Below are 144,179 nucleotides of genomic sequence, written 5' to 3' on the forward strand. Positions count from 1 at the left end.
TTTTATTACTTCGACACTGTCTGCATCTGGGTCTTCCCTAAAAATTGATAGTACGAACTGGCCTTGACTGACCCAGCAGACTCGGACAAGCTCCGCAATGCCATCTCCTCCCAAGGAGCCGCCATTGGAAGGCACGAGGACTTTCTTCGTGGTCTGATGGAAGGGTTCCAGACCTTGTCCGAACGCCATGACCGAGCATTGAACACATTGCTGGAGCAATTCCGTGTGTTGTCTGTTAGGCAGCCTACCACGACTGTAACCTCCCAGCCCCTCAGTAACTCGGCTGTTAGCACCGCCGCCTCCCCGGCCACCCCGGTTTCCCGGGGAACCCTGCTTACCTCACCCGGAATGCTTTGATGGAGAGTCGGACACCTGTCAGGCGTTTCTCGCTCAGTGTTCCCTCATCATCGAGCTGCAGCCCTCCTCCATCCCCTCGGACTGCTCTAAGATAGCATACCTCATCACGCTAATGTCCGGGAGGGCTCTCACCTGGACTAACGCAGTATAGGAACAACAGTATGCTTCAGTCTGGAGGAGTTTGTGGCAGAGGTAAAAAAAACATTTTCAATGCGCCATTGTCTGGGAGAGAGGATGTCCAGAAGTTACTCCAGCTTCGGCAAGACTCCAGCAGTGTGGCCGACTATGCGTTGGATTTCCGCACGTTGGCAGTTGAGGGTGCCTGGAACCCGGAAGCGTGGTTCGACATGTTCCTACACAGAGTTTCGGAGGACGTAAAGGACGAGCTTGCAGCCCGGGAACTGCTGACAGATCTCGACTAGCTCATCGCCTTGACCATTCGGATCGATGGGCGACAACAGGAATGAAGAAAGGAGAGGAGATTCGATTTCACTCGCCCACCCAAGGATTCCACCTCACCTTCGAGGAATCCCGATGGCTCCGTTACTGAGAGAACCCGAGGCTACCCGAGTTCCCCCGAGAGTCTCCGAAGTCTGCCGATTCACCTCTATCTGAGCCAATGCAACTAGGCAGAGCTAGGCTGTCTCCAGTCGAATGGCTATACAGGCTTAACTCTAAGCATTACCTGTATTGCGGGACTACTGGTCATTTCGTCTCCATCTGTCCACTAAAAGACCAGGCTCACCGGTAGGAGCGAGTACTCTGGTGGGCCATCCGGAGAACTTTTTCTCTCCACTTATTCACACCTCTTTTCATGCCATTTTGCTGTGAGGGAACCAATTGAAATCATTCTGGGTACTCATCGACTCTGGGGCCGATGAGAGCTTTATGGACACTACCCTGGCATCCGAGCTGGGCATCCCCATTCAGCCCCTTTCCATTCTCATGGATCTGAAGACCAAGGTTTGGAGACCTACATTGAGGACACCCGTCCTTCTGCCTCCCCCGCTGGCGGAGGACAAAACCCTGCGCCCGTGCATCAACTACTGGGGCCTTAACAAAATCATGGTGAAGAACCACTACCCACAACCACTTATCTCCTTGGCCTTCGAGCCGCTCCAGTCAATATAACTATTTGTTCAGCACTTTTGAAATGTATAGCAACAGAACTCAGAACATGGGCCGTTATTACAGTATTCTCCCTGTATAGAACCATAGGATAATTAAAAGGGTCATATAAGCAGACAATGAAAGAAGCTCTTACAATATTTGATTATGACATTTCTCTTAAACAGGCTATAGGCTACATGTGCACCACCAAGTCAGAACAGTAGGCAAAATTATCCGGGGAAAAGGGATCAAATTAGTAGCGCACATAGGCTACTAACAGCTTACTACACAACATATACTTACATTTTTATTTTTTTTACCCCTTTTTTCTCCCTAATTTCGTGGTATCCAATTGTTTAGTAGCTACTATCTTGTCTCATCGCTACAACTCCCGTACGGGCTCGGGAGAGACGAAGGTTGAAAGTAATGTGTCCTCCGATACACAACCCAACCAAGCCGCACTGCTTCTTATCACAGCGCCATCCAACCCGGAAGCCAGCCGCACCAATGTGTCGGAGGAAACACCGTGCACCTGGCAACCTTGGTTAGCGCGCACTGCTCCCAGCCCACCACAGGAGTCGCTGGTGCGCAATGAGACAAGGATTTCCCTACCAGCCAAACCCTCCCTAACCCGGGCAACGCTAGGCCAATTGTGCGTTGCCCCACGGACCTCCCGGTCGCGGCCGGTTACGACAGAGCCTGGGCGCGAACCCAGAGTCTTTGGTGGCACAGCTGACAACATATACTTTGTACTACTTTCTTAGCTATAGTATAATTATCTCCCTGGCATATTATATAATTTATGCAGCAGCATACAATACATTATTGGACTCATGTTGTTGTGCTCTGCTCACTTGAACAGGAAGGTGGCGCAACGGTCCCTCGTGGGCATATTGTGTCATAAAACTTTGTCATCAAAGTCTGGTATCCTTTGGATTTCTGGTTCTTTCCAGACAACTGGGAACAAGGTCGAATCATGACATGGATTTGACAGCATGGTCTTGTTGAATGTTTATCTTTTAAAGCTTGGAAAAGAGATCCTCAAAACCAAACTTGGACCGCACTCCCACTCCACTGAACAGCAGGCAAGTGATTGCTTTGCAATGCTTGCAGTTAGCCACGGATTCCTTCCAAACCACTCATTGTTGAATTTGCGCTTTCCAATTTCTTCTGTATTGTTTCTGTCCAACGGCTGATGAGCACCGATATGTTTTATCTGCCATTTCTCTTCATAATTTCTCTTCATACGACCAGGATGGAAAAGGATTTGCCAGGAGATTGTCGAATGTATTCATGATGATGACTGCTAGCTTGCTAGCTAAGATTTTGAAGGTATGATGTTGACATGATCAGTCCAATCAAAGCTATGGTAGATATAACGTGATTTGACGTAATTTTATCTGTTCGGTATTTTCCGCTGGCTGCCCCAGCACCACAGAAAGTACTGAGCTAGGCCGAAACACCTGCATTTTGGAGCTGCTTTACTCAAGAAAGCGAAAAAGAGATCATGATTGTATGCGGCTTTGTTAAGTTAATGATTTTTTTTTACACTGTTTGCAAACTAGTATGTGACATATTAATGCCAAAGTAACATGCAAGATAGGCAACAACAAAAAACAGGTAGGGTTCATAACAGGTGGCACACTGGGTCGCAAGTGCATATCATACTAATTTTCAGTGGTGTAAAAAGTACACAATTGTAATACTTGAGTTAAAGTAAATACACCTTAACAGAAAATGACTCAAGTTAAAGTGAAAGTTACCCAGTAAAATACTAATTTGTTACGGCTGTCATCGGAATGAGACCAAGGTGCAGTGTGGAATGCGTACATTTTGAATTTATTAAGTGAACAACACAAAAAAACAAGATAAACGACACGTAAAGTAATGTAGCGCTAAACCAGCAACTAACAAAAACAAGATCCCACAACGGAAAGTGGGAAATAGGGCTGCCTAAGTATGATTCCCAATCAGAGACAACAATAGATAGCTAGCTGCCTCTGATTGGGAACCATACTCGCCAAAAACAAAGAAATAGACAACATAGAATGCCCACCCCAAGTCACACCCTGACCTAACCAAATAGAGAAATAAAATGGCTCTCTAAGGTCAGGGCGTGACAGTACCACCCCCCCAAAGGTGCGGACTCCCGGCCGCAAACCTGAACCTATAGGGTAGGGTCCGGGTGGGCATCTACCCTCAGTGGCGGCTCCGGGTCGGTACGTAGCCCCCGCTCCCTACGCTGATCCCGCCGCTTCTGTGGAACCGGACCGTGAATTGTTGCCGGAGGAACCGGACCGTGGATCATCGCCGGAGGCTCTGAACTGGGGACTGTCGCTGGAGGCTCCAGACTGGGGACCGTCGCTGGAGGCTCCGCACTGGGGACCGTCGCTGGAGGCTCCTTGCCATGGATCGTCACTACAGGCTCCGGGCCATGGATCATCACTGGAGGCTTCGTGCCATGGATCATCACTGGAGGCTCCGGGCCATGGATTATCACTAGAGGCTCCAGGCCATGGATTATCACTGGAGGCTTCGTGCCATGGATCATCACTGGAGGCTTCGTTCCATTGATTATCACTGGAGGCTTCGTACGTGGAGCCGGAACAGGTCTCACCGGACTGAGGAGACGTACTGGCAGCCTAGTGAGTGGAGCTGCCACAACACGTCCTGGCTGGATACCCACTCTAGCTCAGTGAGTGTGGAAAGCTGGCACCGGACGCACTGGGCTATGATGGCGCACTGGAGGCATAGTTCGTAGAGCCAGTGCAGGACACACTGGACCGTGGAGACGCACCGGAGGTCTGGAGCGCAGAGCTGGCACAGCTCGTCCTGGCTGGATACCCCAGTAGCCCGGCAAGTGCGGGGAGCTGGAACAGGCCGCACGGGGTTGTGCTGGCGAACTGGGGATACCGTGCGTAGAGCTGGCGCAGGATAACCTGGGCCGGAGAGACACACCGGAGGCCAGGAACGCTGAGCCGGCACAATCACTCCTGGCTGAATGCCCACTCTAGCACGGCAACTGCGGGGAGCTTGCAGAGAGCGCACCGGGCTGTGGCTGCGCACCGAAGGCATGGTGTGCAGAACCGGATAACACGGTGCTTGACCAGTCACTTGCTCCCCACGGTAAACACAGGGAGTTGACTCAGGTCTGAACCCTGACTCCGCAATCTCCCCGTGTGCACCCCCCAAAAATAAATGTTTTGGGGCTGCCTCTCGTGTTTGCTTCGTTGAGCCAACTCCTCACAACGTCGCCATTCCGCTTTAGCTGCCTCCATCTCCTCCTTCGGGAGGCGATACTCTCCAGCCTGCGCCCAGGGTCCTTTCCCGTCTAAGTTCTCTTCCCAGGTCCATTCCTCCTGACCACGCTGCTTGGTCCTTTGGTGGTGGGATCTTCTGTTACGGCTGTTGTCGGAATGAGACCAAGGTGCAGTGTGGTAGGCGTACATTTTGAATTTATTAAATGAACAACCCAAAAAAACAAGAAAGATAAACAACACGTAAAGTAATGTAGCGCTAAACCAGCAACTAACAAAAACAAGATCCCACAACAGAAAGTGGGAAAAAGGGCTGCCTAAGTATTATTCCCAATCAGAGACAACAATAGACAGCTAGCTGCCTCTGATTGGGAACCATACTCGGCCAAAAACAAAGAAATAGACAACATAGATTGCCCACCCCAAATCACACCCTGACCTAACCAAATAGAGAAATAAAATGGCTCTATAAGGTCAGGGCGTGACATAATTGAGTAAAAGTCTAAAAGTATCTGGTTTTAAATGTACTTAAGTACAGTGGTAGAAAAATTACAAAATTTACTAAAGTTAATGTAAATGCTATACATCAAATTCTTTATGTTAAGCAAACTAGACGGCACTATTTTCATATTATTTTAAATTACAGACAGAAAGGGGCACACTTCAATTTACAAACACAGTAGTTGTGTTTTGTGAGTCCACCAGATCAGAGGCAGTAGAGATGACAAAGTGTTATATTGATAGGTGCCATAATTCTGTCCTGCTTGAGCATTCTAAATGTAACTAGTATATACACACAATACCCCAATCTACACACAATACCCCATAATGACTAAGCAAAAACTTTTGCTAATTTATTAAAAACAAAAAACATTTACATATTCAGACCCTTTACTCAGTACTTTGTTGAAGCACCTTTGGCAGCAATTACAGCCCCGAGTCTTCTTGGGGATGACGCTACAAGCTTGGCACACCTGTGTTTGGGGAGTTTCTCCCATTCTTCTCTGCAGATCCTCTCATGCTCTGTCAGGTTGGTTGGGGAGCGTCGCTGCACAGCAATTGTCTCTCCAGAGATGCTTGATCGGGTTCACGTCCGGGCTCTGGCTGGGCCACTCAAGGACATTCAGAGACTTGTCCCGAAGTCACTTCTGCATTGCCTTGGCTGTGTGCTCAAGGTTGTTGCCCTGTTGGAAGGATTACCGTCGCCCCAGTCTGAGATCCTGAGCACTCTGGGGCATGTTTTCATCAAGGATCGCTCTGTATTTTGCTCCATTCTTCTTTCCCTCGATCCTGACTAATATCCCTGTCCCTGTCGCTGAAGAACATCCCCACAGCATGATGCTGCCACCACCATGCTTCACCGTAGGGATGGTTCTAGGTTTCCCCCAGATATGACACTTGGCAATCAGGCGAAATAGTTACATTTTGGTTTCATCAGACGAGAGAATATTTTATTTTTTATTTTCTGATTTCACCTTTATTTAACCAGGTAAGCCAGTTGAGAACAAGTTCTCATTTACAACTGCGACCTGGCCAAGATAAAACAAAGCAGTGCGACAAAAAGAACAACACATAAAGTTACACATAAAGAAACATACAGTCAATAACACAATAGAAAAACATATGTACAGTGTGTGCAAATGTAGAAGAGTAGGGAGGTAAGGCAATAAATAGGCCATAGAGTTGAGATAATAACAATTTAGCATTAACACTGGAGTGATATATGTGCAGATGTGTCAGTTTATGCTCTACTGGTGTTGAAGTCAGGTTCAGGAGAGCAGACCGTTGTGATCAGGCGCACTCTTTATTAGGGCAGAAGTACAACAAACGGACACAACTGCGTCAAACCTCCAGCCGAAATGCAAAAAGAGGAATGCGCAAACTACAGTCACAAAACTAACGTAATAATCAAACCTCATATGGGTTAACCAAGAATACCCAGGGGGGAAATAACCAGCCTGGCGCGTCACACTGAACATGAAACAAAAACAATTCCACACAAGGACATGGGGGGAACAGAGGAATATATATATATACAATGTGATTAGGGAATGTAACCCAGGTGTGCGGGGAACAAGACAAAACAAATGGAACAATGAAAAATAGAGCGGCGATGGCTAGAAGACCGGTGACTTCGACCACCGAACGCCGCCAGAACAAGGAGAGGAGCCGACTTCGGTGGTATTCGTGACAAGATGATGATGTGCAAGTAGAGATACTGGGGTGCAAAAGAGCAAGAAGATAAATAACAATATGGGGATGAGATAGTTGGGTGTGCTATTTACAGATTGGCTGTGTACAGGTACAGTGATCGATAAGCTGCTCTGACAGCTGATGCTTAAAGTCAGAGAAGGAGATATAAGTCTCCAGCTTCAGTGATTTGCTATGGGTGGGTGTTGCTATGGTGACCCGCTGGCTCCAGTGAGCTGAGATTAGGCGGGGCTTTACCTAGCAAAGACTTATAGATGACCTGTAGCCAGCGGGTTTGGCGACGAATATGTAGCGAGGGCCAGCCAACGAGAGCATACAGGTCACTGTGATGGGTATTATATGGGGCTTTGGTGATAAAACGGATGGCACTGTGATAAACTACATCCAGTTTGCTAAGTAGAGTGTTGGTGGCTATTTTGTGAATGACATTGCCGAAGTCAAGGATTGGTAGGATAGTCAGTTTAACAAGGGTATGTTTGGCAGCATGAGTGAAGGAGGCTTTGTTGCGAAATAAGAAGCTGATTCTAGATTTAATTATGGATTGGAGATGCTTAATGTGAGTCTGGAAGGAGAGTTTACAGTCTAACCAGACACCTAGGTATTTGTAGTTTCCACATATTCTAAGTCAGAACTGTCCAGAGTAGTGATGCTAGTCGGGCGGAAGGGTGCCGGCAGAGCACACATTTAGTTTTACTAGAATTTAAAAGCAATTAGAGGCCACAGAAGGAGTGTTGTATGGTATTGAAGCTCGTTTGGAGGTTTGTTAACACAGTGTCCAAAGAAGGGCCAGATGTATACAGAATGGTGTTGTCTATGTAGAGATGGATCAGAGAATCACCAGCAGCAAGAGCGACATCATTGATATATATAGAGAAAAGAGTTGGCCCGAGAATTGAACCCTGTGGCACCCCAAAGAGACTGCCAGAGGTCCGAACATCAGGCTCTCCAATTTGACACACTGAACTCGATCTGAGAAGTAGTTGGTGAACCAGGCGAGGCAGTCATTTGAGAAACGAAGGCTATTGAGTCTGCCGATAAGAATGCGGTGATTGACAGAGTCGAAAGCTTTGGGCAGGTCGATGAAGACGGCTGCACAGTACTGTCTTTTATCGATGGCAGTTATGATATCGTTTAGGACCTTGAGCGTGGCTGAGGTGCACTCATGACCAGCTCGGAAACCAGATTGCATAGTGGAGAAGGTACGATGGGATTCGAAATGGTCGGTGATCTGTTTGTTAACTTGACTTTCAAATATTTTAGAATGCAAGGCAGGATGGATATAGGTCTATAACAGTTTGGGTCTAGAGTGTCTCCCCCTTTGAAGAGGGGGATGACCGCGGCAGCTTTCCAATCTTTGGGGATCTCAGACGATACGAAAGAGAGGTCGAACAGGCTAGTAATAGTGGTTGCAACAATTTCGGTGGATAATTTTAGAAAGAGAGGGTCCAGATGGTCTAGCCCAGCTGATTTGTAGGGATTCAGATTTTGCAGATCTTTCAGAACATCAGCTGTCTGGATTTGGGTGACTGAGAAGCAGGTGGGGGCTTGGGCAAGTTGCTGCAGGGGGTGCAGAGCTGTTGGAAGGGGTAGAGGTAGCCAGGTGGAAAGCATGGCCAGCCGTAGAAAAATGCTTATTGAAATGATCAATTATCATAGATGTATCGGTGGTGACTGTTTCCTAGCCTCAGGGCACTGGGCAGGTGGGAGGAGGTGCTCTTATTCTCCATGGACTTTATAGTGTCCCAAAACGTTTTATAATTAGTGCTACAGAATGCAAATTCCTGTTTGAAAAAGCTAGCCTTAGCTTTCCTAACTGACTGTGTATATTGCTTCCTGACTTCCCTGAAAAGTTGCATATCGCGGGGGCTATTCAATGCTAATGCAGAATGCCACAGGATGTTTTTGTGCTGGTAAAGGGCAGTCAAGTCTGGGGTGAACCAAGGGCTATATCTGTTCTTATTTAAGATGGTGAGGAAAGCACTTTTAAAGAGCAACCAGGCATCCTCTACTGACAGGATGAGGCCTGCTCGCTGAAGTGTTTTAGGGAGCGTTTGAGGGGTGGTCGTTTGACCGCGGACCCATTACGGACGCAGGCAATGAGGCAGTGATCGCTGAGATCCTGGTTGAAGATAGCAGAAGTGTATTTAGAGGGCAAGTTGGTCAGGATGATATCTAAGAGGGTTCCCATGGTTACGGATTTAGGGTTGTACCTGGTAGGTTCCTTGATCATTTGTGTGAGATTGAGAGCATCTAGCTTAGAAGGCCGGGGTGTTAAGCATATCCCAGTTTAGGTCACCTAACAGTACGAACTCTGAAGATAGATGGGGGGCAATCAATTCACATATGGTGTCCAGGGCACAGCTGGAGGTTGAGGGTGGTCTATAACAAGCGGCAACAGTGAGAGTCATGTTTCTGGAAATGTGGAAATAATCTTGTTTCTCATGGTCTGAGAGTCCTTTATATGCCTTTTGGCAAACTCCTATTACTGAGGAGTGGCTTCCGTCCGGCCACTCTACCATAAAATCCTGACTGGTGGAGTGCTTCAAAGATGGTTGCCCTATTGGAAAGTTCTCCCATCTCCACAGAGGTACTCTGGAGCTCTGTCAGAGTGACAATCGCGTTCTTGGTCACCTCCCTGATCAAGGCCCTTCTCCCCCGATTGCTCAGTTTGGCAGGGCGGCCAACTCTAGGAAGAGTCTTGGTGGTTCCAAACTTCTTTCATTTAAGAATAATGGAGGCCACTGTGTTTTTGGGAACCTTCAATGCTGAATACATTTTTTGGTACCCTTTACAATTCCTTCAACCTCAAGGCTTGGTTTCTGCTTTGACATGCACTGTCAACTGTGGAACCTTATATTGACAGGTGTGTGCCGTTCCAAATCATGTCCAATCAATTGAATTTACCACAGGTGGACCCCAAAAAAGTTGTAGAAACATCTCAAGGATGGTCAATGGAAACAGGATGCACCTGAGCTCAATTTTGAGTCTCGTAGAAAAGGTTCTGAATACTTATGTAAATAAGGTTCTAAAATTCTATTTTTTTTTATTTTTAATACATTTGCAAACATTTCTAAAAACTTGTTTTCACTTTGTCGTTATGTTGTATTGTGTGTAGATTGATGAGGGAAAAGTGAATTTAATCCATTTTAGAATAAGGCTTTCTGAATGTGACAATGTTATAAACAAGCGAAGCAAGGATAATAATTTTAAAAAGAAAACTGAGATAACCAAATTATATAATAGCTCGTTTATTAGGCTAAATATCGACATCACTTTCATGTATGTACAATCGATAGACCTACCTAGTATTAACACATTAGGCCACTTAAATATTTGTATCTATTAGGCCTGTAGGCTAGTATTATCGAAAAGCTGACATTTTACTGTAACCTAACCAATGACCTAAATGTCAACCTATTAGGTATATGGCAACAATTAGCTTGCTACTATTTTTATTGTTTAATTATTTAATTGTATAATACCTGTAGGCCTACTTGAAGCTCACTGATTTGTTGAGCAATTATGGAAACCATTGTCATCCTATTTTTAGGTCATGTTGAAAAAGCAACTTTGACTTTATTCATATTTGCTCCCAGTTTAGACAAACTGAAGAAATGCTGAAATTACATAATCAAACATTGCATACAAAATAGCACAAGAAAACACTTAGAATACATAACACATGGCAAACATTTACGGAACAAAAATATCAACCCGAACATGTTGGTCCCATGGTTCATGAGCTGAAATAAAATATCCCAGACATTTTCCATAAGCACAAAAAGCTTATTTCTCTAAAATGTTGTGCATCTCTCCTTTGCCAAGACAATACATCCACCAGACAGGTGTGGAAAATCAAGAAGTTGATTGTGCTGGGGACAATAAAAAGGCCACTTTAAAACGTATAGTTTTGTCACACAACAGTTTTGAAGGAGCATGCAATTGGCATGCTGACTGTATGAATGCACACCAGAGCTGTAGCCAGAGAATTTAATGTTAATTTCTCTACCAACGTCATTTTAAAGAATTTGGCAGTCTGTCCAACCGGCCTCACAACTGCAGATCATGTGTATGGCGTCATGTGAGTGAGCAGTTGGCTAATGTCAACGTTGTGAACACAATGCCTCACATCCGGCTTCTTCATCTGCAGAATTTTCTGAGACCAGCTATCCGGACAGCTGATGAAACTTTTGGTTTGCACAACCGAAGAATTTGCACAAACTGTCAGAAACCGTCTCGGGGAAGCTCATCTGCATGCTCGTGCTCCTCACCAGGGTCTTGACCTGAATGCAGTTTGGCATTGTAACCCACTTCAGTGGAAGAATGCTCACTTTTGATGGCCACTGGCAAGCTGGAGAAGTGTGCTCTTCCTGGATGAATCCCGGTTGTAACTGTACCAGGCAGATGGCAGACAGCATGTATGGTGTTGTGTGGGCGAACGGTTTGCTGATCTCAACATTGTGAACAGTGTGCCCCATGGTGGAGGGGTTATAGTATGGGCAGGCATAAGCTACGGACAACGAACACAATTGCATGTTATTGATTGTAATTTGAATACACAGAGATCCCGTGACGAGATCCTGAAGTCCATTGTCATGCCATTCATCCGCTGCCAGCACCTCATGTTTCAGTATGATAATGCAAGTCCCCAATGTCGCAAGGATCTGTACACAATTCCTGGAAGCGGAAAATGTCCCAGTTAGTCCATGGCCTGCATACTCACCAGACCTGTCACCCATTGAGCCTGTATGGAATGCTGTGGATTGACAGGTACTACAGCGTGCTCCAGTTCTCGCCAATATCCAGAAACTTTGCACAGCCATTGAAGACAAGTGGGACATTCCACAGGCGGCAATCAACAGCCTGATCAACTCTATGTGGAGGAGATGTGTCGTGCTGCATGAGGCAAATTGTGGTCACACCAGACACGGACTGTTTTTCTGATCCATGCCCCTACTTTTTAAAAATGTATCTGTGACCAACAGATGCATTTCTGTATTCCCAGTCATGTGAACTCTATAGATTAGGGCCTACTGAATTTATTTCAATTGACTGATTTCCTTATATGAACTGTAACTCAGTTAAATCTTTGAAATTGTTGCATGTTTCATTTATATTTTTGTTCAGTGTATGATACAAATATACATAATAGGCTACAGGTTTGTATTTCTCTTGTTGGGAAAATTGCATTCTGTAAAATAGACTGAATAGCCATAAATAATTTAAGGCTACAACAAGCTCTTTGCATCTTTGGGATCGATGTCCCGCCCTCGGGATTGTTGAGCTAACGTAGGCTAATGCAATTAGCATGAGGTTGTAAGTAACAAGACAATTTCCCAGGACATAGACATATCTGATATTGGCAGAAAGATTAACAAGAATTTAAGCTAACTGCACTGTCCAATTTGCAGTAGCTATTACAGTGAAATAATACCATGCTATTGTTTGAGGAGAGTAAACAATTTTGAACATAAAAAGTGAATAAAAAAATTAAGCACATTTGAGCAGTCTTGATACAAAAGTTTGAACAGAAATGCAATGGTTCATTGGATCAGTCTAAAACTTTGCACACACACCAAAATCTAAATTGCACCTGGCCTGGAATAATAATTATGTCCTTTCTCTTGCATTTCAAAGATGATGGTACAAAAAAAGTTGTTTTTTCCTTTGTATTATATTTTACCAGATCTATTGTGTTATATTCTCTTACATTCCTTTCACATTTCCACAAACTTCAAAGTGTTTCCCTTCAAATGGTACCAAGAATATGCATATCCTTGCTTCAAGGCCTACAGGCAGTTATATTTGAGTATGTCATTTTAGGCTGATATTTTTAAAAAGGGGCGGATCCTTTTAAGACTATTTTCTGGAATAATTTTCAGCATGGGACAGCAGCTCCTGTAACAACACAGTTAAGTTTCACTTTGGAACAGTTAACTGGATGGTGTTTTGGGAAACACGTCACGTATGCCTAAATTCCATCGCTATGGGGAATCCAGACCCTGGTCATCCAGAATTACAACACACGGACTACAGCCCCATTGAAGTGTGCACATCATTTTCGTGATGTTGTCAGCTAACCCATTTACACACCCACACTATTCCAAAACAAAATGTGTTTAACATACTTAATTACCATTTTTTGGAACGAAAACTTCGTCACTCATGTTGTTATTAATTATATGTCATATTTCATAGAAATCTGGAAACATTGGACAGTCAGTAAAATAAAAGTGTAATGTGAAACTAGAAAATGCCAAATTATAACATGATTAATACACATGGGATATGGTGGAACGATAAGAACAGTTTTTACAAGTAGAATCAAATAATTTTTATTCCAACTACAGTTACCTTATATATTGCCTTTTGTCTGACAAACTTCACTAACAACTCAACGAGTTGGTGGCAAAAATCTAATCCAAACTCAAGTTAGTGGCACCACCTGCTGGCCAGCATAGAAAAATACAGGGGAGAGGGTTTACTATAGGTCAGGATCACTGCTGGAGGACATACAAAAATATAGCTGATGCTTTCCATATTTTTATTACATGAGCAAGAAGACTTATCAAGGCATAACCCACAACTCTTGAGCATTTACATGGCCTCAGATAATACTCCCAAGTTTTTAGAATATTAACCTCATTTAGTAAAACTCAAAAGGATGGACGACGCCATAATAGTCCCTGTCTATCATAGATGTGAAGTCATTTGTGTAGCAGAATGAGTAGTACACAAGGAGAACATTCCCATGCTATTTTCAGGTCTTGGTTAGTCTCAACAGTCTTTGAATGTCAGGCTCGATGTTGATAGTCTCAAATTTTTTGCTGTAACGTTTAAAGGGCTCTCCCTCTGGCCCAACAAGGAATTTCTCAAAATTCCAAGAGATGTCTGTCCTGCTGATGGGACTCCAGATGAGGAATTTAGGATCCTGGATGAGGGTGTGTGGATCATCATCAGGATAGGGAAGTTTGTCTTTCAAATAGGCAAAGACAGGGTGGGTGTTGGTTCCATTCACATCACACTTTTCAAAGACAGTGAAGCCAGGCTGGTAGCCATCTCCTGGACGCACATACTTTAATGAGTTCAGGATCTCCCCATTTGAACAGTTCTCCTGTAAAACATGCAACATTCTCATCTGACATGAATCATTAAACAAATCGCCCGATACCTTTAAATTAACAGAATCTTTTACTAGATTAGCTTGTTTTCATTGATTTTACAGAACCACATAACCAAAGGCCACAATGTCACATACTGACCTGGTAGCCAAACTGATTGCAGGGGAAGCCCAGGACCACTAGCCGGTGAGGGTACTTGCTCTGGAGCAAGTTGAGCTGGCTGTAGTCCCGGGTGGTTGTCCCTCAGAGCGATGCCACATTCTCAATGAGGACCACCCGCCCTCGAAACACATTGAAATCTACTGAATCCCCCTCCAGGGTCGTGGCCTTCAGATCATAGAAGGTCTTCGCGATGAACGCCATGGTCCTGTTCTGTAGTTACTGGCAGTAGTGAGGACCAGTGTGTCTGTGTGTATTACTACCTCAGGTCACCGGACTTCAGATATGTGCCTGCCTTACCTTGGTGTCAAATATCTCTGCAGTAAAATGATACCCACCTGACATACAATACTGTAACACACAAAGGTAGATAGGCTCATATCTCAGCTTGTAAACTTGCACAGAACGGTATGAACGGGGTCATGTTAAATTAAATCTATGGTTATTCGTTGCATGGTTTGTTAAAATGGCCTAATTTAAAAAACAAGATTACTTACATACTAAATACGTAATGTTTTTTTATACAAATGACATGTTCTTCATGTTGGCCAAATACACCTAGCGGTTTTACAGTCAGACTCTTGTCTGTGAATCTGATCTAGTAACAATGTATTCCACAGTATCGAAACATTTACCAGAGATATAATGTACAGTAAAATACACTATGCTAGTATTTGACTCCTGAGTGGCGCAGCGGTCTAAGGCACCGCATCTCAGTGCAAGGGGCATCACTACAGTCCCTGGTTTGAATCCAGGTTGTATCACATCTGGCTGTGATTGGGAGTCCCATAGTGCGGCACACAATTGGCCCAGCATCGTCATGCTTTGGCCGTCATTGTAAATAAGAATTTGTTCTTAACTGACTTACCTTGTTAAATAAAAGGTAACTTCATATATATATATATATAAATAAAAAGTACAGTTGTCATTACAAATGACTTATTTCCTGTGAGAATATTGAGAAGGGAACCATGTATACAGCCCTTTATAATAGTGTATGTGCATGCACCATAGTGGCATTTGCTACAGCTTTTCAACCTGTAAAAATACCTAGAATTTGTCATGACAACTTGTAAATTCACAAAACATTCAAGCTACTAACAATAGTATTGAACATTATGTCTGTTTTAGATTAGAGTTTTTGGCTTCATGCATGTTTGAGTATGGGTTAGTCTTCCACAGGTAAATGAGCCCTTCTTGCTAGCCTGGATTTTATTTCTGCGTGTGAATAATTTAACCATGCCCTCTGCCCACCCTATCTCCCATTTCCTCGTCTCATCTCCTAAAGCACCAATCAAGAGCTTCAGATTCTCTTTGGTCCGTCCCACTATTAATCTATTTAGCAAATTAATTTGTAAACATAATTAGCTTTTTCAAGTAGACAGCAACGTTTGTGATATGAAGGTTCAAATTGTGGCAAAACTTTAAGAGGCATCATGCCCATGGGGACACAGGGGCACGCGCACCCTCAGATTTGTCTCGTTTAAAAAGTAAAAATAAATACTAACGCTACTAGCCACCAAACAATTTTATGACGTTGGCTTTAACTAGCCCATTTAGATTCCCAATCTCCTAACCTCATAACTAGCTACCAAGAAGGCATTTCAGGCTATCAAGTTACAGTAGCTAGCTTGTCTAACAATCTTAGCTGGCATGCCTGCCAGCAAGGTTAGTAGATTTGAGAAAAGCAAGCAATAACTAAATGTATTGAAGACTCACATTCCTTAAAATATTTTACCCGAGATTTTAGTCTCTTAAAAAAAAATATCCACCAGTCAGGACAATAGACAGCTCAAGAGGTATGCTTAGATAAGCAGGGAAAAAATGTATATAAAATTATGCATATTGATGGCTCTAGATGCAGGAAAAAGCTAAATTGAGCCCTCTTCCGATCCACCTGCCAATCCTCCTCATGTACTTTGTGCACCTCAGATTTTTGGGGTGCATGACGCCCCTGGTGGCAACACAAATTATACAGGGGTAGGCTTAAGTATACCTTGTCGATCCAAACGAGTGGAGCTGCAACTTTCAGTGTAGCATTGCAGACAGCAGCCCATCTGCAGGCAAATCTTCTTATTACATGTTGACTACTCAACTCAGGGTGCCATCAGTTTGGGTGTTGCAAAGCCGGGTAATAAACATGAAAAGGTCAAGTAACTATAAAACAACACATGAAGATGAACATTTAACAGTGAGTAAAACTATAAAATGCATGAAACTGAGCAACAGTCAGTAAAAACCGAACATACAGTTGAAGTCGGAAGTGTACATACACTTATGTTGGAGTCATTAAAACTTGTTTTTCAACCACTCCACAAATTTCTTGTTAACAAACTATAGTTTTGGCAAGTCGGTTAGGACATCTACTTTGCGCATGACACACAATTTTTCCAACAATTGTTTACAGGCAGATTATTCCACTGTATCACAATTCCAGTGAATCAGAAGTTTACATACACTAAGTTGACTGTGCTTTTAAACAGCAGAAAATTATGTCATGGTTTTAGAGGCTTCTGATTGACTCAAATTATGTCAATTAGCCTATTGGAGGTGTACCCGTGGATGTATTTCAAGGCCTACCTTCAAACTCAGTGCCTCTTTGCTTGACATAATTGGAAAATCAAAAGAAATCAGCCCAAAAAATTTTAGACCTCCACAAGTCCGGTTCATCCTTGGGAGCAATTTCCAATTGCCTAGAGGTACCACGTTCATCTGTACAAACAATAGTACGCAAGTATAAACACCATGGGACCACGCAGCCGTCATACCGCTCAGGAAGGAGACACGTTCTGTCTCCTAGAGATTAACGTACTTGGTACGAAAAGTGCAAATTAATCCCAGAGCAACAGCAAAGGACCTTGGAAGATGCTGGAGGAAACAGGTACAAAAGTATCTATATCCACAGTAAAACGAGTCCTATATCGATGTAACCTGAAAGGCCGCTCAGCAAGGAAGAAGGCACTGCTCCAAACCGCCATAAAAAGCCAGAATACGGTTTGCAACTGCACATGGGGACAAAGATCATACTTTTTGGAGAAATGTCCTCTGGTCTGATGAAACAAAAATAGAACTGTTTGGACATAATGACCATCGTTATGTTTGGAGGAAAAAGGGGCCTGCAAGCCGAAGAACACAGTGAAGCACGGGGGTGGCAGCATCATGTTGTGGGGGTGCTTTGCTGCAGGAGGGACTCGTGCACCTCACAAAATAGAAGGCATGATTTTATAGGGAAATTATATATATATATATATATTTTTTTTACCCACTTTTTCTCCCCAATTTCGTGGTATCCATTTGTTATTTACTGTCTTGTCTCATCGCTGCAACACCCGTACGGACTCGGGGGAGGCAAAGGTCGAGAGCCATGCGTCCTCCGAAACACAACCCAACCAAGCCGCACTGCTTCTTGACACAGCGCGCATCCAACTTGGAAGCCAGCCGCACCAATGTGTCGGAGGAAACACCGTACACCTAGAAACCTGGTCCGCATGCACTGCGCCCGGCCCGCCACAGGAGTCGCTAGTCCACAATGAGACAAGGATATCCCTAACGGCCAAACCCTCGCTAACCTGGACGACGCTGGGCCAATTGTGCGCGGTCGCGGCCGGCTGCGACAGAGCCGAACCCAGAGTCTCTGGTTGCACAGCTATCACTGCAATGCAGTGCCTTAGACCACTGCGCCACCCGGGAGGGCCCCATTATGTGGATATATTGAAGAAACATCTCAAGACATCAGTTAAAGTTAAAGCTTGATCGCAAATGGGTCTTCCAAATGGACAATGACTCCAAGCATACTTCCAAAGTTGTGGCAAAATGGCTTAAGGACAACAAAGTCAAGGTATTGGAGTGGCCATCACAAAGCCCTGACCTCAATCTTATAGAAAATTTGTGGGCAGAACTGAAAAAGCGTGTGCAAGCAAGAAGGTCTACAAACCTGACTCAGTTACACCAGCTTCGTCAGGAGGAATGGGCCAAAATTCACCCAACTTATTGTGGGAAGCTTGTGGAAGGCAATACTACCAAATACTAATTGAGTGTATGTAAACTTCTGACCCACTGGGAATGTGATGAAAGGAATAAAAGCTGAAATAAATCATTCTCTCTACTATTATTCTGACATTTCACATTCTTAAAATAAAGTGGTGGTCCTAACTGACCTAAGACAGGGAATTTTCACTTGGGATTAAATGTCAGGAATTGTGAAAAACTGAATTTAAATGTATTTGGCTAAGGTGTATGTAAACTTCCGACTCAACTGTCCTCACAGATTTAATAAGTAAATCATAATTTCATTGCCATTATGTCACAGGGCCAGAGGTATTGCAAAAACAACTAAATATTTTAGCCAAACACTCCCAGGTTGAGAGTTTTGCCTCATGCTAACATGCGCAGGCCTTCTGGGAGTTGTCCTCTTTGTCCTGCTCTCCCTCCAGATAAGTCATGTCTAGGTATTTATTAATTGAACCCTGGAAGGCATCCATCTCTTTCTTGTGAGCATGCAGGACCAGCTCTGTCAACCGGGTGAACGACTGGAAGACGTAAAGAAAATATTTTATCACAATTGCCTCACATAATCACCCAATAGAGTACATACAAGGTATTGACTCAATAAGGCCTATGACTCACCTCATTTATGTTGCAGTTGGTGCAGGCACTTGTCTCAAAGAACTCCATTCCATAGGTTTTTGCTAGCTGTAACACAAGAGTTCATTAAGGATGGAAAATGTCAAACTGTGTATGAAAGAAAACTATTATGACTGAGGAAAACAGCAAGATAAAGGCCAACCTTGTTCCCTTGTTCTTTAGGCACTTTCCTCTTCTGCTCCTCATCAGCCTTGTTCCCCACCAGGATCCTCTGCACCTGGTCAAGTGCAAACTTAAACATATTGAGACAGGGTTGTGAAAAAGACGACTGGGCACCTACAGTTCAATAAAAATATGTAAAAACTGGGTAACAAACAAAGATAAACAGAAACAGAGAATGGGAGAAACAGAGAATGGGAGACAAAGAGACTGACCAAGTGAATGAAGGAGAGCAGTTTGATCAGTAGGTGTTAGCCTTACCTCATCCACATCGCTAGCCCACTTCACAATGTGCTGAAAGGAACGGGAACTAGTGATGTCATACACCAGGATAAAACCCTGGTGAATGATAAAGAGGAGGGAGGGACCGTCATGACCGATTGTGAGCACATAACTAACGGTGAGCACGGGACCAAGCACTTGATGTTGTAAATGGTTTTAACTCTGGTAATGTACTTCATTTATGTACTTCATTGATTATTGGTGTGTAGAGAACCCACCTGTGCCCGTCTGTAGTACTGCTTGGTGATGGTCTGGTACCGTTCCTGGCCAGCAGTATCCCTAGTGTAGACAGAAAGGCATAGAGGCAATCCCCAGTTTTACATGGTGATGTGACCACATATCAGAATATGTCTCAATCAAAGAGGTAAAGTATATCTTACACTTACATAATGAAAACATGACATTTGTGATGGATGTGTCAGTAACTACTGCATTATAGTGAGTGAGTTGTTCTCGCAAAGATCTGTTCACTCACCAGATCTGTACGCGCACTTTAATGCCATCTATTTTTAATGTTTTCATTTTGAAATCCACTCCTACAGAATACAAAAATATATTGTTATGCATGGCAAACATGTTACTATTGGCTTGTTAATTCATCTATCTTTTGTCTCAATTGGTTTTATTTAATTTCACTCGTGCTATCCTGTTTAATCTTTCCCCATTGCAGGACTGTAGTTTTACTGAAGGCTCAAATATTGTAGCCTATCCTACTGGTGGTTAAAACAAGTTTTTCCTGAATAAATAAATGATAAAAAGAAATGACATCATATTGGCACATTTTCCTTCTCATGACTTACCAAATCAGCCTGTACTAGTCAATAAGTATCGCTGGTAACGTAACATTCTTCCACTTGGCTAACAAAAATGTATATTGGCCAGGTTGGAAGTAGACACTGATGGGGACTGTTTTTTTTTTTTTTAGATACCCACTTATCACAGTTGAATGTCCTTTCAATCCGTCATCTTGCTCATGGAAATTCCATTTTTGTCATTTACAAATCCGGCTTTAAACTTCTTCACAACAGTATCTCGGACCTGCCTGGTGTGTTATTTGTTCTTCATGATGCTCTCTGCGCTTTTAACGGACCTCTGAGACTATCACAGTGCAGGTGCATTTATACGGAGACTTGATTACACACAGGTGGATTGTATTTATCATCATTAGTCATTTAGGTCAACATTGGATCATTCAGAGATCCTCACTGAACTTCTGGAGAGAGTTTGCTGCACTGAAAGTAAAGGGGCTGAATAATTTTGCACGCCCAATTTTTCAGTTTTTGATTTGTTAAAAAAGTTTGAAATATCCAATAAATGTCGTTCCACTTCATGATTGTGTCCCACTTGTTGTTGATTCTTCACAAAAAAATAGTTTTATATCTTTATGTTTGAAGCCTGAAATGTGGCAAAAGGTCGCAAAGTTCAAGTGGGCCGAATACTTTCGCAAGGCACTGTAAATGTCAGTGGTGTGTGATAGCTTCACAGTTGAAAAAGCATAAAAACCCATCAAATAGTCAGACGTAAAATGTCAGTTGCTTGCAACATTGTCACAACCACCATACCTGCCACAAACAGAGTAAACACAGAGCTGACACAAACACGTCACACAAGGATATGCTTCAGGCAACAGACTGGCCATTATATGTTCTTGGTAAATCCAAACTGTGCTTCTAGTCATGTTAGAAACCATTCTGACTGTGTGTTGGACATGACTAAAAAATGCCATGTCATCATCTTCAATAGCGATGGAGGCAGCCTTCCCACTTAGCACCCCAACACTGACAGATGGGAGAGAGAGCACATTCAAATTTGACATGCTGTACATGCTTCACTACCTTTGCATGCGTGTCCCTGTGCCAGTGTTATAGGATAATCATGTGTTCAACACGTCTGACATTACATTCACTGCCAGTGAGGCCAGCCAAATCTTAATTGAGCTAATTTAGTGGGTAACACTGCATTTCAGGAACTGGGGATGGGGGTTCAAGACTGAACAATAATAAGGAATGAAGCAGAAGTAGAATCTAGGAGGGGAGACATCAGGTGCCTTCGTCTGATTCTGTTCTGTATGCTACTCTAACGGACCCATCCCCCTCACTAACACCAACCAAATACAATCGTATTAGTAGATCAGCAGCAGCTAAGATTGCTTCACAGAGATTAAACACACCAGTAGAGCTGCAATGTAAGTCACAACCTTCCCCATTCCTTCTGATCACATATTGTTTTGTTTAAGTTGAACAAACAGGAGGAAGAAAGTTACAGGGTTAGATAAACAACCTGAAGACATGTGCCTTTGTGTGTATATATATATACACACATACATACATACATACATATACACATATATATACACACACACACACTTTCCTGTAATCTGCTGCTTTTCTAAACAGAACCCCTGCTCTGTTACCCAGTCAGTCATACTGCTGGATCACCACCATTTTCATAAATAAGAGGGTGCAATGACTGCCGATGACCCATGGGAAATAAACAAAACAGAAGTTATTCTGGCCAATCAGTCCATTTTCTGCTGCATATCACATTTGTCATTATCATTAGACATTGGCCACATAAATAGGGGAAGAAAGGCTTCAGTATTGAGCGCACCATTTTAATGTGAGTTACATTGTCTGTCTATACCTGTACTTTGTATGAAAACAAAAATGAAGTGGTGGAGTAATGGAGTTACACAATCAGAGGGAACGCAGAAGATTAATTTCCCCCAACCCTGCCACTTCCTGTTCAAGAAAGACCTCCCTTCCGAGTAAATACCATCATCAGGCTTGGAGAGGCTTTCTAAGCAATTACAGATCCTGCAGTTCCATTGTGCTCTGCAAAAGAGAGGCGTATTTCCTTAAAGCTTCCCCCATCCATAATAGGCTAAAAGGCCCTGTATGTGATCATTATTGCAGAAAACACTGTACCATGAAAGTTTTGTCCAGTTTTAGATCCTTAGTCCATTCTGAATGCTTAGGCGACTAAATATATGCCTACACCTGTTGGCTGAAAACTAGATATTCCTTTAAACCATGTGTTTCTCAATGGACAACATTTTTTATCATGATGATAGATGGGAATCTAACCCTATTTAGAGAATAATTGGTAATGTAATGTGACTGAGGCCTATCTTGAGCACTGTCCAGTGAGCTCACACTGGAGTTTCTAAACAAATGAGTCCACAGCCTGGGTCCAGGGGAAAATTATGTTGAACACGGAATAATGGAAACAATCAACTGGTTCTAGTAGTGGCATGTTCTTTAGAAAACTGGTGTTTGTGAAAAGTCTCTTTTAGGTTTGCAGGCCTAACAAAAACAACATTTGATTTATTTAACTAGGCAAGTCAGTTAAGAACAAATTCCTATTCGATACAGTGCGGACTACGGCATAGTAGAGTTTCAGAAATATGTCATTCAATCAAGTCTTAGGTGACAGCATTTTAAATCTATTAGGAAAAGTCCCGTCAAGCGTTTCGTATAGAATTGCTGTCAATCACTTAGTGGGAGTTGCATATTCGCGGCAAACTTGCCTGAATCAGTCAACAGTCAAACTAGCCAATTGCAATCAACAGCAGCTTACCAAGTGTAGAGATATGCGACGAATGGAATTCATTATCAGTGAACCTGCACAACAAACAGGTCTTTCCAACCCCGGAATCTCCTAAAAGTAGCAACCTGAGCAAAACGTCATACTGCTTTGCCATGGCGGACAAAAAAAACTAGTTTCTTGTTCAGCGAAAACTCACTTGCATGGGGGCTGCTCTATGATTTGCCAGAAATCTGACAGATGGGAGGATCGAACATGCTTTTAGTACGGCGGTTAGATCAAAAGGCTTGGAGAAGCGACAACAGCACCACAAAAATAGTGGTTACAAATTAGCCTTTGTAAAAAAATGCCTTTGTCTATCTCCCCATGTGCCTCACTCAAATGAAAAATTGCCTATATACGTTTCATCTCTGTAAAGTAAAAAAAAAAAAAACATGTAAGCGGTATCTTAAATGTAGTGTCAAAATGGTAACGTTAGCATTTGGTAATACATCTTCAATTCATGTTAAACTGCGCAGACCGATTTCATTAATATTGATACGTTGCCATTATCTACCAGGAGATGTCAGTGTTTCTCGTAACAAATACTGGGACTCTTTCCTCCTGTTTTTTTTTGTTGTTGTTGTTGTAGTTCTTGAAACTAGGTCTAACTCTGCCATTTCCCTAGTTTTCAGCTGTTGGCTCATGTGAACTTTGTTTTAACGTCAATCATAATTTGCGATATGGCCCTTATCTTTCAACAGCGTGAAAGAATCCTTCAAAAATCCTCCATACAGCTGTGTGCCTCCATCTGCCGAAACTACACTTCCACACAGGTGTTCAGAGCACGTTAGATAGCACAGGTGGATATGGCCGTGTGGGAACACTAAATCTATAACTTTGTTTTAATTTAAACTTTTAAATTTCTCGCTGATATGAAACATAACGTCATTGTGCTTCCGAAACCGGACCGCCATGGCTCTTAACAAAAGTCCCCCGCCCAAAAGACTTCTTCGTCAATGACTTATGTGTAATGTACTGAAACAGTGTCATGATCAAGGGCTAGGGTTTTGATGTATGCATAACCCGCAATAAGCTTACCATGGTGTTGATAGACTAGTGCAGCAGATAGTGTTGTATATGGATGGACATTCCAGTCTACCATCCAGTGGCGACTCGCCATTCAGGGTAAGTGGGGCGGAGCCCAACCTGTTTTGTGCTCCACCTGTTTGTTTTGCATGTTATTTTGTAATTCCGTGTCACATATCAGTTTACAAACAATGTTAAAATAATCATTGAGTTAATAAAGCCACATACAAACATGGTCACTTTGTTTTTCTTTCTTGAGTAAGGCAGCTCCAAAATGTGGATGTTCCAGCCTAGCTCAGTGCTTTCTGAGGTGGTGGGGAAGCCAGCGGAAAATACGGAGTGGCGGGGTTGGTAATGTTCTCTAGTTGCGCCGTGATTGGCTCAGTGTTCTGTCACTCATGGGGACACCACATACATCTACAGGGGGAGCTCAAAAATGGAAGCCCCTTGTGTGCTGCCATAGAGTTACATTAGAAGTGCCCATCAATGAAGGCTCAAGGTCATTGGCCACAGATACAATTACATAAAATAACATATCTATGGTAGCTTTGATCGGACTGATCATGTCAACATCATATTCTCAAAATCTTAGCTAGAAAGCTAGACAAGCAGTCATTATCATGAATCACGTTGACAATCTACTGGCAAATCCTTTTCAATTATTGTCATACGAAGAGAAATTATAGATAAAATGTACCGGTGCTCATCGACCATTACAAGTTGGAAATCATGAATTCCACAATTAGTGTTTTGGAAGGAATCAGTGGCTAACTGCAAGCGTTGCCAAGCAATCACTAGCCTGCTATTCCGTGGGGTGGGTGTGTGGTCCAAGTCTGAGTTTAAGATTCTGTCAATCCAGCATGACATCTGCCACGCTCAATACAACTGGGAACTCTTGAGAAAAAAGAGCTCAGACTGGGAAAATAAGTTTGGTCATCCAACTCGGGAACTCAGGCCTTTTCTAGCGCTCCGACCTGAAGATCACTGACGTCATGATTCAACCCCCCCCCCCCCCCCCCCCCCCAAAAAAAAGAGTTCATTGAGAGAATACTTTGATGAATAAATTTGCCCACGAAGAACCGCCATGCCACCTTCCGGTTCAAGTAAGCACAGCACAAGGAGAGTCCCAAAATGTATTGTATGCAGCATGTAATATGCTAGGGAGATATGATTACTGTAGCTAAGAAAGTAACACAAATTATGTTGTGTAGTAAGCTGTTAGTAGCCCATGTGTCTCACCCTAATAATTTGGTGCCTCTCCCCCTCATAGCTTAGCCTACTGTTCTGACTTGGAGCACATGTGGAACACATGTAGCCCATAGCCTGTTTTAGAAAAATGTAATCAATACATTTTGTAAGAGCTTTCATTGTCTGCTTATATGCCCCTTTATTTATCCTACGGTTCTGACTTTGTGTACAGGGAGAATACTGTGAGAATGGCCCAAGTTCTGAATTCTGTTGCAGTACAAATAGTTATATTGACGTCAGTCCTAGCTCGCAATCGAAATTACAGATTTTCTCTTATCTGCTCGCCATCCCCTTACATGCCATAGTTTGTACTTTTCAATTGTCAGAAATCACATTTGTTTAAGCAAGTCAGCCATGTTTTTTTTAAAGGCATTAAATGAGGCTGAATTAACTGTTTCGATGGCAGTTAACTATCTACTGATAGTCAGGTGTAACAGTGGTAAGGAATCACTCCATGGTGCTGAAAAGAAAGCTCTGCTGTTGGAACAGCTTTATGTTGGCCCTAACAGTTTGTGGGCACTGTTTGTCAACATCCTAGTGCAATTCATGTATTGTTTAGTGTTGTGTAGCGCTTTGCTGGCATGCAAGTTAAAAAATATATTTTTTGTTTTGTTTGCGCCACCAAGATTTACATGCTAAAATCGCCACTGCTACCATTTATCCTCTTCTAACAATATGTTCCAAAAACTGAAAGCCATTAGTGTACTGAACAAAAGAGATGATATCTCAACCATTTTGAACTTCTTTGAATTGCTAACATTTTTTCGTCCTCAACCTTAGACAAACACCAGTCTTTGAGATCCTAATGTTGATATGGACGCTTCACCAGTCATTCCTTTACTCTCCTAAACTGAAACTCATTCATTTACTCCACCAGATATCAAGATGGCTCCTTTGAGATGCATGTACCTGCATGAAAAGTGTGTGTCAGGTGTGCGGATAAGTGCTCAGTGCGCACTGCAAAGCATCAGTGTCAATTGGCCAGCCAACACCATGCCACTCAGTGCTTAGAGCAGGCATGGTTTAAAATGTGGTACAAAAACATTGACACATCGGACAGTGCAGAGGTGTACACGTACCGTGCCCAGCACTGTCGGGCACAAAATACCAAGAAAACTCAGTTTGCTTGGGCATAGACGTTAAGCTGCCCTCTTCGCCAGGTCTCCCTTCTACACACAGCACTAAAGGATAAAATAGTTTTATTTATAATAGTCTCATAGCAAAGGTATGCCTCAACTTGCAAGACAATTGTTGGCAGTATGTACAACATATCTGTAATTTCCATGGAATGGAATCAATCAAATATCTATTTTGTACACACTAATTATCTCTGTAAAAAAGAAAAGAAACATTCCCAGTACAGGCAAATATTTCCAAATAAGTTTTTCTTTGTAGAATTGACATTTAAGAGTATAGTGTTATGCACTACACTGATATGGATTTATTTTCCTTTCATAAAAATAAAAGGTTACTTACTACCTTTAACTGCATTGTGTAACATTCAGTATGGATTTTAAGAAACTTTTTTTCTTCAAATCTCAATTTCCTTGAGAATAACAAAAATAAAAACAAAGTGTTGAACCTGTGAGATGAGAATATATTAAATGAGGCCAACATTGTTCATCTATCTATCTCCATTGACAAGTGGTCAAGCTAAATGACAAAAATGTACAATATGGGATACGAAATTCATTTCAATATAACGATCACTCTAAATTTTGGGATTTGATTACACAAATATTTCAAAGACGGAAAACATCAGCCATCTACACTGATTCAGGAGGGTTGCAATTACATATATTTTTCCAAAGCAACTTCAAATTTAGTGAAAAAGTACAACTATTAACAAGGTAAGCTATTCCTTAGGACAATTTCTCAAAACTCTGCCTAAGTCTCAAAACTCTGAACAGGTTCATTGAGGTGACATAAAAAGAGAAATTGGGCTATTTGTTGTAAACTAGACTAAAGCTGTACACCTGGTCACCTCCATATCCAATTCGGAATCAATAGAATTAGGTTTTAAACGCATTAACTCCTTCAAACTGCAGAGCTGCCTCACTTTGAGGGTGTTGAGAGTTGTTGCTGTGCCATGAAAGTGTGACAATATGCTGGCGAGGGAAGAGAAAGGTTGAAGCATTGTATATATGATAGCAGCTCTATCACAGTCTTCCCTCTGTCTCCTGGACTGGCATGAGAAGGCTGGAAAGAGACTGAACAGGAGGAGTGGGCTGGTAGATAAGAGAGTCTCTAGTGATAGCACTGTGGATGGGGGTCTAGCTGGGCTCCACACGCAGCTTCTTTCTGTTGGGCGGCTCCTCTGGCTCTGATTCAGAGCTGGAGTCGGAGCCACCATCAAAGGCGGACACTGTGCTCCCCTTGGGGTTGGTGTACAAGCTGCTGTCAGAGGATGTGTAGTTGGCCTGGAGCGTAGTGTTCCCCTTGGCTTTCTCCAGTGCACGGACTGCAATCACCCAGAGAAACACAAGTCAGAAAACAACAGGAGAAGTATCGGTCTCTCCCTTCACCATGAAACATTGTTCATTGGGATAATGCAAAAAGCCATCAGTAGCATATCCATAATGGCACATTTCCATTCAGAATTTACCAGTGTTTTACTCAAAAGGTTCAGACCTTTCTGTTTCTATCTACGTGGGCCGGCACCTGCGTCTCACTGGGCCACGGCTCTGGCGTACCTGCTCTCACTTGGGGCCAAAGCCAGGCCACTGTTACTTTCAGCTGTCATTAAATAATGGCTAACTGTTCCCACAAAGCAACTGTTTTGATTATACAGAAGTTCTTGATTCTGCTCTTCTCAAGTCTTCACTGCCAGCCCTAGCTATGGAAACACAATTTTCCTAGTATAAGATAAGGATGAATAGACTAGTGTAACCCTGGTGTTACAGCTGAAAAGCAGCATAAGTATGGTTCTGATCCCATGACCCAACCACTCACCCTCCTGCTACTGCAGTTGTCCCTGGGCCTTGAGCCCACACTCACCCTGCTGCTCCAGCAGTGCATTCTGCTTCTTCAGGTCGTCAATGTCCTGCTGGTGTGTGTGGTTTTTCCGTCTCATGTACTGGATGTAGTCTGTGGCTTTGTCTAGGATCTGAGCTCGGGAGGCCTGTTTGACAGATTGCTGTCAGCAACAAATGACAAACTCAGCCATGAGGCAATGTTGCATGTGTCACTTATCACAGTATTACAGGTGAAACATGCACTGCTGGCCCAGTTATTCAAGACGGGCTAAATACCATTCACTTATTGGAACCAAGTAGAAATCCAAACTGATTCATAACTGAGCTAATCATTAATGAAAATGAAAACTAAACCAAAATAATGGTTGAGGCTTATTTGATCATCATTGATACAGCAGTACATTTAGCATTAATACATTTGGACATTCATACATTTCATACAAATTAACTTCATATAGCATTCATTCTACAGTCAGTCAGAGCTGGAAAGTAGAAAATATCGATTACTAACTTTACTAACCTTCTCCCCTTGTAACGCAGGCACAGAGTCCCGTAAACTGCTGAAGCTGTCTTTAATGTGGTCCCTACGCTTGCGCTCCAGCGCATTGTGATGTGCTCGTTTGTCTGCCTGCAACGAGAGATCCACAGACAAAACAGCATCAACCAAAATAGCAATAATTAGAGGCCAAGTAATAAGTGTTTAAAAAAAGGGTTTCTTCCTGCAATGTTCAAACGTGTATTTGTGTTATTTTTTGTGTGCCAACTAGCAAGCAATGTTCAATTGACCATTTCAATCCCCATCCAAATCAAAACACAATTATTTAACACCTTTCATATTGTGATTGCTAATGAGTTAATCGCAGTAATAGTTAAACAAAATAGACTGATGCGAGATTTTTATGACATAAAAGTGTTGAATCAATACTGACTGTTGGAATGAAGTCTTCAATACTTGTTGCTATGGACAATGTCTGTCTCATACCAAACTACCTCCTATGCACCCTGATCCTTATCACCACCACCCTCTAGCTTATATTTCTTTGTTATATTATTTTAGAAATCACTAATGTCTCATGTTCTAAGGAGGACAGAATGGTACCCGCTTGTTGGTTGCTTGGCAGCTACCTCTGCTCTCTAAACAGCCATAAAAAACATATTATGACTCCATGTTTATCACCAAGCATTATAAGGGGTTCAGCAAGCAGCATTGAATTAATGCATAGAAGACATTATGGCATGATTCAGTGTAATAGCACTGTTCTTATCCTGAGCTGATATCCATCATCCAGCTTCATCAAAATGTGTGAGGGCAACTCTCCGTTAGTTCTCTATGAAAATATTTGTTTACGTTGCTTTTAACAGCACCAAATGCAATGCACGATCTTATCACCTATTGATAAAGTATGAACAACCTGTCAAAAAGACTAAACAAATTAACTATGATGGTATGGGCACAATGTACATTATTTCCTCTCATGGGGTGCACAAAATTACATGACTTCTGAATGGCTTATCCTCTGCATAACATAATACTAGCTCATTACCATTTGGTTTTCTTCAAAGGACAATTCCCCTTGGTTTATGGGATGAGACTACCCTTTCATGCGTTAATATTTTCAGGGTTGATAACTCCCCATCAAACCTGAAAAATTGCACGAGCCTTGTAGATAACTGTCATAACGTACAAGCGCAAAGTATAACTAGCTAACTAACTTAAGAAACGTTACACTGCCCGTGTAACGTTACACTTCTCTACAACAGTGGTTCTCAACCTTTTTCGCTTACCACCAACTTAATGTTACTCTGCCTGGAGTACCTCATGTGCATTTTACCATTAAGCCTATGGTCTCATGAGTCTTCTCAAATACCCCCTGTGGATAGGCCAAGTACCCCTGTTTGGGAACCACTGCTCTACACCGACTTACCTAACTAGCTACATTAGCTAGCTGACCTTGCAAGCGAGTTGTAGGTAATATTTAACTACATAGCTTGCTGCTTTTGCCGTCGCATGCATCGCTCGCTGTTTGTTGTTCTAGACAAGTTAGCGCCAGCTAGCAAGCGATGTTCAGTTCACCGCTTCAAATATAACAATCAAGCTCCGTGTTAGCTAGCTAGGTAGCTACGTTGCTAAAACTGGTAAAATTCGCTAACAAGTCAACAAAGTTTTTTTGATGACATTATGATAGATGCATATATTGAAATGATCATTTGTTGAGTAATCATGTGTGCATGTGTTATGTTTCATTGGAAAGCTACTCAGCTGATTGGGTTTGCAGGCTACTGTGTCGAAAAATATTTCTGATCTGCCAGCTAGTTCATCGAGCCAGCTAACATACCCCAGGGAACAACGAAAAGCACGCGTTTCCCTAATCAAAAATACAAACGCAATCACATTAACTTACGTCACTGTCGACATCGATATCTTCGTTGTCGCTCATTCTTCGGTGAAATGTATGAGAAAATGTAAATAGTTTAAAATGAACACAGGAGATAGCTAGAAACCAAAATGAAACGAAGAACGAAACGAATCCTACAGCAGGGACATGACGACCAACGGATTCTCTTACACGTGATTCGCCTACACATGGACACAACAGTCTGTAAGGCGCATGTGCGAAGACGAAAGGTTTTATGGGTATTGATGTCCTTGGTGTGACTCGTTTGGTTTCTACCATTATGTGACCGTCTGTAATCGGACTATATTCCCCACAAAGCTTCTTTATTTGGACGCGCCCGTGCTACGGAAAAGTCTCAAAATACCCTTACAACTGTTCAAGGATCTGTTTTGATCATTTTGCCTTACACATTGAAATAGCTGATCCTAATTCAGCGATTTATACATATGTATAGAAAGAGATCCAGACAGACGTACAGAGACAGGCAGACTCTTTGACCAATAACTACTTTTTCTAATTATATATAATATCAAACTACACACAGATGAGAACTCACAGTAATATCATCATTGCTAACTTGTTTATTGTTATTCAGAATTAGGCCTATGTATGTACAATCTATACATGTTAACTGCTTAAGCATTCAGGGTTATCATTCTTGTTTGCAACGGCCGTTGATCACAAGACTAATAGGCATGCGGAGATCATAACCAGGCCTCTCCCTCTGTAGCCTGTGAATATGAGGCCAGATGGCAGCCCAGTTTCAGCATCCCTCCCCCACTCCTCACCCTGATCATACACTTCTCTCCATAGGACCTGTATAAACCTGCTGTTTCCCTACAAGCACCTGAATATTCCCATTGCTGCAATCTGAGGGTATGCAGAGTTCAAATGTAATAACAAAAAAATCATAGCACAGATCGGGATAATATTTGATAATCAAGGAAATAACTCTGCACAATTGGCTTTTGTATATGTACTGTAAAACAAAAACACACAGAAAACAGGCTATAATTCATAAATTGGATTATGTTTGGTGTTTGGTGTTCACCTAATCAATCAGATAAGTATCCAACCATCTGACATTCTGCAATTATGTGATCCTCTGATGGTTGATGGATGATCTTACAGTCGATGATACAAACACTCAACGGTGCTTATTGTACAAGTTATGTTTGACACCAATTCTTTAGCAGTAAAGATAATGACACTGTCAAATGATGAATATCCAAAGGAGGCACTACCAGAGACCGAGGGCCAGACTAAATCCAACTAGGCAACTTGCATCCTGTTTACTTAATTAGTGTCCATAAAACAACCAGCACTTTCACTTTCTGTACTTCTGCAGCTCTTTCTAATGTCATATTCATCACCAGCCACACCATATGCTACCCTCAACCCTCACAGCCGTTTCCATGACACAATGGCCAACATACAACCATTGGCATATTTCCCCCTCTCCTCCAAAGAATCCTCAGATATTTATTGATCAATATACTGTATATATGTAGGGCAGCCCCGAAGTGACTCTTCTTATCAACTGTATCCAACTATTTCCTCTGTGTTGTCTTAGGAATTCAGCATTCTCTGTCTTGATCTCCAACCCCCATTTTCACAGATCTGCGAAGCAAAGGTTCTGTTGTCTTTACAGGTCTGTAGGTCTGATATCTGATTAGAGGTTAACTTTACACTAAAAATATTGGTCAACAACTCAGATTTTGAATCGAAACAACTCAGATGTTATAAATTGTCTTAGATTCATTGTCTCTTTCTCTTATGTTGCGCTGGTGAAATACATTACCTACAGTCTTTCTTTCTCTCTCCCTCGCCCATGAGCTATGGGCCATGGCACAACCATGGTTTCTTTGTCTCTCTTTTTCTCTCTGACCATGCTTTGAATAATGCCTTGTAATGCTTGTCAATGCTTTGCAACTTAAGCTTATGCCTTGTATAATGTTAAACGGAGTCAAATAAAGATAAATATTTGAATAGGCTAATTGCTTAGTCTTATTACGAGTCACATGTGAGGTATATATAATACAGCATATATAATAAATATGTTAAATATTACCCACTACATATATAAAGAGTAAATGTCAAAGTAATTTATTTCTCAAATAGCTACAACTTCCCAAAGAACTACAAAGCATAAGTTTACAAAAACATAGCTCACTTGATGTGGTAAAACACTATCCAAAAGTGCACATATTTGGGGACTGCCTGTGGACACAGGTCTCATGAACTGCCTACCTACTTCAGTAAATGCCGGTTTCCTGAGGTGCTGTGTGCACCCATTGAGCCTAAGCTCCACAACCACTACAGCGAAAGGGATCACTGGACATTTTTGTAACACTGGAATGTGAGCAAGTAAGAAAAGCACAGGTTCAGTTTGAAAATACGTTTTTTTTTTCTTCAAGCTCTTTCATGGCATGCAAAGCATAGTATCACATACATAAACTTTTTTCCAGTGAAATGTTTAATCAGAATGCATATCTGGTATTTGTAACACACAACAGGTGTGGACAAACAGTGAAATGCTTACATCCCAACAATGCAGAGAGAAAGCAAATAGAGAAACAATAGAAAAGTAAAACACGTAAAAATAGATACACAATGAGGAACAATAACTTGGTTATATACAAGAGGTTCCAATACTGAGTTGTTGTGCAAGGGTGCAAAGTAATTAAGGTAGATATATACATATAACTAGGAATAAAGTGACAGATGGTAAATAGTAGCTGCACCCTATGTGATGAGCAGTCTTATGGCTTGGGGGTAGAAGCTGTTCAGGGTCCTGTTGGTTCCAGACTTGGTGCATCGGTACTGCTTGCTGTGCGGTAGCAGAGAAAACAGTCTATGACTTTGGTGGCTTGAGTCTTTGAGCATTTTTAGGGCCTTCCTCTGACACCGCCTGGTATAGAGGTCCTGGATGGCAGGGAGCTCGACCCCAGTGATGTATTGGGCCATTCGCTCTACCCTCTGTAGCGCCTTGCGGTCGGATGCTAAGCAGCTGCCATACCAAGCAGTGATGCAGCCAGTCAAGATGCGTTCAATGCTGCAGCTGTATAACTTTTTGAGGATCATGCCATGCCAAATCTTTTCAGCCACCTGAGGGGAAAGAGGTGTTGTTGTGCCCTCTTCACTATTGTGTTAGTGTGTTTGAACAATGATAGACCCTTAGTGATGTGGAAACAGAGGAACTTGAAGCTCTCGAGCCGCTCCACTATAGGCGTCGATGTGAATGGGGGCGTGCTCGGCCCTCTGTTTCCTGTAGTCCTCGATCAGCTCTTTTGTCTTGTTGATGTTGAGGGAGAGTTTGTTGTCCTGGCACCAGACTGCCAGGTCTCTGACCTCCCCCCTATAGGCTGTCTCCTTGTCGTCTGTGATCAGGCCTACCACCGTTGTATCTTCTGCAAATGAATGATGGCGTTGGAGTCGTGGCGGCCATGCAGTCGTGTGTGAACAGGGAGTCCAGGAGGGAACTAAGCAGACCACCATAGCCCCTGGGAGAGGTTGACAATGTCAGTGAAGACACTTGCAAGCTGGTCAGTACATGCTCTAAGTACATTTATTTGAACTAATCCGTAAAACACTGTTTACAAAATCAACAACTCAGCCTTATTTGACATCTCTGGCCCAGTTGTGTGAGTAGTGACTGGAAGGTCCTAAGTTGCCAAGGATGGCATAAAGTGAGGAGGGGCTCCACTGAAAGGACTGGCAACTTTGCCAGGCGAAGGCATTGAACTTTCAGCCTGGTTGTGTAATATTAATTGATACTTGTTCCATGTGCATGAATGCCAAGTAGAAAAAATCCTCCTGAAGTGTTCTGGCAACAATTACACTCTGTCCACACAATCTGACCCATTGATGCTAAACAGGGCTTTCCCACGGTACTCAAGTCTAATAGAAATACAGCCAAATAAGGGACAGAGCTGGCATCTCATATTAGCAGGTGTGGATGAGCATTTACTGGAACTTATTGGTACAGTATTGTGATCAGCTTATCTTCAGCTGTACTGAATGTTAGCTCCAGAGCCCTGAAACATTTTATAAGAGTGTTGACATCATCATTAACCATGGATATCTAACAAGCTGTTTTTAGGTGACAATTATGTCAATTCTGCTAAGAAAGTTGAATTGGGAAGAAATACATGCATTCCTTTGTCTCATGAACATCCCCCTGTCATATACAAACATATTCAGTTGGATATGTCCAGGATGTAAGAGGGCAAAGAGTACAGAAATGTGATGATTGTTATGAATTTGAAGATGTAGCCTGTTGCGCAGGAGTTAGCCCCCCTAACATGTGACCATAATGCCATGTGACAGGGGGTTCTAGATAGAGAGCTATGGGGTTAGATAGAAGAATGTGAGGAGGGATGGGTAAAGTGTGTGTGCTAGAGAGGGGAGAGACGGGGAGTAAGAGAGAGAGAGAAGAGAGAGAAAGCACTCAGCGGACCAGAGACTTGAACATCACAAGACTGCACACAATGAAGGTAAGAAAATACTTTTTAAATAATCACAGTGCCTTGAGGTGTCATTAAATTCTTTACTACTTGCATTATAATCTGGGATTGTTATCTACTTTTTAAAATATTTTTTATCAATTGGACTTTAATAACAATGTAATAACTAGTTAAACTACAGTGCCACTTCAGGACTCATACGTTTAAAACACAGACACGACCTGCATGAAAGTAATCTAATTTACACATAAAGCAGATCTAGATTTAGTTTATCTCATTACATGCAAATAAATACTAATGAGTAAGGGCAAGAAAAAAATACCAATAATAAAACCTAATTAAGCCTTGAGACAATTGAGACATGGATTATGCATGTGTGCCATTCAGAGGGTTAATAAAACAACAGATTTAAGTGCCGGTTTATGTCAAGAACTGCAACACTGCTGGGTTTTTCACGCTCAACAGTTTCCCATGTGTATCAAGAACGGTCCACCACCCAAAGGATATCCAGCCAACTTGACACAACTGTGGGAAGCATTGTAGACAACATGGCCTAGTATCCCTGTGGAACACTTTTGAACCTTGTACAGTCCAGTCCATGCCCCGACAAATTGAGGCTGTTCTGAGGGCAAAGGGGGGGGGGGGGGGGGGGGTTCTAATGTTTGGTATGCTTAGTGTATTTCTGCACTCTGTTTTGTAAAAAATATCCTTTCGGGTCCTGATATTTTCATTAAAGACGTGTTCTGAGACACCTCTAAGAAATTACTAAATTCGCCCTACTTGAGGCCTCTTTGAATCCGTGTATGATTGGGCACCCCCCTGCACTCTATTCTTTGGGGCACTGTGCCTGTTTGTTGCTCTCTGAATAGCACGGGTTGATGAATAGCCCTTCAGTGGGTGCCTAGGGAACCGCATTAGGAGAGCAAACCATGTAGAAAAACAAATCGTACTTATCCAATTAATTGTGCTAAAATGTATATGTTTGCTCTTTAGTCACATATTCTAGGAAAGGGAGATATTCTTTGAACAATCATTTGTCCCTCATCAGTTCAGCTTCTGTAGCAGCTGAAAGTCACAAGGAGAATATCTCTCTGAGTAACACCAAAGGCTAATACTCAAATCAAATCACATTTTACTTGTCACATGCGTCGAATACAACAGGTATACAGTGAAATGCTTACTTACAAGCCCTTAGCCAACAATGCAGTTTTAAGAAAAATAGCATTAAGAAAGTATTTACTAACCACTGTACGGTCAGAACTGAGTGACGCTGGTATACATTTATAGAGTAGTGTATTAACTCTAAGGACTGGTGTGTCATCATCAGCATAGCTACGGAGTCATTCAACACTGCAGGATAGATTTGATTCCTCTTCTGAGGTGAAATGTTGCCTGGTAGCAAAATACATTCATAGATTGCATTGTTCAAGTCTCATCAAATATATTAATTGTGTGGTGTCACTGAGTAACGTAGCTAGTATCAAACTGTCTTATTGTAAAAATAGTAATACTCATGATGGAAGTCTAGAGTAGACACCATTCAAAGTTTAGATCACAAGGCTGAAGTGTAATAGAGTGGATAGGAGGAGTTGTGACTCTCCAGTTGGTCAAGTCCAAGAGACAACACAGAACCATTTGCTCTCCATTTGACATAGATATGTTTCTTCATTTTTTTTTTATGTTCGGTGTTTCATTAAATATAAAGTAAACAAACAGCTTTGGGATGAATGGTACCATGAACCAGACAGAGGGACAGAACAGAGATGGCTATGAGACAGCTTGGAATGGCGGCAACACCTACAACATCACGCCTCATAATGTCACCACTGGCTTCCAGTCCCCCTTCTCCCCGGTTATGGACATGGCCATCAGTGGCATCACCATCATCATCCTCTTCATCACCATGGTGTCCCTGGGCTGCACCATGGAGATCTCCAAGATCAAGGCCCATATCCTGAAACCCAAAGGGGTGGCCATCGCAGTGGTGGCCCAGTTTGGTATCATGCCTCTCACTGCCTTCAGCCTGGCCAAAATCTTCCAGCTGGGCGCCATCGAGGCTGTGACCGTGCTAATCTGTGGCTGCTGTCCGGGGGGAAACCTCTCCAACATCTTCGCCCTGGCCCTGAAGGGTGACATGAACCTAAGGTGAACTCATTGACATTTTGATCTGAAGTTTTTTTTTATTTAGAAAAATTATTAGGCAGGACATGTTGGACAAAAATGTTGGACAAAAACATTTATACAATTGTTTCACAATACAGAAAAATGCAAAGGTTTGAATAATTTTGCACATGGCATGAATGCTAAACTAAAGATAACACATGTTCTATTGTTAAGATTTGGCAAGGATATCACCAAAACTCAGTTAAAATTGAAAATTGAATGGAAATTACAAAAGTTTCAACCTCCCCTTCTCTTTATATCCTACAGCATTGTAATGACCACATGTTCTACTGTTTTGGCCCTGGGTATGATGCCTCTGCTGCTCTTCCTATATTGCCATGGCTTCAATAATTTGGAAAATGCTGTACCTTACACTGGCATCACCATAGCTCTCATCATGACCCTAGTGCCCTGTGCCATTGGCATAGCCATCAACCACCGGGTACCACAGTACTCTCAGATCATCATCAAGGTGAGCTTGACTCCAGATCCTGTATTTTTGGTCAACAAAGTGACACATCTTAAGGTATATAAAATAGTGTTTCTAATCCAAGTTCATTCATATAGCATTTTCTATTTACGAAAGGACAATAATTAACATCCTCTGTAAAAGCATGTTTGATTTGACAGAGCTTTTACTCCACAGGTTGGTCTAAGCATCTTACTAATTGCCACTGTGGCCATTGGTGTCATGTCAGGCATCTCCATTGGGGGAACAGTGTGGGTGGTTCTCTCACCCCAACTCATGGCCGTGGCTGCACTGATGCCCCTGGCAGGCTACCTGCTGGGATACCTCATGTCCACCATCTTCAAAGTCAATCATCAGTAAGTGCACTGCTGTATTCATCGGTTCAAGGATAGACTGGGCCAAGGGGTATGCATCCATTCACAGCTATCAATAATAATATACAGTTGAGAAAACCATGTAACAAATATTTTCTCAGATGCAGAAGGACTATTTCTATGGAGACAGGCTGTCAAAACATCCATCTGTGTTCCACCATCTTGAAAGTGGCCTTTCCCCCGGAGGTTATTGGCCCCCTGTATCTGTTCCCGCTAATCTACATCCTATTCCAGGGAGGCGAGGCGCTGCTTTTCATCATCCTCTTCAGATGTTACCAAAGCTTCTAGCCACCAGCTGAGGGTAAGTGTCACAGCTGCCTGGGTAACACTAGGGTAGCGTGGCTCAGAGAATGTACTGTCCCCTTACCCCTGCTGTTGTTACAGTGCGCCAGACTGTTTGAGAAAATATAGGCAATATTTCTTCTAAAGAAATCTATTTTTCTCTCCCATAGCAAAGCCTGTATACATGACAGTGGCCGGTAAAATAGAGGAAGTAAAGGTTTTATAGGTCCCATATGGGAGAGGCCCATAGAGATGGAGCAGCCACAAGAGGACAGCGGACCAAACTGAACAGGCCCAGGACAGGAGCCAAGACCACAGCATTGGAAAGGCAAAGGAATGGAGAGGGACACCTCAGACAATCAGGATGTGTTGAGAACAGAAGATGGTAGTCTAATATGGTCATCGCTTAGTCACTTCAATGACATCAGATGTATGGGTTTTTAGGGCAACATAACTGGCTGGCGATGTGCAGCACAATTTTACCAATGCAACTGTATACTGTAGTTGGAATGTAGTGTCTAAGCCACTAGATACTAACTGGAGGAAAGAAGGAGTAACTGTATTTATATTGACAAGCTTTTATTTCTAGAGAAGATGATGAATTTAAATACTTTATCTACTGCCAATATTTAGCATTTTGACAATAGATTATGCCCAGGTATTTTATACTTAGAGTAAATATAAAAAATGTATAATGTAGATTAAGGTTTTAACCAAATACACAATGACAATGGGGTCATTTCTGTAGAGGACATAAAAGCAGCATAAAGTTGTACAGGGTCTCCATCTTTGTTGCAGTTCTATGAAAACAACAATTGTGATGTTTAATTACAAAAAAAGCCTCAAATGTCAGAAAATTTATTTTCAAGAAGTGGGTTCTTTATAAATAAAGTGCATTACAATGCCACCTAGTGCTGACAATGTCCACAAAACATAGAGATCAAACAGTGCAGTGAAAGAGGTTGAACTGTTGAAGAATGGAATTGGTTGACAAGGACAAAACCTTGCACAGCTCAAATTATATTTATTCAAAATTATAACAGGGTATTTACAGAGTAAAATTAACAAACCTTTTTTTCAAATATTAAAATACAATCTTTACTCCAATTGCATTGTGTAGTCCCAAAGCAACTGAAACCATTTGAAAAGACATGACACTAAGCTTCTGTACATAACAATAATGATCTGTTTTGAACTATGGTTAACCCAATTAACTTTAGTCTTCCATATATTATGTCCTTATGAGTCCACCAAGGTGGCAATGTTAAAAGACACGTCTTAATATGCTTTTTCAAGAATTGTGGAAGCATCCAAGCAACCATGGCTGATCAACAGCATTCTGGACATGAATATACTAAATACTCAATTTAGTTTACCCATCTTAACTTAATGCATCATTTTTAACAACCCACAAATAAATATCAAGTATAACATTGTCAGGTCTCCAAGAACCACCAACTATGCTCCAACTTGTTACGTCACGGAGCTGTGAAGAGCGAAAATGGACAATTTTAAAATATTTTTTTTAGGAAGGAAACTCAATACAAATGCTTTTTGTGCATAGAAGTGGAGCTCTAAGGCCACCTGGGAAAAGGTGTACTGACATGAATAAGAGGATATGAACGCTAAGCCCAATGTCAATAAGCTGAGAGGTGTGCCTCAACCTAGGGAACACTGGCCTTCAGCAAAATCATCTAATAAGTGCATGAAAAAAAAAACAGTGCGCTCAAAACTATGATCAGAATGGATACGTGACATCAATTAGTTGTGCCATTAAGAACCCCATTCAGAATATTATCACAAGTTACTCTTACTTACCTTATCGAGCATAAATGGTCAAATCTGTGTATGTGTGAGAATGACCAGTTCAATCTAAGTTGCAGTGGTCTTCATGCATCATTCCTAACATGCTGCTGTGCATGTTCTGCAGTGATCATGTAAAAACAGGTCGCCATGGTACAAATTGGTGATGGGTGCAATGATTAGCTCATAAAATGTGTTTAACCACTGAAAATAAATACATGTAATGCTGTAAAGAGAATTTTCAAATGTCATATCGAGCTTTCCAGAAGACCATCCAACATACAGGGTGGTCATTCTTTTACAGTTACGTTCCTGCGCTAAGCCAATGGTTGAAAGAACAAGTGTCAGACACTTAGAAAATGGCTAAGCATTATGTACATGTTAAACCCCTCTGAGCCCTCCTCTGGATGGGGGAGAAGCAACATTCTGCTGAGCATGACACGGCCTCACTTAGTGCCCCTGGAGGAGGTGGGTGGGTAGTCTTGTGTTGGCAGCTGCTGCAGTGGGGAGCTTCATACATGCCTCCGACTCAACACAGCCGCACAACAGCAACCCTGGATGTCTCTAATGTACGCCCAAGTGGCTGCAGCATGATTCAGGCCTCCTTTAACAAAGGCATATCTGCAGGAACAAAGAGACATCATCAATACGCCGTATGCATATATGGGCATTATCAACCAATACATGTGTGAAGAGGCCTGTTTGGAGAGACATGTTGATAGGGGGCCTACCGTCAGAGTAGTCCATCTCAGAGTTGAGGAGGGGCAGACTGTGCTGCTCACTGCCTGTGGAGTCCCTCCGCTGTGAAGGTGAAGGCGCTGCAGCAGCAGCCTGCTCCGGGCCCCAGCAGGAGGAGTATGAAGGGGAAGAAGTGAAGGATGGTGGTACTGGGTGAACCAATGCCATCTCTGAGAGCTGGGAGAGGGTGGAGGGCCTGGCCTGTGCAATGAGCGGCTCGGTCGTCCCTGCAGCCTGCTGGCCCTCTGACAGCACTATTTGGACCCGGGACTCAGAGCTGAGACTCAGACCCCCTCCACCACACACCGCCTCCTCATAGGAGGGCAGGGCCACCTGCACCCCCTCCACCATGATGGACACAGGCTGGCCTGACACCCCCTGCTCACGGCTGTGAGGGGGACCAGAGAGGAGTGAAACTGTTAATTACGCATTACGTTAGAGACTTATGAGCTAGTTTTATGAGACATGCACACCCCTGGAGTACACAAATAGCTAGGATAAGTCTACCATAGCTGATGCTGAATAAGCATGTCTGTAGTTTCAGGCCACCCACCGGCTGTGGTTGAAGGACTTGAGTTTTGGCTGCAGCAGGACAAACAGGACCACCAGCAGCAGGATGAGGGCTACAGAGCTGGCAGTGGAGGCCACGATGGACAGGGTGGGTATGCCCAACGGCAGGGTAGGGTCTCTGTCTGGAAGAGGGGAATAAGGCAATCAGCCCAAGTGCAAACAGTGTCACAGACCTGCCAACCTTGAAGAATATTTAGGAGTACCAATTCAGCACGGTGGTGCCACCGCCGGCCCCCACGACAGCGCACGTGCGACACCCACACTGCTCACATCATAAGCAATTCACTTTTTTTTGCCTAATAATGATGTTGACAGAAGAATGCCTAAGTAGGAATGTGAGGCTTTAGACTGGTATGGTACTTGGTAATTGGCTGCTCTTCGATAGCTAACTAGAAGAGATATGCTTAAAATGCATACATCAGGGCTCTCCCTAGGATTTTATATCAAACAACATAGCCAACACAGAAGTATTGTGTTTGATCCTAAATTAAATTGATGTGGTCTCAATGAAATGTTTCTAGGTTACATTTGAGTGAAAATGTAAACTGACTTAATTTTTGGAGGGGAGTAAAATCTGAACAATTCCAACTACTGGATGCAATGTAGTAGTCTAGTTTACTGTAGGTTATTTGGAATATGAAACAACTGAACTAGGCCTCCTGAGCAGCAAAGCAGTCTAAGGCACTGCATCGCAGTTCTAGAGGCGTCACTACAGGCACCCTGGTTCAAATCCAGGCTGTATCACAACCGGCCGTGATTGGGAGTCCCATAGGACGGCACACAATTGGTCCAGCGGCGTCGGGGTTTGGCCGGTGTAGGTTGTCATCATAAATAATTTGTTGTTAACTGACTTGCCTAGTTAAATAAAGGTAAACAATAAATAAAAAATTGCCCACAGAGCAGATCTACCGCTTCTTAGACTTGTTTCAATGAGTAATTTTTTTTTTTTTATTAGCTTGGTTTACCCCCCCCCCCCATCAGATTTCCATCCCTGACCTAATCCATCAAGTTTGACTACTAGGCTACCATTCATTCAACATGCCTTGTCATTGGTGAACAGACTTATCACATCATTTGCAGCCTACTGTCGACATACAACTGTATCAAGAGGACAGATCAAGAAGTGATTAATTAACATAGGCCTACTAATGTTTAACAGTCTAACATAACCTTTTGTGAAGGACATATTAGTGGAACAGCTCTCTGCCATGTCTGTTTCCATCCAAGCAGCGACACTCACTGAACTACCGCAACATAGGTTTCCTTGCTCGTCAATGCCTACCACCGCAACGTGCCTATTTTATAATAGTTTATTGTACCAGCATACTTTGACCTCAAATTGCGTGCATGGTACGCAAAATGTGTGCAGGTTGGCAGTCGCTCGAGGTTTGAAAAAAGCAATAATGTTAGTGAAATTTCATCTTGCAGATTGATACAACAAAAAGCAAATAGTTCAAGCTACCTAACACTGAACTCTGAAGAGTAAGACCAACCTTGGTCCAGGAGACAGCTAATCTGCATGGGACCGTCCCACTCCCCGTCCTGACAGGTCAGGTATTTGTACTCTCCCTTCAGGATGTAGCCTTCATCACAGAAGTACTCAATCACAGTGCGATGGTTCAGTCTATGGCAGGGGGACGGGTGGCAGGTGTAACCCCCATTCTCTGGCTCAAATGGAGGCAGACACACTGTTGACAAGAAACAAGAGAACCATCATCAGTGAGTTCACAAAACAAATTTTAGACTTCCAAATATGTTAGTGTGTGTGGAATGAATTCAGAGTATTTAGTAAAGCCATTAGTACTATCACTGTGTATGCAGCGGGGTGGGTCTGAGGACCAGTGGCCCAGGGGGGTGCAGGTGAGGATGTTGGGCCCATCCTCCAGGAAGCCTGGGTCACAGCTGTACTGGAGCACCGTGCCGACAGGAAAGGAAGCACCGTTTGTCTCTGTCAGGTTGGCTGACCCATGTTGGACCATGAACGGCCTCGCACATCCTTGGTTGACACAGCTAATCTGCATGGGGCCGTCCCACTCCCCATCCTGACAGGTAAGATATTTGTACTTGTAGTCTCCCTTCAGGATGAAGCCTTCATCACAGAAGTACTCGATCACAGTGCCCTGGCCTAGCCGATGGCAGGGAGACGGGTGGCATGTGTACCCTCCATTCTCAGGCTCAAACAGAGGCCGGCACACTGCTGGTCAGAAACAACACAATCATGTTGTAAAGTTATAATCCTACATTATCCAAATGTTGGTATCAACTTTGTTGTTCAAATGGAAAGAAATAATCCTGTTCACAATGAGTCATACTGGTGGCCACATTGTAGAGAGCCACTCACCGTCACTCCGTTTGCAGCGGGGTGGGTCTGAGGTCCAGAGGCCCAGGGGGTTGCATGTGATGATGCTGGGCCCATCAGCCAGATAGCCTGGGTCACAGCTGTACTGGAGCACCGTGCCCACAGGGAAGGAACCCCTGTTAGTCTCTGTCAGGTTGACCCAGCTGTTCTGCACCATGAATGGCCTCACACATCCTGAGGAGAGACAAAAGGTCATGATTGATGCTAGCGCATACTGCTGTTTTTTCCCCTGCTATATTTTGGTTTTAAAACACTGTTGTTAAGGGCCTCGCTATAAGTGGTTTTTATGAGGTTTATATAATATCAATGAGTCACAAAGGCAGTGGGAGGTGAGTGGGACTTCTAGCAACAGCTTCACGCACTCCATCCAGCATCTTTTACTCATCAGCTATGAGAGGGAGAGGATGTGGGGACTTTACACCTTAATATTGAGTGTAGCTCATGTGTTGGCCAGTTGTTTGTTCAAATAAACCCAATTCCAATGTTTTAATTTACCACATACAGTAGGTTAATGTACATCCTGCATTATTAGACTGAAAGAGAGAAGCGGAATTGTAGCAGCAAAACAGTAATGTATGGAACGGAGACGTGTGGGGGGGATTTTGCTGACGAGAGATCTCTTACCTAACCCTTGTCCCGTGGATAGCACAGTCAGAAAGAGCAACAGTGAAAGTGCCCGCTTGTCAGCTGAGGTGAGCAGCTCAAGGGCTTTTGACATTGACTCTACCATTCCATTGCACATATTTTACTTCCACTGCAGAGGGATTCAGCTCAACCTAGGGATAGAAGACCAGAATTAGAGACCAGACCAGAATTAGAAGGCCTGGAATCAAACCAGGGTGTCTATAGTGACGCCTCAAGCACTGAAATGCAGTGCCTTAGGCCGCTGCGCTACTCGGGAACACATTTCTATGCTTCCACTTTCTTATGTTTAATTTTTGCATATTTTACTTACATCAGCTTCAAACAGCTGAAAATACAATATTTTTGGTTATTGAAAAGACGGTACAATAATTCTCTACACTCAGTGGTTTGTTTTGTCACATTTAGGAGAACTATTAGAATTCATGTGCTTTCTGCTTATTGCACCTTTATACTAACCAGATAGCAGAGGGGAAAACTATTAGCTACATTACCAAAAGTATGTGGCCACAAGTATGTGGAGTTGGCCCCCCCTTTGCTGCTATAACAGCCTCCACTCTTCTGGAAAGGCTTTCCACTAGATGTTGTAAAATTGCTGCGGGGACTTCCTTCCATTCAGCCACCAGAGCATTATTGAGGTCGGTCACTGATGTTGGGCGATTAGGCCTGGCTCGCAGTTGGCGTTCCAATTAATCCCAAAGGCGTTAGGTGGGGTTGAGTTCAGGGCTCTGTGCAGGTCAGTTAAGTTCTTCCACACAATCTTGACAACAATTTCTGTATGGAACTCGCTTAGTGCACTGGGCATTGTCATGCTGAAACAGGAAAGGGCCTTCCTCAAACTGTTGCCACAAAGTTGGAAGCACAGCATTGTCTAGAATGTCATTGTATAAGAGATGTCTTGTCACTGGAACTAAGGGGCCTAGCCCGAACCATGAAAAACAGCCCCAGACCATTCCTCCTCCACCAAACTTCACAGTTGGCACTATGAAGTCGGGCAGGTAGCGTTCTTTTGGCATCTGCCAAACCCAGATTCCTCCATCGGACTGCCAGATGGTGAAGCGTGATTCATCCAATGGCGGCGAGCTTTACACCACTCCAGCCGACGCTTGGCATTGTGATTTTAGGCTATTGTGCGGTTGCTTGGCAATGGAAATCCATTTCATGAAGCTCCAGGCGACAGTTATAGTGCTGACTGATGTTCCAAACAGCCTCTGGAAGTAACTCGGTAGAAAGTGTTGCAACCAAGGACATATGAGTTTTACGCGCTATGCTCTTCAGCAATCGTTGGTCCCGTTCTGCGAGCTTGTGTGGCCTACCACTTCACGACTGGGCCGTTGTTACTCCTAGAAGTTTCCACTTCACAATAACAGCACTTACAGTTGAACGGGCAGCTCTAGCAGGGCAAAAATTTTATGAACTGACTTGTTGGAAAAGTAGCATACTATGACGGTGCCACGTTGAAAGTCGCAGTTCTTCAGTAAGGCCCTTCTACTGCCAATATTAGTCTGTGGAAATTGCATTGCTGTGTGCTCGATTTTATACACCTGTCAGCAACGGGTGTACAAAATGAAATAACTGAATCCACTAATTTGATGGGGTGGCCACATACTTTTGTGTGTGTGTGTGTGTATATATATATAGTACATAGACGTTACCTACTACCTACACACCACATTACCTGGCTAGCAGCGGCAGATTAATGTTACGTAGAGAACACCAGCTGGCTAACATTAGATTGCTACTGTAGATAACGTTCTTTCTCACACTAGACCTCGTCAGCATAACAACGCTAGCTAATTGTGAATCATGTAACGCTAACTACAGTAGCTATGTTAACAACAATAAACCATTATCGTTACCTTTGATTGTAGTTAGCAACGTCAGCTATACCTAGCCAGCTAATCTCTTCGTTTACCCACACAAAAACACGGACAGTCAGGTCCTCCTCCACCCTGTTCTACTGTACTCGCTCACTGTGGTCGATACATTCGCCTAATCAGTTTCTGTAAAACGGCAATTGTCCCTCACTAAAAGCATCAACTATGCGCGGTCAGGGGAGACTGCAAATCGCCCCCCCGCTAGACTAGCTTCGCAACGGCTTTGCTGCTAGGCTGAGCCATATAAATAATGAATTAATTGTACCTGCTGAGCTGCCTCGATTTGGTATCTTCCATCGAAGTCTGTTATTGTGAAAAGAAAATTAACCAATAAAGATACAACTTTTGTATAGTTACCACATCCGGGTCTTGTGCGTCCTTAGATACCAGTCCAAAATAAAAAGCATTACCACGGCTACCTCATCGCTGCAATGAGGTAGACTTAATATGTATAATTTAATGTACAATACTGTAATGAAACAGGCAGGGAGCAGGTCTCGAACCCTCGACCTTCTAGCCCGAGGTCCGGCGCCCTATCGATTGTGCCGCAAAAGCATGCTCGTGCGGCAGAGTCGATTTCCGCGGTTATAAACCCACGGTCGTTACAATACAATAGGAAATGTTATTTATTTACCTCAAATGTCTTGCAAAATGGTCTACTCGATAGCCTCTAGATAGCCTCTAGCTACCAGTGGCGGTCAGTGCCGTTTAAGATGAGGGAGGATGATTTTTAATGAGCATGGCCTTATTTCTATTACAGCATATTGGATGACTGCCATTAATATTCCATTCACCCAGGTCAATGTAACAAGGACTACAGGTTTAGGCTATTACATGATACATTCCCTACATCATGAGGTTGCTACAACCTAGCCTATGAATGAACATTTACAACATAGGTGCACACAGGTCGAGAGAAAAATATGAGCTGACAGACAGTGACACATTGAATACCGCCTTGCACACTTACCTGCGTCTAGCTGATATAGGGTGTAATTATTAGGCCAACAGTTGCAAACGAGAGTTTCTATTGGACAAATTCAGGTATGTTTTGTTCCGTTTGCTTCCGTTTTTAAGAAACATGTTTCAACAGAATCGGCAGAATGAATACACCCCTGATCACTTGTAAACAAAGTTCACTTTCATTGCAGTAACGTTGTATTCCTTCTCGCGCTCTCTTTCTATCACCTTTTCCCTTCGGTTGTGGACTTCAATGAACAACATGTCAGCTGTATGTGACCCTGGTGAAAAAAACCTTATCAAGCCAAACCAAATTGTTGTCACCATATTAGCTAAAGTAAGGTCGTAGTCATTATAGCTAATAGAACGGACGCGTTAGTAAACCTGTTACAATCATGTAGTAACGTTACAGTGTACAGTCAGTAAACTGTTCAACTATTGTCTTTCTCCTTCTTTGTCTTTGAGTCAACTAATCACCAGATTTTATGCACTGCAGTGCTAGCTAGCTGTATCAATCAATCAATCAGCGAGAGAGAGAGAGATGCGCCAACATCTGCCCTATGTCTAGTTCAACACCGATGTCAAGAGAGAGATGTCGGCATCGGCCCGATGTCTAGTTTAACGCAGATGTCCAAAACCGATGTCAAAGCTGAATTGTATACCTACCTATATGACATAATGACGCCACAAAAAATACAGAGTTACACTGAACAAAAGCCGACAAATACTAAGCGCACACTGTCAACAATTAAACAAGTTCAAGTCGAGCACTCATTTTAAAGAGTAAGAACATTTCAGCGAGACAACTCAAAGGCGAAATCCATTAACGCCAAGATAATGGAATTGCCCTTGACAATCAACCGTTCTCTGTCGTGGATGATGTTGGCTTTCGTCAACTGGTCGAGCACCGGTACACACTACCAAGTAGGCGCTATTTTTGTCCAGATGTTGCCATACCGGAGTTACACAGTATTGTTGAAACACATCCATGAGCTACTTGTTATGGGCGTCACTGCTATTAGCTTCACGATTGACATTTGGAGCAGCGATTTCGGCCCCATGAGCATGCTGAGTCTGACAGCACAATGGGTTGATGAGGATTTCGTACAGAGGAAAGTCAAATTGCATGTTTAAGAATGTGCTGGTTCTCATACCGCTGCTGCCATTTCAATGGCATTTGAGAACATGTTTGAAACATGAACACTCCTAGCTCCATTCGAACAACTGACTCGAGAAATAAGATCATCAACTGCGTCTGCAGCAGACGTGATACCCTCTGTCATGGCATTGAAACGCCTGCTCAACAAAACTGCCCACAGACCGTGGGGTTAAAACTTGCAAAAGTACTCTACTAGAGGCTGTGAACAAACGATTCGTTGGCATTCACTCTGAGCCTTTACTGTGTCACCACCATGCTCGATGCTAGGTACAAGGACCGCTACTTCGATGCAGACAAGAAATAGGGTTTCCGTGAAATGCTAGACAGCTGGACAAGATGGACATGGACACAGTGACAGTGCGCACCGAGGAGGAGAGGCCACGGACAGACAGAGCTGAAACTTCACTGCTTGACCTGTATGATGAAATCCTGGTTGAGAATGAAACGACTGAACAAATTAACAATGCAACAGCACAGCAAGTAAGGGAAATAAATGGGTTTTGATTATGTTTTACTTGTATGGGGACATATGTAAATGCTAACAAAATAACTTTTTGGTCAGTGTGTGTGTGTAACCTTTATTTAACTAGGCAAGTCAGTTAAGTTAAATTCTTATTTACAATGACGGCCAAACCCGGACGACGCTGGGCCAATTGTGCGCCACCCTTTAGGACTCCCAATCACGGCCGAATGTGATACAGCCTAGATTCGAACCAGGGATTGTAGTGACGCCTCTTGCATTGAGATGCAGTGCCTTAGACCGCTGTCGCTGTGTCGTGTGTGCGTTAACTATTTAACTGTACGTGTGATATAAATATAAATGTGTACGTGTGATGTAAATGTGATATTTCAGTTGTAATTTTAAATTGTATATGTGGTATTTTGTGTAGATTGATGAGGGGGAAAAACAATTTAATCAATTTTAGAATATGGCTGTAACGTAACAATGTGGAAAAAGTTAAGGGGTCTGAATACTTTCCGAATGCACTCTATATCACTTTGAAATTGGAATAAGTGGTAAAGAATAGTGAAAAAACTAATTGTGTTTGTTCATCTCTAAAAATCCCAACCAGCGCCTGATACGTTGGACTTTGTTCTTGCAACCATTCAAACTTGATATTAGACACATTAGTGGTAAGGATAATATCATTGCTGATGCTCTGTCCCGTGCTCCTTTAACCTAGTTTGTATCTTCTCTCTGCTGACCCCTACGGGCTGTCTGCGCCTCATTCCTCTTAAATTGCTCCCCAGGTACCAGGGCTGCCGAGTTTGAGGGGCGGACAGTCAGCTGGGGGACATGGGGCTACTGCTAGGAGCCGGGACTGGTATCCTTTTTTTTCTTTTGGGGGAACTTTGGATTGTTTTGAATATGTTGGGCCACAATTTGGGTTGAGGGTGGGACCCTCATTTTAAGGAGGGGGTGTCACGGCCCTTCCTCTGCATTGCAGGGGCGGTTCCTCCTGCAGGCAGAGGAGGGTCGTTAGTGATTGGAGCCACATGGGCTCAGGGTATTTAAACTGCTTCACTAACCACTCTTGTCTCTCTCTCTGCTCCTCCAGGTATGATCCTGTTTTGTTTGTTCCTTTGTAGTTTTACGTAGTTTTCACTCAGTCATATTCACACACACAGATTCACGCATCCCTGCACTTTATATACTGCTTCACTAACCACTCTTGTCTCTCTCTCTGCTCCTCCAGGTATGATCCTGTTTTGTTTTTTCCTTTGTAGTTTTACGTAGTTTTCACTCAGTCATATTCACACACACAGATTCACGCATCCCTGCACTTTATATACATCCTACATTATGATACTTTCACACCTCATTCCCTTTTCTTCGTTTAAAGTTCATAGTTTTTGGTTCATAATAAATAACCTTTTTGATTGGCCTATACCTGTTGTTCCTGTCCCCTAATTTTTGCCACAGGCTATGAGCCGGCCTGTGACAGTATGCATTTCCAGTTCACTTGATTGGAGATGTATCTGATGAGGAGAGCGAAGATCCAGAAGTCCAGAAGGACATTAAGACATTTTAAGTACTTGACAAAATCCTGGCTTCAAGGATCTCAAATGGAAAAGGGAAGTAGTTCCATCAACTATGGAAGGAACTATTGGTAAGCACAAGGATACGCAGAGTACACAGAAGTTAATGCAGCACCATATCACCAAGTAAAATTCTAAGTGTGTAAATGTACTTGGCGAATGAAGGTGATTCTGATGTGAGAATGTGTATATGCTGAAGGATATTTTCTACCAATTTTTGTGCAGCAGCTAAAACCCAACATATATTCAGAATGTGCAGATGAAGCAGAAAATACAAGGATATTTTTGGTCCTGGCTCCTTCCAGTAGTAAGTCAAATAGCATCATTTCAGAATGCTGATCAGTGTGGATACTGTCTACAATGCACATTGACTGGAGCTTTGAGGACAATGTTAGTCATAGTACTCACATGCCAAGTTACGATTCCATGATAAACTAAAGAACTTGGAAAATGGTGATATAAATCATCAGCTTTCTTTTGCATGGGATATGGCACAGCAAATTGATAACCTTACGTAGATTCAGTCTCAGAATTTGAATATGGTAATTTGTTATTCATATGCAGGCTATGTTTTAATAATACATTTTCATTCACCCTAGTTCATGGATCCAGTGAAGAAGTGGACTTTGTTCCTGTGTTTGTGACTCAAGTGCCTGACAAAGAGTATGAGACACAACACAAGTGGAGGAAAGTGAATTTGTTTAAATATGCTGGAACACAATTATAGATGGTAACAATTTACATAATTAATTTGCTCATAACCCAAAGACGTGGATGTCGATTAAGGCAGCCCCCGCACCTCTCTGATTCAGAGGGGCTGGGTTAAATGCGGAAGACACATTTCAGTTGAAGGCATTCAGTTGTACAACTGACTAGGTATCTCTTTCCTATGTAGGCCAATTTATACTAACTACTCCTGTAACAATGTTGGTCTTACAATGCAGTTGTATTATTCTACACTAGATGGCAATATAACCCTAGGAAACAATGTAACTGCGGTGTACTTTCACTGTATTCTGTTTTTTCTTGGTTCTTTGATTTCTGAAAACACCACATAGGCAACCGGTTTCCCATTAAACTGTCCATGAACAACTTTCCCATATTCTTTTGAATTTGCTATTTGGTGGATGACATGTCACTTAAAGTCATAGTTAGAGAGTCATGAACATTGTCCAGTGGGCTCTTTAAATTGCATGTATTTCAGTGGTCTAGAAAAAAACATGCATCAGGTTTAATTGATATATGCAAATTCTGAATTATTGCTTAGATTGTTGACAATGTCTCTCCTAAACATCTCAGGATGATACTAGACAGAGCTCGCTAATGGTTCTTAAACTCTGAGTTTAGGCTTCTGTATGCCATGTTTACCTGCTGGAATCCAAACAATACATGAACTCAACTCCCACACAGCAGCAGAATTGGCTGAAGTGGGTCACGAAGAGAGGGCAGATGAGTCACAAGGCAGCCAGTCCAATTCCCAGGGACAAAAAGAAACAAGACTTTGTGAAGAAAAACATTGAGATATGTCAAAGTTCATGTTGGTCCAAGTGCAGTGTCAGACTGTCACATAGATTTGGACAAGTCCCATGTTACGTGTGTTTTTTTTTTACCCCACTGGGAAAAATAAATATTTATTTGACTCAGACATAGGGGCCTGATTGAAAATAACTACGATCTGATGAAGGATTGTTTTCACTACTATGTGATACATGCAGGAGGCCCGGTGCAGGAGGCCCGGTGCAGATGACACAGGAGGAGCAGGATGACCTCCTCAAATCAAATCCAATTTTATTGGTCACATACACATGGTTAGCAGATGTTAATGCGAGTGTAGCGAAATGCTTGTGCTTCTAGTTCCAACTATGCAGTAATATCTAACAAGTAATCTTGACAAATTCACAACAACTACCTTATACACACAAATGTAATGGGATGCATAGAAATATAAATATATGGATGAGCGATGGCGTGCGGCATAGGCAAGATGCAGTAGATGGTATAGAATACAGTGTGATCTCGCTGCTGTTTCCTGTAGTCCACGATCATCTTTATGTTTTGTTGATGTTGAGTGAGAGGTTATTTTCTTGACACCACACTCCGAGGGCCCTCACCTCCTCCCTGTAGGCCGTCTCGTCATTATTGGTAATCACCCCAACACTGTAGTGTTGTCTGCAGAATTGATGATTGAGTTGGAAGCGCGCATGGCCACGCAGTCATGGGTGAACAGGGAGAACAGGAGAGGGCTGAGAACGCACTCTTGTGTTGAGGCTCAGCAGGGTGGAGAAGTTGTTTCCTACCTTCACCACCTGGGGGCGGCCCATCAAAGTCCAGGACGTAGTTGCACAGGGCGGATCGAGTCCCAGGGTCTCGAGCTTAATGACAAGTTTGGAGGGTACTATTGTATTAAATGCTGAGCTGTAGTCAATTAACTATACATAGGTATTACATAGGTATTCCTCCTGTCCAGATGGGATAGGGCAGTGTGATGGTGATTGCATAGTCAGTGGACCTATTGGGGTGGTAAGCAAATTGGAGTGGGTCTTGGGTATCGGGTAGGGTGGAGGTGATATGATCCTTGACTAGTCTCTCAAAACACTTCATGATGACAGAAGTGAGTGCAATGGGGCGATAGTCATTTAGTTCAGATACCTTAGCTTTCTTGGGAACAGGGACAATGGTGGCCATCTTGAAGCATGTGGGGACAACAGACTGGGATAGGGATTGGTTGAATATGTCCGTAAACACACCAGCCAGCTGGTCTGCGCATGCTCCGAGGACGCGGCTAGGGATGGCGTCTGGGCCGGCAGCCTTGCGAGGGTTAACACATTTAAATGTTTTACTCACGTTGGCCACAGAGAAGGAGAGCCCACAGGCTTTGGTAGCGAGCCGTGTCAGTGGCACTGTATTATTCTCAAAGCGAGCAAAGAAAGAAGTTATTTAATTTGTCTGGGAGCAAGACGTCGATGTCCGCAACGGGGATGGTTTTCTTTTTATAATCCGTGATCGACTGTAGACCCTGTCGCATACGTCTCATGTTTGAGCCGTTGAATTGCGACTACTTTGTCTCTATACTGACGCTTTGCTTGTTTGAATGCCTTGCGGAGGGAATAGCTGCACTGTTTGTATTCGGTCATGTTTCCAGTCCCCTTGCCATGATTAAAAGTGGTTGTTCGCGCTTTTAGTTTTGCCCGAATGCTGCCATTAATCCACGGTTTCTGGTTAGGGAAAGTTGTAATAGTCATACGGCATCTCTGATGCACTTGCTAATAAACTCGGTCACGGAGTCAGCGTATACATCAATGTTGTTGTCTGAGGCTATCCGGGAAACATATCGCAGTCCACGTGATCGAAGCAATCTTGAAGCGTGGAATCCGATTGGTCAGACCAGCGTTGTATTGACCATGAGCACGGGCGTTTCCTGTTTTAGTTTCTGTCTAAATGCTGGGAGCAACAAAATGGATTCATGGTCAGATTTGCCCGAAAGCAGGACGCGGGAGGGCTTTGTATGCATCGCGGAAGTTCAAGTAGGAATGATCCAGAATTCTGCCAGCTCGTGTCGCGGATTCGATATGCTAATATAATTTAGGGAGTATTGATCTTAGGTTAGCTTTGTTAAAATCCCCAGCTACAATAAATGCAGCCTCAGGATGTATAGTTTCCAGTTTACAGAGTCCAGTGAATTTCTTTCAGGGCCGACGAGGTTATCTGCTTGGGGGGCAGATATACACGGCTGTGACTATAATCGAAGAGAATTCTCTTGGACGATAATGTGGTCGGCATTTGATTGTAAGGAATTCTAGGTCAGGTAAACAAAAGGAGTTCCTGTATGTTGCTGTTATACCATGAGTCGTTAATCACAAGGCATACACCCCCACCCTTCTTCTTACCATAGAGATGTTTGTTTCTGTCTGCCCGATGCGTGAAGAAACCGGGCGGCTGTACCAACTCTGACAACATATCCCAAGTGAGCCATGTTTTCGTGAAACAGAGAATGTTACAATCTCTGATGTATCTCTGGAAGGCAACTCATGCCCTAATTTCGTCTACCTTGTTATCTAGAGATTGGACATTGGTGAGTAATATCCTTGGAAGCGGTGGATGGTGTGCTCGGCGTCTGACCAGTAGGCCGCTCCATCTGCCTCTCCTGTGGCGACCGCGTTGTTTTGGGTCAGCCACTGGGATAAGATTGCATGTCCAGGGTCGAGGTCTGAACAAAGGATCCACTTCGGATCCACAGACGTATTCCTTGTCGTAATGATGGTAAGTTGACATCGCTTTTATATCCAATAGTTCTTCCCGGATGTATGTAATAACACTTGAGATTTTCTTGGCTAACAATGTAGGAAATAGTACATGATAAAAACAAATAAGTGTATCGTTTTCTAAGGACCCGAAGCGAGTCGACCATCTGTCGGCGCCAGCTGATTCTCCTCAGAGACATGAATGAAGAGGAAGGGGACAATGCTGTGAAGGCATGCTGTGAGGTAGGCCAACATACAGCCCTGATGGGGAGCATGTGCTGGAGGATGACTCATGTTTTCAACTGTCTGAATGTGGCAAACAAGAGTTTGTCTAGAGAACACCGTTTGTCTCTCTCTCACAGCACTTGTTCTACACACAAACATTTCACTAATTATGTTTAGGGTAGTAGTAGCCAGTAAACACTTGTTATCAGGGTGGGAATAGTTTTGAAATATAATGACCAACATCTTTCAAGCACTATGTTACTCACATAGCTGTTATGATTGTTGCTATAGCCATTGCTCTTGAGTACACAGAGAAACTGTTTAACACTTAAATTGCGTGTTTGTGTTTATGAAAGTCACGGGTAATATTAGATTATGAAAAAATGTGTATTTCAAAGAACACCTGCAGTTTCATTGGTTTGTTACTGTAGGCGGTCTGCTGCTGCATGCTCTCATGTGGAGCACAAAAGAACTGCGGTTATTCTTAGAAAAAGTGATATTAATTATATATTTTTTCAAAGATAAGTGTTTTGGAAACCTCAATCTCTTTCTGATACTATCCTAAACACAAATATAAACGCAACATGCAACAATTTCACCGATTTTACTGAGTTACATGCTGACCAGACCGGACACGTCGCGTGCGCAAGCGCCACAAAATGTTGCAATTCACGTTATTCAATCATTGCACCCACATTGCTCGCGCTCGCCAACGAGCATCTGCAATGCCAAGTGCTAAAATATAACTCCTTTCTATTTGCTGATGAATGTCTTGCTCGAGCTGTGTATGCAACTGGCTCACCTCTGATGCTCACAGGCAATGTGTATTGGAAGAGATTTCTGAATGTTCTTCGCCCAGCATACACCCCTCCAACCAGACATGCTTTATCTACTCATTTGCTGGATGCAAAGTTCAACAGAGTTCAAGTGAAGGTCAAGCAAATCATAGAGAAAGCAGACTGTTTTGCAATCATCTTTGATGGGTGGTCGAATGATCGTGGGCAAAGAATAATTAACTACATCAACTCCACCCCTCGACCAGTATTCTACAAGGGCACAGATACAAGGGACAACAGACACACTGGTCTCTACATTGCAGATGAGCTGAAGGCAGGCTTCAATGACCTTGGACCACAAAAGGTATTTGCACTGGTGACAGACAATGCTGCGAACAAGAAGGCTGCTTGGTCTAAAGTGGAGGAATCCTAGCGACACATCACACCCATTGACTGTGCTGCTCATTAATTGAATCTGCTCCTCAAGAACATCATAGCACTGAAAACAATGGATACACTCTACAAGAAAATGCCAAGGAAATGGTTAAGTATGTGAACAGTCATCAAGTTATAGAAGCAATCTACCTCACCAAGTAAAGTGAGAAGAACAAGAGCAGCACATTGAATCTGCCCAGCAACACCCATTGGGCTGTTGTTGTCAACATGTTTGACAGTCTCCTGGAGGGGAAGGAGTCTCTCCAAGAAATGACCATATCACAGTCTGCCGATATGGACAGCCCCATCAAGAAGATCCTCCTGGATGATGTATTTTGGGAGAGAGTGGTAAGCAGCCTGAAACTCCTGAAACCTATAGCAGTAGCCATTGCACGGATTGAGGGAGACAATACCATTCTGTCTGATGTTCAGACTGCTTGCAGATGTAAGAGAAGAAATCCGTACTGCCCTGCCCACTGTTGCTCCAAGCAGAGGAAACTGCAGTTCTGAAATACATCAAAAAGCGTGAAGACTTCTGCCTGAAGCCCATAAACACTGCAGCGTACATGTTGGACTTCATGTATGCTGGCAAGAGCATCCTGTCTGGTGCAGAGATCAACTAGGCCTATGGTGTCATCACTACTGTGTCTCGCCACCTTGGCCTGGATGAGGGGAAGGTTCTTGGCAGTCTGGCGAAGTATACTTCCAAGCAAGGGCTTTGGGATGGAGATGGAATATGGCAGACGTGCCAACATATCTCATCAGCCACCTGGTGGAAGGGACTTTGCGGATCTGAGGCTCTTTCCCCTGTTGCCTCCATCATCATCCATATCCCACCAACATCAGCTGCCTCAGAGCGCAACTGATCCTTGTTTGGGAACACACAACAGGCTGAACACACGCAAACAGGCTGACCAATACAAGGGTTGAAAAATTGGTGGCCATCTGGGCAAATTTGAGGCTCTTTGAGCCTGACAACGAGCCATCCTCAACAAGGTTGGAAAGTGACAGTGAAGATGAGGTCTCAGAGTCTGATGTTGAAGAGGTGGACATTGAGGAGGTCCAGGGAGAAGACATGGAAGACCTGAGAGGAAGACAACCAAATCTTTAGTTTCTAGACTATAATTTTACAGATCAACGTTTTTGGGAGATGCGATGGATCATTGGGGATCATTCAATGTTCCCTTTTGTTCAGTGAAGTCATCCCATGTAAAGAGTCAACTCATTTAATTAAAGTTCAATTCGTAACTAAATTGTTTTTTAAAATTGATATTGGAAGGATTTAATCGTTTGCAATTATATCTACTTATGATAAGGTAAAAGGTTTATGTTTCTGTCTCCATATGATATGGTAAATCTATCCAATGCAAAAAGCATCTACATTTAAATGGTATTAATATTATTTTTCATATATTTCCGTTAATTCCCACGGAAAGTTTCCACCTCCTGAATATTCCCCAAAATGTGCAACCCTAGGTGTGACCAACTGTTGTCTCTCAGCGTGGCACATCTCCTTCACATAGAGTTGATCAGGCGGGTTATTGTGGCCTGTGGAATATTGTCCCAATGTTCAATGGCTGTGCGAAGTTGCAGGATATTAGTGGGAACTGTAACACACTGTCATACACAACGATCCAGAGCATCCCAAACATGCTCAATGGAAGACATGTTTGATGAGTATGCAGGCCATGGATGAACTGGGACATTTTCAGCTACCTGGAGTTGTGTACAGATCCTTGCGACATGGGGCCGTTCATTATCATGCTAAAACATGAGGTGAGGGCGGCAGATGAATGGCACGACAATGGGCCTAGGATCTCGTCACGGTATGCATTCTCAGCATTCAAATTCCCTTCCATAAAATGCAATTGTGTTCATGCTTCGTAACTTATACCTGCCCATACCATAACCCCACAATCACCATGTGGCATTTTATTCGCAATGTTGACATCCGCAAACTACTTCCCCACACAACACCATATACAGTGCCTTGCGAAAGTATTCGGCCCCCTTGAACTTTGCGACCTTTTGCCACATTTCAGGCTTCAAACATAAAGATATAAAACTGTATTTTTTTGTGAAGAATCAACAACAAGTGGGACACAATCATGAAGTGGAACGACATTTATTGGATATTTCAAACTTTTTTAACAAATCAAAAACTGAAAAATTGGGCGTGCAAAATTATTCAGCCCCTTTACTTTCAGTGCAGCAAACTCTCTCCAGAAGTTCAGTGAGGATCTCTGAATGATCCAATGTTGACCTAAATGACTAATGATGATAAATACAATCCACCTGTGTGTAATCAAGTCTCCGTATAAATGCACCTGCACTGTGATAGTCTCAGAGGTCCGTTAAAAGCGCAGAGAGCATCATAAAGAACAAGGAACACACCAGGCAGGTCCGAGATACTGTTGTGAAGAAGTTTAAAGCCGGATTTGGATACAAAAAGATTTCCCAAGCTTTAAACATCCCAAGGAGCACTGTGCAAGCGATAATATTGAAATGGAAGGAGTATCAGACCACTGCAAATCTACCAAGACCTGGCCGTCCCTCTAAACTTTCAGCTCATACAAGGAGAAGACTGATCAGAGATGTAGCCAAGAGGCCCATGATCACTCTGGATGAACTGCAGAGATCTACAGCTGAGGTGGGAGACTCTGTCCATAGGACAACAATCAGTCGTATATTGCTGGCCTTTATGGAAGAGTGGCAAGAAAGCCATTTCTTAAAGATATCCATAAAAAGTGTTGTTTAAAGTTTGCCACAAGCCACCTGGGAGACACACCAAACATGTGGAAGAAGGTGCTCTGGTCAGATTAAACCAAAATTGAACTTTTTGGCAACAATGCAAAACGTTATGTTTGGCGTAAAAGCAACACAGCTGAACACACCATCCCCACTGTCAAACATGGTGGTGGCAGCATCATGGTTTGGGCCTGCTTTTCTTCAGCAGGGACAGGGAAGATGGTTAAAATTGATGGGAAGATGGATGGAGCCAAATACAGGACCATTCTGGAAGAAAACCTGATGGAGTCTGCAAAAGACCTGAGACTGGGACGGAGATTTGTCTTCCAACAAGACAATGATCCAAAACATAAAGCAAAATCTACAATGGAATGGTTCAAAAATAAACATATCCAGGTGTTAGAATGGCCAAGTCAAAGTCCAGACCTGAATCCAATCGAGAATCTGTGGAAAGAACTGAAAACTGCTGTTCACAAATGCTCTCCATCCAACCTCACTGAGCTCGAGCTGTTTTGCAAGGAGGAATGGGAAAAAAATTCAGTCTCTCGATGTGCAAAACTGATAGAGACATACCCCAAGCGACTTACAGCTGTAATCGCAGCAAAAGGTGGCGCTACAAAGTATTAACTTAAGGGGGCTGAATAATTTTGCACGCCCAATTTTTCAGTTTTTGATTTGTTAAAAAAGTTTGAAATATCCAATAAATGTCGTTCCACTTCATGATTGTGTCCCACTTGTTGTTGATTCTTCACAAAAAAATACAGTTTTATATCTTTATGTTTGAAGCCTGAAATGTGGCAAAAGGTCGCAAAGTTCAAGGGGGCCGAATACTTTCGCAAGGCACTGTATGTGGTCTACGGTTATGAGGCCGGTTGGACGTACTGCCAAATTCTCTAAAACGTTGGAGGCAGCGTATGGTAGAGAAATGAACAATCAGTTCTCTGGCAACAGCTCTTGTGGACATTCCTGCAGTCCGCATGCCAATTGCAAACTCCCTAAAAACTTGAAACATCTGTGGCATTATGTTGTGTGACAAAACTGCACATTTTAATGTGGCCTTTTATTGTCCCCATCACAAGGTGCACCTGTGTAATGATCATGCTGTTTAATCAGCTTCTTAATATGCCATGGATTATATTGGCAAAGGAGAAATGCTCACTAACAGGGATGTAAAGAAGTTTGTGCACGAAATTTGAGAGAAATATGCTTCTTGTGCATATGGAACATTTATGGGATTTTTTTTCCAGCTCATGAAACATGGAACCAACACTACATGTTGTGTTTTATATTTTTATTGTGTGTGTGTGCACTTCAGGACACTGGATAGCTCTGTTTCGTCGTGTCTCATCCTAGATCAATTCTAGATCAACTCTGTTGTGCTCCTGTACATCCAGTACTGATTTGTCTGTTTGTGCTTCTATAAATTAGACTGTCCTCTTTTTACATTCACATTCTATCATTCTACTGTATTCACATTAGATCAGTCTACTGTATTAATACATTTATCACTAAATAATCACACTCCAAAAAATGGTACCTGGGCATATAACTAAAACGCTATGATATTATTCAGATGGGTCATTTTCAAGTTCTTGGTTTGTGCTGTAGTTGGTAGTCGAAGCTTTATGGCTCACTCATGTTCATGCACAGAGATCATAGTGTAAAAGGATTTGGCTCCCTCTGTGGAGGCACTACTGAGATCTATGAGTTTACGGGACAGTCACGCATTGTGAGGCAGAGGCAATTGCTAAATATTTGGCATTTTGGAGATTTCTTGGCAAGACTCATGGAGCAGATTCCGGTTGCAAGAAAGCGTTGGATTTAGAGTACCTTTTGTAAATAGCGTGTAATTTGTGACAGTAGTTTGGATGGGAGGTCAACTAGTCAAATTTTATTTTTTAATTATAACCTGAGGGTAGATTCTTAAGTCACGTTTTGAAGATATAGGGTCTGCCATTTTTCTGTGAAGTATTTCTGACAGAAATCTCAGTTGACTTTTTTTGGGGCTCAACCCTTTTCTTTTGTTGTTATTTGGGGGAATTGTTGTACCCTTGCTACTTGGAGAGAGGGACTGCTTGTCTTATACTTCAGCCTATATATGTAATTTTCTTCCTAGGGAGATGTGGGCCGTTCCAGTTCCAGCGGGTGACAATTACTCCCCTGAACCAGCAAAACAAGACCAGCTAATTCACATTGACTCCAGGCTGCAACTGCTCCTTCCTGTTGAAGATTTCCTGTCTGTGTGTCCAAAGCCCCAACCCTGACCACAGCCTTCCCCAGACCTAGGTACTGTACAGCCCAACTGTCTACTGCCTAATAGGTCTGGGTGCCATTTAACAAGTCAAAACACCATCTATGCCTGCAAAGAGTCAAGGTCATTAAAAACTTATTCAGGATCGGTGGGTCCCCTGCGGGACTGTTGAGCTAACGTAGGCTAATGCGATTAGCATGTGGGTGTAAGGAACAATAACATTTCCCAGAACATAGACATACAGTTGAAGTCGGAAGTTTACATACACCTAGGCCAAATACATTTAAACTCAGTTTTTCACAATTCCTGACATCTAATCCTAGTACAAATTCCCTGTTTTAGGTCATTTAGGATCACCACTTTATTTTAAGTATGTGAAATGTCAGAATAATAGCAGAGAGAATTATTTATTTCATCTTATATTTCTTTCATCACATTCCCAGTGGGTCAGAAGTTTACATACACTCAATTAGTAGGCCTCCTTGCTCGCACACGCTTTTTAAGTTCTGCCCACAATTGTTCTATCGGATTGAGGTCAGGGCTTTGTGATGGCCACTCCAATACCTTAGTATGCTTGGGGTCATTGTCCATTTGGAAGACCCTTTTGCGACCAAGCTTTAACTGATGTCTTGAGACGTTGCTTCAATATAGCCACTTAATAGATGCCATCTATCTTATGAAGTGCACCAGTCCCTCCTACAGGAAAGCACCCCCACAACATGATGCTGCCCCCCCCCCCCCCCCCCCGTGCTTCACTGTTGAGATGGTGTTCTTTGGCTTGCAAGCCCCCTTTTTCCTCCAAACACAAAGATGGTCATTATGATCAAACAGTTCTATTTTTGTTTCATCAGACCAGAGTACATTTCTCCTAATAGCACGATCTGTGTCCCCATTTGCAGTTGCAAACCATAGTCTGGCTTTTTATGGCAGTTTTGGAGCAGTGGCTTCTTCCTTTCTGAGCGGCCTTTCAGGTTATGTCGATATAGGACGCGTTTTAATGTGGCTATAGATCATTTTGTACCTGTTTCCTCCAGCATCTTCACAATGTCCTTTGCTGCTGTTCTGGTATTGATTTGCACATTTCGCACCAAAGTACGTTCATCTCTGAACGTGCCTCCTTCCTGGGCGGTATGACGGCTGCGTGGTCCATGGTGTTTATAATTGCGTACTATTGTTTGTACAGATGAACATGGTACCTTCAGGCGTTTGGAAATTGCTCCCAAGGATGAACCAGACTTGTGGAGGTCTATTTTTTTTTCTGAGGTCTTGGCTGATTTCTTTTGATTCTCCCATGATGTCAAGCAAAGAGGCACTGAGTTTGAAGGTAGGCCTTGAAATACATCCACAGGTACACCTCCAATTGACTCAAATGATGTCAATTAGCCTATCAGAAGCTTCTAAAGCTATGACATCATTTTCTGGAATTTTCCAAGCTGTTTAAAGGCACAGTCAGCTTAGTGTATGTAAACTTCTGACCCACTGGAATTGTGATACAGTGAATTATAAGTTAAATAATTTGTTTGTAAACAATTTTTGGAAAAATTACTTGTGTCATGCACAAAGTAGATGTCCTAACCGACTTGCCAAAACTATAGTTGTTAACAAGACATTTGTGGAGTGGATGAAAAATGAGTTTTAATGACTCCAAACTAAGTGTATGTAAACTTCCGACTTCAACTGTATCTGATATTGCCCACCCAACTACATCATCCCCATATTGCTTTGTTTTTTGGTCCTTTGTACCCCAGTATTTCTACTTGCACATAATCTTCTGCACATCTATCACTCCAGTGTTTATTTGCGAAATGTAAATTATTTTGCAACTATGGCCTATTTATTGCCTTACCTCCCTAATCCTACTACATTTGCACTAACTGTATATAGATTTTTATATTTTGTCATTGACTGTACGTTTGTTTATCCCATGTGTAACTCTGTGTTGTTCGTGTCGCACTGCTTTGCTTTATCTTGGCCAGGTCGCAGTTGTAAATGAATTTGTTCTCAACTGGCCTGCCTGGTTAAATAAAGGGGAAATAAAAAAATAAGTTGTCAAAGCTTAAATTCTTGTTAATCCAACTCCAATGTCTTATTTACAGTAGCTATGACAGTGAAATAATACTATGCTATTGTTTTAGGAATGTGCACAGTTTTGAACATGAAAAGGTATTAATAAACAAATTATCCACATTTTGGCAGTCTTGATACCAAATTTTGAACAAAAATGCAATGGTTAATTGGATCAGCCTAAAACTTTGCCCATACACTGCTGCCATCTAGTGTCCAAATTCTAAATTGCAACAGGGCTGGAATAATGCATTATGGCCTTTCTCTTGCATTTTAAAGACGATGGTATAAAAAATAAAAAAATCTTTGTATTATCTTTTACCAGATCTAATGTGTTATATTCTCATACATTCCTTTCACATTTCCACAAACTTCAAAGTGTTTCCTTTCCAATGGTACCAATAATATCCATATATTTGCTTCAGGGCCTGAGCTACAGGCAGTTAGATTTGAGTATGTCATTTTAGGCAAAAAAAATAAATTAAAGGGCAGATCCTTACGAGGTTGTAAGACTTTTATAACACGGTTAACACAGTGGGGCATCAACTACAGACTTTTATGAAAGCTCTGTTTGTTGAGCCCCAGGGAGACCCACTTTCCTTATTGTGGAAGATTTGGATTTATGTTGGTAGTTTGCACCCTAACTTTAGAGTTCTTAAATTGAGTCATTTTCCACAACACCCACCAATTTAAATGCAACATAATTGCATTTAAATTGTCCTAAAAATAATCATATTTGTCTGAGCATCAGCAAGTTGTGGGCTAGCTTAAGTTGCTGCTCGACTGAGCTCGAGAACTGCCCAATACATATTTTTTCACTTTTCAGATGTTGCATGCACAAATCCATCTGACTCTTAACCATCGCTAATGCAGTACAACAAAGTATATTGTTTTAATATTTTCAATCTGTGTTTGAGGCAAAGGACAATGGCAACGATTTCACGTAATAAAACTACCACAATGGAACAGGAACATTGTGTCCATGGATTCACATGAGGATTCCAGTATCTCCTTGTGTGTTGTTTGAACTTCATGTTCTGGGGTTGCATGATCACTTTTCTGCTCATTAAAACCATATGTGATTCTTGGAAGTCAACTCCCAACTGTTTGTTCACCATTTCAACATTGACTGTCTCATTTATCTTAGATTTGAATTTCAAAGAGAGAATAAGGCTAATTTATTCAGCTTCTACACTAGGAAAACTGATGTTGCAGTCTTCATTCCCTGTTCTTCACTGTTCCTTTCTGGATGTTACCCCGCTACCACTTTTCTTCAGGTTACATACTCCATCTAAGGTAGATTAGACTGAGACCTTGTTGAGGAGCCTAGCTAAGACTTGGCAAGGCATATCTGACTCCTGTGGCTCTGCTCATTTACTGGATTTTTACAGAAGAGAAATCAAGACCACAAGACAGTAATGGTCAAAATCAGTATTGATACCCCTTCGGTAAAGACCATTTTTAAGTCTATTGAATTGAAACCAGATGAACTTTTGTCCTCACTTTAGTGACTGCTCCGAGACATGATCACTCAGAATTACCTCAGAACCTTATCGCTAAATTCACCAGGACAGATGGCATGCTCATCAGTTGTGTCATCTGTAGAGGCCATGTAGCCAGTGGTGGAAAAAGTACCTAACTGTCATGCTTGAGTAAAAGTAAAGATGCCTTAATAGAAAATGACAAAAGTAAAAGTCACCCAGTAAAATTATACTTGAGTAAAAGTCTAAAAGTATTTGGTTTGAAATGTACTTAAATAATTTCTAATTCCTTACTCTTTTAAAATGTATTTATGGAAAGCTAGGGGCACCTCCAACACTCAGACATCATTTACATATGAAGCATGTGTGTTTTAGTGAGTCCACCAGATCAGAGGCAGTAGGGATGACCAGAGATATTCGGTTGATAAGTGCATGAATTTGACTATTTTCCTGTCCTGCTTGTTTTTGAAGTCATAAAACGTTTTGGGATGAATTTCGAGCATTTAGGGTATCATTTAATTATGTCCCTCATCACAGCTTGAAAAAATAATGGCCATGGAATCACAGTGGCAAGTTCATGTTTCATTACATCCTGAGTATTTATTGTGTGGAGTAGAATCTTTGCCTGTTCGATTTTGCCTTTTTTTTCCCTTTCATGCTCCCACCAAAGGCCTATATTTTCTCAACCATTCAAAGAATATTAGTCACAGAATGTGACACTGGAGAACATTCAAAGTTTGGTGTTGAGAGGTAAAAATAGTAAACTCAGCAAAAAAAGAAACGTCCCTTTTTCAGGACCCTGTCTTTCAAAGATAATTCGTAAAAATTGAAATAGCTTCACAGATCTTCATTGTAAAGGGTTTAAACACTGTTTCCCATGCTTGTTGAATGAACCATAAACAATTAATGAACATGCACCTGTGGAACAGTCGTTATGACACTAACAGCTTACAGACGGTAGGCAATTAAGGTCACAGTTATGAAAACTTAGGACACTATAGAGGCCTTTCTACTGACTCTGAAAAACACCAACAGAAAGATGCCCAGGGTCCCTGCTCATCTGCGTGAATGTGCCTTAGGCATGCTGCAAGGAGGCATGAGGACTGCCGATGTGGCCAGGGCAAGACAGGACGGACAGCTGATCGTCCTCGCAGTGGCAGACCATGTGTAACAACACCTGCACAGGATCGGTACATCTGAACATCACACCTGCGGGACCGGTACAGCATGGCAACAACAACTGCCCGAGTTACACCAGGAACGCACATTCCCTCCATCAGTGCTAGACTGTCCGCAATAGGCTGAGAGAGGCTGGACTGAGGGCTTGTAGGCCTGTTTTAAGTCAGGTCCTCACCAGACATCACCGGCAACAACGTTGCCTATGGGCACAAACCCACCATCGCTGGACCAGACAGGAAAAAGTGCTCTTTATTGACAAGTCACGGTTTTGTCTCACCAGGGGTGATGGCGGGTTTGCGTTAATCGTCGAAGGAATGAGTGTTACGCCGAGGCCTGTACTCTGGAGCGGGATCGATTTGGAGGTGGAGGGTCCGTCATGGTCTGGGGCGGTGTGTCACAGCATCATCAGACTGAGCTTGTTGTCATTGCAGGCAATCTCAACGCTGTGCGTTACAGGGAAGACATCCTCCTCCCTCATGTGGTACCCTTCCTGCAGGCTCATCCTGACATGACCCTCCAGCATGACAATGCCACCATGCACAGAATGAGCAGTATGGCTGATTTCCAGCAAGACAGGAATGTTAGTGTACTGCCATGGCCAGTGAAGAGTCCGGATCTCAATCCCATTGAGCACGTCTGGGACCTGTTGGATCGGAGGGTGAGAGCTAGGGTCATTCTCCCCAGAAATGTCCGGGGACTTGCAGGTGCCTTGGTGGAAGAGTGGGGTAACATCTCATAGCAAGAACTGGCAAATCTGCTGCAGTCCATGAGGAGAAGATGCACTGCAGTACTTAATGCAGCTGGTGGCCATACCAGACTGTTTCTTTTGATTTTGACCCCCCTTTGTTCAGGGACACCTTATTCAATTTCTGTTAGTCACGTCTGTGGAACATGTTCAGTTTATGTCTCAGTTGTTGAGTCTTGTTATGTTTATACAAATATTTACACATGTTAAGTTTGCTGAAAATAAACGCAGTTGACAGTGAGAGGACGCTTCTTTTTTTGCTGAGTTTATATGCGGTGCTATGTTGCAAGTGTGTGTGCCCGTAATTGAGGTTTTAGTAGTTTGATTGCCATGTCTTAGGGACAGGGATTGAAGGTATTGTCAAAAATGTCAACAATATGCCAAGTCGTGCTGCACTTCTGTCAGAAAGAAATGTATTTTTTCTTTCCCTTGCTTAAAGGCCCAGTGCAGTTAAAAACATAATTTCCCTGTGTTTTATATATATTTCCACACTGAAGCTGGAATAATACTGTGAAAATGATGAAAATGATAAACTCTTAGTTTAAGAGTTGTTTTTAAAAGGCCGCCTGATGTGTCAGCCTGTTTTGGTGGGATGGAGTTTTGGCCTGCCTGTTGATATCACCAGGTGGTAAATGAGTTAGTAGCCATTAAGAAAGAGTTCCAAACCTCTCTGCCAGTAACAACAATTTTTCATTTTTCCACTCCCAGACAGTCATGGCAAAATTCTTGCTTGAGAAATTGCTCTTTGCTAAGAAGATATTTTTGTTTATTTTTGACCATTTTAATTGAAAACAATCTAAATACATTTTCCTAATTGTTACCCGGAAATGATTTGATATTGAGATTAAAACGGCTGCATTGCACCTTTTAATCTTGTTTCACAGTTATGGCATACATATTAAAGCAGGACTACAGTGTCAATACATCACTATCTACACCAATTTTTCATTCTGCCTCAGTGGCGGTAAATCCAAGGGTGGTCGTAAAATAAATATTATTTTGTTTTGTGGTTGCCTTTCGTCTCGGCAGTAGCTTGCACCAGTCTGACTCCTAATTGAAACCGTTCGGATGCACTGCTCTCCTGCTGTATACATACCGCCAAGTTACTGGAAAAAGTTATTATTTTGGAAAGTTACATGCCAAGAGTGTGCAAAGCTGTCATCAAGGCAAAGGGTGGCTACTTTGAATAATATAAAATATAACATATATTTTGATTTGTTTAACACTGTTTTGGTTAATACATGATTCCATATGTGTTATTTCATAGTTTTGATGTCTTCACTATTATTCTACAGTTTAGAAAATAGTAAAAATAAAGAAACTCTTGAATGAGTAGATGTGTCCAAACTTTTGACTGGTACTGTATGTCTTGAGCATAAAGCATAATGTGTCTTTGAATAACACATGTTAACCTTCAAATAATTGTTGGAACAATCTCATTTCAGATCGATGACCTGCTACATTTGACATGGAAGAGGTAACTTTTTAATTTCCTTCCCAATGAAAGCTGATCAGTCACAGGGGATCATTGCTTAAATCTGGGACTTGAGATTGGTTGAATTCTTCTTCCATCTCATGTGCAGCCAAACCTAAGGGTTGGATTTCCAGAGGAAATAAAAGCATCCAACTTCAGCAAACCCAGAATTCCTGGTCATTTGTCTTAGCAGGATGTTGGTTGGCTGGTAGGGTTCACTCTCGTGTCCTGGCTGCTGCAGCAACAGAGAGTTAACCCCCCATCATGCCCAGATCCTAATGACAGCAAGGCTGCTCCACAAATGACACAACCATATCACTTTAATTGGAGGCATCAGGGCATAATGTTACAGTATACAATACGCAAATGGTGTGTAATAGTGTCTCCTTCATCGAATCATACCGATATTTGATATTTTGTACTATTTTGGAGTCGGGTGTCTCAGACCAAGGCAAAAAAATACATTTTTGTTCATGAGACTTTCTACTAGACTGAAATAGCTGGTCTTGTCTACTTCCTGGTTGGTATTCAGACATGCAGCCTTTGATTTAGTGGTGGCCCTAGCCCAGGTTGAGTTAGTTGAGGCAGACATTTGACTTTGAAGTTCTCTTTTTATACCTCCAGTCTAATGTAAAACACTGGTATGCAAGGGCTTGGTGGATATTGTACTGCTTTAAATGAAAGCTGCATGGATTCCTGAAAGATCCATGTTGTTAAATGGCTCATAAACCAGAATAAGTCTGGTATTTGCTGATTTTAATAATCAATTGTCTCCTGTCTCAGGTGGAGTATTTATAGTACGTAAGAAAGGCTCTCAAATCTTTCTCCTTCAATTATTTGCTCTTTGTTTTGGGAAGTGAACCTAACTGTACTCTGTGCTATATGGTTAACCTCACCTTGTTGCGACTAGGTTTGGGTACCAACAAGTTGTGGACATTGTCATGACTCTCCTGGTCGAGGATCAAAGGCCTCAGATCAGCTTGTCAAATGGCTGACAGCCAGACCACCTTCTCTCCCAGAGGATAGGGGGGGGGGGGGGGGGGGGGCTGGGATGGTTTTATGACACCTCACACCAGTCGTAAATCTTATGCAGCAGAGAACCCTCTCCTGCTCTTCAGTATCAACCAAAGGAATGCCTTTGTCTAGAGAGACTGTTGCCCTTCCAAAAACTCTAACATCCATAAAGTGAATATTGGAACAATATTTCTAAGAATATACAGGAATGGTCAGTGGGGATCTAAAGAATAATCATGTAATATTGTTTTTCATTTTGTGATGTCATTAAAAACTGTATAACGGAAATAATGTACCTTGAAGAGCTTTCAACCTGACACAGTGTTACATTCTTTAAGTTGTGTAGGAAATATGAAGAACAATTCAACTAATTTTGTTAAGATAGGAATGTGATTTTAGTTTTCTAACGAGATCATAGTTTTCTTGTCCTTTGCACATTAACTAAGCCACGCTCCGAATGAGGTCAGAAGAGCGTGTCAGTCTGATGGAACCGCCCTTTTCGACCAGTGTGCTTAAAAAGACTCGCTAAGAATTAACATATCAGACCAGCAGACGTGAAGAGTGAGCTAAATGTTACAAATGGTTAAAACTCCCAGACCAGAAAGCGTGCAGCTGTGGCTACACTTTGAAATGGTTGGTAACTCTGAAACTCAACAGGAGGTGAAGAAGAGAATCTCACTAGAACAGAACATTTGACAGTCTGTAGCTGTGTGTGTAAAGTGATCTAGAACTTTGACTATCCACCCGAGGAGTAAAAGAGGCGAGAAGCCCACCTCAGACAATCACTGGTACAGCTAATTAGCGTCTTACATCAGTTATCGAGAAAAGTGAATCTAACTATCCTACTACACTCATCACCATTGAAGACCGGACCACTAACAAGGACATTGTGACCTATGGTAGACAACCAGAGCCTTACACCTATCGAGCCATTCCCCATAAAAGTATTGATTGGTTTCAACAGAGACGACCAACAAAAACATCTACACGTAAATACATTGCATTTCTTACCCAAACAGGTGGCGGCTCGTATGCCGTATATCTATGATAAATGACCCTTTCTCTCTATTTTCCACACCCCCTTTTCCCATCTCTGTGTAATAAGCCGTCATATCTTTTCAGTCCAATAGGGACTTTTGTCTCATGTCAGCGTGTATGTGCATTCTGTGTTGTTAGTTAGTTAGTAAATAGATAATTAAATCAATTGGTGTAGAACTGAATAATCAGACAAGGCTGGGGTTCTTGCGGAACAAAAGAAGGTCACGACTATTCAGAATGAGAACTGATATGAGGTAATGATTAATAAGTGAATGTTATCAATATATAACTCATCTTTAGAGTTTAATTCGGGAGATGGTAACTTGGTAAACAACTTCTGCTGTGGTGTCCCAAATTCCAAATTAGTTAATTGTTACATGATTAATTTAATCGGGAAACAATTAAACATAGTGGATTGAATAAATAACAGTCATCAGATTAATTAAAGTCACGTCACGACAACATGGTTGTCTAGTTTTCTAAGACTGAGAGATTCTGGTTAATATAAACTGTTGGTGTCTATTTTTTATTTTATTTTACCTTTATTAAACTAGGCAAGTCAGTTAAGAACAAATTCTTATTTTCAATGACGGCCTAGGAACAGTGGGTTAACTGCCTGTTCAGAGGCAGAACGCCCCCCCCCCCCCCCCCCCCCCCCTTGGGTTGTGCCGTGGCGGAGGTCTTTGTGGGCTATACTCAGCCTTGTCTCAGGATGGTAAGTTGGTGGTTGAAGATATCCCTCTAGTGTTGTGGGGGCTGTGCTTTGGCAAAGTGGGTGGGGTTATATCCTTCCTGTTTGGCCCTGTCCGGGGGTGTCCTCGGATGGGGCCACAGTGTCTCCTGACCCCTCCTGTCTCAGCCTCCAGTATTTATGCTGCAGTAGTTTATGTGTCGGGGGGCTAGGGTCAGTTTGTTATATCTGGAGTACTTCTCCTGTCCTATTCGGTGTCCTGTGTGAATCTAAGTGTGCGTTCTCTAATTCTCTCCTTCTCTCTTTCTCTCTCTCGGAGGACCTGAGCCCTAGGACCATGCCCCAGGACTACCTGACATGATGACTCCTTGCTGTCCCCAGTCCACCTGGCTGTGCTGCTGCTCCAGTTTCAACTGACCTGAGCCATAGGACCATGCCCCAGGAATACCTGACATGATGACTCCTTGCTGTCCCCAGTCCACCTGACTGTGCTGCTGCACCAGTTTCAACTATTCTGCCTTATTATAATTCGACCATGCTGGTCATTTATGAACATTTGAACATCTTGACCATGTTTTGTTATAATCTCCACCCGGCACAGCCAGAAGAGGACTGGCCACCCCACATAGCCTGGTTCCTCTCTAGGTTTCTTCCTAGGTTTTGGCCTTTCTAGGGAGTTTTTCCTAGCCACCGTGCTTCTACACCTGCATTGCTTGCTGTTTGGGGTTTTAGGCTGGGTTTCTGTACAGCACTTTGAGATATCAGCTGATGTACGAAGGGCTATATAAATAAATTTGATTTGATTTGATTTGATTTGTACCTTGTCAGCTCGGGGGTTTGAACTTGCAACCTTCCGGTTACTAGTCCAACGCTCTAACCACTGCCGCTCCCCTGCCGCCTATCATTACTGTACATGTACCAACCCCTTACAGTGTATTTCTGTCGTAATGCATGTTAAATCTAGAGGTGGGGACTGTTATGAGGGTCAGCTGTTGGGTGGTGCAGCTTTTACAGATCCTTATTACACATGCTATTTCTGCAGGAGGTGGCTGGGAGAAAATATAGCGGTCAACATGGCAGCAGATGCAATGGGATTTGACTAGGGACCAGAATTCTCAGTGACGGTTGTGATCACATCTGATCCTTCACACAAGAATATCAAGGCCTTGTTTACATTTGCCTAGTAACTCCAGCGTTGTTATTGTTGTCTGCTGGCTGGCTATTTCTGATGTGTGAGGCTATGAGGTCACTGGGCTCTGATGAAACCCATGGTTTCACTGCACTAACTGGTGAGTCAGTGACCAACACAGAAACGCCCTGCTGACCACCACATGAGCAGTGTCTACTGTACTGTGCAAACTCGGCTTATTTGATACTCTTAGCAGATGTGGCAACATGTATATCTTCCCATCCCATCGCTCCAGGAGTTACAAATCACATGGAGACTTTGGAGCTAGTCTCATCTCTCAAGCAATCTCTCAAACAATCCCAAATACTGCTCTCTCCTAAAATGACCTAAATCGTTGTATTATAAGGCACATGGTTCCACATTTTCAGCACTATTGTTTGATTTTCTTTCCCAAGACCTAATGTGTGCCTTGGCGTCAATAGGACTAGAGTAATTGACATGACAAAAAAGAGCCAGTGTAATTTATAACAGAACAATATCAGTTCCTCTAATCCTTTGCCAATAGGATGATAAGCAGATCATTATTTGCCTAAAATTAGAAGAAAATCTCACTCTTATATATAAAAAAAACCCCAGAAACAATACAAAAGGCATGTTCTGTTTCTGGGCAACTGCTTTAGCTTTAAAGTCCAACTCGTAGTAAATCGCACATTTTTAACTTGATCTGACGCAGTTCAGCACCAAGCCATTTAGATTAGCACGACCAAGGCCAGAGTTGACAAGGCAGTCAACTTCTATGGTCTGTCAGGGACTCAATATTAACCTTAAATTGAGGATAAAGTATAAAACAGGGTGGTAAAGAGAGCCTTTGGAGCAGTGAGATGTCATCTGGTGGCACTTTTAAAGGGTCAATTAGAAGTTCAAACGATCCCTGCCACAGATTCAGTAAAAAGCTGTGAGATGGGGTTGGAGAAATATTACTATTCTAAAATTCATAAACAACTATGGATGCAACCTGGACTGAGTCCATGATATACAAATTATAGTTTTAACCATGTTTTGAGGCTTTACAGTGAATGTTTACATTTACTTTGTTTACAAACATTGGAGTCAAACAAGCTTACCTTTGGGGTTCTGATGGGGTACAACAGTTCAACTAAGCTCATGAGGCATTTTTGTCAAGAATCAATGGGCACATATAATTCATTTATACGTCCAAAATGGATGTAGCAACTGCTGATTGCCCCCTTTTTTAAATGTTTCTTGCCTGAGTAAAGAGATGACTTCACACCCTTCCCTTCCCTGGCCTGTAATTCCCATGGATCAGGTTTATAGGCTCTTTATAAGCAATTTTCCCATTGGTGCTGTCAACAGGAGCACTGGTGTTTACTTCTTTGATTGACATTATTATAATTTTTTTAATCCATACCAATGTTAAGAGTTTGATATAGGCCTAGACTAGCGACACAATGACAAATGGATTTAAGAAACAAATGCACAGCAAGCCATTTACACTATGCGTTCTGATTGCTTGCTTTAGGCAGTTTTTTATGGGAATATATTCCCTTTTCATTTTTATGGGAATCCATTCCCCTTTCATTGCCTGACACAGTTGTAATAATATTATATTCTATATAATATAGTGCCTTCAAAAGGTTTTTCCACCTTTTTACTTTTTCCACACTTTTTTTGTGTTACATCCTGAATTTAAAATGGATTAAATTGTGTCACTGGCCTACACACAATCTTCCATAATGTGAAAATCAGGATCAAAATTGGGTATTGCATGTAGATGGGTAAAAAAAATAATCTATTTAATCAATTTTGAATTCCGGATGTAACACATCAAAGTGTGGAATAAGTCAAGGGGTATGAAAACTTTCTGATAGCACTTTAGCTGTTCGTTCACCAGTAGGACAAGAAATGATCACATCCCTCTGTAGTCACTACTACCACAGACACTGCTCCTTGTTCAGCGATATGTGTCCAATCAATAAATGTTATTGTATAAGAGATTGTTAACAGCTGAAAATGTAGGTCAAATATTGCGCTCAACCACATTTGTGTCACTTAGTGTTTTGGGGGAAATAAATTCTTGGGTCAGTAGGTCTAGCTCCAGATGCTTTGGAGAAGTATTAAAGAATAGAGCATGTTACTCAACTTATTAATGAGTCATTTTTGGCTAAAGTTATAGCTACTTCATGTTGTTGAGGGGTGTAAAAGGGGGGATGTCATTGGTTAGTGTTCTCCAGAGTCTCTCTAACCTTTAGCAGAAGTGCTGGGTTGTGATGTGTTTTAGTTGGTGAGAGAATAGCATGATCAGAGGCATTATATTACCCCTGATGTTAGTGTAGTTCCTGCTTTGCCGAGAAATGTTTAGAAAATTGTACCCATGCATTCCTCCAAGCTTAACATATAGTCCAATTGTATTTTATGCCTGTTATGTGAGACATAAGACATGCAAGACATCATTTTGGACTAATATTGCATTCAGTGTTCTTTTTGGGTAATAGATAAACCATGCGGTTTTGATCTGCACATCAATGATTGCTCCAGACCACCCTCAGATACAAAGAAAGAACTATGAAGTCCAGATGACCCATGAGTACATCTTCAAATACCTCAGGAATGTCCAGCAATCAGTGTGGCATCCGCAGATGATCCAGCACGCTGTTGTAAAAGACATGGAAGGAAAAGGGTCAACTTTGACACAAGTTAAATATGTTAATATATAATTGTTCTCCTGTCATGAGGTCTTTTTTAAGTGTATATGTTTTTTTTCTGTCAGTCAGGTCTCTGGTAAGTAGAGGGAGAGGGAGGGAGATCAGTGTGGGCTGTAGTGTATGTCTTTGTAGGTTGATTAGTGTGGGGTTCAAGTTCTTTTGCTGTTGGGTTGACCTCCATGTCCAAATCAAATAAAATGTATTTATATAGCCCTTCGTACATCAGCTGATATCTCAAAGTGCTGTACAGAAACCCAGCCTAAAACCCCAAACAGCAAGCAATGCAAGTGTTGAAGCACGTTTGCTAGGAAAAACTCCCTAGAAAGGCCCAAACCTAGGAAGAAACCTAGAGAGGAACCAGGCTATGAGGGGTGGCCAGTCCTCTTCTGGCTATGCCGGGTGGAGATTGTAACAGAACATGGCCAAAATGTTAAAATGTTCATAAATGACCAGCATGGTCGAATAATAATAAGGCAGAACAGTTGAAACTGGAGCAGCAGCACGGCCAGGTGTACTGGGGACAGCAAGGAGTCATCATGCAAGGTAGTCCTGAGGCATGGTCCTAGGGCTCAGGTCCTCCGAGAGGGAGAAAGAAAGAAAGAGAGAATTAGAGAGAGCATACTTAAATTCACACAGGACACCGGATAAGACAGGAGAAGTACTCCAGATATAACAAACTGACCCTAGCCCCCCGACACAAACTACTGAAGCATAAATACTGGAGGCTGAGACAGGAGGGGTCAGGAGAATCCAGGGTTCACTCTACAGGTGGTGCTCTGACAGGGCCACAGCTGCATTTCACACCTCTGTCTGCGAGGTGGGGAGAAGGATTACGGGTCATGGGTGGCTGGGCAAAGCGTCAGTCTGACTGAGAGGCTCTCAGCCGGTGCTTCCGCACGGCATGGCGGACCCCAGAGCTCTCGCAGTGCAGCGCTTGTGGCGAGGCATTGGGAAAGGCCTTGGCAGATAGCCAGAGTCCACGTGGCACACCCCAAATACGAAGCTCTGCTGTAGCCCAGACAGAGAGGGGAGCATGCTGTTCTCAAAACACCCGCTCTGAGTGAGTCAGGCAAAGGCTAGCTCCTGTTTTCATTGGTATGTTCAGCTTCCACTGGTCAGTGAAGAGCCCTGTCGGAAGTTCACCTTCAAGAATGCAAAATCCACATGGTTTATTTAATTTAGTAGATATGCAAAACAATTAATAACCTTTTCCAAGCTAGACCAAGTTAAGCATGTTAAGCGCTTGGGTGAGAGTTTAAGCCCCTGCAAGAGCATTAGTCTTATGCCAATGTGTTTTTAAGGTGTATTTTTTTTGTGCAAAATCAGTGAACGGAATGCCTTGTTTGTCTCCTCTTCAGTCTGTTGACAAGGGAATTATGCACTTCCTTTGGTTCCTGTTACCTGAATCTAGACTCCCGTAGTCAAGAATAAATCTAACATCAATATGCTTGCAAGCTGCTTCCATGTACTGACTGTGTCAGGATAAATATCTGTCTACTATGAGCATATACACCATGCTGCTTGATGGTAAGTGCAAATGTGACTTAATTCGTTTTCTTGTTGTTGCAGTTGGTGGTGTAACGGCTGTCGTTGGTGGAAGAAGAGGAGGACCAATGCGCAGCGTGGTAAGTGTCCATTATTTTAATTAAACAACTGAACACCGAACAAAACAACAACGTGAATAAACAAAAACCAAAACAGTCCTGTAAGGTGATGAAGAAACACTAAACAGAAAATAATCACCCACAAAACACAGGTGGGAAAAGGCTACCTAAGTATGATTCTCAATCAGAGACAATGAACAACACCTGCCTCTGATTGAGAACCATACTATGCCAAACATGTAGAAAATATGACATAGAAAAAAGAACATAGACAACCCACTCCAACTCACGCCCTGACCAACCTAACACAAAGACATTAAAAATAAACTAAGGTCAGAACGTGACAGGTGGGCTATATTTGCAGTGGTGTCTGTATCAATAGGATCCAGCTGTTGATATGGTGAGCAGCAGGACAGGTGGGACCCACATTGGAGCAGACACTACTCAGTGCTCAGTATCAGTCTCTGTGTCTGTTCTTCACCCCTGACAAATAAAAGATATGCATGACGGCACGTGTCACTGGTTTAGGTGCCTGGTCAAAAAATATTATAAAAAAGAAAAATGCCCACAGCTCAGTTATGTCCAAAGCCAATATCAGTTTTTGTGAGATTCACACATTTGTTTTGGCTCTTCACTTTTACCTCTCTTACCACTTTGATGATTGATTGTATTTCAATTTTGTCTTGAGACAGTATTTGACCTAGATAATCAACTTTTACTTGTTTTTCGTCAACAGACATCTAGGCCTATTGCTACAATCCTGAATAACCAAAAGTGACAGAATAAAATGCTTTTGGACAGAATCTGTCATCATCCCCTTAAAGTGAGTTGTGTTGGAACTGAAAATACTTAAACTGATCATTCAAATCTGAATTCTAATTTTCATGAATCACATACATGTATTTGATGTCATAAACAAAATGGAATCTCTTGGTTAGGTTAGGCATATCTAAATTAGCTTTCCTGATATGCTATTGAATGGATAAAATATTTGCAAACAAAATCTAGGTCTGAGTTTATGTCACAAGATATAAACTCAGCAAAAAAAGAAACGTCCTCTCACTGTCAACTGAGTTTATTTTCAGCAAACTTAATATATGTAAATATTTGTATGAACATAACAAAATTCAACAACTGAGACATAAACTGAACAGGTTCCACAGACATGTGACTAACAGAAATTGAATAATGTGTCCCTGAACAAAGGGGGTGGAGGGGCTCAAAATCAAAAGAAACAGTCAGTATCTGGTGTGGCCACCAGCTGCATTAAGTACTGCAGTGTATCTTCTCCTCATGGACTGCACCAGATTTGCCAGTTCTTGCTATGAGATGTTACCCCTATCTTCCACCAAGGCACATGCAAGTTCCCGGACATTTCTGGGGGGCAATGGCCCTAGCCCTCACCCTCCGATCCAACAGGTCCCAGACGTGCTCAATGGGATTGAGATCCGGGCTCTTCGCTGGCCATGGCAGAACACTGACATTCCTGTCTTGCAGGAAATCCCGCACAGAACGAGCAGTATGGCTGGTGACATTGTCATGCTGGAGGGTCATGTCAGGATGAGCCTGCAGGAAGGGTACCACATGAGGGAGGAGAATGTCGTCCCTGTAACGCACAGCGTTGAGATTGCCTGCAATGACAACAAGCTCAGTCCGATGATGCTGTGACACACCGCCCCAGACCTTGACGGACCCTCCACCTCCAAATCGATCCCGCTCCAGAGTACAGGCCTCGGCGTAACACTCATTCCTTCGACGATAAACGCGAATCTGACCATCAACCCTGGTGAGACAAAACCGCGACTTGTCAGTGAAGAGCACTTTTTGCCAGTCCTGTCTGGTCCAGCGATGGTGGATTTGTTCCCATAGGTGACGTTGTTGCTGGTGATGTCTGGTGAGGACCTGCCGTACAACAGTCCAGCCTCTCTCAGCCTATTGTGTACAGTCTGAGCACTGATGGAGGTTTTGTGTGTTCCTGGCGTAACTCAGGCAGTTGTTGCCATCCTGTACCTTTCCTGCCGGTGTGATGTTCGGATGTACCGATACTGTGCAGATGTTGTTACACGTGGTCTGCCACTGCGAGGACAATCAGCTGTCCGTCCTGTCTCCCTGTAGCACTGTCTTACGCGTCTCACAGTACGGACATTGCAATTTTTTGCCCTGGCCACATCTGCAGTCCTCATGCCTCCTTGCAGCATGCCTAAGGGACATTCACGCAGATGAGCAGGGACCCTGGGCATCTTTCTTTTTGGTGTTTTTTCAGAGTCAGTAGAAAGGCCTCTTTAGTGTCCTAAGTTTTCATAACTGTGACCTTAATTGCCTACCGTCTGTAAACTGTTCCACAGGTGCATGTTCATGAATTGTTTATGGTTCATTGAACAAGCATGGGAAACAGTGTTTAAACCATTTGCTATGATGATCTGTAAAGTTATTTGGATTTTTACGAATTATCTTTGAAAGACAGGGTCCTGATAAGGGGACATTTTTTTTCGTTGCTGAGTTTATTTTTACATTACATTTGAGTAATTTAGCTCGATACTCCATTAGGAGGTAGGATTTCAGACGTTTTCAGAAGATAAGAAGGGACTCTTATCTGCCCTGACGTTAGGGGGAAGCTCGTTCCACTATTGTTATATTAAGGTTCTCTTTTTGATACTATATTGTGTTTGACATACACTACCATTCAAAAGTTTGGGGCCACTTAGACATACATGTCCTTGTTTTATAAAGAAAAGCCCCCAAAATATTCTCCATTAAAATAACATCAAATTGATGACAAATACAGTGTAGACATTGTTAATGTTGTAAATTACTGTTGTAGCTGGAAACGGCTGATTTTTTTATGGAATATCTACATAGGCGTACAGAGGCCCATTATCAGCAACCATCACTCCTGTGTTCCAATGGCACGTTGTGTTAGCTAATCCAAGTTTATCATTTTAAAATGCTAATTGATCATTAGAAAACCCTTTTGCAATGATGTTAGCACAGCTGAAAACTGTTGTCTGATTAAAGAAGCAATAAAACTGGACTTCTTTAGACTAGTTGAGTATCTGGAGCATCAGCATTTGTGTGTTCGATAACAGACTCAAAATGGACGGAAACAAATAACTTTCTTCTGAAACTCATCAGTCTATTTTTGTTCTGAGAAATCAAGGCTATTTCATGCAAGAAATTGCCAAAAAACTGAAGATCTCGTACAATGCTGTGTCCTACTCCCTTCACAGATCAGCCCAAACTGGCTCTAACCAGAATAGATAGAGGAGTGGGAGGCCACAACTGAGCAAGAGGACAACTGAGCAAGAGGACAAGTTGCACAACTGAGCAAAAGGACAAGTTCATTAGAGTGCCTAGTTTGAGAAAGAAACGCCTCACAAGTCCTCAACTGGCAGCTTCATTAAATAGTACCCACAAAACACCAGTCTCAACGTCAACAGTGAAGAGGCTTCTCCGGGATGCTGGCCTTCTAGGCAGAGTTGCAAAGAGCCATATCTCAGAATGGCCAATAAAAATAAAATGTTAATATGTGCAAAAGAACATGGACACTGGACAGAGGAAGATTGGAAAAAAGTGTTATGGACAGACTAATCTAAGTTTGAGGTGTTCAGATCACAAAGAAGAGCATTCGTGAGACGCAGAAAAAATGAAAAGATGCTGGAGGAGTGCTTGATGCCATCTGTCAAGCATGTTGAAGGCAATGTGATGATCTGGGGTGCTTTGGTGGTGGTAAAGTGGGAGATTTGTACAGTGTAAAAGGGATCTTGTAGAAGGAAGGCTATCACTCCATTTTGCAACTCCATGCCATACCCTGTGGACGGTGCTTAATTTCCTCCTACAACAGGACAATGACCCAAAGCACAGCTCCAAACTATGCAATAACTATTTAGGGAAGAAGCAGTCAGCTGGTATTCTGTCTATAATGGAGTGGCCAGCACGGTCACCAGATCTCGACCCTATTGAGCGGTTGTGGGAGATGCTTGACCGTATGGTACTTAAGAAGTGCCCATCAACCCAATCCAACTTGTGGGAGGTGCTTCAGGAAGCATGGGGTGAAATCTCTTCAGATTACCTCAACAAATTGACAACTAGAATGCCAAAGGTCTGTAAGGCTGTAATTGCTGCAAATTGAGAATTCTTTGATGAAGCAAAGTTTGAAGGACACAATTATTATTTCAATTAAAAATCATTATTTATAACCTTGTCAACGCCTTGACTATATTTCCTATTCATTTTGCAACTCATTTCATGTATGTTTTCATGGAAAACAAGGACATTTCTTAGCGACCCCAAATTTTTGAACACTAGTGTATTTTTTTGATTAAATAAAATAAAGGCAAGCTTATATTGGCCCCTATATCTGACCCAGATAGGTTGTGTGATGATTGTAGATCTTCAACAGCATGTCAAGTGCCTGCACAGTGGAAAGCCAATTACCAGCATTTGGCTGATGTTCATATATAACCTTAAACAGGGCCTCCAGTGCTGTGTTGGAAGTGATGGATTCGGACCCATTATTATTAGGTTACAGCTATCTCACATTCCAAAATGATTACAGTCAGATACAAATAAAGAGGCAGACTATAATGTAAAAACAATAGCTGCAGTCTATTAAGGTCAATGAACACGATTTATTTGTCCTATAATAGATTCATTAACACAAGATTCAGTTGTTGTGGGGTTCTGAAAAATCTGTATATCAATGCCATGTCAAAGTGTATCAGCTTCTCATTGTCCTGAGTTCAACAATTCATGGTGTTATCTGACAAAATCTTGGACATTAGTCACCAAATGTACTCTGTCACAACAACGACTTGTCCCAATGTAAAATGTTTATGGACTGTCACATAGCTGTGGTGTTTTCTATAGATGTACTAATAACATAGATGTAGTCTTTTATTACAGTCAGGTGGCTTGTTAGAATTAGCCCTCTGGTGCATAGGGTCCTCAAATAGGTACTATGATGGGATACTAATGAGCATGTGCAATGTGGAGTCTCCATCTCCCTCTGCTATAATTATGGGTGGGTAGAGTATGCATTTTTCTTTAAGATCTGGACCATAGCATTGTGTTGATAGCTCTAACCTAAATTACAGTACATTCAATAGAAATAGCACATGATATCATTGTAGTCTCTGTAGCTATTATAAGTGATACAATTTATACAAAATAAGACATGCTCGATTATATCAAAAATAAGTAAATGGTATTTCAAACCTAAATGTGTCTCTCATCTAGCCTGCTGACGATCGTTGTGCTTTCTTGAAAGTAGCTGAGAATAAGCTTTCCAAATTAAATGGGCTGTCTTTTTCCAATGATTTTTGCTTTTTTAGAAACATGTAGTTAGCGGTGTGAGTAAGGTAGTAAAACTAGACTTAAGTGTATATTTTGCCTTGTTTGGTCGGCATGTTTCTCACTCAAGTGCACGAGAGCAACCTGATCCCACAGTGGTCCAGGATCTGGTGGTCCATGTGAGTGAGTCTGAAGGCACTCTAATAACAACCACTAAAAAGAGACGTCACATGGAGGTTGTCATCATTTCCCTCAGGCTCAGGGAAACTACAGGGCATTTATAGGTAAAGCCACACAGACACTCCCCATGCCATGTGTTAAGACAGGGCTTTTTGTTGGTTAATTCTAAATGGAAAATGAATAGAATAATCTCATAGTGCTTGATGATTTGTTGACAAATGTAGATATCAATAGAGTTGTAATTGACACTTATTGTGTTACCTTTACTACTTATGGAAGTAAATACAAGGCCTTTATAACAGACTTGCATTTAATGAATTTATGTGATGCTTCCTTACTGAGCCTTCCTCATCTTGACCTCAAGTCATATAGAATCATAAATATGTTAATCATAACATGTTAATTTATTTATTTATTCCGTTTTCTTGGAACAGACTTCTCTCATAACCTACTATTTCCCAATGAGTGACTCTCACTTAACATGTCTATTTTATATGAAATAGCCCTCATTTTGACATTATTAGATCATGTATAGTCTTACATGTCATTCAACCTGACTAGAGGAGGTGGAGACTTTAACCACATAGCACTGGTTGGATACACTTAATCAACCCTGTGGCTCTTAGAACCAACAACTATTTTACTTATCTAGGCCTATGTCTTAAATGCAGTTGTCTAAAGTACTTTAAAGTACTACTTAAGTAGCCTTTTCGGGGTATCTGTACTTTATTATTTATATTTTTGACAACTCATAATTTTACTTCACTAAAGAAAATAAAATAATGTACTTTTTACTCCATACACTTTCCCTGACACACAAAAGTACTCTTTACATTTTTTATGCTTTAGCAGGACAGAAAATGGTCCAATTCACGCACTTATCAAGAGAACAACCCTGGTCATCCCTACTGTCTATGATCTGGCAGACTCAATAAACACACATGCCTCATTTGTAAATGATGTCTGAGTGTTGGAGTGTGCCCCTGGCTATCCGTAAATTAAAAAAAACAAGAATATCACGCTGGTTTACATAATATAAAGAATTTGATATGATTCATACTTTTACTTTTGATACTTAAGTATATTTTAGCAATTAGATTTACTTTTGATACTAAAGTATATTTCAAACCAAATACTTTTAGACTTTTACTCAAGTAGTATTTTACTGGGTGACTTTAACATTCACTTGTGTCATTTTCTATTAAGGTATCTTTACTTTTACTCAAGTATGACAATTGGGTACTTTTCCACCACTGCTTAAATGTGAACTCATATATTTTTTGGGGTTAGTTGGTGACCTTATCACAGGTCATCTATTGGTCACTCAAAACAAGCAAGAAATAAAGACCACTCCATGATGCCATTTGGAACCTAAGTACAAGTGTCTTTCCTGAAATATTTTCCACCACGTGACAGTGTGAACCCATTGATGTGACTCACCTTAATGACCATTTACAGTAAGTGTCTATAGTGTAAACCTATATGAACGACATATGTGACCTATAGATATCGGGGGTAGACATCTGTGTTTCCATGGAGTCTTAACCGCATCATGATTCCTGTTCAGTTTCTCTCCTCTGTAACCCAGACCTATGGTCTACCCATGAAACAGATCCTATGGTCAAGATGACAAGCTCTCAAGGCCTTCTCATTTATCAGCCCTGGATACTCTTCCAGGCATGATTCACCCATTTCCTCCTGACCCATTTTCCACATTTGCTTTGGATGCAGCATACTGCACTGTATGTGTCCCCAGCTTACAAGTGCATGCCATAAATATGAGATTTATGTTGGATCCCATGAGGAGTGAGGTTATTCAGATTTCTCATCTCTTTTGACAACAGTTTGGTTTCAACTCTCCTATGCGTCTCCATTTTTTTGACATAACTATAAAAAGTAGCACAGAAATCTACCATTTGGGTTTCATTGTATTGTATTGATTACAGTGCACCATTACAGTGAAATTCAACAGACAAGACTAATTTGACTTTAGGAGGATGAAAGCATTTTTACACAATGTAGTTATTCGTTTAAGAAGTGGATGTCTTGATGGCTGTTTCCTGTGTGACAGATTCTGCCTCATGGGAGTCCCTTCTGCTTTTATGGTCAAGCAAATGTCTCCTTCCACATGTGTGATGAGTGAGTGGTGTGATCCCCATGAGAACGTGTACTGTCTGTTGTGTCTATCAGGGTCTGGAGGCTGGCTGGGACAGCGAATGCTGCCAGGAGAGAAGGTCTTGCAGGATAAAAGGGAGAAGAGAGGGCAGGAGAGGCGCCTCCAAGTGATCCAGCTGCAGCTGGAGTTGCTGGGCCAGAGCCCAGAGATGACTGTGAGTTCAAAGCAGCCACACACACACGCATATACAGTCATTGATACAAACATTCAAAGTGGACGTAGACTCCAATGACACAATGCATATGTAGCGTGGTTCGTTCTGCGTTGTGTAATTTAATGAGGACACTGCCACAACTGGATGTCTGCTTGTTGGATTTTTATTTGGCCTGCGCACGAAGAGAGAACGCACAATATGTTAGCCCTTGGCGCAGTCACAGCTCTCAGGCACCTCGCTAGCTGAAGGTCAGGCAAGAGAGAACCAAAAAGAAATAACAGGTTCTGCGTGCACACATTCAGTGCACAACAGCACCCTCCCCTAAGCTGGACGTCACTTCATGGGTCTCCCGGTCGCGGCCGGCTGCAACACATTCTGTCTGTATCACTTGTAAGGTCTTTAACGCCTTTATTTTAAAATGCTGAACACATTTGACTCTTCATTTGTGAACTCGTTAATTCCATTGATTGTCTGTGCCCAAGGATTATTTTTAGTGTTTAATGGCTCACTCCCATTGTTCCCTCAAATTCTATTTCCCAATGTTCCTTGGAAACAGTTGAGCATGGTTTCTTTCTGGGACTCTGTGTAGAGTTTCAACCATACAACTGCTGCACATTGCAAAAGCTCTGGTTTCTCAGGGAAAACCCCCATTAACAAAGGAATTTACCTGGGACAAAGGGTGATGGATTTGTCTTCTCCATCCACTGACATTTGTGATTTTAATTTAGTGTGTAGCAAAAGAGAGCATCAGCCATGGATTCAGTGGTTTTGCCATATCGCTGTTCAAAGGTGCGGCTCTTCACAACCCCACACAATGGCTTTCTGGCGTACCTGCCTCACCCCCATCTGGTAGTATGGATTTTTACACAATAGATGTCGCTTTCAGAGTCTATGTAATATGCCTGGATCCCATTTAGGCCTGACAATTTACCAACTGGTTGTAGACTTTGCCATGGTGATCCACAACTCAACTTATGTATGTTTAATTCAAGTATCAGTAGCCAGTATTACACAAAACAGTTACGTTAACCGCACTCTAACTTCAAGGGGAATTGGCTATATATAATGAGATGCAAAATCAGTTTTTAGCCTCATTAGTGAGAAACAAATAATATTTGTTGTTAGCTAATTAAGGCCAAATCTGGAGGATACCCTCATTATGAAAACCACCACCAGCAAAACGACATGATTCTGTTGCCAGATTACATTTAAGTGTTCTACCTCTTTATAGATGTAGCCCTATACTCTAATCACAACCCACTCATTTAGGTGTTGTAAGAGTAGGGTTCTAGGGTTTGATAGTATTGGTCGGAAATAAAAGCAAGTATATAGGGAGACTCTAGGTTCACATCATTGACTTGGTGAGTTTGCTTAGTCCAAACTCATGACTGTTTATGATTGTTGTTCCTTCTGACTGCATGATGTTACTGCAGCCTGGTTACAGCCCTTTTGGTACCAGCCAAGTGTGTCTGTCCTATGGACTATAATTTTGCCGTCCATTCTGCATAGTTATTGCCCTGCGGGTTAATATGCCAGGAACAAGCCTGTAAGTGAGGTGACACAAGCTTCATCTGGGGGACTAGGGATTCTCTTAATAATGGAATAATTATAACACCTAATTCTGTCTAGCTGCAATAAACTGGAAAATATCTCCCTTTCACATCAACAGATCCAAATATCAGTAGTGATTTCTCTCCAAAGGCTTTGTAGAGAAAGATATGTATGCTCTCTCAGATGTTGTTTAGTCTGAGTCTCTGGAATTCACCATTTTTTTGGAGAGGAGGAACATTTTAAAAGGTTTGGTGAACTGAACTGTTGATGTAAGTCACAGATTAATGACCAGAGACCTCCTGTGGCCTGTCACATTTGATTGATTTCAATGTGGTTTAGGCTAAAGTGAGTTCTGGTGATTCGTATGATCTGTATGGATCATGGAAACACACATTCACCCGTTTTTCCCCACTGCAGTTCTACACTCAGTGTACAAAACATTATGAACATCTTCTCTTTACATGACATAGACTGACCAGGTGAATCCAGGTGAAAGCTATGATCCCTTATTGATGTCACTTGTCATATCCACTTCAATCAGTGTAGATGAAGGGGAGGAGACAGGTTAAAGATATATTTTTAAGGCTTGAGACAATTGAGACAGGGATTGTGTATGTGTGCCATTCAAAGGGTGAATGAGCAAGACAAAAGATTTAAGTGCCTTTGAATGGGGTATAGTAGTAGGTGCCAGGCCCACCAGTTTGTCAAGAACTGCAATGCTGCTGGGTTTTTCACGCTCAACAATTTCCCGTGGGAAGCATTGGAGTCAACATGGGCCAGAATTCCTGTGGAACGCTTTCAACAGCTTGTAGAGTCCATGCCCTGACAAATTGAAGGTTTTCTTAATGTTTTGTACACTCAGTTTAATATTTTTTTTCCCTGAATTTTTCTGGAATCAGATCTTAGGCTAGCTTTAATGAAGCTTCCCTTTTCCAAATCTCTTGACCCTCCACTCCTCTCTCATCCAAAATCCATATTTGTCAGTGATGTTTCTCCCACCTCTTGTTCCCCATCTTGCTGGAACGCCTCTGTGTCATGTTGATATTCACTCCCCTTCTTATGTATTTGGACAGTGAAGCTAAAATGTTTCATTTGGTTCTATACTCCAATTTTTTAGGTTTCAGATTGTACGGTCGGTCGCCTTATATGAAACATCTGTCAGCCTTTATTTGAGGATATTTCCACACATATATTTTCCCCATTTAGAAATGAAAGCACTTTTTTTATCTAGTCCTCTCATTTGAATAATTCATAAGTATTCACTTGTAGTGTATTAAAGTAGTCAAAAGTTTAGAAGTTGGTCCCATATTCCGAGCACGCAATGACTTCATCAAGCTTGTGACTCTAAAAACTTGTTTGGGGTTTGTTTTGGTCGCGACTTCGGTTGAAGGATCTACAGTACAATCACGCCTGACAAGGCCAATGAAATCCATGCCTCGCTGGAAGCCCCGCCTTCCACAGGTGATAAGCATGAGGCTCGGATTCATTCCTTGAATTATTCCGCTCTGCACCTCGGTGTGAACAGGAAGGAATCACGCTACTTAAACCAACAATTGGAAACCCAGACTGTCTTGTATTGTGCCAACTAAACTGTCCCACAGTTTTAGAGTTTGCTCACCCCCTGGACGTTGTGTGCTGAAGTTTGTACTTGTTCTCATAAGTTTCCAAATGACAAACAATGAGTTATTTGTCAATTTGTTAGTGCAATGAGTAAGATAGCTAAGAAAGTGATCGAGACGACGATGGACTCAACAAGATGGCGTGACATGGTTGCCCTTTTTTTTTTTTACCTCTTAGCCAACTTTGTATTATATATATATATTTTTTTTGGTGTCTTATTTTCACCATCATATACATATAATAATATTCCTGACTCAGATTGCTCGTTCTGATATTTTTTTATTCCTTTACTAAAATCTTGGGGAATTTTGTGGATTGTTTTGTATTGTTAGGTATTACTGCACTGTTGGAGCTAGAAACATAAGCATTTAGCTGCACCTGCGATAACATCTGCAAAATATATGTACATTTAGGGCAGCCATGACCTCGAAGTGAATCTACAAATCAACTGTATGCAAGAATGTTCTCTGTTTTCTTAGAAATTCAGAATTCTCTGTGTTGATCTCATCAACCCCCATTGTCTCATCTCTGAGAATCAGAGGTTACATCATGTAGGTCTGATCCGATTGGAGGTTAAGTTTACGGTAATACTATTGGTCAACAACTCATATTTTGAATTCAAACAACTCTGATGCTTATAATGGGGTCTTAGATGAATTGTTCTTTCTCTTATTTGTTCCTGACTTGCTGTGGTGAGATACCTACACTCTTTCTCACCCTCACCCAAGCGCTATGGGCCATGGCACAAGCCATTGTCTCTCTCTTTCTTTCTCTGATCATGCTTAGAATAATGCTTTGTAATGCTTTTCAAATTAAGATTTATGCCTTGTATGTGAATCCATTCATTTTGCAAAGTGATTAAATACAGTTGAAACTCATGAACTATATACAGTCGTATGAAAACGTTTGGGCACCCTTGACAATTTCCATGATTTCCATTTATAAATAATTGGGTGTTTGGATCAGCAATTTCATTTTGATCTATCAAATAACTGATGGACACTAATATTTCAATAGTGAAATGAGGTTTATTGGATTAACAGAAAATGTGCAATATGCATCAAAACAAAATTAGACAGGTGCATAAATTTGGGCACCCCAATAGAAAAATCACATCAATATTTAATAGAGCCTCCCTTTGCTAAAATAACAGCCTCTAGACGCTTCCCATAGCCTCTAATGAGTATCTGGATTCTGGATGAAGGTATTTTGTACCATTCCTCCTTACAAAACATCTCCAGTTCAGTTAGGTTTGATGGTTGCCGAGCATGGACAGCCCGCTTCAAATCATCCCACAGATTCTCAATGATATTCAGGTCTGGGGACTGGGATGGCCATTCCAGAACATTGTACTTGTTCCTCTGCATAAATGCCAGGGTAGATTTTGATCAGTGTTTTGGGTCGTTGTCTTGTTGAAATATCCTGCCCCGGCTTAACTTCAACTTTGTGACTGATTCTTCAACATTATTCCCAAGAATCTGCTGATATTGAGTGGAATCCATGCGACCCTCAACTTTAACAAGATTCCCAGTACCGGCACTGGCCACACAGCCCCACAGCGTGATTGAACCCCACCAAATTTTACTGTGGGTAGCAAGTGTTTTTCTTGGAACGCTGTGTTATTTTGCCGCCATGCATAACGTTCCTTGTTATGACCAAATAACTCAATCTTTGTTTCATCAGTCCACAGTAACTTATTCCAAAATGAAGCTGGTTTGTCCAAATGTGCGTTTGCATACCTCAAGCGAATCTGTTTGTGGCGTGTGTTCAGAAAAGGCTTCTTCCGCATCACTCTCCCATACAGCTTCTCCTTGTGCAAAGTGCGCTGAATTGTTGAACGATGCACAGTGACACAATCTGCAGCAAGATGATGTTGTAGGTCTTTGGAGGTGGTCTGTGGGCTGTTTTTGACCGTTCTCACCATCCTTCGCCTTTGCCTCTCCGATGTTTTACTTGGCCTGCCACTTCTGGCCTTAACAAGAGCTGTGCCTGTGGTCTTCCATTTCCTCACTATGTTCTTCACAGTGGACACTGACAGCTTAAATCTCAGCGATAGATTTTTGTAGCCTTCCTCTAAACCATAATGTTGAACAATCTTTGTTTTCAGGTAATTTGAGAGTTGTTTTGAGGCCCCCATGTTGCCACTTTTCAGAGGAGAGTCAAAGAGAACAACAACTTGCAATTTGCCACCTTATTAAATACCTTTTCTCATGACTGGATGTACTTGTCTATGAAGTTCAAGGCTTAATGAGCTCACCAAACCAATTGTGTGTTCCAATTAATCAGTGCTAAGTAGTTACAGGTATTCAAATCAACAGAATGACAAGGGTGCCCACATTTTTGCATAGCTTATTTTTCACATCTGATTTAATTTCATACAACTTAATATTGCTACACTAAAAATCTTTGTCTGGACAATACCCCAGTACTCAGCTTTTATTAGAAAATGAACGGCATGCCACTGTGATAATTTTCTGTGACGACAGAGTAAATTATTATGCAGCCTCAGAGGGGTGCCCAAACTTTTTCATACGACTGTATATACACAGGTGAAGTCGGAAGTTTACATACACCTTAGCCAAATACAATTAAACTCAGTTTTTCACAATTCCTGACATTTAATCCTAGTAAAAATGCCCTGTCTTAGGTCAGTTAGGATCACCACTTCATTTTAAGAATGTTAAATGTCAGAATAATAGTAGAGAGAATGATTTATTTCAGCTTTTATTTCTTTCATCACATTCTCAGTGGGTCAGAAGTTTACATACATTCAATTAGTATTTGGTAGCATTGCCTTTAAAGTGTTTAACTTGGGTCAAACATTTCGAGTATCCTTCCACAAGCTTCCCACAATAAGTTGGGTGAATTTTGGCCCATTCCTCCTGACAGAGTTGGTGTAACTGAGCCAGGTTTTGTAGGCTTCCTTGCTCGCACACACTTTTTCAGTTCTGCCCACACATTTTCTATAGGATTGAGGTCAGGGCTTTGTGATGGTCACTCCAATACCTTGAATTTGTTGTCCTTAAGCCATTTTGCCACAACTTTGTAAGTATGCTTGGGGTCATTGTCCATTTGGAAGACCCATTTGCGACCAACCTTTAACATCCTGACTGATGTCTTGAGATGTTGCTTCAATATATCTACATAATTTCCCTCCTCATATTGCCATCAATTTTGTGAAGGGCACCAGTCCTTCAGCAAAGTACCCCCACAACATGATGCTGCCACCCCCATGCTTCACGGTTGAGATGGTGTTCTTTGGCTTGCAAGCCTCCCCCTTTTTCCTCCCAACATAACAATGGTCATTATGGCCAAACAGTCTGGCTTTTTTATGGCGGTTTTGGAGCAGTGGCTTCTTCCTTGCTGAGCGGCCTTTTAGGTTGTGTCGATATATGACTCCTTTTAATGTGGATATAGATACTTTTGTACCCGTTTCCTCCAGCATCTTCACAAGGTCCTTTGCTGTTGTTCTGGGATTTATTTGCACTTTTCGCACCAAAGTACATTCATCTCTAGGAGAAAGAACGCGTCTCCTTCCTGAGCGGTATGCCGTCTGAGTGGTTCCATGATGTTTATACTTGCGTACTATTGTTTGTGCAGATGAACTTGGTACCTTCAGGCATTTGGAAATTGCTCCCAAGGATGAATCAGACTTGTGGAGGTCTACCATTTTTTTTTCTGAAGTCTTGGCTGATTTCTTTTGATTCTCCCATGATGTCAAGCAAAGAGGCACTGAGTTTGAAGGTAGGCCTTGAAATACATCCACAGTTATACCTCCAATTGACTCAAATTATGTCAATCCGCCTATCAGAAGCTTCCAAAGCTATGACATCATTTTCTGGAATTTTCCAAGCTGTTTAAAGGCACAGTCAACTTAGTGTATGTAAACCTCTGACCCACTGGAATTGTGATACAGTGAACTATAAGTGAAATAATCTGTTTGTAAACAATTGTTGGAACAATTACTTGTGTCATGCACAAAGTAGATGTCCTAACCGACTTGTCAAAACTATAGTTTGTTATTAACAAGAAATTTGTGGAGTGGTTGAAAAACAAGTTTTAAAGACTCCAACCTAAGTGTATGTAAACTTCCAACTTCAACTGTACACTTGTATTTAGAATTCCTGTAGAAAAGGCCCATGGAGTTGGTGGAATACTCCTTTAATTCATTGCCATTTACTCAGCTGGACCAGGGGCGCTCTAATTAGGTCAGGTGGAAATGTCCGACAGATCTCAACTCCATAAAAGGAGGAAATTGCCATCGCCTGATCTCGCTGCTTTCTCTTCCTTAACTCCATCTGATCCAGAAGTTCTGTGCGTCCATGAATCCACGTAAGTCCACCGACTATGTTACCTTTCATCTGAATTATCTGTGGCGATCGAGAGAGTGGGCCATTCAGTTATTGTTTATAGGTTTTACCGCGGAGCGCGGCTTGGAGCGCACGCTTCAAACATATTGTGTAATGTGAATTGTCAATGATCACGGCCCTACGGATCCTCATAGGCCAATTATGCAATCGATATGGTTCATATGTATTGAAATGAATTATATGTACACATGAAGACAATTGAAAGAGTGAAATGAGAAACGTCATTGTTTGCTAACTGATTGACTTTGATGGGGATTATAGATTGTATAACCATTCACTGTTTGTATTCTTTCATGATTTATGATAAATAGTTACGAGCCTAAATGACTCGCGGATGATTACTATTGACTTAATGAACTGAACTGTTGACCTCCCTAACTTGTGTTAATAATGAATGATATGATTTGATCTTTGATTATGAATCTGATTGGATACATGTTATTTGTTTCCTTTGTGATGCAGCACAGACTACTCAGTAAATATACCACTTTATGGTTAAAGGAATTCCTGCCTCAGTCTCATCCATTCCTCTGTCACCTGACACGTGACCACCTGTTCACCTTCACTGTCAGTCATCCTACCTGTCCAGCTACTCACACAGATTCCACTAATCTTTCAATGGTCCTTCGAGCAGGATGATGACTGAACCAAAGACAGGTGAAAAGGAAATGGAGGCGGAGAGGGAAGAATTGTCTCCACTGGAAGGAAGAAGAGAGGAGGAGAGAGCAGCTGAGGGAAAGGTCTTGGAACAAAGGAAATATCCAGGAGCTAAGCCTAAAGTAACAAAGGCTTCATCCTCAATCACCAGCAGCACCAGAAGAACCAGGCAAGCACCTGGTTATCTTTCGGATTATGTGGTCAAGTTTCCGACATCAAAGGGCAAGCCCACCAGAGCTCAAAGTGTTGATGGATCAACTATATGTTTCAGCCATCAACCATCCCCTCTGAGCCAAGGACTGGAAACTGCTTTGGAGCAGGAAAGTGGTCTACATGAAGAACCTATGGAGGAGGTAACTCCCACCGCACAGGTCGACCAGCTTCCTGAGGCAGGCTCCACTCACTCCTTAACTAATGGGAAATCATCGAAGCACTCTAGACGGAGTGGGAGTTCGACCAGTGGATACCCCTTTGGGAGTGGCCATGGCAGCCGCCATTCACTAGCCCTCAGCGATTCACAGACCGCTGTCCTACAAGAGAGGATGAAACTATTAGCTTTGGAAGAAATTGAGCGTCAGATTGAGGAGGAACGACAGGCTGATGAACGATGTCACCAACTGGATGTGCAGGCCCGTAGAGCTCTACAGGAACGGGAATTCATTGCCAAGGACCTGGCACAGCAGCGACGGCACCGTCAAGCCAGAAGGGAATTGGAGGAGGCACGGATGGTCTCATCCTTCCTGGAGAGGAACGAACAGGGAGTTGACCTGACCACACCTCCACATGGACCTGAACTGTCTGCCTTTCTTTCCCAATCTGCCCCTCTGGTACAGCATGGCACACAGTCCCCGGAGGCTCCGGGGTCAACAGCCAACACGGAGCACGGGAGACAGGCCGCTCCGCCAACGCCCTCTATGCCAGTGACACAAGTTAGCATTCCTCCATCTGGACAAAGCATCACTCCTTCGCCTTTCCGCCAATTACCAACCAAGGCAAATCGTTCCTTTTGTCCAGGGCCAGGCCAGTCCTCAAACAGGTCGGAGGGCTCTCGCCCAATTCCGGCTGCCACAAATGGTGGGTCTGGGACAGTAGGGGACCGGCCCAATGAGGCCACAGTGGGCTCATCAGAAGTCCCGGGTTTATCCTTCACGCAACCAGAAGAGGGAGCCAACATTATGAAACTTCTAGTAGCCTCAGCCTATGGAATTCCCAGACCCAAACTGCCATACTTTGAAAACGGAAAGGAGAGTGAATTTGTCCTTTTGGAAATGGCATTGGAGAGCCTACTGGGTATTCACAGTCATCTGTCAGAACGCTACAAATACCAAGTACTAATGGATCATTTGCGGTTTCCCAGTGCATACAGGCTGGCCCAATCCTTTATGCACTCCGCAACACCATACACTGCAGCTCTCCAGGCCCTGAAGGAGAGATATGGTGAGCCACGTCAGCTAGTCCAGAATGAACTAAACAACATCCTGAACACGTCTCCAATTAAAATGGGAGACCATGCTGCCTTCCAAGAATTCTCCCTGGCTGTCCAATCCCTGACCTCGATGCTCCAATCCGTTGAAGGAGAAGACGGGAACGAGCTGAAATGTGGCTCCCACGTGGACAGGCTTCTTAGCAAACTTCCAGTGTACCTCAGAGACAGTTTCATTGAACATTGTTTGAATAAGGGCATCCTGAAAGAGGGCTCGAGAAGCACCTATGCTCTTAGAGACCTGGCCGCATGGTTGGAGGTGAAGGCAAAGGCGAAGAGCATCGCTCACCAGGCCACAATCTCAGCCATAGCCACCGGGGGAAGGAAGGAGTTTGAATGCCAGGAGGGACAGAAAATGCCAAATCCCACTACCATGTACTTAAATAGTGAGGATGGGGAGGAACCCGGGAAGAAGACCCCTCTCAAGAGCAAGAACATCAAATTCCAGCCTTACTGCCCATATTGCAATAGTAAGGGGCACTTCCTTGGCTCATGCCCAAGGGTAAAAAAGCTCACTCAAACTCAATTGAAGGCCTGGATCACTTCAGGCGAGCGATGCTACAAGTGTGCCCGTAGCCATAAGGCGGAGACCTGCACATTGAGGAAACCCTGCAACCGCTGTAAAGAAATCCATCTCACCGTGTTGCATGATCTAATTCCCCAAGCACAGAAGGAGCAGAGTATGCTCATGGTAGGAGCTGCAAAGGAGCTGTACCTCGACCAGCAGAACCGGTCTCCAAGGGTCATGTTGAAGGTGGTCAAGGTCACTCTGAAAAGTGAAGGGAGAAGCATTGATACATTCGCTGTTCTAGATGATGGGTCAGAAAGAACAATCATTCTCACGGCGGCCACCCGTCAGCTTAACCTGGAGGGGACCCCCGAGACCCTTAATCTCAGAACGTTGCGACATGATGTTATCCAAATGAAAGGCTCTGCTGTAACATTTAGCATTTCACCTTCAGGAAACAGGGACGTGGCCTATAACATCACCAATGCCTTCACGGCAGGTGGCTTGAATCTCGCAGAGCACTCTTGCCCGGTAAGTGTTCTACAGAAACAATATCCTCATCTACGAGGATTGCCTCTTCCTAACCTGGCCAGAGTAGCGCCACTTGTCCTGATTGGGTCAGACCACCCACATCTCGTCACCCCGACTGAGCCTATACGAGCTGGACCAGAAGGAGGGCCCATTGCTGTCCATACATCCTTGGGTTGGGCTGTGCAAGGTCCATCCCATCTACTTCTCTCCACCCAAGCTGTACAGTCACAGCAAGTCCTCTTCACCAGAAGCAATCCAGATGCAGCCACTAACCTCCTTCGGAATGTTGAGATGCTCTGGAAGATGGACACATTCTCCAATCGGAAGCTACAGGAGGTCACTCGCTCGAAACATGACTCCTATGCATTAGACCTCCTGGAGAAAAGCACCACCACCACTGAAATGGATGGAATTTGCAGGTATGCAACCCCACTGCTACGGGTGCCCAACCATCCTCCTCTGGCAACCACGACACGGGCTGTACTCCCACTACTGCGTGGAACGGAGCGACGCCTGGTGAAGAATCCTGAGCTTGCAGAAGTTCATAACCGAGAGATTCATAACCTTGTGAAGGCACCATTCTTGTCCCAACCAGAGAACGAGTGGCCGATAGCCCCCAAGGGTACGGCCCCTCCGCAACCAACTGAAGCTCATGAGTTAAGGAGGTCCGCCCAATGCTACAGCATCTCTACGGAACCAACAACGGCTCTACCTGACCTAACACAATCCCAAACACTGCCGGATCTGATCACCGCCACAAACCAGACCTCAGATGGGGTGGCTTCTATACCTACCTCCCTCGCGGCAGAGACACTACTCCTCCAGCAAGCACAAGCAGTTAGCTTCCCGGAGGAGTTAAAAGCTCTGAAAGCCGGTAGGGAAGTGGCTAAGGACAGCCGTCTTCTCTCTCTTGCCCCAGAATATGATCCAATCCTTGGAGTGATCAGAGTCGGGAGGCTGCGCCAAGCAGAGGTTTTGGACCCAGATGCTATCCACCCAATTATCATTGACTCCAAACCCTTGGGATATCTCTCTGCAGACATCGCTGACCCCGATCCAGTTACACCGAATATGCTCTTGATGGGACGCCGAGATGCATCACTTCCTCAAGCCATGTATGCTGATACCAACCTCGTAGGCAGACGCCAGTGGCGACACAGCCAAATCTTAGCTGACTATTTTTGGGCCCGATTCATTCGGGATTACCTACCAAGTCTACAGCACAGAGGGAAATGGCGGCGAGAAATGGCCAGCCTGGAACTGGCCAAGTAGTAATGATGGTGGACCCTCAGCTGCCTCGAGCCTCCTGGCCGGTGGGCCGTATAACTAAGACTATGCCTGGGACCGATGGTCGTGTTAGATCAGTGGAGATCCAGGTGAAGAACCGGACATATATCCGGCCAGTTGCCCGACTTTGTAACTAAGAATTTGTTCTTAATTAACTGACTTGCCTAGTTAAATAAAGGTATAAAATAAAAAAAACTCTGGTGCAGATCTGCTATTTGGGAGGGGCATTCTGTACTGTCCCCCCTGTGTTTCTAAGTATCAAAAATCATAAAAAGGCTTCTTGTAAAGATGTGATAACTCTACTCTTTTAGCTTAGTTTGCAGCAGGCCAATCTACAAGTGGTGTTATTACAATACCATCCTCTGAGAGTTTTTCCACACCCTTATCTGGCTCTATCTCAATATCAACAGTATGAGGAAGCACAATCCCAGAATTTACAGTAAGACAGAATGGATCCAAAAGGGGAATCCTTATTTTATCACTAATACATTCATCATCTCATTAACCATTGTCTATCTCATCAGGTCATGCTTTCACACACTGTAACTATTGTTGTAGTAGGTTATTTTTTCACACAGTAGTTGTTGACAGACTAGTACAGGCTCAGAATGTGCTGATAAAAAAAAGCCACCCAGTAAGCAAAATGACGTTGACATCACGTGCATTTCAGGTGCTGAATGAAAGGTTAGAATATTAATTTTCTGGTATATGAACATTGAAAAGACGCCTCTTAATAGGAAAGAGGAGCCAACTGAAGACTACAACAAAATATGCATTATTACTCCCATCTATCACATTCACTTATGTTAGCTTCTTCAAAGGGTTTAAAACTGGCAGTGATGATGTTCAAAGTAGTCCAACCAACAGAATAAACCAACAGACCACTTTAACTACAATAACATTACGAGTAATGGTTACACATTTTTTTATTTTCTTGCTATGACTGTGATATGTTGTTGTTTATCTACCTTAGTTGAAAGCACTGACTGTAAGTCACTCTGGATAAGAGATTCTGCTGAATGACCAAAATGGAAATGTAAAAACAAAAACTTGCAAATCAAGCTCTGCCACAAAACAAGTACAAATTTGGTCGGTCCGGACCAGATCCAAATCTGAACAAATCATAGACATCTTGGCTATGTTTCAAAAGTTTTGAAAATCACTGTACAGTACAGCACAGTTTAGTACAGTACAGTACAGTACAGCACAGTTTAGTACAGTAGAACACAGTAGAGCACAAGAGTACAGTACAGTACAGCACAGTTTAGTACAGTAGAGCACAGTAGAGCACAAGAGTACAGTACAGTACAATATGGTACAGACAGTAGTTATATTCAGTAGAGTACAGTACATTAGAGTTTAATTCATTACAGTAAAGTACAGTACAGTATAGTTTAATTCGGTTCAGTACCTTACAGTACAGTAAAGTTTAATTCAGTAGAGTGCAGTTTAGTTCAGTAGAATACATTAGAGAACAGTACACTATACTTTACTTTTCTTTACTGTACTCTTCTGTGCTCTACTGTATTGTACTGTATTGTACTGTACTATACTCTGCTTTTCTTTACTGTACTCTTCTGTGCTCTACTGTATTGTACTGTATTGTACTGTACTATACTCTGCTTTTCTTTACTGTGCTGTACTGTGCTGTCCTAACTTGCGAAACATAGATGTCTATGATTGGTTCAGATTTGATCAGGATCTTTGAATGAGTAGTTGTGTCCGAACTTTTGACTGGTACTGTTTTGTGCTAAATGAAGGATCTGTGGACATCTAGGATTGTTTCAGATTTGGTTCGGACCGAGAAAAAAAGACAAAGAAAAGACTGAGGATCAAAAAATATTTTAAAGAAGTCATCCAAAAGACGTTGCCTGACATCAAATCCTTAGTGGGCTGTCATATGTGGAATGTGAAGATATGAGGGAAGGGAAGGGTGCTGCTAGAGGCTCTGACACATGACTCTCAGTCTACTCGTAAGTGGGAGGTAGGCTGGCTCTGCTGTCAGAAACCTTTTATGCCAGTATTCAGGTGGTGTAGTATGGGCTCTTTGTTCTGCCAATCCTGTGGTTTCATAACAGTTTGCCACACAAGAGTGGTCAAGCTGTCCAGAAAGGCCTCTCTATCTGTGTCTGGGGAGGAGAGGAGAGCACCGGAATGTGACAGACGGGGGCAGGCCAAAGGGCTTCGATAATTCCTCGGGAAGCTGCTGCACACCACACTACTACACACCCTGGGGAAGGGGAGGATTCTCTCTGAATCTCTCTGATTTTGTCTGACTTGGATTGGGTTTGTTTTGGGCTCTGGCCAGGTGGCCACTGCCTGCAACTGGGTGAGACATCAAATGAAAGATTGAATGGATCACGCTACCATCTAACAGAAATCAAACATAGTTCCATAGACTCTCCTGACAGAAAGTGAATAAGGCTCTTGCACCCTTGCAATCACAGCCAAAATACAGTCTACTGCAGGTCCAAATAGAATCAAATAGTATTCCTCAAATGCTTCATAAACAACAGTTGTAGACTAACAGTGAAATGCTTACTTAAGGCCCCTCCAAACAATGCAGAGAGAAAGAAAATAGAGAAATAATAGAAAATAAATAACATGGAATAATAAAAGTAATAATAAATACACAATGAGTAATGATAACTTGACTAGAGTGTTTTCTGGTAATTTTTGTGTAAATGTAAACCTTCTAAAAACAGATCTGAGTCAGGTCAAAGTGTCTCTGTCATAAACTCACTAAACAAGTGGCTTGTCAATAGTGAGCAGAGATGCTGTTATTATATGAATTCTGAAAGGTTTAGAATATTGACTGTCTGAAATGAGCTATATGGGTCTGTCTGGTGTGCATGTGGTGCAGCGTAGGGAGCATGGAGAGATGTCTGTCTGTCTGGCCCAGCCTTATTTGGTTGCTGTAACAACCTCCAGACTATCTTTCTCCTCCTTCAGACCTCCAAGTTTCCCTTCTCTGGAAAATAGCTGGTTGTCTCAAGAATCAGAATCACATTTATACAGTAATATTTGTGGTTTTCATAGTTTATCTTTTTATAGCACATGCTCTATTATCATTTTTCAAAACTGTGCCATTTGCTTTCCGTAGTGTTTTTTTTACAATTTGAGTAGAATGCTGTAATTCACACTTTTCTGTTCATTGTGCCAAAGGCACCTTCAATCAGAAATGAGATCTACTGTATGAATCTGGCACCTCTGCCCCATATTTCAGTGTGAGGAGGTTGTATCGCTGTGAGGAAGCCGACCACAAGGGATCCATAGCCGCACACTTCCTGACTGACACAGAGCTGGCTGTAAACGGACATGTTTCTCATAAAGATGTGTTTCCTAGGCTGTCCTTTTCCCATATGGAACCAGGCCAGACATCCTCATTCCTGGCTCTCTGATAACCCTGTGGGAGAGTACAGTCCAAAACATGCCACCTCATTAAAACAAGTCACTTTTATTTTCATTTTGATAGGTTTTCTTTACTTCCCTGTCTATGCAGCTCTTTCTCTGTTTGCTGGAATGTGGTATCTGGGCTACTGGACGGCATCCCAGAAGCCCCGGCTGCAGTGCAGGTCTTAACGAGTGGGCGCTGTGAAAAGCAGACTGGGCAGAGACAGACTGGGCAGAGACAGACAAGGGAACATACATCAGTCACCCAGCAACACCCCAGTCCTCTCCAGCAAGGGGGCATTTAGGGTCAGCTGCTCTGTGGGATCAGAACACTTTGTCATAGCCATTAAAGCTACTCTCTCTCCATAGGGCAAGCTCATGTGTGCTTCCCATGTCCAACACGAATGGTTTTGGTTAGCCTAGAGCCAGAGATACCCGTTACTACAGGTGGACCATGGGGTGATGATTTATTGCTTCATCCATGAGCACTCAAACGCTGGCATGCCTGTAATTGACGGATGGCATTGTGTTTTAATGACAGAAGTTTGAAGTTGCAGTAATGGCCCATTTACAGTTCTGCATATGTATTTCTAGTCACCATCGTTCCCTCATGTCCGTTATCTTTTATTGTGTGACCAAAACACACCAGTCAATTAATTATATTGCAGACAGGTTGAGAGAAAGGTTAAGTGTGTCTAATTTTATCTCAGTGGTTAGTGTTATCAGTATATAGTCAGTACACCACCAAGAAGCCCTAAGCCAAGGGCCATGCCTCATGCATCCTCTTCCCTCAAGGCAGGGGTTTATTTAAAGCCCCTTGGCCATGGAGGGGTGAAGGTCAAGTCCACAGGCAAGGAGCAGAGCAGGGCCCTCCATGACAGATGAGAGAAACATGGGGTGCTGAATGCATGAGGTAGGGAAGGAATGTGTCTGTGGAGCCTACACCTCTGGCCCTGTCAGCAGAGAAAAGACAATATGCTGTGTGGGTAATTGCAGGGTTCATAAATGAGTAACACTGCCCATCCTGTAATGGTATAAAGGGATTCATTACATTTTAGAGGACTTTGAACATGGACAGGTAAGCCGGGGGAGAGACATCTAGCAGCAACTGGGTATGTAGTGAGGGGTTGGTGAGAGAAGGGATATTGATGAGCGATTAGGTTTTGGGAGTTAAACGAGACAGAGGAATGCAGATTCTTCTTCAGTCACCCTGCTGGGAGTAGGGGTTGATGAACACAGCTAGGGTTGCAAAGCTACTGGTAATTTATCAAAGTTACTGGAATTTTCAGTAATTTTGGTAATTAACAGAAAATGTATGGCAAGCTATTGTAACTTTGGAAATGTATACTTAAATACCTTAAAATAAATTAATAGTGTGTATATATATACAGTTGAAGTCGGAAGTTTACATACACTCAGGTTGGAGTCATTCAAATTCATTTTTCAACCACTCCACAAATTTCTTGTTAACAAACTATAGTTTTGGCAAGTCGGTTAGGACATCTACTTTGTGAATGACACAAGTAATTTTTCCAAAAATTGTTTACAGACAGATTATTTCACTTATAATTTACTGTATAACAATTCCAGTGGGTCAGAAGTTTACATACATTAAGTTGACTGTACCTTTAACCAGCTTGGAATATTACAGAAAATTATGTCATGGATTTAGAAGCTCTGATAGGCTGATTGACATAATTTGAGTCAATTAGAGATGTACCTGTGGATGTATTTCAAGGCCTACCTTCAAACTCAGTGCCTCTTCGCTTGACATCATGGGAAAATCAAAAGAAATCAGCCAAGACCTCAGGAAAAATATTGTAGACCTCCACAAGTCTGGTTCATCCTTGGGAGCAATTTCCAAACGCCTGAAGGTACAATGTTCATCTGTACAAACAATAGTACGCAAGTATAAACACCATGGGAACACGCAGCCGTCATACCGCTCAGGAAGGAGACGCTTTCTGTCGCTTAGAGATGAACGTACGTTGTTGCGAAAAGTGCAAATCAATCCCAGAACAACAGCAAAGGACCCTGTGAAGATGCTGGAGGAAACGGGTACAAAATTATCTATATCCACAGTAAAACGAGTCCTATATCAACACAACCTGAAAGGCCGCTCAGCAAGGAAGAAGCCACTGCTCCAAAACCGCCATAAAGATCATGCTTTTTGGAGAAATATCCTCTGGTCTGATGAAACAAAAATAGAACTGTTTGGCCATAATGACCATCGTTATGTTTGTAGGAAAAAGGGGAGGCTTGCAAGCCGAAGTACACCATCCCAACCGTGAAGCACGGTATAGATATATAGATCTAGATCTATCTATCTATCTATCTATCTATCTATCTATCTATCTATCTATCTATCTATCTATCTATCTATCTATCTATCTATATCCTAATTAGAATTGGGTGCAGGTCATGTTGTTCTTCACATTACCGTCTCTGGTAAACACATACTATATCAAATAAAATCAAGGTTTATTTGTCACATGCACAGGATATAGAAGGTGAAGTGAAATGGTTACTTGCATAGTGGAGTCTTTTGTTTATTCATGTAGCTAGCTAGCTAGCTAAACAATTAACCATAATCCAACATTAAGCTAGCAAGTTAACCGCTCGCATTAACTTGAAATGAAAACAACTTTCTGACCAAATTTGAAATGTATAATATCTGAAAATGTTGCTAGCTAGATTATCTTACATGGATGGATGCTTTTCCCTCTGTCATGGATGCCTTGGTTGCCGTTAGTTTGAAGATGTAATCCAGAGGCAGGTTTTTAATGCAACTGTCTTCTGCGTGTTCTCTTTTCTACTCCCTCTGCATATTTGCAATCAAATGCCAGAAATGTCTCCATCTCCTTAGCTATCATACTCTAATTTTGATTTCAAAACTCAACCCTCCAGAAAGTGGAGAGAAACACTTTTGCAATTCTGCTATGTGATATCTTTCAAAAAAGCTTTGTTAGAAATAATTACATACACATACTGACCAGCTCATGTTATAGACAGAAGTGTGCTATATGGCAGACCAATCTGAACTCATCTCTCGGCATGTCCAGCTCATCCATTATCTCAGCCAATCATGGATAGCGGGAAGGTTGCTTCTTTTTCCTTGGCTAAACTAGGCTCGTAATTTAACAATTTTATTCGTATTTACAGATAGCATACAAGTTTGTTGCACATGACAGTTCACATGTTCCAGAATGTGTTTTTATTTTTTTTAAGTATGTTCAAATGCCTCTCCTGTGAAGTAGTGACGTGCGATATACGCCAAGTTTCCTGAAACAAGTAACATTTAGGCTATTGTTTGTATGTGTATTTCACACTATGTTGAGGTAAAAATCAGAGTATAATGCTTGTATGGATGTCAACCCCAGTACTGCCACCACGGATGTTTGTATGCTAGCTCTTCTAACAGTTTATATGAACGTGAGTTAGCGTTTAGCATTCACTTCTTAACCTGGAAAGGAACTAATTCTAAATGTTATGCATCGAAAACAGCCAAATATATCCTAATCGGACTTCAGTAACCACATTGTGGGCCTGTTACAATACATTGATCATAACAAATTTGACAAATATCAACTTTGTTAAATCAGATTTGTTGAATGTGTGCCAAACTGGTGTCCTTCTTCTATCCCCCACGGTCTGCGCTCCATTGACCTCTTTACCACATCTATACTACAGAAGTTGCCAAATAATTTGGTCTGCAATATCATTCACAGTAACAAATATTGACGTTTTGAATTCTGTCGTCCATATAACCCAGTCCCATTTCTGAGGATTGGATTTCCTTGAACTCCCTGTGTTCCCAAAAGGCTCGGAGAAGTCTGACTTGTCTGTAGAAAAACAACCTCCCGTCCAACTGGAAGAGTTTTAGCCAACTGGAAATGTTTTTAGCTGAATTGTCCAACCATTTTGTGGGATGCAGTCCAACCAAGCACAGGGGAAATCTATGGCAGGTTCATTTATCATCTTGAAATACCACTGCTTCACTGGTAGAGCATTTTCATCAGAGCTTATCAGAACCATGTCATGAGCCCTCCTGAAAAATAGGTGCTGTAGGAATACTGCTGGGAAGTGTTGGTAGACATCCTCAGTGTTTCTTGTTTCCTTTACAGTAGTTTGTCGCTCTGTCTTTGTCACTGTCTCTGTCTCTCACCCTCTCTTTACAGTGTGACACACCAATACTACTGAAGGAGCAGCTGAGGACTTTGATGGAGGAGTGCGAGATATCTCAGAGCTGGGGACACAGTCTGGGTCTGAGGACAGGAGACACATTGTCCAGGGACACCTCTGATATAGAGATCCTGCCGGACAGCACCACACGTCTCTGTCACAGCTGCTTGGAGATGCATACACCACCAGCTTTAGCCAGCCGGACAAAGCGACCACTATGTGTTCATCATAGAGTATTTACACATTTGTTTGGTGTGACAAATATACAAATGTTTAGATTTACAGTACCGGTCAAAGGTTTGGACACAACTACTCATTCAAGGGTTTTTCTTTATTTTTACTATTTTCTATATTGTAGAATAGTAGTGAAGATATCAAAACCATGAAATAACACATGTAGTAACCAAAAATATATATTTTATATTTGAGATACTTCAAAGTAGCCACCCTTTGCCTTGATGACAGCTTTGCACACTGTTGGCATTCTTTCACCCCACTTCACCCGGAATGCTTTTCCAACAGTCTTTAAGGAGTTCCCACATATGCTGAGAACTTTTTGGCTCCTTTTCCTTCACTTTGCAGTCCATCTCATCCCAAACCATCTCAGTTGGGTTGGGGTCGGGTGATTGTGGAGGCCAGGTTATCTGATGCAGCACTCCATCACTGTCCTTCTTGGTCAAATAGTCCTTATACAGCCTGGAGTTGTGTTGGGTCATTGTCCTGTTGAAAAACAAATGATAGTCCCACTAAGCACAAACCAGATAGGATGGCATATCGGTGCAGAATGCTGTGGTAACCATGCTGGTTATTTGAATTCTAAATAAATCATAGACAGTGTCACCAGCAAGACACCTACACACCATCGCACCTTCTCCTCCATTTTTCACAGTGGGAACCACACATGCAGAGATCGTCCATTCACCCACTGGTTGGAACCGAAAATCTCAAATTAGGACTCACCAGACCAAAGGACAGATTTCCACCGGTCTAATGTCCATTGCTCGAGTTTCTTGGCACAAGCAAGTCTCTTCTTATTGGTGTCCTTTAGTAGTGGTTTCTTTGCAGCAATTTGACCATGAAGGCCTGATTCATGCAGTCTCCTCTGAACAGTTGATGTTGATGTGTCTGTTACTTGAACTCTGTGAAGCATTTATTTGGGCTGCAATTTCTGAGGCTGGTAACTCTAATGAACTTATCCTCTGCAGCACAGGTAGCTCTGAAACAGTAATTTCTCTTTGCTTACTTGAGCTGTTCTTGCCATATAATGGACTTAGCCCTATTTGGTAAAATACCATCTTCTGTATACCACCTCTACCATGTCACAACACAACTGATTTGCTCAACCGCATTAAGAAGGAAAGAAGTTCCTTAACAAGGAACACCTGTTAATTGAAATGCATTCCGGGTGACTACCTAATGAAGCTGGTTGAGAGAATGCCAAGAGTGTGCAAAGCTGTTATCAAGGCAAAGGGTGGCTACTTTGAAGAATCTAAAATATATTTTGATTTGTTTAACACTTTTTTGGTTACTACATGATTCAACCAGGCCTGCAGTCATGTCACGAGAAGTGCAGCAATATGGATTTCCACACCAACAAACACACAACGACTGTATGAATCACTGTGTTTTGTAAAACTGTGTAGTGTATAATCATAAGAATCTTGTGAAACAACCATATTATACAAGTCTTTGATGTTTGTCTAGGATTTATAAAATGTCTTTGTACAAGCTTTCTTAAATAGCGTGATACAGATTGAAAAATCTAAATGAATGAAACCTGTAACGGATTTTTACTCGTGTCTATTGCTCAATTGTGCCTTTGTACAATGAGCGCTCCCCTAGGTCTGTATATTCCACTTGAGTATTTAATTTTCACTTTCCGGTACCTCCAAATGAGGAGTCAGAACAATCGGAGAGCCCATTGTATTAACCCCTGATAATTTGGAAGAGAACAGACCGTTCATGGTCACATTAAACTTAACAACTTGTTCTTTGACTGCAGGATGTAATAAATGCATAAGCATTTAGCTGTGAGCAGTGGGAGTGTGGGGCAATGTTGGGCAAACACTGTTGGATTCCTTCTGTACTAATGAGTGAACAGACAGACATTGTTGCTGCTGAAGGGGACAATGGGAACCCATTACAACTTCCACTCCTAATAGAGAGGCCATTCCGTACATTCCTGCTTCTATAGGTGAGTCCTAAGCAGAGCTCAGTTGAGTTACTCAAGGGAAGAAGGCCATTGTTCCATCCACCAACCTGTGTCTCCCCAGTTCTACTCTAATTACAGATTTATCTGTCATTCTCCTTAGAAAATACCTGGCTGTCGGCTTTGAAAGTAAGTTTTGGGGGTGAATTAGCTGTTGACATGTTTCTGACAGGTATATGTTCAGGTTCACACAGCGACAGGAGTATCCTGCAACTGTCTGACCCTCGAGCAAAGGTCCTCTTTTTCCTCTCCCCTGGACACCCAGAGGCCTGCACTGTTCACTCTCTGCCTTAGACACCTTGACCCCAGACTTAATGCTAAGCTTCAGGAATGATCTCACATTCCAGTCAACAGAAAACATATTCACCAGGTGAACTTCCAAAGTCAACCCAAAGCTACGCCCTGGTATCGGTGAAGCCTGCAGTACTCCCAGGAACGAAACTGCCCTTTTATTTGGACGGCAGGTAGCGGTTTTAGAGCTTTGGGCCAGTAACCGAAAGGATGCTGGTTTGTATCCTCAAGCAAAAAATCTGTCTGTGACCTTGAGCAAGGCATCTAACGCTAATTACTCCAGGGTCGCTGCCAATAATGGCTGATCCCTGGCCGTGACCCCACTCTCAGTGGGAGTGGGATATTCAAATCGCAAATTTACAATTCACACGAATATAATACACATTGTACATGTGTGAAATTGGACAAATGTAAGCACCCATCTAATTATTATTATTTCACAAAAGCAGTTTAACACCAATTCACTTAGTCAGTATATGTCTCTGAAGGGAAACCGACGTCGCAATCTATCAAATCATTATTGCAGGTATTGACAGAATAGTATGGTTTAATCAGAGTGATTTGAGTAGCCAATGCCATCCTCTAGGTATGATCTGCTAACTTTCATTCCATAACAATGAGGTAAACTCTGAGGTAAAGAGAGCAGTAGCAAGCAGGGTCTGTCTGGACTTGGATTTGGCATGTATTTGCAGTGTTGCCTTTGACTGTCAGAGATGTGCCATGTAAAATGCCTGAATCAACCCTCCTTAATTATATTTGTACACAATATACACTGAGCGTACAACACATTAGGATCACACAGACTGACCAGGTGAAAGCTATGATCCCTTATTGATATCACCTGTTAAATCCACTTCAATCAGTGTAGATGAAGGGGAAGAGACAGGTAAAAAATAAATAATAATAAGCCTTGAGACATGGATTGTGTATGCGTGCCATTCAGAAAGTGAATGGGCAAGACAAAAGATATAAGTGCATTTGAACAGGGTATGGTTGTAGGTGCCAGGCACACCGGTTTGTGTCAAGACCTGCAACGCTGCTGGATTTTTCATGCTCAACAGTTTCCCGTGTGCATCAAGAATGGTCCACCACTCAAAGGACATCCTGCCTTTGGAGTGGGCCAGCAACCCTGTGGAATGCTTGCAGCACTTTTTGTAGAGTCCATGCCCTGACGAATTGACACTGTTCTGGGGGCAAAGGGGAAGGTGTTCCTAATGTTTTGTCAACTCAGTGTACAAGCTCACTGTCTCTTAGCACCTCTACAAAAGCCAAAGAGCAAAGGCTGTAGGTCTGTGGAATGCCTCAGATAGGTGTGACTCTGTAAGCTATTTTAGGTTTTATTCACTGGGAAATTCCAAGAAAACTAGACACATTGCTGTGGGTTATATTGTGTAATAGCTCTACATTTGTAATAGTATAAGGTGGTAGACATTGACGCAACTTGAGTTTTTTCCATAAACTAATCATTTTGAAGGCTTTGTTGCTAAATTCCTTGTCTCCTTAGGTGTGGGGATATTGTAGTGTGAAAGTTCTTTGAATGTGGACTTTAGTTCATCCTAAATTTCCATGCTGTTCACTTCTCAAGGATACTCCCTTTCTTCGAGGACTAATGTGATAGATTCCATCAGAGTTTACAGAACATGTTTAATGCTTCATAGTACTGTGCATATCAAAAGCTGAGAATACATCCATAAGCAAGCAAAGGACAAAAACAATGATAATATATTTTTCCTGATGTATTTATTGTTCGGTTGACATTACAAAATGTAAAACTATGGTAAAAATGTTTATAGACAAGCATCACTTATAGTAAAGTTTAAAAAAAAACTGAACAAAACAATATCCAAAGACATCCTCATGTCAGTGTGCAAACAAGTTTATCCAATCAGGAACACGGATCACGTTTCTTGATAAATTATTTAAATAGCATATATCTACACGTTAAATAACCTCTTAACATAGAACAGACAAACATAACAATAATTTATCCATTACAAATGCACAGGACATACATAAAGCACAACATATTTCAGAAAACGTTTTTAAAACTTTAGGGGAATTTTCTGCTACAAAAAAACATTTTATATACATCATAAAAAAATGATTGTACTACAGTGACGCACAAAAAAAGAAGCCAACCTATGTATACTCTGGTGCTAAAAGGGTACTCTCATGTTTTGTTGGTTTCAATCAAAAAAATAATGAGGTAATATTTGTACATAAAGGTTTTCCTTTGTTTTCCCCATCAGAAATATACACACATTCTCAAGCACACAAGTCAGACATACTGTGCAGAAGAACAATGGGATTTAAATGACACCTAATTTGTCTATTTTGGAAGGTTGGCGTGAGAGTTAATACTGCACCCTGCTATGAGAGGACTTTTTTAGAGGGATTTATACCCTGTTTCAAGATTCCAGTTATTTCGAACAGGTTTTAATGACAATAAGACAGAGATGAATAAAGATGATAGATATCCTAACTCTAGGATCATGTGTCAATACTCTCAACTGGTAGCAAATAAAATAAATAATAACTTATGTACAACCTTGGTAACAATAGTCCTCTCAAGGCAGGTTAGACTGGCCCATGTGTTTCTGTCCCTCTCCACTAATGTCTGAGCTAAGATGGAAAAAAACGACATCCTGGAATCCTGGCGAAATAGCAGTTGTGTTGTTCGCTAGTAGTCTATATTGGCTTTGGGTGCTAGTCCTGCTTCTGTGCTCATTCCATATATCATCTAGAGTTCTTTCCTGAGAAACCACTTAGCAAGCCTGGTCAAACCCTGAAGACATACTTCATACTGAGCTGAACTGCAAGGGTCTACTAGAAGCCACTAAGTTACCGAATTTGAAATGGCTAATGCCTTGACTACAATTGTCTTTATCACAAAGCTCTTCATGGGTAGCATACACGCAGACAAACATTCACTCTCATTGATAGTAACAGCCAATCCATACCGTCCACGGTCCCTCAATAGTTCCTTTAAGAGGCATCTCTGGCCCATCTGGAGTAAATATCCTACTGCTTTCTTCATTTGGAAACAAGTCAAGTCCTTTTGAGTCCACTGCAGAGCTGAAGTAATGCTCGGAAATAATGAAAATACTCTTCCCTTTAGACCTCCATCCAGAGTGGGATAGCAACTAATTCAGAAGTGCAGATAAATCTATCTGATTTCTTCACTGAGCAAAGTTATGCTCAACCTGCTGTTAGTGCAGGGGTCTAGTCATCATAGGGCAGGCAGTTAGCCTATGTCCATTCTGCCTCAATCCCACACACTTGCTCTCCATTCCACCAATGTGCTTGTCGCAAAGTAAAGAGTAATAAAGATATGGTCCCAGGTCATATGTTACATTTATATTTGAGCAGGTAAATACATTCTTCTAAGAGCCTCTCTCTAATCCGATTAAGAATCTGCAGGAAAAAGAGAAGGAAAGAATCAGTTAAAACCCTGTACATATTTTGACTCAAAGGGCATGAGCAAGTATTTTTTTTTGTTTGACAAAACATTCCTGAAAGCATCTTACCTTTGCATTCATATTTGAGGTCTGAGAAGTATGTCATCTCCTGAGAGAAGACATACATGCCTAGTCTTCCACCAGCATAGGTCTTGTCGTAGATATTTCCGGAATCGGCCATGATTCTCTTGCCTTCATACATCACAACTCTGAAAGGAAGGAAGATGACATGAGATCATTAGCACATGAAAGCAGGAGTTTATGTGGCTTCAGTAAAGGCAGAGGAGCTAAAGAGTTCAGAGCTAAAGCTAATCTGAGCTCACCTGATGAGTCCAGACTTGGGCCTGTGGATCAGGTGCCATCTGTAGGCGGTGTAGTCTTTCCAGCCAATGTTCTTGGGGTCGTGCCACAGAGTACGCACCTAAGAGGAGGAATAACAAAAAGACATGAGAATTGTTTCCTACCCAGTGGTTTTCTCTCTCACTGCTCTTATGTGCTTTGGGCTTGTAATGTGGACTGAAGCTGACCGTACCTGTCCAGCAGTGTCACCGGTGTGCCAGAGGGCGTTCCTCAGATGCTCCCCAGGTCCTGTGGTGGAGTTGACCACTTTGATGGACACTCCGGAGTAGCCCTGAGCTCTGGTCGGCGTGTGGGACCAGTAGGTCTGTGTGATCTGCTTCCACATTACCACGTAGAACCTGGAGCTGGACTGGTACCCAAACACAAATCCAGCATAGTCATCGTCCCTGTCTGTGTTGATAAAGAATGTTCCACTGAAGTCCACTGCGTTGAACTCATCGAACCCTGTAGACAACAAAGAAGTTGGTTAGGACTTTTCTCAATGGACCCATAATCTACGAATGGTAGTTTTGTAGTTGTTCTCTTTAGTTCCTAAGGTTTTATATATATGTTACAAGTACGTACCAACAGCGATGCCAGGGTCACAGTTGACGGTCTGCACCAGTTCTTTGCCCTGGTGACGGACCACCCAGTTGGGGTCGATCTGGGAGGTTCCCTTGGGGTCCAGTGGTACCATCTGGAACCTGCGGAAGTCCGTCTCACTGATGGCAAAGTTCTCAGGGCACACATCGTAGATATCAAGAATGTTGTCTTGGTCAAAGTCATCTTTGCAAACATCTCCACGACCATCACCTGAGAGGAAGAGGCAGAGAAATGCACTTAGACATTTCTTCATGGAGACAACAAGCTAACCAACCCTATAGTAATCTCTGTGACTGCATTTCTGTAGAGAGTACTTTGTCTTTCTAGATGAATCATTCAATAGGTCAGTTGAATGGCGCCAAGGTTTGATAGAGCTACCGAAGAGAGTGACTCACCATCAGAGTCCAGCTGGTCAGGGTTAAAGGCCAGCCTACAGTTGTCCTTGTCGTCAGGGATACCGTCGTTGTCATCATCGTGGTCACAGGCGTCACCCTTGCCGTCTTTGTCGTGGTCGGCCTGGTTGGCGTTGGGGATATAGGGACAGTTGTCCAAGTTGTTCTGATGACCATCCTCATCAATGTCCTGGTTGTTGTCGCACTTGTCTCCCACACGGTCTGAGTCAGAGTCAATCTGTAGAACAACACAATTAATTTAGTCTTCACAAAAACACATTATTTCACACTTGTATGAGATAAACGTGGCTCTAATTCAATGCACTCAGACATAATGAATGTATTTCACCACTCTCAACTTAAGTAATCTCCCTCAATATGAGAGGTGCTATTCTATCCCTCATCCTTGTGCCCCCTTGTCTTCAGGTATGCTAGTAATTTCCCTTCAAACAAGAATACTGTTTCCTTGCACCTTGGCAAGACTACACACACACCCATACACATTCATATCTATTCAGAAGGGGGGAATGAATAAGGAGAGGGGGAGAATTGCACTCATTCTTCTCCCAGCTTTCACATTTTCACATTCCTGTCTTTCATTAAAGCTGAGCACAGGTGCAATCTATGGCTACTGTCCTAAGAGGCGGGGCTCTATGATAGTTCTACTTCCCTCCAAGATACTTGATAAGATTGGGTTCTTATGTAGTAGAAGATGAAAGCTGCAGTTACCTGGTCTGGGTTGTTTTCAAGAGGGCAATTGTCGCAGTGGTCTCCCACTCCATCCCCGTCAGTGTCTCTCTGGTCCACATTGTAGACGTATGGGCAGTTGTCCCTCTCATTTAGAATGCCTGCGAAGTGAACACACATTTATATCAGTCTATGACAACTTTTAAGGACTGAGAGATTTCATTGTCTAATGTTGAAGGAGTGATGATCTCTTACCATCACCGTCAATGTCAATAGCACAGGCATCCCCCTCTCCATTGTTGTCTGTGTCGACTTGGTCGGGGTTGCTCTCATGCACACAGTTATCACATCGATCACCAACGTCATCTCTGTCCACATCATACTGAGCGGGGTTGTAGACCATTGGGCAGTTGTCCTAATAATTTGAAAAAATTTACACCATTACTACATTGTTCATATGCTACTAGCTTTCCCCCTGACTCCTCCAATGTATCTAACCCATAAGAGAAAGGACTACTGATAGCTTTGTTTGGTTTCTTTGTGGATAACCAAGTCCTGTTTTGATCTCTTACCCTATCATCAGGGATCCCATCGTTGTCATCATCGTTATCGCAAGCGTCACCAAGCCCATCTTTGTCGTGATCCTCCTGTCCAGAGTTGGGAAGGTTTGGACAGTTGTCCTGAAAAAAAAAAGGGTTGGTTAGAGAGTCATAACCACAATAACACAGTGGAGAAGCTAGGAATGGACTTTGTGCAGTGCTGGGGGAGTGGTCCTTCCTACCTTCTTGCAGTGGTAGGTGGCATTCTCCACACACAGGAGGTCTTTGTTGGGCCATCCATCCAGGTCAGTGTCATCTCCACAGATGTGACCATTGCCAGCGTAACCTGGTTTGCACTCACAGCGGAACATAGTGTCGCTGAACTGACCCAGGTATATACAGTTGGCATTCTTGTTGCAATCATGGCTGCCGTCTTGGCAGGGGTTACGGGGTGTGCACACCTAGGGGGAAGGGAGAGATGCATACTAAAGGGTTAAGATGTGCTGCTGACCTCCTAGCATTAGAATAAATAGAAATCCTCACACTTGTGTATTTTGTTGCAGTAGCCAGAGTTTGTCTCACCTGTTTCTTGGCTGTGGCCTGCTCCACTCCTCTCCCGAAGGGCTGTTGTCCTGAGTAGCGAGGGGGGCAGGCAAGGCAGTTGTAACCAGGCTCAGTGTTCTCACAGCGGTGGACTCCGTTGAGTGTGAAGCATGCGTCACGGACCTCCTTGCACTCATCGATGTCCTTGCAGTTGATGCCGTCTCCGGTGTAGCCCACTGGGCATGCGCCACACTTCCAGGAACCATCATCAAAGCTGGTACACTTAGCACCAGCAAAGCAGGGGTTGGACAGACAGCCATCTATATAAAGAAGCATATTGATTTTAAAATACTGAACAAAAATGGATTTGTACACTTTTAGGTAAAAATAATAAATGCCATAATCTATTAATACAATTCGTACCAATAGGGCAGTCCTCTTTTCCACACAGTTGGGATGTTTTGCCGTCACCCTGACATTCCTTTCCTCCGTATTTGGGGGTGGGGTTGTTACAAAGACGCTGGCGAGTCTGGAATCCACCTCCACAGGTGACAGAGCAGGTGTCCCATAAAGACCAGGGTCCCCAGACTCCGTCAACTAAAGTACAGTGAGAGAGAGAGAGAGATGGGTTACAGCTGTATCTCCAGACAGATAGATAGGCACATGTGTTTAGATGCTGCTCTTCTTCTTACTTGGACATGGTGATTTCTGGCAGACCTCGGTCTCTCTGCCCTGTCCTTGGCAGTCTCTGCCTCCCATCTGGGGAGTTGGGGAGTTGCAAAGGCGAATGCGGGTGATGACTCCTTCACCACAGGTCACAGAGCAGGAGGACCAGGGAGACCAGTGGCTCCAGCCACCATCCTGCTTGACTGTAAAGGATAGACACATAATTATTAGTTAATGTGCTACTACAGTACACATGAGATGTACTGAGATATACTGTTGAGTAGAAATGGTAGGTTTACTCACAGCGCTTGTCACATTCCTGAGGGTAGCAGTCGCGGGTCTGCACAGAGGTGCCCTCGCAATTGCTGTTGATGCGGTCGCATGATCGACCTCGCTGCTGGATTCCCCGTCCACAAGACACAGAACAATGAGTCCATTCAGACCAGGGGGACCAGCCATCCTCAGCATAGTCACTCGCTGGGGGGAGAGACAATGGGAGAGCGATTAACACTGCAGAGCTCAGCCAGGGGGCAAAGGATTTTCAAATAACAGTCTATTTGAATAAATTTAGCCCTGGAGATTTGAGACCTGGCATTCCAAGGGGTACTCAGGGAATGTGAATGACTGACAAATGATAAAGGAAGACTTCTCCAAATTAAAATACACCTGATTGGCAGGTTGGTAAAAAAAGTTCATGTCCACCTCACAAAAAAGTACTACAATACTGTTACAGGCTTGTTTTCAACAGTAGAAGAGTACTTACGGGTTCCACAACGTGGGCAGCACTCTCCATCGGGCACGGTGGCGTTGGCACAGGGCATCAGGGGACAAGAGATTTTGCGACACACAGTGGCAGAGTTCTATAGAGAGGATTGCTAAAATTAGTAAATAGTTTGTCTCCAGAGCAGGCTGTCCAGCTACAACAAGGACAACCAGGAAAATAATCTGGACCATTAACTTTGCATTGCGCAAAAGTGGTTGCTGCTTTGCCAGGACTAATTGCTATGTTTGGGAACATTGGGATGATGTTTGGCTGGGGCAGAGGGATCCCCGCTGTGCTACTGTCCTAGATCTGTGCACCTGCTCTAGGGTTCAGGACAAGCACTGTGCTGGGGGTCTGGAGGGAAGGACGGTGACAGTGGGAAAGGCAGAACAGAGGGTCTCTGCAGATGTACTAATTAAATACACATTCTTGATACTTAGCCAACTAGATAACTACAATAACACCCTTAGTGAGAGAGAAAGTGAGAGAGAGAGGAGTTTGACAGGGCAGAATCCCCCTACTGCGTTATTGCTATTCTCTCAAACATCTCATTAGAGGTGAGGTGATGGCTAGCAGACAGACACTGCCTAGTCACAAGAGCCTAAACACAAGAGCCCATTAACACCTCACTACAGAAGGGGTTGAGGAGCTACTGCCTGGTTTTCACACAGTTTACTACTGGCTGGGTTACTGAATAACTGCATTCCACCAAGTGTGATGACACCTACCTGGCAGGTACACTCTGTGCAGCCGTCCACGGTCCACTCATCTTTGTCCTTGTGCACAATGCCGTTGTGAAGACAGACCCCACTGTGGATTCTCATCTGGTTCATGAGCAGAGTGCTCTCCTTATTCTGAACACAGCAGAGGGGAGGGAGAGAGAGGGACATGTGTTTAGACAATAGGATGGAAACGTTTACATAGCCACGGTTCCAGTATAATTAATTACCAATCAACATTGGGATTAAGACATAGCTTGATTTAACTAAAGCAAATACAAATTCAATGGCAGCCAAACATATTTGTGTATTCACATGGCAGCCATTATGATCTGTCAGGGCCTGCCATTCCAAGGGCAAGTGGCTGTGCAGTGGAGAGGTTTTAACTGGGAACAGATAGACTTGAGAGGGAGGGAGGAAGGATGACAGTGCACAGACCCAGCTGCTTTCTGTGCTTACCACTCTGTTGAGCTCGTTTGACAGCTGCTTAACAACCACGCCGAGCCCCTTGAGCTCCTTGAACATGCTGGTGATATCCTCACAGGAAAAGCCACAGACCTGCTGAATTTCTAAAGAGGAGAAAAGCAATCAGTTAGTCACCTCCCTCCTTCACATGAGCACAGACCAGTAGGATCAAATGGCCTTGTCCCTGCAGAGTGAAGTATGGTCTCACCTTTGCTTTTGTGGCCAGTGTATTCAGTCCTTATTGCTGGGCTAGACCCATTGACTGGGTTGTCCAGGGTCATGACATCAGCCAATGTTTCAGCTGGAGGAGGACAGACAGTAATTTCCATGAACATCATAATAACATCCACCTGAAGAGACTTTATTAATGGCCATATAGAATTCCAGTACTAGTAATTATATTTGGTAATGAAAGGCATTTAGATTTTTACAACTAAAAAGCAATGGATAACATCAACTTATACAGTAATTCCAACATTTAAATGCAAAAATAACATTTTTATAACATATTTATAACATTAATTTTGTAAATCACACTTACAGCTTTGGCATCCCTTATTGCGCATGATTGCCTCCAAAGTGGTTCCAAAAACGAAGCGCACGTTCTGAAGCACTCCCTGCACAAATACACATTCCAGTTAGAGCTATTCCATATTCACACGTCTACAACTTTTCAATACATTTCCTTAGGGATAATAATATCTAACTGTTTATGTCAAATAATATCACATCTCTGGACGCCAAACGTTGCGCAGTGCGCGATCCACGAGGTTGGGGCTACTCAGACTAGGCTATAAACTTCAGAAGTGTAACATTTATTTTTAAACATAATTACAACATTATTTGCAATGTATTTATGAACACATGAATCAAGTCATATTTACCATAAATCTGTCTTTCACAGCTCCTTTTCCAATTCTCAGACGGGCAATGTCAGCAACCTCATGCGTCAGGACCTTTTGGATGGGCACGTCTATTTCGGATATATTGATCTCTTCACATCCTACGAACAGCTGGGCACGATCTTCCTGAATGAACAGCGTGATATTCTTCCAATGTCCTGTCGCTAGATCTGCATCTTCTATGGACACTACCTGTTGCTTGTTCCCGGTGGAGTATACCACATCCAGAGTTTGCGCCTTGCCATTAGAAATAATTTCGAATATCGGTCCTGATCCGTCATTCTTCTCCACAGTCAAAATACTACCCCTGGTTTTCTTGAACTGCTTGAAGTTGACGAGGAGAAGGAATCCTCTTTCAGCTTGTACTGAATCAATGAGGTCCCTGAAGGAGATCTCGGGAACCGGGGGGATCAGGTCTGCGTTCAAGACCTTATAGGCTGGGCTGTAGGGATCTGCGCCTTTTACCAAGGTAACTCCTTGGTGCCTCTTGTTCACTTTCACAAGCTCGAATAGGTCGTATACACCGTTATCATCTTCACTCTCTGTGAAGGGAGAAACTGTAGTGAGTCTCTCTTGGAAACTTCACGTTCACAGACAAAACATTGCAGGAACTTTTAACAGAATAATTCCATTGTTGATATTAAAAAGCATATTGTCAAAAATGTTATAATGTTTACCCAAGTTTCCAAAAACTCACCTGCCACACGGCTGCCCTCACAAGTCCAAAGCACCAAAAGGAGAAATACTCCTATCAACTTCATCTTGAAACCTCAGAAATCTGTTTCAACTAGAATAGCAAAACAGTTAAATAGGTAGTCATTTACACACTTCTCAATATTACAGGCCCATTATGAAAACGTAATAAGTATCTTTTAAAAAGCTACATGTTATTTAAAGAAAATATTATTATTAGAATTTACCAACCTGAATAAAATAAATAAATCACAGATGGATCAGTTGAGGAAAGCCCTGGATTTTCACAGTTTTGTTGTTCCGTTATTTCTTCTTAAATTCTCCAAGTTTATTCCCTTCCTTGAATAGTTTTAGTAATCTTATGTTCGCTGAAAACTCTTTTTCAAGTTTGTTCTTTCTTTATTCTGATGCTCAAACTATTCTACTAACACTGCGGGCATAAGTGCTATTTCAATAGTTTCATGACATTCCTGAGACAACATCTCCTCCAATCAGATCGCAGAAAGAAAAAGGGACGACCTTATCTTCTTACCTCATGACGTTGAGAGTAATATCCAAGGCGAAGGCTACACATAGGAAAAAAATGCATTCCAGAGCCGAATTTCCATATAAATATTTTATAGAGGACAGGGGCCAACCAGTCGTTTCCTGTAAAAAGTACATTCTTTGTCAAATATGCTTCCCACTTTATTTTCTTTGTCTCTTTTTAATAAAATGTACAAAAAAATGTCATGATTTACAGAATTAACCATGTAGATCCCCTTAAAATAAAAACATGTGGATTGTTAGCCAATATGTTTTTGAGATAGTCATATATAAATGGAAAAATAATACTTTAATATGATATAAGCTAATGGCAAATGTATATATAAATTAATGTGAATATTTTGGCTTTTTGAGAGGATGCATAGGCCTCTTTTTGAGAGGATCTATTCCTCTTGCCATTCACAGTTCATCCACTGGGAGGCGATGTGTGAGTTTAGATTTGAGTTGGTCAGACTTTCCATCCTCACATGAAGATGAGAAAAGTGAAGAAAGTATAACTTCAGAAAACGTTATTGCCACTAGGGATTTTGGGCCAGACTAGTAGACTATATTTAGGATTTTATTTGGGTATTTAAGATTTTATTCCGTTATTACACTTCAGCTGATACTGAAACCGTTCATGTTTATTGATCATGTATTAATTTTGTATTATAAATTAAACAAAAAAAGGGAAATAATCGTCCTCATATGTATCTGATCATTTTCATCACTTCCTTGTGTTTCTTTGCCTAACATGACATCACCAATCATGTGAAAGGTAGAGCCATGCATAGCCTATGAGTCATTCTTAAACCCTCTTAAACCTCCTTTTGGTTGCCCCCTATTATGTAATGACAGATTCCCCCCTTCCTGATTGAGAATTGTTCCACATTTCACTTTCTCAGATGAAGCATTTTACCCAAAATCAATGTTAGCTAATTATTGGAAAAGTAACTTCCCTCCAGATGTGGATAGGAGCAGAAATGAGGAAGAGACAATGACAGTGATGGAAACACTCTGGACAAACAGCAGAAGACTCACAGCACCTCACCGCCGATGCATCATGATTTACTCCCTAAAATAGAGGGGGTCCTATAAATACATGAGATAGACAGAACCCTGAGTGTGATTGTGTGCAGGCAACATCTGGACACCTGAACCAGCGCCAGCAGCATATACATACCATTGGAATGTGAAAGACTTATGACTGGGAATACTTACGACAGCTGTAGTAGGCTATTCACATCAGTGTTTCAGTAGTTTGGGGAATCAGGAAATGATAATGCAATAGTGCTCAAGGGTCAAATAAATGTATGCTCTAATGGAAAATGTCCTCGGGGGTGGGGTGGATGGATTGGAAAAGAGTCTCATATTTCAGAGACAAGTTGGGAGCACACAGAGAACATACGCAGGTGTGACCAAGCGTGTCAGATGGGGTATGTTTGTGACCTCACAGCATGGGAGGCGGGGTTGGCGTTGTGTGTATGTGTGTGAGGAGGGGCTGTTGTAGGAACATGCCAGGTCCTGATGAATACTCATCCAACCACCCAGCAAGCCAAGTTCAGACTGCAGCGGAAACAGACCATAGATAGCAGTGTTTACTCTCTCTCTCTCTCTCTCTCTCACACACACACACACACACACACACACACACACACACACACACACACACACACACACACACACACACACACACACGAAGTAGAGACGTATGATTTTCAGGGTAGGAGGTAGAGAGTTTGTGTGTTTAGTCTTTCTTAAGAATTTCTACGCAGTGTCTCACCCTTGACCATCTGTCTCATTCCCAAGTATCTAAACAAAGGAAGCACTGACCAATGACATCATTCATTAATCCTGTCTATTGCTGTGAATACCTTCCCATCCAGGACCGGTAATGTCTTACCAGTAACTCTGTTAGATATAGCAATAAACATACGTTGTGTACTTAAACATAGTAGATCTATGCTCTGTCTACAACTATATCCGTTGAATACTTTGCTGGCTTAGCTAGCAACTATGACAGTGTCTCTAGGTACTGACCAGACTGCAGGCTGATTGATTTTTACCTTGACACATCCGGGTCAGAGGAGCTGGACAAGGCTGCTTCATGAATTGCCTGAAGGAAATGCAGAGGCCAAAATGAAGATGTGCATTTCTGGAGTGGAGGTAAATAGAGTATGATCGTTTCAGTAAGATGCCATGACTGGGGTCTGCTGTGGCCACAATAGATACATGTCCATAACGTTTTCTGGCTTTGGTTCTGAAGACAAATGCTGTATGGTTTTAACTTTCTTTAACTTTTAGAAATACAATTGTGTGAGCAAAATCATTTTGATGAGTTGTGGGAGGAATGGTTCACTATTATCTATCATTATCATACATCAGTTTGAAAGTCAATGTCTATCAGATGTATAAGAGATTCTAAACATGACAGTGCATGTTAGTAGATCACATGGATTTGTGTTTCACTCTTAACCATCTGTATGCTGACCCCATGCAGATGAGTGATGAGAGTTTCCTGGTCCTGCAGCTCCAGGGCTCCTATCCCTGTGATCGATCAATGGCAGTTTATGGGTTTTATTAGACTGTGCGTGATCCAGCAGGCTAGCGTTAGCATACTTTCAGATGAGGAACCTCATCCATGTGCCCTAAGGCCTGGAATCTACAACCACTCATGGTGAGTCAGTCAACGCACATTAGCACTCACCTCCACCAGCCTGCACGATTTCCCACTCCATGCCCTGCAGCCATGCATTTTACTGCAGCAACCATGAGAAGTCCTTACGGAAAGAGGTGTGGCGTGAAGGAGGGGGTGTATTTGCAACTGTGTTTTGGCTAACGTTTTAGCTTGAGGCACATTTGTCACATGAGTGCTCAGGAGTGACTGCTTCAATAAATCATCTCCAAAAATGCAAATATAAGACACCAGTGCCAGGGCCTTATATTTGTGAGAGCACAAGTGGATCATGTTCAGGAGGATCAAGCAGCCTTGAATGTCAGGTGACCATCGCCAGATGATAGAAGTTGAATCATTGTTGGCCAGTTCCTTGAGCACAGTGAAGACTTGCAGGGGAACACATGGCAGGGCTCTAGTTGGGGAGATGACATGAAAGTTATATGCAAAAAATATGTTCCCCTTATTAAACAGTCTCTAGCCCCTTTTCCATCAAACAGACAGATTCTTCCATGGAAGTTTGAGAACCAAACCATCTAAACATGTGAACCAAACCATCTAAACATGAGAACCAAGCCAGGGAACATGAGAACCAAGCCAGAGAACATAAAATAATTTGTTGCCAGACTTGGCCAAAGGCTTTTCTTGTTCTGCTGTTTGTTATCTGGAACATGCCAAAGTCCTGAAATGAATTTGAACTGCTGGCCGTGGTAAATCACTGATGGTAATCCACGCTTCATCCCTAAAGGCTTACATGGGAAGTATGGCTTTTAACATGGCCTTAGAACTGTCTGGCACGATTTGATCTAAATTATGTAGTATTTGGTGATTCTGATTGTTTAGTAGTCATATGTACAGGGTTGCAGGTGTGATTGCAGGGTTCAGTGAAAATCTCAGGCTTCGAGCTCCAACATGCAGGACTAAGTGAAATAGGTAGCTGACTAGTGGTGGGTATTCAGCAACAATATTGTCTGAGGGTAGAAACTGTTGGCCAGTCTTTTCAGTTTTTGCCATGATGCTCTTGTACTGCCCATGTCTGAATGATTGAAGAGGGGACAACGGGGCAAGGCTTGGGTGGCTGGGGTCCCTGATGATCGTCTTGGCCTTCCTGCGAACCATGGTGTTGTAGGTGTCCTGTAGGGCAGGCAGAGGGCACCAAATGCTGAGTTCGGCTGCACGCATCACCCTCTGAAGAGCCTTGTGGATTGCAGTGGTGGAGTTGCTGTACCAGGCTATGCTGCAGCCCGACAGTATGCTCTCGATGGTGCTCCTGTAGAACACTGTGAGGGCCCTCGGGACAGGCTGAATTTCTTCAGCATCCTGAGGTTGAAGAGTTGCTGTCGAGCATTCTTCACTGTGGTGTCCGTGTGGTTAGACAATTTCAGCTTTCTGAAATGTGTATGTCGTGGAGTTATTGACTGTCTCCACGGCGGCCCCGTTAATGAGGATGAGGGCATGTCCAGCCTGGTTCCACCTGGAGTGTTGCTAACGTTGAGGGAGAGGTTGCTTACCTTGCACCGCGCTGTCAGAGTGCCTACTTTCTCCCTGTAGGCTGTCTCATTGTTGTTGGTAATCAGGCCTACAACTGTCGTCAGCAAACTTGGTGATGGAGTTGGAAATGTGTGAGGCCAAGTAGTCGTGGGTATACAGGGAAAACATGAGGGGACTGAGGACGCACCCTTGTGGGCCCACTGAGGAGTTCATGTTGCCTACCTTCACCACTTGGGGCGGCCCGTCAGGAAGTCCAAGACCCAGTTGCATAGGGAGGAGTTCAGACCCAGGGCCTAGAGTTTTGTAATGAGCTTAAAGGCCACTATGTTATTGAAGGTCGAGCTGTAGTCGATGAACAGCATCCTCACATATGCATTCCTTTTGTCCAGGTGGGTAAAGACAGTGTGCAGTGCAATAGCGACTGAGTCATCCGTGTATCTGTCCGGGTGGTAGGCAAATTGGAGAGGGTCGAGTGTGTCGGGAAGAGAGGAGGTGATATGGTCTTTGACTAGCCTCTCGAAGCACTTCATGATGATGGAAGTGAGTGCTACTGGTCGGTAGTCATTCAGTTCTGTTACTTTCCCTTTCTTGAGCACGGGGATGATAGTGGACATCTTGAAGCAGGTGGGTATAGTGGCCTGAGCTAAGGAGAGATTGAAAATGCCAGAGAACATAACAGCCAGCTGTTCTGCACATGTTCTGAGGGCTCGGCTAGGGATGCCATCTGCGCCGGCAGCCTTGCAAGGGTTAACACGTTTGAATGACTTACATACGTCCTCAGTGGAGACTGTAAATATGTAGCCCAAGTTGTCATGGGGGGGCTCTCTTCGGCAGCTCAGGGTCATTGTGCTCGAATCTTGAGAAAAAGGTGTTTAGCTCACCTGGTAGGTTGACGTTGTGACCAATAACATTTGATTTGATTTGATCTCTAAGGCAACATATTTTAAGGTAACTTAGCTAAAGTATTTCCAGTGCAGCGAGTTAGCTAACATTGGAGTCCTCTTGGAGCCATGATTGGAAGAAGATGATGAATTGGTGGCAGTGACTCTGCTCGATTCCTGGAGGTGAGGTCATAGTGTGATTAGGTTGGATGCACTTCTTTCAAAGGTCTTGTCTTCACTCATTGTTTAAAGACGGACACCAAGTCATCCACAGTGCTTCTTGCGTGCCAAACATGCAAGCCCAAAACATTCTAGCTAATTGGTTCGGAGCTGGTGATAATGGACGACCAGCTGCCTTCCAAGGTAAAGGTATTTGCCACTGTGTTTTGCCTGGTCCATGCACTGTACTAAGTTAACTGTATGGATGAATAATGAGCTGACAGACCACATGCCACTAAACTCCTAGCCAGAGAGGCCACTGAATCCAAGAATGTAAAAAAGCATTTAGCATGTAACCCCGTCTTTTGTAAATGCATCGTGAAGCATTACGTTATGCAGAGCAACAAGGAGTATGATCACATTAGTGGTCCTCCTGGCGACTACACACCGTGGATAATGATGACATTGTCTGAGTGCCATGGACATTCAAACTGCACTTCAGACTGTCGTCAGTGGTTGAAAAGCTACTGTTGACTGAAAGGCACCAATGGAACGGAATGATTCTGAGGCTTCCCGTAATGACACTGATGAGGTTCAGAAGAAGATTTATTGGAAAGGGAACTCATATGTATGACTAATTATATTGTTCAGTGATGTTCTTTCAGTCTTAATGAAAAGTACATTTTTGGACAATAGCAAAAACACAAGAACGTACCATGATCCTGGAATTAAGTTGACCTCAAATGGAAAATGAATGTCCCAAAAAACACAAAGCAGACAAATATGTGAACATTTACTTGTACGAAGCAGTCACCAAGATTCTTTTCACTATAATCATACATCATGTTTTAGGGGGAATGTTTCCTGCTCCATTGCTGGAGTTTCCAGTGGACATTGTACAAACGTTTTTCAGTTCTAAACTAAGCAGCTGTAGGGATGATCTTCTTCTGTTTGTAGGCTTTTTCGGCTTTTTCGGTATGTAAACACCTCTCTAATTGAAAGGGCACAGCACCTATAAATATTGGCAAACTGTCATCTATGGCATGAATGTAATCTGAATGTCCATAGGTGTTAATCGAGTGGATCATACGAGTGCATTAGTAGAGTGGTGAACACATTGGGCAAACATGCTCACGCTCGCACACAAGGGCAGTCTTTTCACTGTACAGAACACCAGCCTGCCTCTCAGACAATATTACAGTTTTATTAGTCGCACGTACAGGACACACATGGTATACACCGTCCAATGAAATGCTTACTTGCAGGTCCCTTTTTACATAAAGTAAATGGCTCAGTAGAATAGTGTGTTAGTATAAGTATAATACAAGTATAATACAGGAAGGCACAATTTACAGTACAATATGGTCACATGTATCAGGGATGGAGGGATTGGGGCAAGTGTAGCAGCAGTTGTGATGTGTATGTAGCATGAATGTGTGTGTGTGTGTCTGTGTGTGTCTGTGAATGTGTGGATGTCTGTGTGGGTGTGTGTGTGTGAGAGTCAGGTGGTCAGTTCAATTCAAGTGTTCAGCAGTCTGATGGCTTGTAGTTAGAAACTGTCTCTGAACCTGTTGGTATCAGACCTCATGCTCCTATACCATCTGCCCGACGGAAAGGACGGGATCAGCTCGTGGCTAGGGGGTGTGGGGTCCTTGATGATGCTGTGGGCCTTCCCCAGGCACCTTTTCAAGTAGATGTCCTGAATGGGTGGGGACACAGTCCCAGTGATGTACTGGGTCGTCCTCACCACTCGCTGAAAGGCCTTGACGTCATGTACAGCGCAATTTCCATACCAGGCCATGATGCAACCGATCTGGATGCTCTCGATGGTGCAGTGGTAGTATTTGGAGAGGACCCAGGGTGGCAGGCCTACAACTGTGGTGTCATTAGCAAACTTGATGATGGAGTTGGTGTCGTGCAAAGTCAGACAGTTATAGGTGAACAGGGAATACAGCAGAGGGCTGAGGACACACCACTGGGGGAGCCCTGTGTTAAGAGTCAGTGTGGAGGGGGTGTTGTTGCCAGTCCTCACAGCCTTCGGTTTGCCCGTCAGGAAGTCCAGGATCCAGTTGCAGAGGGTAGTGTCCAGACCCAAGGCTCTGAGCGTGGTGACGTGCTTGGAGGGAACAATAGTGTTGAACGCTGAACTGTAGTCAATGAACAGAATTCTCACATAGGTGTTCCTCTTGTACAGATGTGTTAGGGCCTTCAGAATAGCGATGGAAATGGCATCTTCAGTGGATCTGTTTGGTAGATAAATTGGAGTGGGTCCAGTATGCCTGGAATTTTGGTCTTGATGTGGGCCTTGACCAGCCTCTCGAATCACTTTAAGATGACAGTGGTGAGTGCGACAGGGCAATATGTCACTTTGGTTGTGTTGAGCACTGGGACGATGGTGGTCTGGTTGAAGCAAGTGTGGACTATAGCCTGGGACATGTTTAAGATGTCAGAGGAAGAGGCCCACCAGCTGTTCAACGCACACTCTGAGGACGCAGCCAGGGATGACATCTGGGCCAGTGGCTTAGTGAGTATTCACTCTTTCGAGAGTTTTCCTCAAGTCAGCCTTGGAGAGCGGAAGCGCCTAGTCGTCCGAAGCAGTGAGGGCCTTCCTGGATGGCTCAGTATTGTCTGGCTCGGAGTGAGCATAGAATGTGTTAAGCTTGACTGGGAGGGAGGCTTCGGTGGGCAGCGCACAGCTGGATTTGCCTTTGTAGTCCGTGATAGCCTGTAGTCCTTGCCACGTGCGTCTTGAGTTTGATTTGTCAAACATCAATTAGTTTGAGTTTGTATTGTCTTTTTGCGACCCTAATGGGTTCTGTGCACCTGCTTGCACTATCCCACAACAGGGAGCAGACAATACTGATTTGTGCACTGGGGTTTGCGGAACAGATCGAAGGTCAACAATGGCATGTTATCTTTCCACATACACTTCCTGTTTTATTTGCTGTGGCTACTCTGCTTTTGTTGGCTTTCTCCCCTTACAAGTCGATTCGGAAAGTATGGGTGTGCAATTTCAACTGCTCAGGCACTGGATTCTGTTTAGACCATGCATCTAAACTGCTTTGAATAATGGTGACAAATTGAAGCCAAACCTCTCTTGTGCCACCCCCCAGAAACTGAGCACCCATTAACAGCCAGTCGGCCACAGCTCTCCACTGCGCATCAGCATACATCATTCCCATGACATCATAGCAATCTTCTGATGTAGAGGTTCTAATTCTGTCAAAGCCACTTGACGGACATAGACATGAGTGCTCAGGGAGTTCTGGCTCTCAATGCTCCTATAGTATGAGTTTAAACAGTTCCAGTGTTTTTTATTGTGCCCTTTACAGGGCCAGAGTGCTCTGCTTTAGGCATTGGGCTAGTGGGTTAGATAAGACATCAATGATACTATACAACAAAGAGTCTTTGCACTTGTTTCACTCAACACAAACCTAATGAACTAGGCTTTGGATAAATAAAACATTATAATGTAAGGACGAGAATTGGATGTTCATTGATTAGTAATGAATGGGCTCCTGAGTGGCGCAGCGGTCTAAGGCACTGCATCTCAGTACTAGAGGCATCAGTACAGACCCTGGTTTGATTCCAGGCTGCATCACAACTGGCCGTAAAATCATCGGCCTTCGATTCTTGGATCATCGGCTCTTGTTGCAAACCACTTTATCATATCACGCTGTGCTCTGGCACATCATAGTAGCAAAAGTGTCAAATAAATGTAATGTGGTGGAAATATTAAGTGATATGCAGTATCTAAATTTACTTGGGGGAGGGAGAGGTTTTTTGCTTTGGGGAGGTTTGTGTTTAAAAAAAAATCATGCACAGGGGAGGGTAGTGTGTTTTACCCTGGTTTACATTCACCCTTTTGCAGGTTTTACTATATCATTTATTCCATCCTAGCCACATTTCCTCATCTGCTTGCATGCACCTCCCCTATAAGAAGTTATTTTGGTACTTCCCTTATGCACTACACTTTTCCTCCGCTAACTTTTACTATACCACAGGTCAATATAGTATACTAGTCTCACTGTCTATCCTGCCCTCTATCCACCAATCATAGTGCCAATAGTGGCAGGTGAATTGTTTGTCAATATCCGCAATAGGCTAACTAGCAATCATACCACACATAAACACATTCAAAGCTGCATAAATGTTCCATATGAATCCACAAGAATAAATAGGAATAGCTGATAGGCAGTGGAGAGGACAAGTGCATCATTGTGCATGAAAGAACAGTGAAGACATGAGACATGCAGCTCTCTATTGATCTTGTTTAGGGACAATACAATTATCCTACATAGACTATCCTACAACACCACAATGCAATGAATAATTGCATTATTGTCTTCAAGTAAGCACACAATTCTACTCTAAGTACTTTTGGGTGTCAGGGAAAATGTATGGAGTAAAAAGTACATACTTTTCGTTAGGAATGTTGTAAATGTGAAAGTTGTCAAAAATATAAATAGTAAACTACAAATACCCCAAAAAACTACTTAAGTAGTACTTTCAAGTATTTTTCTTAAGTACTTAACACCACTGATTTTACTCTACTACATTCCAAAATAAAATAATGTACTTTTTACTCTATACATTTTCCCTGACATCCAAACATACTTGTTACATTTTGATTGCTTAGCAGGACAGGAAAATGGTCCAATTCGCGCACTTACATGTATCAAGAGAACATCTCTGGTCATCCCTACTGCCTGATCTGGTGGACTCACTAAACACACATGCTTCATTTGTAAATGATGTCTGAGTGTTGGAGTGTGCCCCTGGCTATCTGTAAATGATGTCTGAGTGTTGGAGTGTGCCCCTGGCTATCTGTAAATGATGTCTGAGTGTTGGAGTGTGCCCCTGGCTATCTGTAAATGATGTCTGAGTGTTGGAGTGTGCCCCTGGCTATCTGTAAATGATGTCTGAGTGTTGGAGTGTGCCCCTGGCTATCTGTAAATGATGTCTGAGTGTTGGAGTGTGCCCCTGGCTATCTGTAAATGATGTCTGAGTGTTGGAGTGTGCCCCTGGCTATCTGTAAATGATGTCTGAGTGTTGGAGTGTGCCCCTGGCTATCTGTAAATGATGTCTGAGTGTTGGAGTGTGCCCCTGGCTATCTGTAAATGATGTCTGAGTGTTGGAGTGTGCCCCTGGCTATCTGTAAATTATGTCTGAGTGTTGGAGTGTGCCCCTGGCTATCTGTAAATGATGTCTGAGTGTTGGAGTGTGCCCCTGGCTATCTGTAAATGATGTCTGAGTGTTGGAGTGTGCCCCTGGCTATCTGTAAATGATGTCTGAGTGTTGGAGTGTGCCCCTGGCTATCTGTAAATGATGTCTGAGTGTTGGAGTGTGCCCCTGGCTATCTGTAAATGATGTCTGAGTGTTGGAGTGTGCCCCTGGCTATCTGTAAATGATGTCTGAGTGTTGGAGTGTGCCCCTGGCTATCTGTAAATGATGTCTGAGTGTTGGAGTGTGCCCCTGGCTATCTGTAAATGATGTCTGAGTGTTGGAGTGTGCCCCTGGCTATCTGTAAATGATGTCTGAGTGTTGGAGTGTGCCCCTGGCTATCTGTAAATGATGTCTGAGTGTTGGAGTGTGCCCCTGGCTATCTGTAAATGATGTCTGAGTGTTGGAGTGTGCCCCTGGCTATCTGTAAATGATGTCTGAGTGTTGGAGTGTGCCCCTGGCTATCTGTAAATGATGTCTGAGTGTTGGAGTGTGCCCCTGGCTATCTGTAAATGATGTCTGAGTGTTGGAGTGTGCCCCTGGATAAAAAAGAAAGATAATTGTGCAGTCTGGTTGGCTTTAGGTAAGGAATTTGAAATTATTCATATTTTGAATTCAACTTTTGATACTTAAGTATATTTTAGCAATTACATTTATTTTTGATACATAAGTATAATTAAAACCAAATACTTATAGACTTTTTCTCAAGTAGTGTTTTACTAGGTGACTTTTACTTTTACTTTAGTCATTTTATATTCACTGAAGTATGACAATTGGGTACTTTTTCCACTACTGTTTAAACGTTTCATTACATTTGGATCAGTTGTGGGTGTACTCTTGACAGTTTCTAAGGTCTAAAAAGGCACAGTAGCAGGCCAGTCTGGCTGTATTTTTTATTTCTGATACTGAGATGCTCTGTCTGTTACATATCATCATTCTCCCAAGTCGTGTTATAGTAATGTGGCCACATATGCTCCTGGCAGGCCCAGATATTCAGGAAAGCTTAATGCTTGCTCTACCTCCTCTCCAATTCGAGTGTCTATTCCTCGCGCACCTAGAACCTAACTCCTCAATATATAGCCTAAATATTTATTATTAAACTTCTAAATGTATTAACTTTTATATGTGGCATAAACACAACCAGTCACAATGTTTTTTTTCTAATTAGGCTACTTCAAAAGTCTCCTGTAGGCATGCTCTCCAAAATATAATTAGCATCCTCAAAATGTCTTGACATTAACCATGTTTCCATCCACAGTTTTAATGTGAGTCAAGTCCTACTGTATAAAAAAAATCAGGAGAGCTGTGATCGAAAAGGAAAGTTTAGGTACAATTGTATAAATGCTGACAGATCATTTGTTTGTTAGACATGGTGGGATTTTTTGTCTGGAAAATTAATTACGCGAGAAATAGCGGTGGAAATGCCTTTATGCACAAATATTGATATAATACCCATCATATCGAAGTAAACTTGGAGCCACGCTATGATATGGTGTGTGGTCCTCCCACTACCACTCGGGAAACCATATAGTTTATTAGGCTACAGATTATATAAGTTATGATGAACTTCACAGGGTGGTGAAAGTGCACGGGGATGAACTAGATGCTCCTTTCCAATAAATATCAAGGGTGTTCATTGACTATAGCTCAGCCTTCAACACCATAGTACCATCCAAGCTTATCATCAAGCTCGGGGCCCTTGGTCTGAACCCCACCCTGTACAACTTGGTCATGGACTTCCTGGCGGGCAACCCACTACGCTGATCCTCAACACAGGGGCCCTACTGTACAATGGTGCGTGCTCAGCACAATCCTGTACTCCCTGTTCACCCATGACTGCGTGGCCATGCATACCTTCAACTCAATCATCAAGTTTACAGATGACACAACAGTAGTAGGCCTGACTACCAACAATGACGAGACAGCCTACAGGGAGGAGCTGAGGGCCCGAGCTGAGTGGTGCCAGGAAAATAACCTCTCCTTCAACGTCAACAAAATGAAGGAGCTGATCGTGGACTTCAGGAGACAGCAGAGGGTGCACGTCCCTATCCACATCGACTGGACCGCAGTGGGGAAGGTGAAAAGCTTCAAGTTCCTCAGAGTAAACATCACTGACATTCTGAAATGGTCCACGCACACAGACAGCGTGGTGAATTGTTATTTATTTTTTATAAATACACACTCCTACACTCCTAAAAATATCGTACTTTGCCATACCCTAGGTTTAGCTGAACTGAAGTCGGTATGCTTTGTTTATTGGTTGTGTGCTGCATTGGCAAAAAAAAACCTGTTGGTGGAAATGTTGTTGTATATATTTTATGTAATTATAAATATGGTATCAAAATGTTGAAAGTCTGTTTTCCGCCTAGCTGATCATTGTCTGCTCCCGCCTCTGATCATAATGAAATGAAACAGGCTGGGAGATTGAACTGTCCATTGTGGTCTGCAAACCCAACCTTCTGGCCTGTAGCCCTACATGGCATTGACTGGGACAGAAAAGCATGCTGGAGTGGCAAAGTCAATATTGGGTAGGCCGTCATTGGAAATAAGAATTTGTTCTTAACTAACTTGCCTAGTTAAATAAAGGCTAAATAAAAACATATAAAAAAATCCACATTTGTGGTTATAAACATTATTTTGAGTGATTTCAATGAAGGGGGAGTGCGTGCAATTTAAGGAGAGGGTCATGTGAGAATATTTGTAACATTGGGGAGGGGGATGCCTTGAGTTGGACCAGCCCCCTCCCCCCAGTAGATTTTGAGCTGTCCCTTTATTTTACTAGGCAAGTCAGTTAAGAACATAGTCTTATTTTCAATGACGGCCACTATTTTAGATGTGCCAGCTCCTTTGGAGAGATGATTCATTTTACTTCCTTAGAGGAAGTATCTAAATGGAGAGTGAATTTCAAAATTGAAGGCAAGCCTTTGTGTGCAGAACATGAATGCAAAACACTGCTGGTGCAAAACAAGTTAGGATAAATATGCACCATAAAATTCTGCTTGAAAGTGGGTTTTAAAAGGCCATATCTCAAAATCTGGCTAAACTTTGGAATACACATTATTACTCTAATCATGTCGAAGAGGTGGAAATACAAACGCCAAAGTAAGTGTTTGGAAGTTTAACATAACCTCAGAACAGGGGAACCAGATCTTAAATGCTTGCTGGCCAGCATCATCAAACAATTCTAATCAGTGACTTCTCTATACAAACAATATTATCTGACATGTGACACACAGAACAAGGGGGTAGTTTTCTACTATAGTCTTTTAAAAGTTCATGGTAATAAAGCATGTACAGCAGATCTAACTTCCCAGAACACCAAGGCTCCGCAAGGAGGGGTAACTCCTAAAGCCCCACGGTGGGGAATCCCCTCTGATCCTCTGACCTATATCACAAAGAAAGTATGTTTCCTGTACCATTATATTGTTCTGCTGTTGATTAGTGCACAAGTAAGTATTGAAACCTGGCAGAAAAGGGAATTCCTGAGCACATCAATGTCCAATTCACCTTTGTTTTTCACAGTTGTCTCTAATCAGGGGTAGCATACCCTACTAAACTATCTGTGACTTCTATATGTGTATGGATGATGCATGGCAACAGAGAATACCTTGGCTACGTGATATAACTGCCTTGTTCAGGGGCAGAATGACAGATTTACCTTGTCAGCTTGAGGATTTGATCTTGCAACCTTTCGGTTACTAGTCCAACGCTCTAACCACTAGGCTACTTGCCGTCCCTAATAATTTAAAAAATATATATTAAAAGAAAATATCACGTAGCCAAGGTATTCTCTGTTGCCATGCATCATCCATACACATATAGAAGTCACAGATAGTTTAGTAGGGTATGCTACCCCTGATTAGAGACAACTGTGAAAAACAAAGGTGAATTGGACATTGATGTGCTCAGGAATTCCCTTTTCTGCCAGGTTTCAATACTTACTTGTGCACTAATCAACAGCAGAGCAATATAATGGTACAGGAAACATACTTTCTTTGTGATATAGGTCAGAGGATCAGAGGGGATTCCCCACCGTGGGGCTTTAGGAGTTACCCCTCCTTGCGGAGCCTTGGTGTTCTGGGAAGTTAGATCTGCTGTACATGCTTTATTACCATGAACTTTTAAAAGACTATAGTAGAAAACTACCCCCTTGTTCTGTGTGTCACATGTCAGATAATATTGTTTGTATAGAGAAGTCACTGATTAGAATTGTTTGATGATGCTGGCCAGCAAGCATTTAAGATCTGGTTCCCCTGTTCTGAGGTTATGTTAAACTTCCAAACACTTACTTTGGCGTTTGTATTTCCACCTCTTCGACATGATTAGAGTAATAATGTGTATTCCAAAGTTTAGCCAGATTTTGAGATATGGCCTTTTAAAACCCACTTTCAAGCAGAATTTTATGGTGCATATTTATCCTAACTTGTTTTGCACCAGCAGTGTTTTGCATTCATGTTCTGCACACAAAGGCTTGCCTTCAATTTTGAAATTCACTCTCCATTTAGATACTTCCTCTAAGGAAGTAAAATGAATCATCTCTCCAAAGGAGCTGGCACATCTAAAATAGTGGCCGTTTTGGCTTAGGGGAGAGTGCCATGTACAACCATTCCTCTCCTCTGGGAAACCAATATACAGATGTTGTCAGGGTCATAGTAAATGACATAATTATGAAGCAGACAGGCCTCTTTATTTACTGCAGCAATCGTTATTCTTCCAGGCAATCAATAGAGGTTTGCCAAGCTTTGTAGGCTTATCATTAAAGACAGTTGGACCGTCAAAATGAGTTACTTTGCCAAATACCATACCAGCAAACCCCAAATGGGAATAGATGGAACATACTCATGATAGGAAATATAAAGGCATCCTTGGTAGGGATTGTTGTTAATGCAGAAAACAGTTATTTCCACTATCACTTTCTTCCCATCTACACGCTTGGAAAAAAAGTTGCTATCTAGAACCTAAAATGTTTCTTTGGCTGTCCCTATAGGATAACCATTTGAAGAACCCTTTTGAGTTCTATGTAGAACCCTTTCCACAGAGGTTATCCACTACATGTTCCCATGGGAACAGCCGAATAACCCTTTTGGAAGCCTTTTTTCTAAGAGTGTCCTATAGCTATCTCTCTCTCTCTGCCCTGTTTCTAGTTCTATGGCTGTAACAAAGTACTAGTGAGAAATCATGGAAGCCATTGATGCCCTAGTGAGGACTTATGGAAGCCATTGTTGGTGCCTATGAACTTTGCCTAAGAGTGTACCCAAACACAGACATGGTCCTGACCCCTTTGACTCCAATAGAGTCCTTTACCAGTTGGTCTGTGAGGCCCTCTCAAACAGCTTGGAGAGTACTTAAATGGAAGTGCTGACTACTGTTCATGGCTCTACCATCTTGAAAATCTATTAGAGCTTTTGCCTTAGCTCTCTATTTTTCTTCTCCTCAGTTAAAGCTGCAGGGGGTGGTGAAGGAAATGCGGAAATTTAAGTGAAGCTGAACCATCCTTCAATAAACATACTGGATCTGTAGGGATGGAAATATCAGTGAAAATGGAAGCACAGTAAAAATAGTCTGCCATTACATTGCCTTGTGAAAACAAGCAAAGTTGGTACTATAGTTTTGATTGGCAGTTGGGGTACCAGTTACAGTCTTGCATGGAAATGGTTGTTGATAATCATACATTCTTTTAACTTTTTCTGGGAAATACGTCATGGAATTCCATGAGGTACTATGATACTATGGCCTGTTTGGATAAGGCTTGAAATGTTGGAAAAATGTTTGATTATCCTTGATTCATGATTGAGTTGACTGGGTGTCTTCAACAGCAAGTAACCACCCGTCCAAATAGGGCTTGTGTTTTGTTTCAGTCTGGGGCACACACTTGGGTCCATCTCTTATTGACATGGTTACCCAAGAGGACAGTGAAGACAGGCTCAGCTTTGAATATTTTCATTTTGGTCTCCTCACAGTAAATGTACCTTAAACTCATGATCAATGAAGAAATACCTGTCCTCAAGCACTCACATTAAGAATAACACAATTCCAAGCATGAAATAATGCATTGTTTTCTTAAGAAATGATACAACTGAATTATAACTTTTATTTGACCAGATGTTAGCACCACAGCCGCAGTTGCTTTCATTGAAACCCTGCACAGCTAAGAAGTGGTGAATGCATTTGCTTGGCTGGATTTCCTCAGAACCAGATAGATTGCCGTCTGATGTTGGATCATGTATGTATTTCCTATTCTTGTTTAATTTCCACAATGATGCTGTCAAAATGTATTTTTAACTTCTCATTTTCTCCAGACTTGAGAGGACCAACGACAGGTGTTGTTATCTATAACCAACAACATGTTGTTAATTCACCTACAATAATGTCCTGGTCAGGCATACCTTGACATAGATGGATTCTACCATAAGTTCTAGAATAAGCCCATTACTAGTGTGAAACATAGTCATCCAATATGCACCAGTTAACAGTTCAGTGAGACCTGTCATCAGACTGGATAACATGCAGGCTCTACACAGTGATTAATGCCAAAGCTCAGAGAGGTCGGCATGGAACTCTCCCAGACTGACTGTGCATCATTTCCAGTCATTTGTTACAGGGAAACGCCAAGTAGAAGCAGATGTCCACTGGATGGGTCTTAGCCTCGTCGCGAACCAGGCTTCCTAAAACGGGAAGCTTTGGGAAGTTCTATGGCAGAAGTCAGCTAAAGAGGGTTCGGAGCCCGGTGTAAATCAGGGATGCCTTGCAACACACCAAACCAATCAAATGCTTTGCTTAGGCGGAGCTCCAAAGGTGCTCACCAGATTAGTGCTGTAGGAGCAACAGTGGGTTAGGACTAATGTAAAAAAATAAAACAAGCACTGGTGACAAAATATTTTAGCGTTTGCAGCATGCTGGTTTTCACAGCATTTCTATGTTATTTTGAGATGAGCTAAAGCTGCAGCAAGAAGGATGAAATGGTCTACAATGCTGGCCATATCAATATTGTATTATTTTTACGTTTCTGAAGTGATATTTGTCTGTAAAGGCTAGCATGAGTAGTAGCTAGCCACCATTAGGTTAGTTTTGAGAAAAGTCAACTAACCTTGTAAGCTACACTCTTAGAACAAAGGGATCCAAAAGATTCTTCGGCTGTCCCCATATAATAACCCCTTTTAGTTCCAGGTACAACCCTTCTGGGTTCCAGGTAGAACCCTCTGTGGAAACGGTTTTACGTAGAACCAAAAAGGGGATCTCTTGTTGGGACAGCCAAAGAACCCTTTTAGATTCTAGATAGCACCTTTTTTTCTTGTACTTAGGTACAACTAACTAGCTAGCTACTGGCTAGTTAAATATAAAATATATCTCACGATTATAAACTAAATGTTAATAAAAACTGCTTATTATTCACATAAAAGGTTAGATGCGTTAGCCCAGTCGCTAGCTTATCCAGGGTCAGTGATACATAGAGCAATCATGTACTGCCTATCTTTGGGAACAACTTCAATCATTTTGCAAGCAACATTGCTAAAATGATTACATAAAAAAATACACCTCATAAAATGTTACCTGTAATGTTAATTTCCTGTAGCCTAATTGTCATTTCCTTACTTTCATACTGTACCTACATTACAAGGGTTGGATTTGCACTAAACAATTTTATATGTAAGCACTTAAAAGGCATGTACAGAATCGGGATTGTGTTATGTGATAAATCAACATTGACACTAGTTCACTTTGAATAATAGTTTAACATTTACAAAAAATGTAAACACTTCACTTCGAAGAATAAACACATCATCACTTCAAAATGTACAAATAAGCTAACTCGTAAGTAAATATTAGACATCTTAGTTTAAACAACAATAGATCATTGAGAAGTAACAAGTAGGCTATTATTACGAAAGCAAGAAAAAAACTCTATGCCAGCAGTGGCCAGCCTTGCTCCGCTGATCCCTGATCTACTGGGTGAGCAGACATCAAAGACTTAGATTTGATAAGTTGAACCAGGTGTGTTATTGCTGGGCTGAAACAGAACCCTGCACACCCAGCAGACCTCCATTAGGGTTAGCCTTCTCCAATTGTAATAGGTTAACGGTATACATTGTGTGAGATGTTTAACTTTTTGTACGTACATGCATTCGGAAAGTATTCAGACCCCTTGACTTTTTCCACATTTTGTTACGTTACAGCCTTATTCTAAAATCTATTAAATTGTTTTTACTCATCAATCTACACACAATACCCCATAATGACTGCCACGATCATTATAAGGAGTGGACCAAGATGCAGCGTGGTATGTTTCCATCCTTTATTTTTAGAAAACTTTATAGAAAACTTTAAAGAACAAAACAACAAAACGAACAAACGAAACGTGAAGCTAAAATAATGCTCACAGGCAACTATACAGAGACAAGATCCCACAAAGCACAAATGGGAAAATGGCTACCTACATATGATCCCCAATCAGAGACAACGATAAACAGCTGCCTCTGATTGGGAACCATACTAGGCCAACATAGAAAGAATAATTCACCTAGATAACCCACCCTTAAATAACACCCCGACCTAACCAACATAGAGAATAAAAGCTCTCTATAGTCAGGGCGTGACAATGATGAAGCAAAAACAGGTCTAGAAATGTTTGCATTTAAAAACAATGAAATATCACATTTACACAAGTATTTTTTTTTTATATTTACTTATTTATTTCACCTTTATTTAACCAGGTAAGCTAGTTGAGAACAAGTTCTCATTTACAACTGCTACCTGGCCAAGATAAAGCAAAGCAGGGCGACAGAAACAACAACACGGAACATGGAATAAACAAGCGTACAGTCAAATACACAATAGGAAAAAAGAAAGTCTATATACAGTGTCTGCAAATGGCATGAGGAGTTATGGCAATAAATAGGCCATAGTAGCAAAGTAATTACAATTTAGCAGATTAACACTGGAGTGATAGATGAGCAGATGATGATGAGCAGATGATGGTGTGTAAGTAGTGATACTGGTGTGCAAAAGAGCAGCAAAGTAAATAAAAACAATATGGGGATGAGGAAGGCAGATTGGGTGGGCTATTTACAGATGGACTATTTACAGCTGCAGTGATAGGTTAGCTGCTCAGATAGCTGATGTTTAAAGTTAGTGAGGGAAATGTAAGACTCCAGCTTCAGCGATTCTTGCAATTCGTTCCAGTCACTGGCAGCAGAGAACTGGAAGGAAAGAAGGCCAAAGGAGGTGTTGGTTTTGGGGATGACCAGTGAGATATACCTGCTGGAGCACGTGCTACGGGTGGGTGTTGTTATCGTGACCAGTGAGCTGAGATAAGGCGGAGCTTTACCTAGCATAGACTTGTAGATGACCTGGAGACAGTGGGTCTGGCGACGAATATGTAGCGAAGGCCAGCCGACTAGAGCATACAGGTCACAGTGGTGGGTGGTATAAGGCGCTTTGTTAACAAAACGGATGGCACTGTGATAGACTGCATCCAATTTGCTGAGCAGAGTGTTGGAAGCTATTTTATAGATGACATCACCGAAGTCGAGGATCGGTAGGATAGTAAGTTTTACTTGGGTAAGTTTGGCGGCGTGAGGGAAGGAGGCTTTGTTCTGGTTACAGTCTAAACAGACACCTAGGTATTTATAGTTGTCCACATATTCTAAGTCAGAACTGTCCAGAGTAGTGATGCTGGGTGGGCAGGCAGGTGTGAGCAGTGATCGGTTGAAGAGCATGCATTTAGTTCTACTTGCATTTTTGAGCCGTTGGAGGCCACGGAAGGAGAGATGTATGGCATATGCTTCTGGAAGTAGTGTTGGAGGGCAAGTAGGAGGCACTCTTTCCTTGGTAAAAAAAATATATACTGTATATCCCAGTGCAGTGATTGGGGACATTGCCCTGTGTATGTTGCTGTCTTTTGATGGAAAGCACATATTGTAGAGTAGGGGTGTTAACCCTGGTGTCCTAGCTAAATTGTCAATCTAACCATCATGGCCACCTAATCATCCCCAACGTCCAGTTGGCTCATTCCTCTCCCCTGTAACTATTCCCCAGGTCGTTGATGGAAATGAGTCAACTTACCTGGTAAAATAAGGGTTTGTGTCAAGAACTGCAACACTGATGGGTTTTTCATGCTCAACAGTTTCCCCTGTGTATCAAGATTGGTATGCCACCCAAAGGACATCCAGCCAACTTGACAACTGTGGGAAGCATTGGAGTCAACATGGGCCAGCCTCCCTGTGGAACACTTTCGACACCTTGTAGAGTCCATGCCCTGACAAATTGAGGCTGTTCTGATGGTAAAAGGGGTGCAACTCAATATCAAGAAGGTGTTCTTAATGTTTTGTATACTCAGTGTATATAGCAGTGACTAAAGTCAGAAGACTCATAAGCTAGGGCTAGAAACAAAACACAAATCATGTGTTCTGAACATGTTACATGTATTATATATTTTACAGCCACTATTTTCATCAAACATTTCTGCAGATTTTGGCACACAGATTGTGAAGGAAACAAACAGAGAAGGCATGTTGTAAAAAGCATCTCAACGAGGATCCCAAGGATAACAGATGAAACTCAAACCTGCATTCGAAGACATAAGCCTACCCATTAGATTTACTGGAACAAGCAGGAGTCAAAGGAATGCTCCATTCTCCAAAAATCATGTGAAATATTTGTTGACTTTGTCACCCTGATTACCGGCAATCCTTTTCTTGTTCCTGTCGGAGGCCTGCCCCTGTCTGTCCCTACAGAGAGAAGCTCCCTCCATCTGAAACTGTATAACTCATGTTTCCATGTCACCGCATTTACGGTAAAGCTGAAGTATGTAGCAGCTGGATCTCATGGGACCATCTGAGCACCCCAGTGTTTTGGCTCACTGTGTCTTTCTCCAGATGTTATGGAGGGAGAGCGGTGGTGGGAGGCAGTCTGGGAGGTCTAACCCTAACCTAGACGAGGGGGAGAGAACGGGGGGGGGGGGGGGGGGGGGGGGGGGGGTGTCTCTCCATAGTACTACTGCAGTGCCCTATCACACACAGTGTTTGCATAGTGTTATGTAGTAGGTAGGTAAAAACGGTAGGCCACAGTTATTCAGCACATTATCATGATACAGATCCTACCCCTAGGGGCCAGTGGCAGCTGGGGGGCCAGGTAAGGAAGCTTCGGTCTGCATGGGATTACCGAGCTGATCATTGTGATCTCCCGATCTGCGGGGCTTTTGTGTTTGTATCTTTTTTCGTATTATTATTTATTGTTTGTCAACAACTGAACATCAACGACCCGCTTGCGGAGTCATGCAGAAGCTGCCTACCTGAATCCCCGGTAAGCGAACCCGCTGTCTCCAGGTACACCCACATCCAACACCGACCTCACATTCAGACTTTCACATCAATGCGCACACATAGTCAGTTTACCGGACAACTAGGCAAGCCTAGAGACCCTAGACTTTGCGAGTATGGTGTAAACGTAGGTTTTGGGTAGTCGGTTCCTTTGCAATAGTACATCATACGTTGCTCAGGGAGATTTCCTGTATCGTCATACTGCTGTTTGAGGGTACTTACAGAGACACGTGAGTTTGTACTAAAGTTGTACATGTTTACAAAAGTGGAGTAGCAATATATCAAATAAAATGATATACATTGCTAAACATTCAAATGGGAGGCAAAGCTCCATTGTGTTGCTGGATAACGAGCCAAGAGCAAAATGATAACAGTCTAAACGATGTCTGTGACTTCTCTGGCACACAGTCACAGTCACCGGACAGATTCATGCAATATTTTCCCGTTGGTAGCTGGGGCAGCTGTGTACAATATGGACATGTTACTCAAACTCAGACACTACATGTATCACTCATTAGATATTTGCGTCTTGTTTATTTATTTACTTCAAATCTGCTTTGAAGTTTCTTGACATTAATCAGGACCATGGGGTGGTAATGCATTCATTTGATCCTCGTCTCTTTTCTTTCATCCAAAAGCAAAGTAAAATGTCACAATGCGGAGAAACACAAACATCTGCTCGGGTTTTTAGATCAGTTGCATCTGCCTCGTGTTTTTGTGTTGGGTATAATGACCATAGTGTTTCTACAACTTAACTTGCTCTTATTAGGCCAACTTCCTCATAGTGCTACAATACACACTTCTTGCTCCTTCAACAAAAGTCTTTCAACCGTATGCTGAAGAAAGAACTACCTAAAGAACATTTCTGTTAGCGACATCCATCCAGTTTCTTTTAGTTACATGACCTAGTTCATGCGATCATCAGATCATCATATGGACGAACATTACATTTTCCTACTCAGGTTCAACATCACAGGCTCCAGTGTGGGGCTTTAACCAACCCTGTGATCAGAAAGGCCATGTAACTGACAGTGTTGTACAGTGACTGGTGCCCATGGTTTGTTTACAGATAGATGGACCTGTACTGGGCCTGTAAGTCTTGGCCCTGGAAGGCCATTGCTGAAAGGGGAGGTGGTGAACGCCAGCTTTGCTGATGGATGAGCTGTTCAATATGACATGACACAGCGCAACAGTTCCACTGAGAGACCCAGTCACATAATTACCTACCCATTAATTTCATTGTCCCACAGGGTTAGCTACTGCTTCATGGACACTCACAGAATGTACTGCATCTACGCTGGAGGTCCCATGCAGCGGGCATGTGCCCTCTGAGATGTACTGCGTCAATGAAAGTGGAGAAACAGACACAGATTGATTTTGGTCTTCTAGGTTGCTGCTGATGGCTGAGTCTCATGACTGACACGTTCCGGTGGTGTTCCCATTGGTAGGCGTAACACAAGGGTGTGTAACCTGCTGAACCACAGCAATGAACAACAGCATCTACCGGAACCCCTAGCTGGGATATCTATTATCCAGGTTCTACCAGAGCCCAGAGACCTGGAGAGCCAAGAGGAGCTGTGAACAGGGTTAAGGGGACCTGCAGGAAATTAGACATAAGAACAGACCACTGAGATGTGTATGGGGACTGCTAACATTAACGACAATAACACACATTGTTTCAATGAAAGTGGTATGAAAAGTATAAAAACATCTAAGAAATAGTTTATATTCTGTTCATTGCGGAACACTTTAATGTTTTACTAATCTCAAAGGAATCTGGTCTATCACCGACAGATGAGCTCCAGTCTGTGAAATGCATGTGTAGAAGGACATATAAATGATGGATGAGTTATTTTATCCATGTTAAGTTGGTTTCAGTATGCGATGTGTTCCTAAATCATTTTTTGTGTGTTCTAACAGCACTTGCAACAAAATATTAGCTCAAATGACATTCATTTTCACCTTCCAGACAGGGCTCTCATTAGCTCAGAGACCTCTCATTAGAAATGATGGCACGGTATGTCTATAGAAACTTCCAAGCTCATTTCCAGATGTTCAGGTTTATCTTAAATATGTCATTTCACAGTTCACTGATGATGTTTCAACTCAAGTTATCGATTACTGTACATGATGAGTCTCAAAAGTTTTTCTTCAAGAGTATGGTATCCTCTGGATAGCCAGACTCAAAGATTTGACATACAAACCTACAATGATGGAAGTGGTGGTCTGCTTACAATCTACTACCCTTGGATGTCAAGTAGACAAGATGAATAGACAGAGGATGTCCCGTTTATCCAAACAAGATTGCTAACAGACTGAAATTGGTGTCCATAAAACAGAAATGTGGTCCTCATTTTTCGAACACTGTTGATTCTACTGGTGTTTGTGGTAAATTCCCCAATTTTACCATCAGCCTAACATTAGCGGGCAGAACCATTACAGATTTCAAACGGAGGAGTAAATTGATTATGAGAACTGTGTTATCCAGTCTTGTTTCCTATCAAGAAATGGCCTGTAATCTGGAGAATGAGAAATACAAATCAAATGCAAGTGTAGTGAAGTAATTGCAATGGGTTGAGACCCATGTTATTTGTCAGCTGTTGAACTTCATTTCTTAATCACCTGGGACAACAGCGATTTGGTCAAAATGCTTTTTCTAGGTACAGTATATTAAGGTTATATTAACACTGTACTTGACACCCAGTGTCATAACACGTTATGATGCTGTCATAACCATGTCATAATATGTCATAGCAGCTGACGTAATGTGTCATAACCTATCATAATATGGTCATAACACTGTCATGACCAAATATATTTACACCTGTTGTGACATTATTGCGTTATTTTATGGCTGGTTATGACACCTACATAAGAGTGCCAGAACACACATTTATTCTAATATTTTTTTTCCCTGGGGAGACATTTCCTTTCGTTTGAAAGTTCTCTTAAATTCTTTGTTTTTGTTGTAATGAATTCTTTACAGTAATATTTTTTTCACCATATTTTAAATAACTTGTAGAAAATACACTTTATGGCACTGTCATGAAGCATTATGACCATCCTGTGTCACTCACTTAGACTAAGAAAATACACCTTATGGCACTGGCAAGAAGCATTATGACCATCATAATCATATAAGGCAGATAGGCATATCACGTACATGACCTTATATCAGTCATCTGCTCCTGAAATCTCCTCCTGCATTCAACCCAGTCATCAGCAACTGAGCACTGGGGTAGGTGCATTCTCTCAACCAGCTTCATGAGGTAGTAACCTGGAATGCTTTTCAATTGGGTCTTGTTAAAAGTTAATTTATGCATTTGAGCCAATCAGTTGTGTTGTGACAAGGTAGGGGTGGTATACAGAAGATAGCCCTATTTGATAAAATACCAAGTCCATATTATGGCAAGAACAGCTGAAATAAGCATAGAGAAGTGGCAGTCCATCCTTACTGTAAGACATGAAGGTTAGTCAATACGGAAAATGTGTGTGCAGTCGCAAAAACCATCCACCTCTGGCTCTCATGAGGACTGCTACAGAAAAGGAAGACCCAGAGTTACCTCTGCTGCAGAGGATTTATATTTTTTATTGAACCTTTATTTAACTAGGCAAGTCAGTTAAGAACAAATTCTTATTTACTATGATGGCCTAACAAAAGGCAAAAGGCCTCCTGCGAGGATGGGGGCTGAAATTAAAAATACAAATAAATAAAATAAAAATATAGGACAAAACACACATCCCGACAAGAAAGACAACACTACATAAAGAGAGACCTAAGATGACAACATAGCATGGTAGCAACACATGACAACACAGCATGGTAACAACATCATGACAACAACATGGTAGCAACACAACATGCCAGCAGCACAACATGGTAGCATCACAAAACAGGGTACAAACATTGTTGGGCACAGACTACAGAACAAAGGGCAAGAAGGTAGAGACAACAATAAATAACGCAAAGCAGCCACAACTGTCATTGAGAGTGTCCATCATTGAGTCTTTGAATGAAGAGATTGAGATAAAACTGTCCAATTTGAGTGTTTGTTGCAGCTCGTTCCAGTCGCTAGCTGCAGCAAACTGAAAAGACGAGGCCTAAGAGGGTTTAATAAATAAGCATCAACCAGTGGGTCTTGCGATGGGTATATAGAAATGACCAGTTTACAGAGTATAGAGTGCAGTGATGTGTCCTATAAGGAGCATTGGTGGCCAATCTGATGGCCGAATGGTAAAGAACATCTAGCCGCTTGAGAGCACCCTTACCTGCCGTTCAATAAATTGCGTCTCCAAATATCTAGCAGGGTTAGGATGGTCATCTGAATCAGGGTTAGTTTGGCAGCTGAGGTGAAAGAAGAATGATTACGATAGAGGAAATCAAGTCAAGATTTAACTTTAGCCTGCAGCTTTGATGTGTGCTGAGAGAAAGATAAGGTCATTAGAGTTACCAAGCTCAGAAATTGCAGCCCAAATAAAGACTTCAAGAGTTCAAGTAACAGACACATCTCAACATCAACTGTTCAGAGGAGACTGCGTGAATCAGACCTTCATGGTCAAATTGCTGCAAAGAAACTACTACTAAATGACACCAAAAAGAAGAAGAGACTTGCTTGGGCAAAGAAAAACTAGCAATGGACATTAGACCAGTGGAAATCTGTCCTTTGGTGTGATGAGTCGAAATTAGAGATGTTTTGTTCCAACCACCGTGTCGCAGAGTAGGTGAATGGATGATCTCCGCATGTGTGGTTCCCACCGTGAAGCATGGAGGAGGTGGTGTGATGGTGTGGAGGGTTCTTTGCTGGTGACACTGTCTGTGATTTATTTAGAATTCAAGGCACACTTAACCAGCATGGCTACAACAGCATTCTGCAGCAATACGGTATCCCATCTGGTTTGCGCTTAGTGGGACTGTCATTTGTTTTTCAACAGGAAAATGACCCAACACACCTCCAGGCTGTGTAAGGGCTATTTGACCAAGAAGGAGAGTGATGGAGTGCTGCAT

The 144,179-nt window shown here is 42.4% G+C and overlaps 5 protein-coding genes and 2 pseudogenes across 12 annotated transcripts; 2 read left to right on the top strand and 5 right to left on the bottom strand.

Moving 5' to 3' along the window:
- Positions 1-13,252: 13,252 nt before the first annotated feature.
- Positions 13,253-15,076, bottom strand: LOC139375240 (glutathione peroxidase 2-like; annotated as a pseudogene).
- Positions 15,077-15,944: 868 nt separating this feature from the next.
- On the bottom strand, positions 15,945-23,197 carry LOC139375239 (ras-related protein Rab-15-like). The gene is made up of 7 exons (XM_071116839.1): positions 22,880-23,197; positions 19,776-19,836; positions 19,519-19,579; positions 19,280-19,357; positions 19,002-19,091; positions 18,842-18,907; positions 15,945-18,744 (listed from the first exon to the last, which is right to left on the bottom strand). The coding sequence occupies exons 1-7, from the start codon at positions 23,001-23,003 to the stop codon at positions 18,595-18,597; spliced, it is 630 nt and encodes a 209-aa protein (XP_070972940.1). The 5' UTR covers positions 23,004-23,197; the 3' UTR covers positions 15,945-18,594.
- A 3,147-nt stretch (positions 23,198-26,344) lies between these two features.
- Positions 26,345-30,746, bottom strand: LOC139375241 (protein max-like). Of its 4 annotated transcripts, none has more exons than XM_071116844.1 (4): positions 30,540-30,746; positions 28,658-28,765; positions 28,160-28,283; positions 26,345-27,623 (listed from the first exon to the last, which is right to left on the bottom strand). In XM_071116844.1, the coding sequence occupies exons 1-4, from the start codon at positions 30,573-30,575 to the stop codon at positions 27,436-27,438; spliced, it is 456 nt and encodes a 151-aa protein (XP_070972945.1). In that variant the 5' UTR covers positions 30,576-30,746; the 3' UTR covers positions 26,345-27,435. The 4 variants fall into 4 exon arrangements, with proteins under 4 accessions (XP_070972945.1, XP_070972943.1, XP_070972941.1 ...); XM_071116842.1 differs by having other exon boundaries at positions 28,160-28,298; positions 30,540-30,733; XM_071116840.1 differs by having other exon boundaries at positions 28,160-28,298; positions 28,649-28,765; positions 30,540-30,707.
- A 4,194-nt stretch (positions 30,747-34,940) lies between these two features.
- LOC139375243 (hepatic sodium/bile acid cotransporter-like) lies at positions 34,941-40,328 on the top strand. Its single transcript, XM_071116850.1, has 6 exons — positions 34,941-35,029; positions 36,705-37,144; positions 37,430-37,634; positions 37,809-37,987; positions 38,107-38,306; positions 38,458-40,328. Exons 2-5 carry the CDS (start codon positions 36,723-36,725, stop codon positions 38,291-38,293), a joined length of 993 nt encoding a protein of 330 aa, XP_070972951.1. The 5' UTR covers positions 34,941-35,029; positions 36,705-36,722; the 3' UTR covers positions 38,294-38,306; positions 38,458-40,328.
- On the bottom strand, positions 39,292-47,384 carry LOC139375242 (sushi domain-containing protein 6-like). 5 transcript variants are annotated; one of them, XM_071116848.1, is made up of 8 exons: positions 46,259-46,533; positions 44,382-44,533; positions 43,740-43,931; positions 43,203-43,592; positions 42,892-43,086; positions 41,382-41,520; positions 40,822-41,216; positions 39,292-40,711 (listed from the first exon to the last, which is right to left on the bottom strand). In XM_071116848.1, the coding sequence occupies exons 2-8, from the start codon at positions 44,497-44,499 to the stop codon at positions 40,686-40,688; spliced, it is 1,455 nt and encodes a 484-aa protein (XP_070972949.1). In that variant the 5' UTR covers positions 44,500-44,533; positions 46,259-46,533; the 3' UTR covers positions 39,292-40,685. The 5 variants fall into 5 exon arrangements, with proteins under 5 accessions (XP_070972949.1, XP_070972946.1, XP_070972948.1 ...); XM_071116845.1 differs by having other exon boundaries at positions 39,295-40,711; positions 43,203-43,595; positions 46,259-46,528; XM_071116847.1 differs by lacking the exon at positions 46,259-46,533 and adding an exon at positions 47,247-47,384 and having other exon boundaries at positions 40,059-40,711; positions 43,203-43,595.
- A 2,308-nt stretch (positions 47,385-49,692) lies between these two features.
- LOC139374496 (fibrous sheath-interacting protein 1-like) lies at positions 49,693-103,866 on the top strand (annotated as a pseudogene).
- A 3,892-nt stretch (positions 103,867-107,758) lies between these two features.
- LOC139375245 (thrombospondin-1-like) lies at positions 107,759-117,337 on the bottom strand. The gene is made up of 22 exons (XM_071116851.1): positions 117,135-117,337; positions 116,908-116,997; positions 116,193-116,752; positions 115,850-115,925; positions 115,517-115,609; positions 115,303-115,412; positions 114,853-114,978; positions 114,125-114,221; positions 113,665-113,838; positions 113,388-113,564; positions 113,119-113,292; positions 112,735-113,015; positions 112,395-112,613; positions 112,186-112,293; positions 111,869-112,028; positions 111,656-111,774; positions 110,930-111,164; positions 110,517-110,744; positions 110,125-110,396; positions 109,916-110,013; positions 109,662-109,801; positions 107,759-109,548 (listed from the first exon to the last, which is right to left on the bottom strand). The coding sequence occupies exons 2-22, from the start codon at positions 116,969-116,971 to the stop codon at positions 109,541-109,543; spliced, it is 3,519 nt and encodes a 1,172-aa protein (XP_070972952.1). The 5' UTR covers positions 116,972-116,997; positions 117,135-117,337; the 3' UTR covers positions 107,759-109,540.
- Between the last annotated feature and the right edge of the window lie 26,842 nt (positions 117,338-144,179).

The sequence above is a fragment of the Oncorhynchus clarkii genome, chromosome 19, assembly GCF_045791955.1.
Source record: "Oncorhynchus clarkii lewisi isolate Uvic-CL-2024 chromosome 19, UVic_Ocla_1.0, whole genome shotgun sequence".
Classification (NCBI taxonomy): Eukaryota; Metazoa; Chordata; class Actinopteri; order Salmoniformes; family Salmonidae; genus Oncorhynchus; species Oncorhynchus clarkii.

Excerpts from the sequence above, each read along its gene's own strand:
- LOC139375239 (XM_071116839.1), bottom strand. The coding sequence starts at position 23,003 with ATGGCAAAGCAGTATGACGTTTTGCTCAGGTTGCTACTTTTAGGAGAT. Across the intron at positions 19,580-19,775 it reads AAAGTGCGCGTACAGATCTG|GGATACTGCTGGCCAGGAAC; the intron begins GTGAGTGAACAG and ends TGTCTACACTAG. Across the intron at positions 19,092-19,279 it reads GGGCTAGCGATGTGGATGAG|TTTGCACTTGACCAGGTGCA; the intron begins GTAAGGCTAACA and ends AATATGTTTAAG.
- LOC139375241 (XM_071116840.1), bottom strand. The coding sequence starts at position 30,575 with ATGAGCGACAACGAAGATATCGATGTCGACAGTGAC. Across the intron at positions 28,299-28,648 it reads AAGGGGAGAAGGTTAGTAAA|CAATCTGTCAAACAGGCCTC; the intron begins GTTAGTAATCGA and ends TGTTGCTGACAG. Across the intron at positions 27,624-28,159 it reads TGCACTGCTGGAGCAGCAGG|TCCGTGCACTGGAGAAAGCC; the intron begins GTGAGTGTGGGC and ends GGGTGATTGCAG.
- LOC139375243 (XM_071116850.1), top strand. The coding sequence starts at position 36,723 with ATGAATGGTACCATGAACCAGACAGAGGGACAGAACAGAGATGGCTAT. Across the intron at positions 37,635-37,808 it reads ACTCTCAGATCATCATCAAG|GTTGGTCTAAGCATCTTACT; the intron begins GTGAGCTTGACT and ends TTTACTCCACAG. Across the intron at positions 37,988-38,106 it reads ATCTTCAAAGTCAATCATCA|ATGCAGAAGGACTATTTCTA; the intron begins GTAAGTGCACTG and ends ATATTTTCTCAG.
- LOC139375242 (XM_071116845.1), bottom strand. The coding sequence starts at position 44,499 with ATGTGCAATGGAATGGTAGAGTCAATGTCAAAAGCCCTTGAGCTGCTC. Across the intron at positions 43,932-44,381 it reads ATCCACGGGACAAGGGTTAG|GATGTGTGAGGCCATTCATG; the intron begins GTAAGAGATCTC and ends GTCTCTCCTCAG. Across the intron at positions 41,217-41,381 it reads AAGTCCTTCAACCACAGCCG|CCGTGAGCAGGGGGTGTCAG; the intron begins GTGGGTGGCCTG and ends TCCCCCTCACAG.
- LOC139375245 (XM_071116851.1), bottom strand. The coding sequence starts at position 116,971 with ATGAAGTTGATAGGAGTATTTCTCCTTTTGGTGCTTTGGACTTGTGAG. Across the intron at positions 110,397-110,516 it reads TGACCCTGGCATCGCTGTTG|GGTTCGATGAGTTCAACGCA; the intron begins GTACGTACTTGT and ends TGTTGTCTACAG. Across the intron at positions 109,802-109,915 it reads CCCAAGTCTGGACTCATCAG|AGTTGTGATGTATGAAGGCA; the intron begins GTGAGCTCAGAT and ends CCTTCCTTTCAG.